The 144,179-nt window shown below is 34.7% G+C and overlaps 1 pseudogene; it reads right to left on the bottom strand.

The window, feature by feature from the left end:
* Window positions 1-29,883: 29,883 nt before the first annotated feature.
* On the bottom strand, window positions 29,884-99,938 carry LOC149545126 (disease resistance protein ADR2-like; annotated as a pseudogene).
* Window positions 99,939-144,179: the final 44,241 nt, after the last annotated feature.

The following is a 144,179-nucleotide window of genomic DNA, read 5'->3' as shown; positions in this document are numbered from 1 at the left end:
GTGTGGAGAGTACCTTATGTCTCAAGTATCCCAAATTAGGGAGTCACTAGTTTCTCCCCAATCTTATGGCAAATCACAACTATTGCAAGACGTTCAACACTCTAAGATCGGTACACAAAATGCCACTTCTATCAATGAGGATACATTTGTATGTATTGAGAAAGCAAAAGCAGACCAAGAACCCACTTTGATATCTCCTAGCCAGTATGGACTTGGGTTTACTATCATGCAAAAACAAGGCTATGATGGCTATAGTAGTCTTGGATCTCATAAACAAGGAATCATTGAACCTATCACTACAAAAGGACGACCTCCTAGTTTGGGGCTTGGATTTAAACCATTATGAATAGGTCCTCCTAGTACTATGGTACCTACATGCAAGACTATGGATGTTTTGAATGATGAAAAGGCATATGAGGATATCCTAGCTGAAACCAACAACCCTCCAGCTTCTGAGCATAACCCCAATGATACAACAGAATCTAATGCCCATATCCATACCTTTCACCAAAGCTCATTTAGCACTGATGATGACATCCCCTCAAGTTATCCTGAACTATTGGATTGGGACCAACGTGGACCACAAGGTAATTTTTAGTAGCTAATATTCACAAACTGGCTAATTTAGAATTTTTGGGCTAGTAATTTGGCTAATAATTTAAGATTTGATACAACCTAAATCGCCATAGTTTTATAAAATTTAGTTCTGTAATATTTAAAATCGCTCAATAATTTATTTTATTGAAAATTTTAAACTCAAATATTTGCCACAATATTTGTTACATGATTAGATTTGAGTCACCTAAATATAATATATTATTGGAGAAATTAAATTGAATTGACCAATAATTATCATAATTATTAGTTACTTTAGGTATATATCACCAATTTTTAGTTTTCACTATTGATTAAAGTATATGTAATGATCCTCATAATATTCCATGAGGTAAAAAATGTTCAATTTTGATTTTTAATATTCCATGGTGATTAATGAAATTCCTATTACTATTGAGATTTTTCAATATTTTATACAAAAAAATTATGATTGGAAAATAATCGCCAATATTAACCATATTTAGAATACAAAAATTGAGAGATTCGCCAATAGAAATAATTTTGTTTTTTCAAAATAATGAAATATTTGCCAATATTTGATATCTTTTTTTGGAGGTGGCTTTCTTAAATTTTTCCCTAGTGGGCCACCAATTTTTTATCATTGCGATGACACTCTTATAATAGACTTTGAAAGATATGGAGGCATTATGGACAATAATCATAAAGAAGCAATTTCTCCTAAAGTGAACACATTGGCATATTGTTGGGAGTCAACCCCATCTGACAGCAAAGAAAAAAATAATGAGCATAGGTCTCTTGTTGAAAATCAAAAGGTGCCATTAGACCATAAAAAATCAAAATCTAAGTAGCTCCCAAGGATACAAAATGAAAAATATGATGCCATGAATATCAGAGTGTTCAACATGCCACAAAGTCTTTTGGAGCTCTCTTAATCAACATTCATGTGGAAGGTCATTGGTCTGAACCCTCCCAAGCCTCCCTTATATCCAATTGTTTATCCCCACATCTAGCTACCTAATTTTCCCAACACCGAAGATCAAATCCTTATCCAACAAGCCTTTGTGTACATCATCATTAGTGACATCCCACACAACATATCTGTCAACCCAATTATCCTCAGATGACTTGAGTTGCAAGAGAAAAACACTGTCTTACATATGGTACACAATAGTATAGCTCAAGGCCTTTCTAGTGGTTTGATCTTAGCTATAGACTCAGAATGACTCCTATGTAGCTGTGGTCAGTTGTGGGTCTAGAGATCATCAGTTAGCAGCACCAACAATAGATATCTTCTCAACATTTTTTAGTGACATTCTTGATTCCATCTAAAAGTCTTGAAAAATATCAAAATTTTTGAAAAAAGCCCTAAAAAAAATATAAAAAAAATAGCAAAAAGTCATGAAAAAAAAAAAGTGAAAAAAGTCATGAAAAAAAGGATGCCTTCATGAAAACCTGGCAAACAGGCATCTTGACTCAAAAATTTGAGTCAAGAGAAAAATTATGTTCACAAATGAAAACCTAGCAAATAGGCACTTTGAGCAAGTACCATGGTGAAAACTTGGCAAATAGGCACCATGTGTAATTAGTTGTTACTCCTCCATCTATCGAGGTTCCATTTGGTTTTTTCCCCTCTATCATTCCATGATCATATCATTCATAGTGCAAGACATCCTTGGCCCCTTGACCATGGATCACGAACTGGTTAATATCCATTGTTATCTTACCTAAAGCACTACCAGTCTACACACACCCTGTCATTGGCCTTTGTACATAGTTCGCATCTTGTATGGAGCATATTACCTACACAGTGCGTGAGTTTGAACTTGAACTAGGGGAATATCCCTAAGAACTTTTTATCCATTGGACCTATCACATAATGGATTGGAGCTAACACTTGTATATGCTTATACGATCTTGAAAAAATCCTAAAAATTCAAAAACTGTCCTTAAAAAAATCACTAAAAATCATAAAATGATCTTGAACAAATCCCTAAAAATCATAAAACGTCCTAAAAAAAAGCACTAAAAATTGTAAAATGTCTTGAAAAAATCAGTTATGCAAAAACATCAAATATCTCCAAAAACCCTAAAAATCACAAAACCCATCAAAAGTCTACAATAAACCTTGTATATTTTCACTGTGCATAACCACCCCTTTTGCATACACACTTGCACTTTGCAGACTGAAACTTAAAACACTACACTTTCAAGACAATCGCACTATTTGAGCAACGTGAACCAACAATCAATCCAATATGTCACTACGAACCTCTCAACTAAATCCACAAATAGAGCTATCACATCATCAACATGTCAAACACTACCTACACACCTTCAAACATTAAAAAGCAAGTAATAATGGGCAATAATAGTTGTTGGCTCATGCTATTTAGTGAGTGATTTATTTTTGTCTTTGTTTTTCTTTGATCATGTTCCTATGTGAGTCGATGATATAAATTGATCTATGAGAGTGGCCGAGATGGTTCATGGTCATCTTTTTCTATTTCTATTTGTTACAATGTACCTTTGAGAGTTTGGGGCATGTACATATGCCTTAGGAAGGACAAGGTCATTCTCTATTTGCATCGTGCTTGTTTATGCAAAAGGCTTGCATTTGCGCTCTAGCCCTTTATGCCATGATGCGTTGCATTCCATTTTCCATATCAAAATAAAGCTCAATTTGACATATAGTGCAGTTTACAAAAGAAAAAGTCTTTCCATCATACTAACATCTCCTCGTCTCATCTTTCTTCTTCATCTTGTTCTCCATCACCATGATCATAACTTTAGTTATAGTCATGATATGGGTGATGCACAACTGCCTCCTGGATTTATGTTCCATCCCACTGATGAAGAGCTCATAACACATTACCTCATTAGAAATGTTCTAGACAACAATTTCATAGGAAGGGCCATTGCTGAAGTGGACCTCAACAAGTGTGAGCCTCAAGGAGGGTTCAATTCCCTTCTTTATTATTCACACTATGTTCTAAACGTAACAAAAATCAGTCTAGATTAAACCACTTAAGTTCTGTAGCAACATGGGCATTACAGTAGAGGATCTGACATGCCTTTCCCTCAAATCTAAAAACCAATAATTATCTCATAATGGAAACATTTATGCCAGCTTGGTTTGTAGCTCAATTATAAGCAAACCATCCAACATTCTTTCTAATGGAAAGCTTTGACAGTATCATTAAGGGCATAGTGAAGCACTTTGCAACAATCACAAAGGAAATCTTCCAGTTTGCCATATACCAGTTCAAACTTAGATATATCTTGCTGATCTAACAACATCCCATCACTAAAAGTGCCAGAAAGGCATGCAAACATTTGTAGATCAGCATAAGATCCACAATACTAAAATGTACTTGTAATATGCACTTGGAGTTGATGCGTAGAACCTCTACCTGCAAGAGTCATTCTATGAAAATTCCTACAAAAATAACAAAGTTCTAGATACAAGCAAACAATAATGTGCTACTCATCTTGAATCCTATACCTTCCCACACCTGAGATATTAATATCTTTAATTTATGAAATAGTAAATGTTGCCACCAGAATCTCTTCAAATTCTCAAGCTACAACTAGCAGCTTGTATAATATTTCTGCAGTTCGATTCTCATTCAGCCACCTCAAGCTACAAGAGCCTCTTCTCATATAAAAATAATGTTGCCTTTAAAAAATTAAGTTATGCCTCTCAGAGCCTAATTCTATTCTAGCCTATGACAACCTCATGATCACATATCTATATGCCATAGAGATGTGTTAAGGAGACATCATACTAAGACAAGTACTTTATAGTCTACTACTCAAACCCTAGTAAGCTCTCACAAACAAAAGATTAGACTTCACTATCAGAGACTAAAATTTTACAGTAGAAAATCTGACAATTATACTTACAGTTTAATAATAGGATGAGCCATTGCCACGTAAGTATCCACCACCCATGCCACAACTCAAATACAAAGATGTGTAAGAACCTCCACCGATCTGAATACAACAAGAACTAGTTAATATTGTTACAAAATTAAACAAATCAAAATAGAAAGATATCAAGTTACATACATCAGCACTGCTAGATGACAAATAGTCAAACACATTACAACCTCTGTTTTCACATTGAGAAGATGCAGCATAGGAGATGACAAAATAAAGGAATTAAGTCAATATTTATCTTCATCAAGCAATAGGCATACACATGATAGTTTCTAAACTATAAATTGTGTTGTCTTCAATCAGAGGTTGATGCGGATTTTGTTTATGGATGCATAAAAATCATTACAACTGCCAACAAGAGGAAAGGAGGAGCTCAAGTAGTTCATATATAGGCTTTCATCAACATCAGACACTCTATGTTTAATGATAGTACTCATATCAGAGAATCACAACTATGGATAAATCGTCATTTAGAACTATTTTCACCAATAGCTAAGATATCAATCTGCATCATACATGGAAGAAGTTGAAGAGAAGTCAATACACATCAATATCATGAGAAGAAGTGATTTGGTTAATGAACTGCTTACTAAATCAATATGGAGTGATACAGAATAGAAAATGAGGGATTTGTAATGGGTATTTCGGTTCCCAAATGCTGATAAGTATGATAGCTACTATGAAGACCAAAAACCAAGTGATAATTGATCAATGATCATATGTATATCCAATGATGGTCCATCATTACTATGGACTAGGATGATACAAAAATCAGGAGAATTTGTATCAATAAATATAAATAATCAAGAGGACATCAATCAACATATGATTGAGAAATAATAAGCATACAACAAATTATCAAATCAGAGAAAATAATTCAATCATCCATCAAACATCAATTGGGAATCAAGCAAATAGAATAGCAATCAGTTCATACATCAATTCAAGCAGTCTAATATCAATCATTCAAATATTAACCAAATCACGTCACAACATCAAAGAAAAGAACTAAGGCAATCAATCAAGGGAGAGACTTTTAGTTCCCAGTTGATGGAACTAGTCAACAGACTTATATACTGCTCAAGTATTTGATATGATGCATAATGCATGAAACTTTGATCTTGCTGACTTGTTATCTACTAAGAAGTTAACATATTATTGCTCATATTTATTTATATGTTGTTATTCTTTCCATTATGATACTTCTGCATAATAGATAATATATATACAACTGTTTAATCAATCAATTGTCTCATTATGGAGGATAGAATGAAATACATAATTAGGAATACAATTGGAGCAAAAGAAATCAAAAACAAACTATGGAAACTTACCTTTCAAGAATTTGAATTGGATCAGCCACAAGCTGAAGCTTCCCATCAATTGACAAAGAATAATTCACATTGGGGAAGATCCTATGAAGTAGCAACTTTGGAATCTACAAAAAAAAAAAAGATTCAAAACAACAAATGTTGAAGTGACCATAAATTTGACAATATTATTAGTAAACAAATTCCAGAATATCCTAAAAGAACTATATGAGTTAAAATATTTATTCATTTCCATTCAAATGCCTTTACAATTATAAAACAAATTATGTCCAAGTCCCTTTTTCCCCTAGGCATCCAACTTGGTGGGATGTAACATCACTTTATTAAAATTAAAACACTGAAGTAAATAATATAATGTTACTTTATAACTTGTGTAATAATTAAAATAATCCCCGTGATCATATTGCAGAAAGGAAATCTGATTCTAATCATTCAAAGGAAATATTGATATTGAAGAGCAATATCAAACACTAAATTGGGGAATTGCTTAAAATAGTTGTGTCCTCCAAGAACCACCCAAAATGCCAAAAAATGCTACAAAGCGTGTCACCAATAAAAACAACACCAACTGATCGCCACATCTCTTTCGGAAGCCATAAAAATTGATATTGAGCTCTCCAAGAAAGCTAGAGGTCCCCTAACCACTACCAACTAGCCTATAGAAACCCATGAATAGGCTAATTGGAAACAATGGCTGACGAAGTCCGAGAAGGAGACCATACATCAACTACTTGATAAAACACTTTCAAGTTAAAAAAAATCTAGATCTATTGGAAATTGAAAGGTAAGCATATTATAGTGGTATTACAGCCACAATACTACTAGTTTTTGGGGTAGTTGAACAAGTTCATGCATCATGTTGAATAGACAAATAGGTATTATCCAAGAATAACTTTTAATCCTCAAAGAAACCCATAAGGAGTTCCTATTACAGATTTTCCAGTCGAGAGACAGGTGGAAGAATGAATCATGTTTGACAGAAGATATTCTCATGAAGACAATAATATGCAACAGATTTTGAAAGACTTGTTATAAGGTAGTAGTAGTTGACTCAATTGTTAACTCAAATGATGCAAATTATGAAAATGAACACGGATGACTATTGTCTGAAAATTTTAGAGGGATTTACTCAAGAAGCAAGCCTTGTATTTAGGAAGCAATTGCAAAAATAGGACATAGCAGTCAAAATGGGATGTAAATAGACCTTCAACCAAGACAAAATTAATTTACATAATGTAGGCCCCATACCAAAAAAATGGGTATATAATAATCATCTAATAAATTTGTATTGTCCCTTATTATTACAAATGATTCGATGACTATAAAATAAAATGATATGCAAAATTACATTGTGCTTTAAAAAATCCAGTGAAAATAATAATTCAATAAACTTGCCTGTAGGTTGTTGAATGCCAAATGCGTAGAGTACCATCTTCAAAACCAGTGATAATGATAGGAAGTTCAGGATGAAAGCAAACTATTGATACATTATGGGTATGTCCGTCAAGAGTCTGGATATAACTTTTTGTCTGGTAATCCCACACCTGATACAAGTACACCAAATAAAATGAGTAGTGGACTATTATTCAAAAATATCCATACAAAAAGTAACAAATGTCAACCAAGAAGGAATTTGTAAAGAGCACCTTGGTTATATGATCATCTAAACCTAAAATCAGATACGGTCTATCACCGCCTATAAAGTGAACCCCAAGCAACTCCATGGCATCAACTTTTTCTGGCCTAGATAGGAATGAATTGACCTTCCAGGTATCATTGAAAATGATATTGAATAGATGACCATTCAAGTTATCAGAGTAGTTGTTCTCTTGAGCATCAAAATACAATCCCAAACTCCCTAAGAAAGTTTCTATTATAGATGTAGATATTGAGCAGATGAGGGTTCTTGAACTTGACACAATGTGCCTTGTAGAAAGCACATCACCTATATGACCCAAAAGTGAGAGGCAGTAATTATGCAATGTATAGGAATCACTTTGCACTAAAATTTTGTGTTTTTTACTTCACACTGGCACTGATGTCAAAAAAACTAGTTGAAAGCCAATGGTATTTCACAAATGGCTTACCCTCTGCTACCATATTCTAGACTCACTCAACAGATTAATCTTCACTTGACCCATGAAAAAGGTGACAAAAGCCACGTGCTGTAACTACCAGACATTAAGGACAAATCTTTCTTGTGTTCCAAACAAGTGCATAATAACACATTTAGAAATGTTGAAGCCAATCCACACTGACAATAACCAAATAGTATGAATTAATATGATTACCCTTAGGAAATATTTGTTAAGAATCTAAGTAGCCATGATATTAGTAATATGGGATATTGTGATATCATAGTCAGAATTTAACTGTGTAATTTTTTTTTAGTCAAACTCATTGACCTATGCTTCATGAGTTAAACCATGATAGCAATATCATAATTTGACTTGCTGGGGAAAATATCTCCTACTTATCAATGTGGAACATGACTCATCATTCCATATTGACTAGATAGAAAGCTTCTCAATCTCATTTTGGAGAGGATATGAGATTAGACCTCGATCCCCTTTTATTCATTAGATTTGTGTATTTGAACAATTAGCCATTTGACTTTAACTATTGAATATTTATAGAAGGAAGAAGTACAGAAAAAGGTCATAGATTCCAAGATATGTTCAGACAAGAGGAGAAATCATGACAAAATTAGAAGAAAATAAATCAATAGCAATCAAAGTCAACTGTTGACAAAGATAGATAAGAAGATAAGGCACAATACTTGTATAGGATTAGATTATAGACATTTGAATATATCTAGCAATTATATTTAGAAGAATATTCACTATTGGAGATCAAACAACCACCAACTAAAGGAGGTATTCTATCAACCATAGCTAGAACAATACTATTCATAGTAGTGATGAAAATTGAGAACATTATTAAATATTGCATAAAGAGTGTTGAATCTCTGACATATTACCATATTGATCTACAAGATCCCTTCATGTTGATCAATATAGTTGGCATACACACAAGGGTATAAGAATCAATATAAAGGAAAGAGATTTAGATGATTACATCAAATTCATACATCCTTAAAATACTTGTTGAGAGTAGACGAGAATTCCTAACATATTCAAAGCCACAGGGATGTTAGATTAGTTAGAAAAGAACCAATTTCAATGTGGCAGTAATGATGGAGGTATTAGATCAGTCAGAAAAGAATTCCACAATGAGATTAGAAATAAAATAATGGTTCCTTGCTTTGTTCTAAGAGTTTCTGACTAAGAGATTATTTTTAATATAGCAACCAATCATTATAATAATAGCCTAAATCTTTGTGAGAATATTAAATGAATTAACCTTTGAATATGTTTATTGTGTTTCTCAAGATGGTGTTGCAATTTCTGGTTTAATCATTGCTGCTCTATCCTTGGTTACAATTAATGTAACTGGAAATCCAATTGGATCTATTCTAGTGGGCGAGTTACCTATGGGCCAAAGAGGATATATAGATAGACCATTTTGAGGCTTCAAGGTATCATTTGTTTGTTTTTGTATCCTAACTATAGCAATTGAAGCAAGACCAATTTGAATCTTCTTCTCACGAACATGTTGAGGCCAAGAATGAAAATTTTCCACTAGAAGTTTATCTCATTCAAAGATAAAAAAATACATAGTTAAATGCAGTTGAATCATGGTGTCGTTACAAACAAAAATGCATGTTGAAGGAGATTGTACTCCAAAGTTCAATCAAGGGTTGAGATAACTAATTGCCTTAGATTTCCATATTGGAAAAGATAATCCAAGTTTCGGGGCTAGATATCATTAGTGTCGAGTTTGTGCAGATTGACCAAATGGATAATGGTTAGATTTTTCTACATGGAACTGAAAGACATTGTTTGAGGGTTTGATGAAAAAGATTTATTTTTGAGCATGCAGATTGATGTATCTTTGAATGGGATGCAGGAGCTCGGTGACAAACTATTTGCCAAAGTACAAGAGGAATGAGTTATTTTTAATTGCCTTAAATTTTCTACATGTTGAGTTTCTCCTCAATATAGAAGTTTTTGTGAAGGTCCTCCAAGAATGAATAGGGAATGAAATTGAAGAAGTATAAGAATCTCCAAGGTAATTTTATAAAGTTGCTATTGAATTTTAATATATCAGAATGTGCAAAGTAAAGTTCTGCAACAAAGATTTACGCATAGAGTCACTGTCTAGATTTGATAGTAGGGTAAAGATAGGATTGTGGTTATGATAAACCCATCTAATGATAATACAAGGAAAATTTGGAATGTGTTTGGTCATTAATAGGCTTGAGTTTTCAGAACTGTGCATAGAAGCTAGCATGTGGGAAGTCTCCAATTTGTAGATTCACTTAAGTTATAAGTTGCTCCTCGTCATGGAAATAGTTTTTTGGAGGTTGTGTGAAGTATCTCTGCATCAGGAAGAGTCTCTTTCAAAATGCAGATAGAAAGAGAGTGTAGCAATTCAAACTTTTCAACAAAACAAGGCCAAACACCCATAGAAGATATATCACATTAAACAATTTTTAAATTTTAGTTTTCATGAAATAAGAGTACCACAATCTCACCAGAAGCATAAATATTCATAAGAGTACCTTTTAATAAGAGTGTTGGGTATTGGCCATCTGTTTGTAAGTAACCTTTCTAACAAACATAAGGAGATTCTCTAGATGATGGATGCTCCATCATCTTGCATGATTTAGATATTGAATGATGTGCTTGACATGGGTAAAATTGAAGAGGGAAAATGATGGGTACACAACCCAACAACAGAATGGACACAATAGAAAAGGGAAATTATATTGACTAAGAAAATAAGTTAGTACAAACAGTGCAGGGAAAATAAACTTCAAAACATGCCCTAAGGGCTTACAATAGAATAAATCTGGAGAATATTTCTCCTTTTAACACCTCCTCTCAAGCTCCAATCCAAACTGCCTTTTACAATGCCAGAAATCTCCTTAAATAGACCCCAGAGGGTTAAGGACTAGGAGTACATTTTAGAAAGTGCTAGTAGGCATCCATTGACAAAATAGAAGGTTCCAGAAGCTGCGTTAGAAGTCGGTGCAAATCTAGAAGAATCCAGAAATGGTAGCTGAACTTCCGGGAGGCATAACTTTTGAACCGTAGCTCCGATTGACAAACTGTTTACATTTTTGAAAAGCTCTCGAAGCGCTCTATAGCCCTATGGACAAGCTTTACTCGTCCCCCATTTTTTGACCCTTTTTGAGGTCATTTAATGCCCCAAACTTGACTTTGAAGCATTCTTAGGAGGTCTCAAAAACCCGAAAAATTGCAATAACTTTCAAACCATGGGGCCTATTGACCTGATTCTTTTCTTGGAATGCTCTAAATCATGATTACATTCATCTGGCCAATTCATACCTTCTAGTTTACTGAAATGATGGCCCAAATACATGCTCCTATTTTTTTGGGATTTTCAAACGCACTGATAGTTGAACTATGAGAGTTGGAACCTTTATTTGAGCTAAATGGGTATCCAAAAATGTAAAGACATGAAACAGAAACTAAGTCTAAGTACATTTTTTGGGTGACACAGGATTGCCCTTATACCTCTGGATGCTCCTGCATCAGAAAATTTCATCTTGAAAAGAAACCTTTCAAGATTGAAGAGCTCGTAAGTTCTTTGGTATGATCTTTCAAAGATATCTTTGATTTAAAAGGAATCAAATTGTACAAATGGATTGATGATGCAACAAAGAAGCTAGTTTCTCATCATTAACTGGTAGGAGACAAGCATCCTCTACACCAGGTTCTTGTTAATTATCTCTCCAATGCTTCAAAATTTACTCCTTACAATGGAAAGGTTAAGACTTCACATAGTTTGCAATGGAACATTTAATGAAGATCTGGTCTGTATGGAACCCCTTCAAATAGAGGGTGGGCAGAGATGCACATTTTTCTCTTGTTATGGAAAAGATAAAGAGAGTATCAGTAAATAGAAAACCTTTGCAAATCCAACTTTTTCTATTGAGGATACTGGCATAGGTATTAGCAACAAAGATAGATAAAAGTTTATTTTACCTTATACTCAGTTTAAAGGAGCAGATTCAGTCGGTGGAACAGGTCTTGGACTTTTGTTTTCTAAAAATATTAGTGGGTTATCTAGAGACATAGTTGCAGTTCACTCCGAGGTTGGTAAGTTGAGTAAATTCACATTGATGATGCCTTTTGAGCTTTGTTAATTTGTAACTAAAGATGGAGAGGTAGGGATAATATGATTTTACAAAAGAGATTGATGGGAGAGGATTGGATGACACAATATCTCAAAAATATGTTGATTATTCACTCGCAACAAGCCAAAGAAGTTGATTGTAGAAAATAAGGAAATTGGAAGAAAGATTCAATCTTGCTTGTAATGACGTGGAGAATGGGAAAAAACCAGTTGATCTATGTCATAATGGGTGTTCATATGACATGATTTTGATTGATAAAGAGATGTCTATTATGAATGGTTTAGAGGTAACCAAGAAGTTGTGGGCTATGGGCTTAAAAATGGCAATTGTGGGAGTAATTGGCCATGCATTGGATAGTGGTAGAAACTAGTTTCTTTCTTCTAGTGTTAATATCTTCTTTATAAAAATCTATCAAGGAAACAACTGGTTATAATTGATGCCTAGAGCTAGTCTATCTTATGAAAAATAAGATAGACTACTTCAAAATGTTAAACTGCTTCAGAAATTGGCAAATTTAAAAGGTATACTGTATACAAAATGGGCATACCATTTCGGTTGGCAGGTTAAGATCAAATGATTTGTAACTCGGTCAAAACCCAGTTGTCAAAACTGTCATAGTCAAGTCTATGCCAGGATGTGCTTGAGGATTTTTATTAAGATAATCGTCAAAATGCCCTTGGTTCTCCTTTGCTAATGTTAAATTTGTGACCTACATACAAGAACAGAGATTTTTATACAATTTACAATTAGATTAACTTCATTGATAAGAATCAGAGTGAGTTTTTAGTTAATGTATGATGCAGCATACCATTCCCTCCATTTTAGAAGTAAACTGACCACCACACTGTTGCTTCAGCTTTGTCAATATGCTTCTTTCATGATCATCATTTGCACTTTTATCAAACAAAAGTCTCTGTGCAAGCTTCTTCCTGCAATTTCGACAAATATTAATTATATATCACAACACATAACAAGACAAAGTCCTAAATTTTAAAATAGCATTATATGGATGAAGATTGTCATTCACGTCATGAATTCCAGATGTGTAAAGTTGCATAGCTGCACACAAAGATAGCCTGAAAAGACTCTCTGTGTATGGTATGCATTAATAAATATTCACATATACATAGAGATTAATGCATACACAATAAGCTCAACTATCCCAAACTATCTATCAGAGTATGACATATGAATTTAGTGCCTTCCATCCATGAAGGACTATCAATAGAGACATGTTACTAAAAGAAAGAAAATAACACACTATTTTGCAAATATTGATTTGTTCAAAAGAGAATAGCAATACATGTACTTATAAAAGAGGCACACTCATACAACCACAAGCCAACCCACATATTGGCCACACTGTTTGACAAGAACCAATACTTAGCGAAACATTTACCAATTCACTAACAAAAAATAGTAATATACCCATTGGAAAGTTGATTAGTTTCTACACAATATAGTGTGTAATACTGATCAATAAAATGTTTGTATTATGAAACTTTGTCGGATTAAACTTAAAGATTTTTTTAAAATTGCTACTTGACCTAACAATCCTCTTATTTGTCAAATTGTGGACCTAAAATAAGCTAGCTTAGCTATGATACAGTTACTATCATAATGAGCATAGAAGTGAAAATGAATTAGGGCCATCATTTCCTACTTGTTGAAGATTGTTCTTGTTTCTTGGCTTGTTCATAGGCAGCCTTAAAATGAATTAGGGCCATTATTAGCTATATGCATTATAAAAGTTACAAAAAAGGATAATAGTGCAGACTATATATTACCTAAGCTTCAGCTCAGAAATGTTGCCTATCATGTTCTTTCTTTCTATAATCCCTTTCCTTGCATAGTCACTCATATTTCCTGTGATGCTCTTCAATTTTATGTGCATTTGGTTCAACCTGTGTGTACATATCAAATGATTATCATCCACCATCTCTAAATGTTTGTTACTATCCATATAGATTGTTCATTACCTTAACTAAAACAATTGCAAATGCCTTGTTACCTTCTTTAAAACAATTGCAATTTCCTCATCATAATCAAGACTTGATGCCAGATGCAGATCCTTGGTAGCTTCTTCCCATTTACCAAGCATTGCTCTTGCCATTTCTCATGCTTTATGGCCTTTGGAAGAGTCTGGGTTAATCTATACTTGATAATTCCAAACAATAGCCATTTAAATTTTTTTAAAGCAATTAAAACTAGACTAGTACAAAAAGAAATTGAACCATATATTAAGAATATGGAGCATGTAACCTGGACATACCAAAATAGAAAATGTATCATATTCTAATAAACAGAACTCTACTGTTATAAAAATTGGATTAGATTGTTTGAAGTAATAAAGGTGAACCAGCTAAATAATGGGCTAATAAAACATGATGTATTGCTAGTGAGAAGCATTAAAAACTATATTAATGGTATGTTAGCCTGCACACCCATATTCTAGGTCAGTTCAACCATGGATATTCCCAGGGTCCTGTCAAATGGGTCATACCAGACAACCCTTCTATTCTACAAACCTCAATGGGTGGTCCACATTGACTGTCCAAGCAACTGCCTCCTCAGGGAATTGGCATAACAGATGCCTATGTACCAGCTTTTGGTGCCTTCTACATTAAAGAAACCTATTTTGAAGATATTGGCTAAAACCTTGGTTTGGTTGCCTTCCAGGATTTCTTCCACATCTATGGCATCTTCTGCCACTTTGGTGGTGTTGGTTTAAGCAACCCCATGCAAAAGCAATGTAAAAATCACAACACACACATTCAGCACTACCCCAAATTTTGAGGTTGTTACACCAAAGCAACCAAACTGTGTCTTGTATTGCCACCAGGCATAACTATGAAAATCAGTTACTCTATGGAATTTGAAATGCTTTTAGCTTGGCAGATTACATGACCTTTTCGTAGTTGATTACCTTGACAATAAATTAGTTTTTCAATGTTAATTATGTAAAAGCTCTTGTGCCAAATTTTAATTTGACATCTCATTTATTTATTTATTCTGGGTTGACAGTTTAGGCACCAAAAGGTGAAAGGTATAAGGAAACAATACAAAATTATAACAAACACCCTTCTACACAACAATACAAATATAGTAGAGCAATGAACTTTAAAAGTTAGATGATAAATCAAACATAAGAATAAGAGCAGAATGTTCCACATATGCTCAATCAAGTACAATAAAGTTTTTACTGAAAGAAAAATATTTTAAACACTAAGGCAAATATCATTTTACCCATGATAATCTTCTAAAGACCCATATGATGTTGATTACTAATTTTATTGTTTAAACATTGCACAATAAATATCTATTACAATAAGTTTGGCATTCACATTGAGGTAGTAATATGATACACTTGTGAAGATATACTAGTAATTGTCCGTTTTCTTGTTTTCAACTTTTTCTTTAATTGATATTGTATTTTTTTCCATTTATGGTTGGATTGCTAACTTAGCATAGAAATAGCATGATTTTCTTTTACATAATTGAATAGAATAAAACAAAAAGTAGCACATTCAAAAAATAACATTATCCTGTAACAACTCGAACAAGTTGTAACAGGTTAAAAATGGCACGTCTAGGATAGGTGTAGTGGTATTGAACAAAGGGTATCACATTTAGGAAAAAAAACATAATCTTGTGACAACTTAAACAAGCAAAATCTTACAAAGGTAAAGCAGAAATTAAATTTTACATGCCCATGTAGGCACTCTTCAAACCACATGTACTCTGATTAGTCTAGGTTAGTTTTAGCACATGTCCATAGATGGCCATATTTGGATTTGACAATCTAGATATGTATATATACATGTCTGTGTGTGCACATGCGTGGATGTGTGTGTGAGAGAGAGAGAGAGAGAGAGGGAGAGATCAGTTACATTTGAATGAAGGAAAACATTAATATTTAATTAAATTTGAAGATTGATAGATAATTGTCTATCATTTTGATCATCTTTTAAATAAAAAACATTCGCTCCTTATTTATATTTTGTAAGTAAAATATCCTGATTTATATGTGGTGGTTTTTCTATTGACCTTCTATATCGTCCAAATTTTATTCTTTCATATTTTCCTTTTTGATATTTCAACAAAGCTTCTTATTTATGTTACAATATTTCTCAAGACTACTTACAACCTTATATTACTGGTCTGCCTTTGAAGGGCTAATATCATTAATCTATGAAAATATCCATCATCTAGATTCATGTATTTGGTCACATATCTATATCTACTATAATACTATATTATTTATGTTTCCATTAACAGTGTTACAGATGAATTCCATAGTCCTAGTGTGATTACCATAGATCAAACCAAGATTACTTTTGTCAAAATAGTTCTGGATTTATAGGTCTACCACTTATCTATGTTACTGTGCATTTTGGGGATGGGGTAGAGTGGGGACAACAGGATTTGTTTCAGGGATGGGGTAATGGGGGAGCCTATTTCTCAGGGATGGATATTAAATACAATAGGAAAAATAAAAATATAGAAAGTCACCAAAGCAATGCAGTTAAATGTAGAGGTGGTTGAGAGCAAGAAAATAATAGGTACCAAAGGTAAATGCAATTACATGATATGAAAAATATCTTGGTAGGTTAGAACAAGTAAATAAATGGGAGTTTGAATAGGTGTGTAGATTCTTATAACTAAAACTTGCATCCAAGAAATTGTGATGTCTATAGAAACTCTGACTATGCTACCAATTTCTTTGCTTACAGTGTAATGTGATAGCAATTAAAAAACTCTCAAAATCTTGATTGTACTATTGCCAATACAAATCCATATGTTGACAAATGCACTTAACAAAATTGGGAATTTCACATTGTAATACATCAAGGCAGTGTATAAGTGATAAAAGGATATATATAGATTGATTTAGTACAGGCTGAACATGAAAGTGCCACCTATTAGCAGGGACATTAATATAAGCAAACATAAATAAAAGAGAATATCAGCATTTTTTAAAGTGAATATACCAGTCCAAGCTATGGTTTGATCTCTACTTACATTTTGCATTGAGAAGTCCCCAACACCTAGTCCACCGTCTTGAAGCTGTTTTATATCAAGTCATTTCTCAAATTTTAAGGGTACTTCTAGGAGTCAGCCTATTAACATGAAATTCTACTAATGTACAACAATCTTCCTTGAAGCTTCTCAATACCTTTGTAGGGAAGGAAGCCCTCAAGCTGGTTGGATAGTTCAAACACAAATGTCAATAGTCCTTGGTTTAGTCCATTTCATTTCATATGATCATCTGAAAATTGTGTCACTCTAAGCTCTCAACTATTTCCTCTTGATTGATCATTTGATGATTGTTGAATGAGAGATTTGGGATAAGCTATAGGGACCCATCAAAGCATAAAGGATTTTGTCAGATGGTGTAGATGAAGTAGTAGCATTTTCCTTGGGAAACATGCTTGCAAAATGGAAGCATAGATAAGTCATGTGAACTATTTGATAGGATGCCTAAATGTAATGTGGTCATCAAAACTCATGGTTGCTGGATATGCACAAAATAGATATATTGAGAGAATATATTTGTTTAAGTTGCAACTGCCTGGTAGACATGCATGCAAAATGTGGAATCCTAGACGAATAGTTCAACTGAATCCTCCTCCTGGAGGAAGGCTACAACAAATACATAGTTCAAGTCAATGGTCTATAGATACCATCAGGATCAACATTTTGACAACCCATCAAGATCCTATTAAACCACGTGCTTATGACTGCATGGCACTTTGCACACAACATGACAAGCTAATATATAGAATGGTTTTTTGGCATCTATGGGTATCTGAAGAGAAAAAATTCCCTGATAGAGTTGATGAAAATGCTTATATAAGGATAAGAAAACTCTTTGGTTTTTGTCTTGTCTTGTCAAATGTCTTGTATCAGAGATCCTATAATGGTATCCTCCAATGATACTTAACCAATGGTGAGATACCACTCATTTTTTGAGAGGCTCATTCAGGCCCCACTAGAGGACATATAGGTGGTAAGGCCATAGTTTGAAAGGTAATTCATGTGCAATACTATTACAAGATGAACCCACATAATTCATGTGCAATATATGTGGTAAGGCTCTAGTTCACTCGTAGTTTAGTTGGTCAGACAGACTGATCCCTCATAATGCAACTATTATGCCAAGAAAGATTTCCCCTGTAATTATGTAAATATCATCTCAATCTATTTCAGATTGGTAATTAAGCTAGAATTTGAGCATTCAGTAAAACTTATTATAGATATTATTGAAAATCTACTTTGTAGCTTTGTTTCCACCATAACAATTCATGTAAAGCCAGAATACTGATGTTTCAGTAGTTGAAAGTTATGTAGCTATCTAGAATCCAAATATGTTATGTGCAACATCACTTTGTAGACTTGCAATGAGGATCAAACAAAAGAGAAAAAATGGAACTTTCTTAGTAGATGTATTAAGATATATTTGATCTATAGAATTGAGTTCAACATCTTATAATTATGACTGTATTCATGTTAAGCCACGACATTGTGATTCTGCATGCTACTAAAAACTCTCTTGATTTAGCCTTCCCTTGCTCAATAAATGAACTTATCAATTGGAAAAATAGCTAAAATGTAATAAGTATTTCATTTTCAATCTTGAAATTCAGATTATTTCTAATTCAAAGTGACCCAAGAAACTTCTTATTGAACCAAACACATTGATACGGTTTTATGTTTAAAATGCTCTTCTGTCAATTCAAAAATGAAAAATAGATTTTAGCATTTATTAGATCCCTATGATTGAATCTGTAGTTATCTAGAATGTGGCCAATTAGCCACAACTCATGACAAACATTTATTTAACTGTACTACTTGGTGTTGGTTATAACCTGAAGATATTTCGAGCATAAACATACTAAACTGCATAATTTTAAGGATTCAAAATTTTATGAGTTCCATGATGCTGAGAATGACAGGAGCTTGTTAATAACTTGGTTGATATCTACAATTCAAAAGTAGCTTCTTTTGTGGAAGGAGCAAGTTTTTTAAGAAATGATTCATCTTTTTTCCATAGGATTTTAAATATATCCAAGGATTGCTACAAAGCTTCTGTTCTGGAAAGTAGTGATTGTCAAGAGAAGTTTCATGCCTGTCTTACAAAAACAAAGGTCATGACAGATTAACATAGGAAGGCAACCGTATATAGTGGTATAACCACTACACTTTAAAACAATATGAGATTTTAATAAGGAATACTCCAATGCTACACTTAAAACTAGATCTTAGGTTGTCTGAAATGGTAGTTTGAAGGAAAAATAGGTCATAGATTAGGTCTGTACATAAAACAAACTAGGTTACTTTTTAAAGGAAAAGATAAAATAGAAGTGAGTTAAATAACACAGATTTACATTGCATGCTGATTAATCCAAATTCAAAAAGGATGAAGAGGAAATATGTGCCTAAATAAAAAAGCAGTCCTAAAAGATCATCAAGAAGGATTTGAGGATGCTACTAAGAAAAATAGTGCGAACACCCACAATTTTGCCAATCTGCACTAGAATTCTTCATCTCAGGTCCACTTGATTCTGGAAAACAACTATTAGCTACTCCCTACCAGAGATCATGTTCACCAATTATTACCAAATTAAAAAAAAGTTTTGATTTTATTAATGAGGAGCCAAAGCAATACAAGTTTTTCTTTCTAAACTAGCATTGTTTTATGAAGTTGAATGGTCGGTTACTAATTTACAAAAACAAGATTAGCACCCTAATTAAAATCATTCTAAGGTGCCATCATGCAGATCCATGTTGTCTAGAATGAAAAGGAAAGCATCAATGGTGCATCCAATTTTTGTTGAGCTAGTTTTTTTATTCACCTAAAAATGAAAGAATGGCACAACCTTGATTCGGAGAAATTTTTTTACTTGTTAGCTGAAAATAAAATCATTTCAGCAGGCAAGAGTTCATGACTTGTTAAATTTTTATGTGTTTCTCAAATAGATTATGTGGATTGTCAAGCAAAAGCATCATACATGAGATCTGAACATGATACAAACTATGCCACTTTTCAAAGAAAATATTTAAATCACACAGATCAATATTATATGCAAAGCAATCCAGATCTAGAAAAGATAAAGACAAAAGATATGTCTAATTAATTAACACAGACCTAAAAGATACTAATAGAGGATTTGAAGATGATTTTCAGAAAAATGGTGCAAATGCGCATGATTTTTCCAATGCACACAATAAATCTTATAGTCAGGTCTATTTGAAGTCAAAAAAAAACTATCAGCTACTAATTGCTGAAGATAATGTTCACCAATTACTACCACATTGAATCACAGGCTTTTCTTTTATTAATGAAAAAAACACAATTTTTCCTTTCTAAATTAGTATCCTTTCCTGAATTTGGATATCCTATAATTTTTTGTGAAGACAGACTTAGTGCCCTCATAGGAACCAATGTGAGTTGCCATCATGCAGACCCACATTGTCTAGAATAAAAGACAACATTTATGTTGCATCCAATTTGTGCTCAACTAGTGAAATACACCTCTACCATGGATGTAAAGCACAATGAGAATGAGAGAAATTGTGCTACCTATTACTTGAAAATAAAACCAGTTGAGGAGGCAAGGGTGCATGAGTTGTCAAAACTTCATGTGCTTCTCAAACAGTTTCTGTGGATAACAAGCAAAGTCTTCACATACCCTCATACATTTTAATATTGAAACACAATCAATATTTTGTTGATAGGGAATGTTTAGTAAAATGAAGAAGAGAAAAAGAAACATAGTTGCAGTAGCACCCTTCTACCAAAAAAACACACCTAGTATACAATAATGGATAAGATCATGGTAACAATAATAATTACTCATTGCTAAAGAATGTGGTATCAAATAGTCGCCAAGACAATTGGGTTTAGGGTGTATTAACATCTTCTAGTAGTTGTATATAAGTGTAATTTATTGGTGACATCATTCTTGCCCAAGATATAGAAAAATTAATTTAAAAGATACTAAAGTCACTATTAACTATGGAGAACCGTTCAAATAAAAATCCTAGACATTGCTAAACTTCTGGAATATGCAATCATGTAAACTAGTGGAACTAATGCCATCATTCTCACAACAGACTTAAGATGCCTAGCATGTGATAAGAATATATAGGTTGAGCTAAATAAAATCTAAATTCTAGCCTTTTGTTCTCATGAAAGACTTACCCTGGCCTCCATTTGAACGGTTTAAAGCAGCAAAAACCTCTTGCCTGACAAAGCGTTGCAACTCCAGCTGCATGTCCATGCAAGTTTCCACCAGATGCTATAAGTCACTCATTCCTTGTTGGAGTCTTGCTATTTCACTCCTTAAATCATTTATGGCTTCCCACTCCTTGTCAACAACTAGAAACATTAGAGGGTCAGATTGCTTAACTAAATGTGCATGCTTGAAACAGCAACACTGAACAAAGATACATGAAGCCATGTGCTTCCCTTGTTAAAAAATAGGGGAGATGTTATGTAAATTTCCAGCATGCTTTGCGGATCAGGATGCAAGATTATGGCATTTTGATTTGCTGGAAATGTATCCAAACACTACCGTCTGATCCTTTTTCTTCCCAATTCTGAAAACGTAGGGTGTGAAAGACATATGCTTTACGGATCAGGATGCAAGATTATGGCATTTTGGTTTGCAAGAAATGTATCCAAATTTGATTAATGTCTTCAAAACTCTTGTGAAAATACAAAAATCTCGTAGGTGCACGAAAGACAAAAAAATGTGTTTTTGAAAAACAAAGAAATGTGTATTTTTTTTTGAAGCGCCGTGTTGGTCAAAATTTTGACCAACATGGGGCTTCCATGTGTAAAAAACAATTTTTTTACCTTAACATCTCGACCAATCTAAACTTATTTAGTTGATGGTCAAAAATTTTGGTCAAATTTATTGGTTAAATGTAGTAGTGAAATATCAAAAATCAATCATCATCTGTCCAATCGTAGGCATTGTTGTGGCTTTCAGTGTCTTGGAAACCTATCAACCTATCAAATCTTATCAATCTGACCTTAGTACTATTGTGGCTCTCAGTGCTAGGTCAAACTATCATTCATGTCATCAAATCTTTGATATGTTGAGGCTTTCAATGTCAGATCATGGCATTATCAACCATTTTAATAATATTGACAGTGTTCATCGATGTTATTATGATCAAACCTTTTCAATCAATTTTGATCCTATAGCATTTACAATGTTGATTAAATGTTACATATCAATCAATTCATGTCATGTGTCCTTGGCATGTTATCAACTTCAATCAATCAATCTAACCATGGCTTTGGTCTACTTGTCATCATCTCATTCGATCTATATTATCATCACATTTTCATCAATGGATACTGTCACACTTATTTAATCAGTTTTGGCCAATCATCTACTAATTTTCTCTATAGGATTAAATAACCCATAATTTAATCTTATTATTCTTTTTAATTATTCTTCCTAATTATCATTCTCAATTAATTAATTTTTTTAATTAATTGGTTCATCATCTGCAAACCATGGAAATTCTTAATTTTCTAAGTCACATTTTCATCCATTAATTCCATTTTTACTAATTCCTATTTTGTGGAATAAAAGGATTTTTAATTCAAATATTCACATCATCGTGACACTCGAATATGACACCTCATGGATTTTCCTTTGACATTTGGTGAAGATATGTCATAACCCAAGATTGTTATTCTCTTACGCATGTCTATCTTTAGTTCCCTTTGTCATAGATTCTTGGCTTTAAGTGGGCTTGAGGTGTCATATGATACATCATAGATTCTCTCCCACATTTAGCCAAGTTTGACTTCCATGCATCATAGAATCTTATACTTGGCATCTTGTGTCATATGCATAATGGATTCTCAAAGGAATCTCTTGCCACATTGCATATCTAAGGGTGACAAATCCAATGCTCTCATCCTCCATGCCAATTATAAAATGAGCATTCTTCCTCTCATTTCAAGTCCAAATTCTTGAGTCTTTAAGTCCTTAGCTTTTTAGTATTTTCACTCCATCTCTCACATAAAATCACAACTTCAAGTATTCTCATAGCATTATCACCATTATCATAGACTTTGCTTCAATTTTGTGTGCACTATAGGCAATTTTGGAGCTACATCATTTGGAGAAGAAAGAAGGACATGGGAGTTACAAATGAAAGAAGTATATTTAACTTTGTTTTCTTTCTTTATTAGTTTGGCTTTCATGGTAGACTAGTGGGTGCTAATATATGTTGATTGAGTTTGTAATTTTCTCATAGTATGTTATGCATTTAACCTATTTTCTAGTCCTACAAACACATGCTTTATTCTTTTTTTTTTCTCTTCATCTTTTCATCTAAATCTTTAAGCAGGAACTTAGCCTTGAAAAGAGACTCAAGACTCTCTGGCTTGTAGTTGTCAATGTTGGATAACTCAAATGCAGTGAGTCTTTCCACTAGACCTTCACGAGATAGTTTGTTTCCTAGTATGCATCTCAACTCTTGGATGGCTGATACTCTAATAGCATAGATAGGCAGCAAGGTTCTTAAAACTTTTCTAAGAATAGTTTCATCATCTAAATGACCAGTAACACTTCTTATTGCACTTACCACTTCTTTTATTATGGAGGCATATTGAGCAATGTTCTCACCTTCCTCCATTCTCATGTTGCCAAAATTTCCTTTGAGGCTTTCTGATTTTTCTCTTTGGAAATTTTTATCTCCTCCATAAATAGTTGGTAGGGCATCCCACATCTTGAAAGCTGTCTCACATCCCTTGATGCCGTCAAATTTAGTGTAGCTAAGAGTAGAGGCAATCTCCAACATTGTCTGATTGTGTTTCTTTTTCTTTTTCATATCTTTAGCAATAGGGACACCAGCTAGAGAAACATATTCTACTATAATTGAGGTTTGTGCATGATCACCTATTGATCCAAGGTGTAGCTTCATTAAACCTTTAAACTAAATCAATAGATGGCTCTGATACCAATTTTTAGAAATGCTTTAGAATAATTGAGAGGGGCTGAATTAGTTATTCAAGGTCCAAATGTCCCAATAAAACTTTTCACACAACTTAGTGAACCCATCAAACTATTCGTGCATCCAAGCTAAACACTGTCTTGCAAGTTACTGATAAATCAACATGCAATAATAAGACATGAAAGATCAACACATAACACAGTGATTTACATGGAAACCCAATTTGGAAAAAAACACTAGTAACATGCTACCTTGTTTCTCACTTTTTTGAAGTGATGCCCTATGAAAGGCCTTCCTTGTTAAAGGCTATTATACATTGTTAAATGCGACCCGGTTAAGGGATTTCAACCACCCTATTAGGAGTGAGTCTGGTTAAAGGACTTTAGGACATTCACTTGAAATGCCACCCTATTAAAGTATTTCTTGATGGCTGTTAGACCAACCTAAGTCCATATAATTTTTTCCTAACTGATACAATTGCTAGAGAGTAACAATAAGGGTTTTTAACTTGATTCAACGTACAACATAACTTATAGATTTTAGATCTCATTTTAGTTCACAATTATGCTTGGATTTTAGTCTCTATAGTTCTGATAGCTTGTCCACTTCTCAAGCTTCTATCTCCTTGAGTCTCCTTTCTCGTTGTACTAATGTAGTTACTTCTGTGGTCACTTGATGAAGTAGAGTTTCTATACTCCGTTCTTTCTTCTCAATGCCTTCTCCTTGACACCACACACTCTTACCTTCTACTTCTTGACCTATAATTCCTTAAGTAGGAATTTAGAATACTTTTCCTACTTTAATTTATTGTATCTAATTTGGGTTTGAATGGATTAGGTAAGATACGATGTATCTGTCCCTTATCTTGTTTCCTTCTAGAAACTTCATGTGGAATACTCTTGTATTCGCCTAAAAATGGTTAGCCTAGAATTTTGTACCACTAGCTCAACATTCTTATCTTCTATCTGGTTCACAAAATTCAAGGTAACAAACTTATCAACTCAAATTTAGCAAATCTTTGACTTTTCAAATAATGCAGTAGCTCAGCACTATTGATTTTTTAATGCTCGACACGTATTGTGTTAATTTGCACCTATTACATTTTCACTTGGCATCAACTATGTTTTTCTAATGCTCAACACCAACTAAGTTACTCAGCACATACTAGATTTTCCATTTACTCGGCACATAGTGTCAATCTGCTCGGGATGAACTAACTTTGATCGACACCCACTATAGACTTTGTTTGAGCTTTGCAAACAGTCTTTGTTATAACTTGTTCTTCTTAAGTTGTTAAGTGTAGCCAACCTTTGTATCTTCAAGTATATTACCAATACATTATTTCATCATTGTCTTAACTAATCTTTGCACTTCATTACAAAATGATAACTACACCCTTTCTCTAAGTGTTGTTGTTATATCGTATTGGTTAAATCCTCTTCATCAATCAACTAAGTGATAGTGCTTGGTGTATATACTAATATGTTAGCAAGAAACACTAATCTATTAAGAGAACAAAGCATTAACTAACAAAACTAATATAACATATAAGAGAGACTAAAAGAGGAAACAACTCAAATGAGAATATGAGCCATGGAAGGGGCTCTCTCAATGAGATTGTTCTCTTGATTTGGGGATGAGTCTATGTAAATGATTGATATGTATGCTCAAACTTGCTCTATGCTTCAATGGAGATTCTTGGATTTTGGATGTGGATAATGGATGGAGATGTAAAACTGGTTCTCAAACTAGCATTATAACTTTAGCTTAAAGGATTGTGATTAAATGGCTTGGGAGGGGATTCAATTTATAGGCTAAGGGCTTGAGGGATGGAGGGCTAAGATGCAAGGAGAGATGAAAGCTTAAGGAGGGCTAGGATGCACTCAAAGGGGAGCACATGGATTGTGCTTGTTTAGCACCAACCAAAGAGTGACACATGTCACAGGGTGAGTGGATGGAGGAAAGGGGAAGGATGAGTCAAAAAAGGAGGCTCAAGGGATAATATTTTCATAAAGACCCTTCATAAATGGCTTGTAAGAGCAATGAATGGGCTTGTAAGAGTCTTTATGGTTTTGTAAGAGCATTGAAGGCTTAGTGGGTGGGATATTTTGGAGGGAGTTGAGATTGTTGACTATGCTTGGCCTAGGAAAGTCTTAAGCTTGCTTAGGGAATGTGACAAGGTTAGGGAGGCATTAGAGGTGATTTAGGATTAGACTAAGCTTGTTAGAGATTTGCAAGTCGATGGCATTTATGAGGGTGGGTGAGTTAGTGACTAAGCTTGGTTAGTATGGGTGGATGGGGTGGATTAGGCTAAATGAAGGGTTAGGGATAGGTTAAGGGTTATTAGATTTGAGGGTTTTATTTATCAGATAGATTTTATTTAATAAATGAGGATTTTGGAATTAGATAGAAGAATAAGATTTAATTGATAAATAATAGGTTATTTGATTTATCAATTAGGACTATAGATGATTAATTAAATTAATCAGCTAGGGGATGGCAAAGGATTAATTAAATAGGAATGTAATTAATGATTCCTTTAGAGATAGCTAAATAGGATTACCAAAGTGATGTAATCAAATTTAGGTGTCTACACTTGGATCTTATAAGCAATTGTCTTACCAGCAAATAGCAAGTTTGATATCAGTGACAAAACAATGATTGAAACATACTTCTTCAACAATCTCAATGATCTTTTCAATAAGATTCCAACACACACATCTTCAGAATGAATGGGTACCCAAGGAACTGCCTCCAATTAACACTATTTTTTTTGTTAATGAAAGGATATATCACATAGCTCTATCTTCATTGCATGGTTTGGGCCTTTTTTCCATTGATGGCATAAAGGTTTGTTACAATAAAGTTGTTGAATTGATTGAGTATGTAGGACCTTGTTACAATTACAACAATTGGATGTGTATTGTGCAATATAAAAAAGCATGCGTAGGTATGCACTGTCACCAAATTATATACAATCCAAAGAAAATGATCAAAGTAAAGTCTTTGCTATGTATATTGATGGAAGGTCAAAACCACTTGGGAATATTGCTGGATTTATAAATAGTTCTTGATCTATATCAACTCATAAGTTGGTGAATTGTATATTTGAGGCATAGGAGGGAAATTGTGTTTTTATATGTGCAATAAAATCAATAAGTGCAGGGGAAGAGCATCTGATAGATTACAAATTGAATCATGTAGATACAAAAAAATTCCCTATCATGGGACTACTAAGTATAACATTTAAACCAATTACCTCCAATTAATATTGACTCCAATATACAATATACTTTATTATTAATATTTTTTTGGTAAGTTTATTAGTTTCATTTTGTTGTTGATTGCTAAGAATTATTAATCTTTTTCACAGGGAAACATGGATAGACCACCATGCACAAGTAGGGATACACCATCTCACACACCTTCTTCAGCGAAGGTAAACCTTGATTATTTTAATTGTTCAAATTATATAGAAACAAATGTCATATTATTATGTTTATTCTTTATGGCTTTAGAATTATTTTGATAGAATTTTACTGATATTGAATTTTATAGATATACACATTAGTTACACCAAATTTTTCTTTGAAAACCATATGTGCAGATATAAACATTAAGTACAACATGTCAAATACTTTCATTTCATTGCTAATTGCTAGGAATTACTAATTTTTTTCATAGGGCAACATGGATAGACCACCACACACAAGTTGGGAAGAACCATCTCACACACCGTCTTCAGCAAAGGTAAACCTTAATTATTGTAATTGTTCAAATTATATATAAACAATTGTTATATTATTATGTTCTTTTCTTTATGGATTTGGAGTTATTTTGATGGAATTTTACTGATATTGAATTTTGCAAATATACACATTAGTTACGCCAATTTTTTCTTTGAGAACTACAAGTGTTGATATAAACATTAAGTATAACATGTCAAATACTTTCATTTCACTGTTGACTACTAAGAATTACTAATCTTTTTCACAAGGCGACATGGGTACACCACTACACATAGGCAGGGATGCACCATCTCACACACCTTCAATGGAGATAAACCTTAATAAGTTTAATTGTTAAAATTATATAGAAACAAATGGTGCATTATTATGTTCTTTTCTTTATGGCTTTGGAGTTATTTTGATGGAATTTTGTTGATATTGATGTCACAAATGATAGGAAAAAGCTATAATGATAGCAGATCAAATGTGATCTGAAATACAGGCATCATTTCAACATGACATCGCCCTTAGTGCTGACCCTATGTTCACGGCCCAAAAACTCAAAGAAAGATACAGTGATGAAGTTGTTAGCATTATCATCGAGGTTGACACAAGAAGGAAGAAAGAGGCACTAAAAAAAGAATTGGGTCATAGGGTCGATTCTTTGAAGGTAAGAAGTAATTAATCTAAAGCAATAATAGAAGTTCAATAGATGTTTATATTTTATAGTATCTTATGGATCATGATCTAAAATATTTTGTGTTCTTCTACAAAAATATGTGACAACTATGACACTGCGCGGTGAACATGGTGAGGGTTGTAGTGCACAACCTTTGTGTAAGTAACACTTTCTTTTTACAAAATTACTTATAATTATAGTATTATTACACAATTGAGTTTATTTAAGGCAATTACTAAGTGTTGAAATAGGACATCTACTATTGAAAGTGAAATTGGTGCAACATTTTTTTTTTCATCAACATTATAACACTTAACTTTTATTTCTGGACGCTCCTAGCTAGTATCACATTTGATGTTTATCCATTGCAAATTTCTTTGCTAACAATATTGTATTCATCAACTCATGATGAAGTGCAGACACCTCCTTTGGTTGGCAGTCTAATATTGTTGAGTGCATTGTCGACAACAAGAAGCATGCAAATGTCCTTATTTATGCCTACTACAACGGTAAAACCTTGTTTTGCTATATTTTGTAGTGTGCTAATCATGGATTTTTTTTGGAGTGGATTTTATATTCATGTACCTATTTTGTGCAGTAATAGATAGACCTTCAGTTGATAGAGCAATAGAGACCAATACTACTGAAGCTAATCCATTTCCTAGAGCAGTCTATGTGACTAGTACTGGTTCATTTGTAGGGACATTATTGTTAGAGTAAATAATTAATATTTAATTATTTATTCTATTGCTTAAGCTTACTTAGGTCATGCATTTATTTAATATTTCATATTTAATGCATGTTGTGGTTAGTTGGTGATAACACGGGAGTTTGTTCCCTTCTAGTTGTCATACTTATCTTCTACCACCTTCCAGCTTGTTCTACAAGCTTCCATGAGCTCTTTATATTCGGGCTCTCTCTCATTGTAAAACATTGAACATCATTTCTTATTGTAAATACATTTTCTCATTGTGTTTGCATTCATGGTGTCTCTCATGTCCGTTTAGGGTTTTTCCCGTGCTCCATGCTCTTCCCTTCTATGGCTTCTCTTTGATAGGTTTCGCATGCAGGTGATCTTGGCATCTTCGGAGTTGGCTTTCCTCAACTCCAACATGGTATCAGAGCCTTCCTGTTGCAGCTTTGTTGAAGAAATTTTGAAGCCGTGATTTGAAGTCACAAACCCTAGTTTGTTTGTGCAATTTTTCTTCAAATCAGGGGATCAGCAATTTTACGGAGCACTTTGGGACTGAATGGACATCACCATTGGATCCGGAAGGCCGTTTGCAGTCAGGATTCATATAAAACTTGTCGTTTTTGGAGACAGGGCATTTTTGGCAATTTTTTGAAGAGTCCAGGAGTCTGCCGTACGGATCGTACGGATGCAGAGCGAAATTTTTTTTAAAAAAAGTGTTTTCGGGCTCACCGCCGCCGCGCCACCCACGCACTGCCCGCAGCGGCCGCAGCAGGCAGCGCCGCCCGCGCTCTGCCGCGGCCTGGCCTCCTCCCGGCAGCCGCCCGTCCGCTGCCCTCCACCGGTGGCTCCTCTGCCTCCGCTGCCCCTGCGGCCACCTCCGCCAGTTCTCCGCCCGCCGCTCCGATAGCTCCGCCCGCCAGCTGTGCAGCACAGTCAGCGACACGTGGCGTCTTCTGCCGCGTTCTGTGACTGACACGTGGCAGGCGTTCCACGTGGCCCCCTGCCACGTCATTGTCCGTACTGCCACGTGGCAATTCCACGTGGCACTTTTTTTGTGGCGACGGCCTCCAAGCCGTCAAATTTAATCGCATGACTTGCTGACGTCAGCACTGCATCAGCCCTTGCATGCACCTCTCCCGATTGCTTTTGGACCTACCTTTGGTTTTTTGGCCATAACTCTTGCATACGGAGGTATTTTTCCGATCCGAAAGAAGCGCCGGAAAGCTGGTTCCGAGACGAAGATTTTGGTGCAGGTATTTTTAGGTTTTGATGCATTTTTATTGCTCGTTTTTTCTGTTGAAGTCCAAAGTCTTGTTTTTGACTCCGGCATGCATATCTTTTACATCCCATGTCAGTTTTTTGGAAAATTTATATTTTTAGAAACCTGGTTCTGTGTTCTTTTCAGAAATGTAGTCCTTTTTCTTTATTTTTGGCCTCTACTCTTTCTATCATAGTTTTGGCATTTTTGCTCTATGGTGGATATTTTGAGTGTTTTAGGCTCGAGGATCATTTTCCTGGCATGGTTTGCTTTCTTTTCGGTTGTACTTTCTTTTGGTTCAGCTCTTTTTCAGTTCTGATCATTGTAGCTATCCTTTTGAAGCACTTTTCTATTTTGCACTGAGATAAATTGTCACTTTTGCATTCTAGGGGTCATGAACGTTGTTTTGAGTCAGTTGTGCATGCACTATTTCATAAAGCACCATGGGGGGGATTATTTGTTTGCTATTTTAGGCATTCTCCCTTTGTCAAGTGAGTGTCCCTTCCACGACATTAGCCCCATGTAGAGTCAGTTAGACCGTGTCTTTATCAGTGTCTATACCTCTTTTCCTCTCTCCTCGTTCTTGGTTCGTTTGCAGGAGATTTTGGCCCACCTTCTCAGTTGCCTGTCATCACACCTCGTCTGCATTAAGGGGGGGTTATGCTGTGTTCTAATGCATCCATGGTTCGATGGTTCGATAGTGTGAACTATGTATTCAGTGGTTGATCCTATATACAAGGCGATTGCAGTGGCTGGCTACCTATGCATTTCGGTGAGATGGATCATCTACCATATAGACATGCTCAGTTCGTGCCTTCTTCTTCCATGGAGGTTTCTTCAGATCAGCAGTTTGGCAGATTTGCGGCTTCTTCATGCTTCAGTGATGCTGCTTCTTCATGATCACTTCTTGTTCCTGTTTTAGGGGACAATTTCCCTAGTTGGAGACTTCTTCCGTTCTTCACTAGGTTCTTACCTCTTTTTGGGGGAGGGTTTTTCCCATGTGGTTTTCTCTCTTTCCTCGCTTACAGAGGTTGCATTCTTCTTGCATTGTACTTGGGTACCTAAACTGGCCTCGTTGCCGGGACCCATTATGCATTTCATCTTTGTTTTGTGAGCTTAAGGCATTTCCCTAAGTTGCACTTAAGGGGGGGTGTTAGAGTAAATAATTAATATTTAATTATTTATTCTATTGCTTAAGCTTACTTAGGTCATGCATTTATTTAATATTTCATATTTAATGCATGTTGTGGTTAGTTGGTGACAACACGGGAGTTTGTTCCCTTCTAGTTGTCATACTTATCTTCTACCACCTTCCAGCTTGTTCTACAAGCTTCCATGAGCTCTTTATATTCGGGCTCTCTCTCATTGTAAAACATTGAACATCATTTCTTATTGTAAATAAATTTTCTCATTGTGTTTGCATTCATGGTGTCTCTCATGTCCGTTTAGGGTTTTTTCCGTGCTCCATGCTCTTCCCTTCTATGGCTTCTCTTTGATAGGTTTCGCATGCAGGTGATCTTGGCGTCTTCGGAGTTGGCTTTCCTCAACTCCAACAATTATTGCTAAACAAAAAAACTATGTTTCTATTAAAATTACAAAAGCTTCTAGGTGGTTTAAAATTTTTATTATTTAAAGTTTAATTTTAGTTTACTTATACATAACTCATTTTGGACTGATTATCCCTTTATGTTTTTTTAGGAAAAAATGTTTTCTTTGATCATCTTTTTGATATGACATTGAGGCTATTTGGACCCACCATATGTAAATGGAGCTTAGTTTCATATCATTGCTACAATATTTTTCTTTTCTTCCATTTATCATACTATATTAAAGTTATTGATCTAACAATTTTTATTTTTTTTAAAGAGGAATGAACATGGTTCTAAATAAAAAAAAAGTTGATTACATCTTTTGTAGACCTATTTCGAAAAAACAGTTTTGACACCACCCTACTTTTGAAAAGAGCATCAAGACATATAAAGATTATGAGGGATCAATATAGAAGGGGTCTAAAGGAGAACCCAAAGTACAATCGTCCTCCTATGATTCCACCAATGGAGTGGAATGAAATAATAGAGGATGCAAAGGAGAAAAGGCTACATATTAATAAAAGAAATGAACCAGCATAGGGCAAAAGAAGGTATGTCATGATAGTATTAAGTACAATGTAACCATGCACTAATTAGTGATCTTTGTAAATATATAATCTATCATGTTTCAAACTGTTCATAGAGTAAATGACACATCAATGGCTACAAAAGTGAGACTAAAAAAGGTTAGGCTCTGGTGGCTATATGAATCTTCAGTCCCGACTTGTAAGTAGCAGCAATGGAATTTCATATAATTGTTTTTATATAATGTTGTAAATAATTTTTTTAATCAAACCATACATGCAAAATTGATGATACTAAGAAAAAAATATAGGGCATAGAATTTAATGTGGAGCTCACACATGAAGATAAAAAAAAATTCCTTCAAGGAAGGCTATAACGCTGTTGTTGCATGCCTATACCAAGAATCTGAATGCCTTACCCAAGAATCTGGCACACCAAATGAGACCGAAGGTAAATTGGTCAGATGAAATGTAAGTCAAATTGAATAGTTGAAATTTTTCTTTTTTGGTGTTGGTTTTGAATGTAAATTGACTGTATACCAATGCACATAACATTTCATTGTAGCCTTCATATCCTATCATAGAACTTGCTTGTGATGAAGGACGTGATGTGCATTATAGTGGTGGAGGTATTAATTTGCTATTGGAAATTAATTATGCAATTATGAATACAATTTAACATCTTCAATTGCAATTTGATGTGTAACCTTATTAAAATATTTTAGAGCATATTGAACATCATGGCAAAGGAGTAGAACATGTTCTAAGTGTTTAGCATGTTGATGTGGCAATGGATCAAAATGTTAATGTACATGATGTGGCATTTTCAAGTAAATAAAATGGATGTTATGTTGTACTACTTAATTAAACACTTGTAACAGTTGAAAAAAGAAAAAGAGTATGTCAATTTAACCCATTTACTTGTTCTTGCAACAGAGCCCCCTTTAGTGTAGTAACCTCCTGCTCCTCCAAATAGGAGGAGACATCATAATTTGACATTACATGCACCACAAGAGGAGAAGAATGAGGAATATATTGATGCTCATATCATCCTTTTTCTTAACAGAGCTAAGAAACACAAAAAGAAGAAATGATTTTTTAAAAATGTTGTTTGATAAACCTTGTTTAATAATTTTTTTTGGATAGTGAAAGAACTTTATTTTACGTAATTATCTATGAATTTTAAATATTAATATTGATATTGATTTCATGTTAATGAATATTTTTATGGGTTAAAGAAGTCTTGATTAGTACTATGTATTAATGGATTTTATATCATATTAATGAATATTATGTGATTGTATTGATTGAATGTTATAGTTCATAAATGGATGAATGAATGAATGACGTATGTAATTAGATGATAATGGGTAATTTAGATTGACGTTAGGGGGAGGAGGGTGAGGCTAAATGAGTATAGAATATTAATGTATTTTCAAAACCAAGTGAATCTCAAACTAACATTCCAAGGAATCTTAAACCCAATCCATCTACCTCTCATCTTCTCATCCCAATAAGTCATCTTTTCCACCACTTTTTGCATGTTCAATATTCTATTATTCACAATCTTAATAATGGAAACTCCATCTTGTCAGTAAGTTGTTCCTATCCTATCCTTTTATTTTAAAAATGTGTCTATTTATCTCCCACCATAACTCTCATATGACAATAGATGGTGTTGCAGTCCACAAGTCACCATACAAACAATCCTTATTCCAAATAGGCCAAAACTGAAACATACTAAGGATTGACCTTGGTATTTTTGAGTTCCATCCAAGTTTGTTATGTAACCAGCTCCAACATTGGTGAGAGTATTTGTAAGTTCATAATATGCACCTTGTTGGACTTGCATATCCTTTTTCTCTGAATGTTTCAACTATAAGGATTTTATTTTGTAGTGCTAACCATGAGAATAATCCTTCCTTAGATAAGCACTTTTTATCCCAATACAATTGCAATTAGATGTTTGTCTTTGGTCTTAGCTTTTTTCTAATTAGGTAGTTATAGCCATCCTTAGTGTTCTAGTTTCTAGTAGTCATTTGACAGTTGCTCTAAACACCTCACATCCTCCATCGATGCCATTTACCTCGACCCCAACAAAAATCCACAAACTATAGTCGATGAGGACTGCTAGAGAAACCTTCATTACTGCATCCAAACCAAGGTAACCCATTTACTTTATATTACCATGGAAAGACTTGTAAACTTATATCCATATTCTAGAACTTTATTAAACTTATTTCTCCTCTTTCTCTTTGGTGCTCAAAATTGGTATTGCTATTCAAAGATAGTAGTAGAGAAAGCAACATGTGAGTATTCGATGTTTAAAGGTAGCCTTCATTGGTAAAATTTTTAATTGCTTTTAATTTAAACAATGAGCATATTAACCCATAATTGGTGACAAAATGTTTAGTAATGTTGTTCTTAAAACTAGATTTATATGAGGCCATAATACTTCATCAAATCTTCAACATCATCTCTTAAATGAAGGCCATATTTTTTTGCAAAAAAATAGGGCTCCATTACTACTAACTCTTTAATATCCTTCTAATAGAGGTGACATTATATTATCAGTCAACTGAAATTCCAATCCAAAAAACCATTCCTGACTACATTTTCCATTCAATGTGTTTGTAAAATGAATGAAAATGAAGAGTGCATCACATTTTAGGGGTTTATTCACCTTTTACATGTTTGGATGAGTAGAAAAAGGTCATAATATGTGTGGATAGTCTAAATTCAAATCCAATTTGGAATATTTCATACTTGGGTTCAGTAGGTAAAATATCTAATTTGGCAACATAGGATACTTGTAGTCATTTACGAATATTCAGAAATTGCTTAAACTTGGGGAAATATACTTTTATCCTAAAATGAGCTAAAAGGTGAGCAAAAGGTAAAGAGGGGAATATTTATTTGCATTGGAGGGAATAACTATGGAATGCATTTTATAATATATAGAAATTGATCAAGTTTTTGTCTTTGGTGATATAGTAATGAAACATAAATTTTAGTCCGAATAATTTTTAGGAGCTGAGTGAAGACTTGATTGGTGAGTGGGAAAAGAGTAATAAAAGAGGGAATGAATGTGGATTAAAAAAAATTAATATATAGAAATTGGTCAAGTTTGTCTAATATATCCATTCATATGCATCAATAAATTAATTATTAACTATTTAATATTGTCTACTTCTTGCCTCACATCTTAATTCCTTAAAATTTTATTGTTGTTTTCAAGCTTGATATATAATTAATTAGAATTAGAAGGTTTTCAATTTTTTTATTACTTTTTACATTAGATCTTATGTTGGCTAAAGTTTATTATTCATTAATCCTTGTCTAACTTTTCTATTATACTTAGCTTAAGAAGTTTGAAATGACAATTTTTCTTGCAACACTTTACATGATTGCCTCTTCCCACCTATATAGGTCATATTTCCCACTTTCTTGTACATGTCGTATGAATGCTATGGACATAGCTTTACATAGATGTTTTTTTTCATTTTCTTGTAGTATGGTCAACCAACGAGTTTTTCTTTGTACAACAAAGTTCCAAATAGAAGTAGCTAGGACGAGTAGCATACATTCAAATGAGTGTTGAAGAGGCTTGTGTGATTAATTTAGGATCAGGGAAAGATGTATGAATCTCAGTTTCTCACATTAATAATCAAAATGAGAGAAAATAGGGGATTATAGAGATGTTAAATATTATGCTTGGTTCTATATTCAACACAAAAGAAGCAACTAATGAGCAAGATTTTTATAGAGATAGTAAAACATTGTTGATAATTTCAGGTATTATTATGTCCAAGTGATCATGCCCACTTTCTATTTTAGGAAAGTGAAGATGTCGATAACCCTATGTATCATTTCCACTAACTACAGCTACATAGGTTTTGTTTTCATGGAGTTGGGTCCAATCTCTTAAGGTACGACTGCTGCCATCATCATCACTGTCATTTATATGTTTTTCCTTGCAATTTTATTTTTTCCCCCTAAATTTAAAGTTAAGACTTTGACATAGATTTTTTTTCCTTGTATGAATGCTATGCTAATTCAGTACACACAAAAATGCCAATGTTCACAAAAATTCTGGCCATGCATGCCAAAAATTAATATTTATGTTTCACTTGGCCTGTAGACTTATCCATTTTCTTGTATAGCTTGTTATTTGATCTCCATCTTCATAATCTTGCATTTTCATCTTGTCCTTGATCTCAAACAATTTTCTTATTTTCTTTCATGGATGGTTGGCCATTTGTACATTCTTGTTTGAGGTTTTGCTATGTTCTCCAAACATATTCTTCCTCCAACACCTTGTAAAAAAAAAAAGAGGAATTGCATTAGGCTCGTGAAATATGAAACTTTTTATAAATTTGGCACTTTTAAACTTCAATTCTAAAATCAGCTATTTGAAATCAGCTTGAAACTTTCTATTCTTTTAACCTAAATTCAAACTATTTTAACATGTGGGTGCTAGAAAGTTTGAATTTGAAAGGCAACATCTTGATTTTAAGTTTGAACTATCATCCTATGAGCGAGTGGAAATCAAAGGCATGAAGTTACAAGTGGGACATAGATTGATTAGATTCTAACCTCTCCAAGTCCCAATTCACTCAACATTAAATACACTTTTCTTACCTTCGTCCCTCAAATGAATTTGCTCTTCCTTTTCTTTTGGAAATCTTCAGATCTGAAACTCCATTTTAATCATCATTTTTCCTTTGAAATCTCAAGCTTCCTTTACAAAAACTCTCCTGATTTGAGGTCTATTTTTTTTCATTAAAAAGGCATATTTTTCATCATTTGGCATCTGATTTTCATAGTAAAAACATTGCAAAACCACCTTGAAACAATTAGATTCATGGAGACAGTTACTATAGTGTTGAAATTTTCTTAAGCTAGAATGGCAGAATGACCTCTAAAATTTCCCTCCAATAAGAATTACTTCCATTTCCAATTTGTACTTGTCTCTTTGCAGATGACTTCACTTAATTTGTTCTTCTTTCTCACTTTAATTTCATCTCAAAACTCCCTTTCCTAAGTTTATTGTTAATGGTTTCACCTTAATTTTCATGATTTGTTCAAGGATTTTTCCCAAATTTGACTTCACTTTAGGGGAAATTATTATGATTTTCACCTTGGAATGTCTATTTCTCCATGCCAAAATTCCTAAGAAACTAAAATTTATCAAAGACAAGAGGTTGAGATTTTGGGGTCTAATATTCCACACATGGGAACATGAGAGGGTTGGAGTCCAACTTGCTCATGTTCCAATTGGAACATAGGATTATCAAACCTTGATCTTCTCAAGCTCCCATGATAAGTCTATCAAATGACCTCACACTTCCTTTTCTTTTTTGCTCTAATTTCACATCAAAACTCACTTTGTTGATGGATTAACATTGATTATAATTTTGATCATGGCTAATTGTTAAATCTGATGTTTATATTTTATTGAGAAGCAAGCCCTTTTACTTGCTTCAAATCTAATCATGTTTAAGAGACGATTAATTTTTGACCTGAATCCAATCTATTTCCAATGCCCCCAAGCACATGTAAATGGTAATTTATCTTTAAAATGAGGATGGAGACTTAGGCTATCATCCTGGTGACATGAGAAGGTTGGAGTCTGATATGCCAATGTTCTAGTTAGAATAAGATATGGTCAAAATTGACATTTCAAAGTTCCCACCTTAATTGTTTCTCATGATCAAATTTCCCTATTATCCTCAACTTGCAACTTATTTCAATTTATTTCCAAATCAATAATCTTCCCTAGTAATCTTCTTGTTAGATCCTCCTTCATGATCAAATTGCAATGGTTTTCCCTTCTACTTGAAAGATTAATCAAAGCTTCAAGTTTGATCTGCATGTTTTATTGAAAGATTAGTCCCCTCTTGCTCACTCAAATTGGACTTGACTTAGTTGGGGAGTCATACCTTGGGGCATATTTTTACTAGTGTATACACTAAAAAATTAGATAACATTTATACATGAAATGATTTCATTAAGTGTTTATCCTTTAATGAGACCTGTGGAATTTTTTGTGTTTTGATTATGTTATCACTTGAATCTTCAAAGTATATATATGGATTTCTTACATCAATGAAAAAATCATTTATATCTGGTGTACATACTTTAGGATAATGATAGGTAGGTAGGTCTAAATTACTTACCAAAAATTTGATCTTTCTACATTGCTCACTCTCCCTATATGAATTCCAACTTCTACTTGTTCTTGTTGGTGTCAAGGTTGTCTCGTTTTTTCCATCTTCAGGTCCTTTGATATGCAACTTAATTATAGATGTAACTGAAATAGAGTTTCCAGTCCTCACTTGGAATCTTCCAGTAGGTCAATGGGTCTGTATGGTCCAATATGTCTCCATAGGGACTATGCAAGTTTTTACCATCTTCTAAATGACTAGTCATGTCAAAATCAAGCTATTGTTGTTGCTTGGTAAAGACAAGTATAGAGTAGCATCAAGTCATTCAATGTCACTAGAAAAACTATCTTCAGAAATGTGTTCAAGAAATTTGACATAAAGAAAAATAAAATTAGATTTCTTAGAATTTAGAGAAGCCAAGATTATCTTACATCTGACTCTACATCTGTTAGAAAACATGGATGTACAATGTGGTCATCTTGTATTTACAAAACTAAAATTGTATTATCCAAACTCATAAGGACTTTCTCATTTATTAGCCTTTGAAATAGTGTCCATGGCCCTCAGAAGGTAGCACTAGCATTGGGTAGAAAAAAGGCATTCTCTAATGAGCATATATACTCTATTTTGTTGTGCATAATATCTTATATTGATGGTCCTATCAAGTACCCAAGTTTGATTAAATACAAATTATCCACCAAGCATGAAAAACATCTTCGAGTCTAATTATTATTTGAAGTCTTTTGTCCATTGGTAGGAATGGGTAGTGATCTTTCAATTATTCTTCTTCCTAACTCGATATAGGTTAGCTACCTAAAGAATGTTTGATTAGGAATATGATATCCACTTTATAATACATTTAGAGAGTTTTTCTTGCATGAAGAGTTCTATCATAAATTTTCCAACCTAAGTTTGTATAATGGGTTAGCTTCAACTTCCAACTTAAAAGTATATTGGATAATATCCCATTTATAATCCTAGAGCTCCTCATATGATGCAAAAGAATCCTAGGCCTACAAACTATATTGCATCAAAAAAAATATTGAGTATTTTTTTTGTATGAAATTTTGCAATTTCTAGTTGTTTTACAATTATTTTGGCTTGTCATAGTGGAATTTTCTTAACACAATAATAGGGTGAGAACTCAAACTAGAAAACTAATTCATCTATATAGTAACACATAAGCATCAATTTTCATCAAATTTTGACTAGATCGTCAACAAGCCATTTGAAGCATGTCCACATGTTTCATTTGGATTTCATGTTTCTTTTAGAAGTTGAATTTCCTAATCAACGAAAGGGTTCTATGAGACTTGTGCCATAGGTTAGAGCCTTATACCAAGTGATACTCATTTGTGGAGTGCTATTGGTCCCATGGTAGTTCATGTTTTAAGCTGCACTGATTTGGAGTAATACTAGTTGTTCATGGCACCAACAAGAACATTCTCTATCAACTTTAGATTGAGAAAGGAGGGAAATTTTATTTGAGCATAGTTTGTGAAATCATTTGATTTAAGTACCTTCTCAAAGTCATATCGACACTAACTTGCCAAACAGAAAAAAAACAATTATTTTTTTACTTCTTTTGCTTACATTCAAAATGATATTATGTAGATGGCCTTATAAAAAATGTAAAGGAATTCCAAAGGATTAGGTATATCATTAAATTAGAAAATATGTGTCTATCAATAGACAACTGAGAGTCATCTAGGTACCAAGTACTTCTTTCTATGTCTGACATAGAATTGATAATATGCATACTATTATAACAATACTAATATATTCTAAATATTGTGGTAGGTTATCTGATATGACAACATTATTATGTTGTTAAATAGCACTAAAGTTGTGATTCAAGGAGGAGGTGATGATCTTGTTTCTTATTACCAAACTCTCAAGCTACTAGGCTAGACTTCTTCCAACCTTACCTAAGCATATCATATGCCATACCTTAGGATTCTCCAAGATTAGAGATGAGGTGAGTGGCCTATTCCTTATACCACCTTACCTATTCCAAATGCCTCTATCTATACCTTCACCAAAACCCAAACTACTTCCAAAGGCTTAAATTCATCACCAATAATGAGATTCCAAATATGCATAAAGTTTTATACACATTAGTGGGCTTCAAAACATCAATTCTCACAAACTCTTCCTATGTGGACTCTCCCTTATGACTCTAGCTTGGTATTAGGGTAATAAATCCGACTATACCAAAACTAAAGGTAGATTGAGATAACCATTACTAAAACTTGAAGTTATCATTATCTTATTAAGAATCTTCAAATTGTTGATTCTCGAGCTCCTTGTCTTTGAGTAGATGATTAAACTTTCAAACTCGTCCTTGGTGAGGGTTTCATTGTTAAGTGTAATTTCTAACTCCAAACTTCAGTATCTCATCTATTCCATACTTTTTTTAAAAATGATTATTAACATCCCATGGATGCCTACCAATTTTCCAATACTATGCAGCTCTCATAAAACTTTTGTCACAGTTTCTTTAGAATGTTGATTCACTGCTTTCATTTACAACAACATTTACTTGATTATTTTGGGTTCATAACTTTATGGGGGATTGATTTATGGTGTAGAATCTTGCTAGTACCATCTTAACAACAGAAAGACCTTTCACCATATTCTTTACTTCCATAAAAAAAAAAAGAAAAAAAAAGCATGCATTCACTATCACACCATATTTCAAAAATATATGAAATTTACTGTCCAAACAGCAAGTAATGCATACTTGGTAATTATATAATGATAATAGAGAAATGTTCAATCAACCACATAAGTACTATGCTCTTTACCATTAATAGGAATCTTTAAATCATCACAACCATGAATTTGAGAAGAAGATAGAAGGACTGCAAATTAAATGCCAATATAACAACAATATTACACCAAAATGCTGATTTCTATTTCACAAACATATGCAAAACACTTTGTTCCTCTTCTCCACACATTCTCCTCCTATATTCTACATGAAGATGTTGTTGGTGTTTGAAAATGCTGGAGGGTTTTCAATTATCCCAATGAGAATATGACATATCTAGGGGGAGCTAACTCCCATTTTCAACATGCCATTTCAAACATCGGGCCAACTATAATGCTAGACCCTTCTTCTACTTCAGGCTCTGCAAGACCTAGGCAGTTAGACCTCAGATTCAATCGACAGTGTACCAGTGCAAAACATATCCCTGAATCTATTTACTGTAGATGCAAACCCCTTATTATATCTCCTAAAGAATTATGTAGTAACAAAGAAATGCAGTAGCAAATTACAACTCTATGGAATGCACAAGCTAAGTGAGGGTTAAACTATTGTAGCTCTTCAACATAAAATGTAAAGATGATTTGAATTTTGATTTGATTTTTTGTGGGTGGGTAAAGTGGATGAAAACTAGGTATGAACAACAAACTTATGATCCTGTAATAGATCAATGCCTCATCCATTAGGCAATTCATGAATCTTCCTCATGCATTTTGGATATCAGATACTTATTCATATATTCAGATATCTGATCTATCCATTCACCTTGTAAATAGACATCAGTGTTCAATTTAAATCTCATTCTTACCTAATATCCTCCTCAATAAATCTGCAATCATGTTGAATCTCTAAAGCATTTACATAATTACTTGAATTAAAAGCAACAATGAAGCAACATACAACCTTAAGGGACTACACTTATGACCTAAGCTCTTTGCTCAAAGATCATAAAACATTACAACTCACTGAGAATGGAGATAAGATTCAAACTGAAACTAAACAATTGTTGTTCCTTATATTGATTTCTTTGAAATAATACATAAAAATGCATGAAATTAACTCACAAATCACCTAATAAACTAGACTATACAATAACATATGTTGTCATACAAGAGAGAAAATGGAAAGAATGAGAAGCTGATGGGATGGGAAGGGGGTTATCATAGCCAAAGAAAAGCTTAATGGTCTGGAACCAACACATCCCAGGTCTTCCATTTAGAATTCATCAATTATAAGGCTAGTTCTACTAACTATCTTCATACTAGAGAAACTTTCCAATATTCCAAACCTTACAAATGAGAAGAAGAAAGCATAAATAGAAAGGAAACAAAACTCAGATTGAATCTGCAATTAACATCTGTCCCCTCAAAATTCCTTCCCAAGAAGTTTAAAAGAATCTCTCTACCCTCTCTCTGTAACTGCCTATCAAATCCCCATCATTCTGGCTCTTAAAGGCATAAAGAATCTTAGATATTTTTATTGGAAGAAATAACTGATTTTTGATGTCAAATTTGAACTCAAAGTAAAAGGTGAAAATCAGTTATATGACCTCAAAAGGAAAAATAAACTTTTCAAAATAGTTTTCCTCCATACCCAAGATTCAACAAGCCTTCACATCTACCCTTTAACCACTCTTGATGATCAATGATGAGTTTTGCCTATTCTGCTGAGAATGCCCTAGATTTTACAAACTAACCTATAGCAAAAACTAGTGAGCACCTATGCAAAAATTGACCCCAAATTTGAAAAATTTAGATCTTCCCAGTTTTGGTGGTATATTGGAGTGCCCATTTTTGATAAAAAATGCTCCAGTTATGGCCTTCTAAAGTTTATACTTCTGTCTCATGGCTTTGCATTTTAAAATTGCAAAAATATAATCTTATCTTATAGTTTAAACTTTATGAAGTTCAAAAATTTATTTAAAATGTCATGATTGCATGTGATTCTAAGAAAAAATCTTTAAAAAACAACTTTTTAAAACCTTATGAAAATTTCCCTAGAGGTTTCATTTCGGGTCAAACATAGTTTGACCACCATTGCCACATGTTGTCTTATGATTGGTTTGAGCCTATACAACTGGGCACCACATGTCACCACATTATTGACCCTGCTTTCCATCATGTCATCATGCCACTTGAATGCCATGTCATATTCACTATGTTGCTATACTAATGAGTGAGCAACTTCCTCTTAGTGACCCTCTAATCTGCCACATGGCATGATCTGGTGCATCTAAAATATCTGCTCACCACATCATAGTTTTCCTTGGAACTTGTGCCACATGGCACCTTATCATTGGTTTGGAGCTCAACATCATCACTCAGTCATGCTATCGACTGCCACTTGGCTCCACGTATCATTGCCACCTCAGTGCCACCAGGCTCTATGTATCATTGCCACCTCAGTGTCGCTACCTTGCTATGGTAAGTTCCCTGCATCTTTCATTTGGCAAGATAACGACATCTTCTTGATCATCCACATGGCACGATCTTAACCTCCATCACCACATCAAACAAACATGGGACCCACGACCATCATTGTAGGATTTTTGAGGTTTTTCGATAGGTTGCTATGTCGCTAGCCAAAAAACCTAGGATTTTCTAGCTAGTGAGGTAGCGACTAGTCAGATTTTTAGCTTTTTCAACACATGCTGACATCATCTCTTTAATTGCGTTGTCAGTCAAAATTTTCCTTCGATACAACTAATTGGAATTGGGACCCTCCACTGCATACTTGTCCTCTTTTTTAAAGGGTGTTTCCTTTAACACACTATGCTTTGTATGTGATTTAGTATTTAGAAGCCAAAAATATCCACCCACGGTGAATATGGGATAATGATGTTGCTCAAACCTCCTCTCTCCTGCACAGATTGCTTTGCCTTTTATGACATGGGTTCATCTATGTTTGCTACGATTGCTTGTTGCAATTGGCTATAGCTTACTTGGCCTTTTAAAATGCGTGAAGCTTATGTCTTTATATTGGCATGCTCCTTCTTTTACCTCTGATGCCGCAGCTTGGATCTCTGCCTAGGGTACTCCAATTTTTTGGTAAAACATAAATTTATTTGACTCAAGTTCTTTTATGTTCTTAGTGTTGTTTTTGATAGAGGGAACAAGTAATATCTGAGGGTTTTGAAACAACTAATGAGCTAGAATGCCTCTTGTCAATGTCGCGGCTTTATCCTTTCTCAGACAATGTAAGAAGCTTCTTTTATTTCATGTAAATTATAAACATACAATGAAAACTACATCTACCCTACATGATGCTCTATGCTTTGACATGCGTTGGATCTCATGTTTGTGTGGGTCTTCATTATTTTGTTTGTGATGCCTCTAACTAGCATGGTTTTATACATCTAGCATAGGGTCTTTTTGATGGCGTAGGCTTCATCTGATAGTGGCTTGGATGTTTTAGTTGAAAAACAAGAAACCTTCCTTCTTATTCAATGTGGAGTGCTTTGCATGGAGTTTAAAAAGCCTCTGGCGCCAATTTGTCTTTATGCGTGGAGAGTTTCTTCTAAAACGTGGGCAATCTCTTTATTTTCAAACTAACGTGAAGTTCTCCTTTTGACTTGATGCAGACTCCTTTTTAACTGCCACCTCTATTTCATGGTGTGTGTAGAGTTTGTGTTAATGGCATGAATGTTCTGTCTTTTATGCACTTTGCTCAAAATGTTGGAGCCCTTTTTATCTATGGGCTACTACCATACTTTAGCATTGTGAATTAGCTTTGAACTGCATGGAGTATGACATTGATGTGAGACACTTGTTGATGTGTGGGCTGATTTGTTTTTGTATGCCACATGGGCTCCTTTTGTTACACACTTTGACTATTGATTGTTCTCACGCAATGATAGAAAATCAAGCCCAGCTAAACAACCCTTAACATCCTGATAATAAAGCTCTAAGCAATGGGAAACCATAGTAGCAACTTTTCGTTAAAGTGATGTAGAACATATTGAATTAGTTCTTGAAATCCCACCAGGATGGCAACAATGACAATGGAAATTGAAATTTCCCTTCATAATATCATGTTCTCCAACAAATTGCTTCAAGTAAAATTGATTCCCATTGCAGTGTGGTGGGATCAAATCTATAGTAGCATTTAGGCACTCAAAAATTTCATCTAAAAAGCTTGCATCAATAGGCCTCTCTTCACCGTGCAAATGAAGAGAAGCACAAGCATCCAAAGATGTAATCATTCTTTTGTCTAATTTCCACCTGAGACCTTTAATGCCAGTAAATTGCTAGTGCCTATCTATGGCATCATTGCTCCCATTATGCATATCCACTATCTCTGAATGATCATTATCAACCACAGATGTTGGATGACTTGAACCTAATGTACAACCCCTGCCCACTTCCTCTATCCTTTTTTGAACATCACCCCACCTATCCATATCTGGAGGCACCTAGCAAACACATCCACACAAAAAGTGCAGGTTTGATTGTAATGTTGATGATGTATTTAAAGCTTCTTCAAGGTAGTTAGCACGACCAATAAGATCAACCCTCTTAGCAATCTGCTACAGATTAGTCAGACCCCCAAAGTGGGTCTGACTAAAAAAAAATAATTTCCAAACAATTGAAATGCTAGATTGATCTATTAATCATCTGAAACTAGGTTGAATCAAGTTCGATCATTGATTAATCAACTAAAAACCATTTTACCACTGAACTGCAAACTATCACTTTTGCGCCAAGAGGTCTATTGACGGGCCTTAAAACTGACCTAAACTGCTGACTAGGATCTAAAATCCGACCCACTGATTCTCTGTTCCAGATACTTTTACCCTATCAAATCTTGTCTCAAGACAAATTTGGGGTCAAAAGATATTCGTTGTCAAATTTGACCTCTCAGAATTACCTGCAAGAGAACATATTAGAAAGTAATCAACTAGGTTTGGATTTGGCCTTGAAAACTAGGCAAATGGATACATGGGGGAACAAAAATTGGGACATTGGTTCTCTGTCGTGAGCACATTATGGATCTGTAATTTGGGCTTATGACGAATAACAAGATGCACTTGGTGAGTGGTCAAAGTGAGCTACTTGGATTTGTTGACTGGAAAGAATGACAAGAAATCAATTTTCGCAAATGGAATTGACCTAGAAAAATGTGCATATGGATTCATCAAGACCTGAAACTTGGCACACTTAAAGTATTTTCAAAGGACAACATAGGGGTACAATCCATTTTACTTGACCTATCATGGATCAAGAGATATAACATCACGAATAGGGGTTCCAACAAATTTGTAAATGCTAACACCAGTAAAAGATAGAAATTGCATTCGGAATCACATTTGAAAACTGAGCAAATGGATTCGTCATGAGCTGAAACTTGAAACAGAACAAGTCTTTGATGTCTACAATGTAACGCAAAAGGAATTTTAGCATTTTGGTCAATTGGGTCAAAGTTATAGCTCGTCAAACAGGGCTTCCCAAAATTCTAAACATTTCATATCAGCGTGACATTGATAACTGACCAAATTTGAGGAATTTAAAACCTAGTCAAACAAACTCAAAATGACTCAAAATCTGAAACATAGGTTCTCAGGTATGGACACTAGATACTCCCAAAGCGGTGAGTCCTAAAACATTTTTGGGTGCAAGATATTCAATTGCAAACATGGCCTCCTGTCACTGTTTGATACTTAAGGTAAAATGCAGATTTGACAAATGCTTAAAACGAGGCTTCATGAAATGACTCAGAATCTCAATTTAGCTTCATGGAACACATATGAATACTGAATGGAAGGTGCTAGAAGCATTAAACACCTCTTGGGCCTCAAAAGTATAGCCAGGTATCTGCGCATGAAAAAGCATTTATAGGGCTTAGTTTTTCAATAGTGCTCAAAATTTGGTCTACAATTTTGAGCGCCAATAGATGTAATGTTTTATAACAAAAAAAAATACCTTTCACCTCCTCTAAGAGGTTTTTCAAGTGGATGATTGTTCACCTTCTAATACTTTCTATTTTACACAAATTGCTAATTGCAATTTTTGACAATTTTACACCTTTTTTTTATATTTTGCATTTTATGATTTCTGTTAGAGTAATTATTTGTTCTAACTTATTAATTAAATCACTTTGATTTAATTAATTAAGTTGCCTATTACTCTAGTTTTCTTAAGCTATCTTGTAGGTGCATATAATTAATATTTTATTAATTATATTGTGCAACCCTAGCTTTTTTAGGCTTTAGTTTCCCTTTTCGGGTTTCGTGATTCCTTTATAAGGATTCACCTCTTTGTATTTTAAAATATTCACTTATTGGATTATATGAGATATTGCTCTTTGCATGTCCATAAGATGGATTTGGCTTTTTGGCCTCCTTGATTTTTCCTTGCCTCTGTTTTTTGCTTCATCCATGTGACAGGGTTATGCATGCAGGTGTTCTTGGGAGATTAGTTTATCACCTAATTCTTACATGGTATCAGAGCTAGCTTGCTGCTCGCTGTTCGTGGTTTGTTGAAGCATTTCAGAAGCTATTTTTTTTTGGAGCACTTTGGGCTCAAACAGATGCTTCCATTGGATTCGAAAGGCCGTTTGCAGTCAAAATCCATATAAAATTTGTCCATTTTGGACATCGTTGGTCTAGGAGGCAAATTTTTTTGTCTGATAGGGTCGTACAGCCCCCTGCACGCAGTATGAGGCATCAAAAATAAAAAAAATTACAAAAAAAATCTTATTTCGGCTGTTTAAGCCACCAGCGGTTAATTAACCATAGCGAAGCCGCTAGCGGTCACCGCTGACAGCAACCGCTAGCGGTTACTGCTGGCGGTCTGCAGCGGTTCTGCCGGCGGCCACCGCCGCAGCTCCGCCCCGCGGCGGCTCTCCTCCCTCTCGCCGCCTAGCCGCCGCTCTGTCGGTGGTGGAGATTTTTTTTGGAGTTTTTTGTTTTATTATTATTTTTTTTATTAAAAAATAATATTTTTTTTGCATTTTCAAAGGCCCTAGAGGTTTTTTCTCAGTAACTTGAGCATACGGACATATTTTTTCAATCCGAAAAATGTGCCGGAAAGCTGGTTCTGAGACGGAGATGCTGGTATAGGTGTTTTTGTATTTTGATGCAGTTTGGTTGCCTGTTTTGGTAGTCAAAGCTGGATATTCTATTTTGCACTCCGGGAGGCGTATCTTGAGCTTCTGATCTCCGATTTTGGACTTCTTTATATCGCTGGAAAGCTCTTTCTGTGCTCTTTCCAATGATGCTAGTGTTTGTTCCAAATTCTATTCTAGGCACATCCTATTCAGTCTTTTGCGTTTTAGCATTCTGGTGGATATTCTGTTTGTTTCAGGTTCGAAGATCAATTTTGTTGCTTCAGTTGCTTCGTTTTGGGCTTTACCTTCTGTTGTTTCAGCCTTATGTTTTTTCTGATCATTGTTGATATTCATTGTAAGCATCTTTATGCAACGCACTGAGATAAAGTGCCACTCTTGCGTTTCGGGATCCTTTTCATCATTGTGATTCGTTATACTCGCACTATTTTATAAAGTGCCATGGGGGGAATAGTTGTTTGCAGCTTATAGGTCCTCTTTCTCTAATTCCTCATGCAGTGTCGATGACACAAGCCTTTATTTGTGTTTGTACCTCACTCTCGATGTGTTTGGCTCCTATGTTGGTGGAGATTTTTGGCCCATCTTTTCAGCTGCCTGTCACCTCACCTGCCTTAAGGGGAGGTTATATTGTTGTTCTATGCTTCTTTGGTCGATGGTTCATGCCTTCTATTTCCATGGAAGTTCCTTTGGTTGATGGTTCATGCCTTCTATTTCCATGGAGGTTCTACAGATCAACATTTTGACAGAGTTTTGTGGTTCTTCATGCTTCAATGATTCTCTTCTGATCTCTTTGTTCCTTCTTCTGGAAAATTCTCTACTATCTCTTTTTGGAGTAGGGTTTTTCCCATGTGGTTTTCTCTATTTCTCCTCTTTATAGAGATTTTGTTGTGATTGGGTACTTGATCTGGCCTTGTTGCCGGGACCCAATTCTCTTTCATAGCTGTGCTAGGTTAGCTTCCTCCCAAGCTTCACTTAAGGGGAGGTGTTAGAGTAATTATTTGTTCTAACTTATTAATTAAATCACTTTGATTTAATTAATTAAGTTTCCTATTACTCTAGTTTTCTTAAGCTATCTTGTAGGTGCATATAATTAATATTTTATTAATTATATTGTGCAACCCTAGCTTTTTTAGGCTTTAGTTTCCCTTTTCGAGTTTCGTGATTCCTTTATAAGGATTCACCTCTTTGTATTTTAAAATATTCACTTATTGGATTGTATGAGATATTGCTCTTTGCATGTCCATAAGATGGATCTGGCTTTTTGGCCTCCTTGATTTTTCCTTGCCTCTGTTCTTTGCTTCATCCATGTGACAAGGTTATGCATGCAGGTGTTCTTGGGAGATTAGTTTATCACCTAATTCTAACAATTTCTCATGCTTAGTAGACACCCTAAATAAGTTTAAAATCTTATTAAGACCTTTTAATACTACATTATACCCCATTCATGCCCTTGCATGGAATTTTCATACTTTTGACTCACTATGACCCATAATGCTTAAAATAAGAAATTGGTCAACATGACCTTAATTTGAACATGATATGAAATAACTAAATCCCTAAACTAACATGACATAAGAACCTACTAATCATGACCCAAATTTTCATGGAGATAGTCAGGGTTCCCTGCACCAAGTTGTCTCTAATATGACAATGTTTATATGCTTCAATGGTGATGGCCTCTTTGGTTGATCCTTATATGTTTGCACCAATGGTTTCCAAAGGAAATATGCTCTAATGTAGAGGGATGCTATGAGAAGGACAAGTGTTCTTGTTTCCCTACTATGGTGTTTGTTTATTTTTAGTTAAAGTGGTGGCAATGGAAGTGACACTTACATCGTTGTCTTGTAGGCAGCAAGCTACCTTTTCTAGACTAGTTTTGGTCCGATGGTTGAAGTGGCTATTCAGTTTTAGGGACAGAGAATTTGTGGATGTGGTAATGGAATTTATTGGATGGGATTTTGTTGATGCCAAACATAGGTACAGGTCAAATATGAATGTAATTTCCATGTTTTTGGCATGGGTTCTAGAATTGGCTGAAAGTGTGGAGGTGATCAAGTAGGCTATCCAGTCAATTGTGGAGGTAGATATGATGAGGTAGATACAATTAGAATTTTGCAATAAATATTAAAAGAGTTTCATGTCCCAATAAGATATTAATTATTATTAGGACTCTCACACACATCCTTGAACCATTGGTTTGGCTCATTCAATCCCCAGCTCTACAAGTTTTGCTTCTCTGTTATATGACTACTCCTAGTCAGGTTACCATTCAACTCACCTAGAGCATAGTCTTAAAATTCACTACTTAAACCAAATTATAGTACATTGCCTCCTCTACAAAACCTTTAAAGCCCATTATGAACCAACAATGGAGATATCTAGTCATATTACCATTTCCAACCTCTAACATATCTCAATCTGATAGGTATGGTATATAATTTGGTGGTAAGCGAAATGAAATAGATACCCAATAACTATTATTCATGCTTTTAGTTAAATGAAGTTTGACCCATTATAAATATTTCAAGAACATTATCAAATGATAGTATTGATGACAAAGAACATTGGTGAATATGATTTAAAAAAATTACAAACATGAAACATAAACAACAACTTAAGGCGAACAATACCATGGTAAATAGCAACTTAAACTCCAACCTAAATGACATTCTTAACATCTATAGAAAATTGCAAAAAAATTCATGGCATAGGACAAGAATTTTTTGTTGGGATAATTGGGGTGGTTGTTTTAGTAGCCATGTTTGTTGTTCCCTTGTCTATAATGGTGAGCAAAAGATGATTCATTCTTTCATTCTTTCATTATTCTTTTATGATTCCTTCATTTTTATATTTTCTCCTTGATATGGAAATATGTTCCATGCATGTGATTAAATGAGTGTATCATGTTGTATGTATGGTTGAATGATGCAATTAATATCCTAATGAACTGAAACATAGATATGGTGGTGTAATTTACTATGCTAGTTTACTATTATATGTCTAATGTGGTTTTGGGAATATAATGTGGGATTGACACATGGGTTTTGTTATACTCAAATTCCTCTATTTTTGTATCGCAATTAGTGTTTTCCTGAGCACATACACCTATAGATTATGGATGCACTTTTTTGTGGGTTTATTCTAGATGTCTTATACTCTCTTGTTGCTTGGCCTAATTGTAGACATTTATTGCCCCAAATATTGAACATTATTTAGCAAAAATCTTTAGTATTTATCATATTCCTTACAACATACTTGGTTCACATTAAATTTGATCATGAGGAGTATATTATGGTAAACTTAAATTTCAACCCGAGTACCCATATAAGTCTCTAGCATTAGGTATATTTCTTATCTTCTCCAATGAAATGTGACATCCTTGTACATGAAATGTAGTTGTTGACAAATGTAATTTAATAATAGTTGATTCCTTTTGTCAAGTTTTTTGAATTCACAATAATTCACAATAAATTGATGCATTAATTAAAATGTTTTTGTTCACCTCCCTTGCAACATGATTACACCAAGTAGGCGCTTTGTAACTCAAAAGAGGACATGCATGTCTATGAGTGATTGTAAGTTTTTATAATGGTTTTCTACATGATTTGATTTTTTATAAACTTTTCTTATTCTTTTGCTTTCTAGAATATTAGTATTTTATTTGGAAACTTTATTATTGTCTTTACTTGTGTATTGTCTAGTTCATCTAGTGGTCTATCTCAAGGTATATATTAATTTTGATTCAATATTATTAAATGATTATGCTCACATGAATTTTGTACATGTCTAATTTGAGGAATCAAGTATAGTTCATTTCTATGCCAATATTGTGATCAACTTATTATTGTTTATTGTGAACACATGGGTGCATCATTCTAACAGGACTTCTTTCCTTCATGGTAATCTTAAACGTGGTTTTTAAAATTGCATGGTATTTATGCTCCCACTTTGGAGTTCGTAGACATGTGCTTAAATATTGTGAATCCTTAATATTGTCCTGAGGGTATTGACAAAAGATAATCTTCTGAAAATGGATGTAATTTTCTTTTTATTATCTTGTGGTTTTATCTTTTGTAAAGTTCAAAGATTTTTTTTCTTTTGATGTTTGAACTGAAATATTGATCAAGATTATTCTATCCTGATTGAAATATCATTTTACTTCCTCTTAATAGGGAAATTTTGGAAGAGATCTGCGTATTGATTTGGAGGACAATGATTCCCCATGTGATGGGGAAGTATTGTAGGTTCTCTTTACCCTACAAGTTGGCAAGATCGTGCAAATGGATAATGCTCTCAAGACATGAAGATGACTTTTAAAATAGTTAAATAGATGAGGGGATGTGGCTACATTTATACTATACAAACATTTAGTTTTCTCTTATATGGTTTAGTTCAAAAGAAGTACGTAAGTTTCCATTCACCTTTGATTATTTGGGACATATTGGTGTTCGAGTGTAATATAGTCAACCCTCAATTCAAGGTTATAACAAACAAGTACCAGATATTTACATCATTGAATATTTTTATCTTCTCCTATAATGCAAGAGATGAATGATTAATCTTATATTCAGGATTGTAAAAACTTTCCTCTTTTGTTTCAAATAGGCAAGTAATTAAATTGCCTTTGATAGATCATTGAAATTCTATTTCAAAGTAGATGGATAATGCTCTCAAGATTATTGACGACATGTTATTGCTTGAGGTATCTCCAAATGAGCATACAAACACCACTATAATGCAAGGTTATGCATCTATTGGTGAGATTGGTAGAGCTTTTGAGTATTTTACAAAGATGAAGAGTGGGGGTTTGAATCTTGGTGAAATATCATATGGAACAATGCTTAAGTCATGTTGTAAGTCAAGAAGGATGCAGAGTGCTCTAGCAGTCATGAAGGAAATTAATGTGATTGGAACCAAGAAAAATGCTTATATTTACAACATTCTAATTGATGGGTACTTAATCTTTATTCCTTGTAGTCCTTATTGTTCTGGATTTGATTTTTTTAGGTTACTAGAAAGACAATGACATTTAGTTCACATTGTTCTAGATAGTACTTTATAAACTTCTTAGAATATGATCAGATTTTGTTATATATAATTTTGTGAGGAGGGTATTTTAATGTTAGTTGGAACTAATTCTTTTGAAGAAGTTTTTCTTGGTAAAACAACATTTGGATTGTGGTAATATGGGAAAATAATAGATGTTGATAGTATCATTATTTTTTTACCACATTTTTTGGATTTCATTGGTAGCATTCACTTGATATTAGTTGGGCATATCTAGTTTAGGAAAATTTCATTTAGTCTTGTTCCAAGTTCTATTGATGTGATTCCATATCAACTATTTCCATATTTTTCTAGTAGGAAAGAGTTAAGGTTCATTTAGGGCCATTTGCAATGCCTTAGGAAAATAATTAGGAATCATCTATGAATAGGAAGAAAATGTTTTATTGTAAATCCTTTTAATGAACTTCTTAAATGTTAGCATGATAAATTATTACCATTGTAATGTACCTTTGTCAACAAGATGAGCTCTTATTGCAATCAAGTGAAAGCCTACAACCTATGATCACAATAGTCCCATGAAGACACACATGTCTTGTAGATATGTCAGCCCAATAAAGACACTTGACCCATGGATGCAGTGATCCAATGAGATTTTGAATTTTGGTTATTTTCACAACAATGATTCCATTTATGTTGAAACCTTGTTGTCGTGGAAGATCTTCATGTGCATCCTCACGGTGGTTAATTCTATAAAGGGCCTCCCTGAGAATATCAAACTTGACACCCCTAATGGTTCTCTTAATGATTCATCTGTGGCTATTGATGGTGCCAATAGCTCTACTCTATCTAACCAGGCTTGCATAATAGAAGCTCCCCTGGTCACTTACACAAACATCCCAAGTGCTAGATGCAAGCTTTGCCCTTAGCATCACTTTCTAGATCACCACAATGACACACTGGAACAACAACCACTATCAAACCAGACTCCTAAATTTTTTGCCAATGGAGTGAGAAAGAAAAGAATCTTTAGGGAGCCACACATAGCAAGTGGATTACAACTTCATTCTGCTCTTATAGATCTGATGTCATTGATTTCATTTGGAATCAATCTAGTGTTGCATTCATCCTTTGTTCATTCTTTGAAATGGCTCCATTTGATGGCCATGGGGAGCTTCCAATAAAAAAATCTCCCTTTTCACTCATGATAAGCAACCCAACTACTAAATGATAGCTTGCCCTTAGGATCGCTTTGCAGCAACCACAATGATACATTGGAATGACAACCATTGCCGAACCATTCCACAAATTGTGCCAATAAATTTGCATAGAGATGGCTTTCGGGAGCCCTCACATAGCAATCAGGATGGTTCATGAACCTCCAATAGAAAGGATATTAATGCGAATATTTGAAATCTGTAAAATGTGTCTCTCTTGAACACCAACAATGATTTTATTGGAGGGTCATTGGGAGCTTTCATTATTTATGCTTACCAAATGCTTGACTATTGAATACTTGTTTAACTAGGAAATGGTAACTAGGACCATAGTGAGAAGCCATATAAAAAAGAGTCAATGGAACTTCATTAGTCAAGATGTCATCATTAGTAGGTTTGACAATTTCATTGTGAATAGAAGCAATGAAAAAGTTGTTATGAATAACTTTAGAAGTAAAAATTTGTTGTTCACACTCTCTTTATGGCTTCATAAAATCAAGATCAGAGATCTTATACTCTCCAATAAAAGTAGGATTAAAATCCAAGATTTCCCAATCATCACTAGGAAGCACATTAGAGGAAGAAGGATTGCTATTAGAAATAAAAGTAGTGTCAGTTTCAATATTCAGACAAGGATTTAGCGCATCATTTTCATGAAGTGTATACATCATGTTATTATGTATAAACTTGACTTTATGGTGAAGGTTGGAAGGTATAGCATGCATCGCATGCAACCGAGATCTACCCAAAAGAAGGTTATAATTGAGAGGTCCAGGCATAACATGAATAGGTGTATTAAAGATGACCAGACCTACTTTGATAGGTAGGTAAGGCAATGATTCCCAAAGTGTTCTTATAAATGTTATCAAAACCATGTATATGAACATTATTAGGTTGAATAGTTAAAATATCAACATTAATTTCTTTGAGCATGTCCATGCTACAAAAATTAAGCCCAACTCCATTATCAATCAAGGTCCTATGAATGGTATTCTTATTGATAGTAACAGCTACCATAAGAGCATCATATTGATTTTGAACTTCTTTAGAAGGAAAATACTTTTGAAAAATATAATTTTAGGAACACTCGAGGTAGTATGCATGCACTATAAGAAGTTATTGTTGTTCTCTTGATTAGAAGATGGAGTGGGAAGAGTTGCTAGTGTTAGATTGTGAAGACTGATCAGGAAAGTATTGTACATACTTCATAAATTCTTTGGGGTTCAGGGCATCACCCCAAAAAAAAAATTTGGGCCATGGCCGACATATGGCTGACATGTTGTAACCCTAAAATGACATAGAATGCTTGTACAAAAGGGTTTACGGTTAGGTATTTTTCATTATATTGTGATGCAAAATTGCTTCTTGTGGTGGTATTGAGTTGTAAGGGATTACAGATTGTAATCAGGTTGTAATCACCAGATTGTAATAATATCGGACTTGTTGTTTGGTGGACGTAGCCCAAGGATTGGATGAACCACGTTAAATCTTGGTGACTTGTGTTCATTTCTGTGTAATCTATTATTGTCTGTTATTGGTTATATTTGCATGTAGTTGTTATTTTTTTTTGTGGTTTTATCCTAACAGCTAGAGTTTTTGCAAGGCTTCATAGTAGGTGGCTAAAGTTTGAAGAAGGTCCCATGAAGAAATCTTGGTAGGGGTATTTTTCAATTGGTTTATCAAATTATACTCCTTGCTAGAAGGACAGGGCAGAGGAGGAAGAATGGGTTGAGAAGTTGGCAATGAAGTAGAAATCACCGGAATAGGGTGAAGGTTATTCCTTGTATAATATGTGTGGGCTATAGAACCTTGGTCAATAGAAGACTCTAAAGACTCCATAAATTAACCTTTGATAGTAATGCAAGGACAACCTTTGATACTTAACAAAGGTTCTAGATAAACCATTTTAGTCATCTCAACACTACAAAAAAACTCATAAGAAGGAATCAAAGAAGTCATCCAAGGAGAAATATTAAGGGAATTCATATCATTCTCCACTAATGCCTATCACTAGAAGGAATATCAAATGAAGGTAAAGAATTTATAATGTATGTATAAGAGTTATCATCATGCATGAATATGTGATCCATTAATAGATCACCCTCCTACATTAAAGCTTCTTCATGAAGAGGAGATAAATCAATGCCTTTATCCACGAGATCGTCCACAATGGTTTCATAAGGAAGAGAGTAATCAACATCCAAATTCAAAGGTTCATCCCAAATTTGAGGATTATCATCTCTATCAATAAAGGACATTATAGGAGCACTAGAATTTTTAAATATATTTTTAAAGAAATTTTGCAATTTTTTTGTATTTTTGAAATATAGATGCAAGAAATCTAATTAGCATGCAAGATTTAACATAAAAGAAAAATCTAAAACCAATAATATAAAATAAAATCTAACACCACACAACACAATAGGGAATCTAATTCTACAAAAGAAAAAAGAGTAAGCATGTCAGGTTCACCAAAATGTATAAAGTAAAAATATGGTTGATGAATAGGGTTTTAGAATAGTGCACATGGAAGAGACCCTAAACCCATATTTTACACATACATTTGAATTCTTATGATGTGGAAAGTAAACCTAGAAGACTAATATTTAAATGAAGAAATAAAAGTTACTTACCTCAAAAAAAGAATTAGATGAAAACCCTATTGAATGATCTAAAAAATTGTTGATTTCTAAATTCCTAAAACCAAAACTGTGAGTTCTACAGAACCCAAAAATATTTTTCTTTTTTGATGGTAGGTTGACCTCGACCCAGATAGTGAGACAGAATTGTACCCCAAAAATTTGACCTTGACCTGCACTGCTTCAAAGAAATTTATGTTCATGGATCCTTCAAGTTCGACGAAAAGGGTATCCAAATTTTCACTTTAATTTGTTGTTCCACACCTATACCTACAAGGAAAATGTTTTTTTTTTTTGGATGGGGGGTTTTCCCTTAGTCAAACCTAGTTTGGAATTAACCTTGAAATTGAATCAAAATTGCAATATGAATAAACAAAGTAAATGGACCTATTCACCTTGTTTATGTTGAAATCGTTATGCAGGATTCGAATCCTTGAATCAACAAGTATGGATGGTCCAAATGAATGTAGAAATGTATGTAGGATGTCTCAAATGAATTGTCGTAGATATTCAACACCAATATTGAATGGATCTTGGATTAGGAAGAGGCTTGAATGGTAATGGATGAATCTTCAACAAGAGGGCTCCATGGAGGTTGAATCCTCCAATGGCTACTAATGGATCTCCTTAATGAATTGAATGCTTGAAGATGGATGTTTGTATGAACTTGATAATTCTTGAATGCTTGATCATGAAAGAGTATAAATTTAGCTCATCTCCTTATGCCTTGTTATGCTTCCATAGGTTTTGAGCTTATCATCATATGCCTTAGAGAAAATGAGAGGAAAAGGCTTCCTTATATAGAGATCTAGGGCACAATTTTCTAGAGAAGGCCGACATGGGAGCATTAAATCCTAATTAACCTTAACCCCTAGAAATGGACCCAAATTAAATGAAATTTAAGAGTTCACCATTTTGAAGACCAAAACTATAGTGTCTACCCCTCATTTGCACTTTATTACTATTGCCAAACTCTTTTAGGCTAGTTTTATGCTTGATGATTAGTAGCATTATTTTGAGATCATTAGATATTGTTTAAGATTCAGATGATTTTATGATGAGATTACTTGGTACTCTATACTTCATGTATGCATGATGATTATTATAGTGATCTCAATTATTTGATGATGAATAGTTATATGGATTATCATGTGTTTTTTTATGGATACATACCTCATATTGCATGTGTATGGTGTGCGTGTATGTTTTCTTTATGTATGACATTTCTGATGTGGTTAAGGATGGGAGTCATGGTCACTTGCTAGTCAGGACCAACATGATGCACCACTTCCTACCATTACCTATTTAGTTTAGAATATATCTATCTGTACATATGTGAATTTTATGCATATTACATGTATTGGGTATTGACTTCCCTAAATTGCCAGGATGAGTGTCAGTGTACCCTATTGCATTATCTCAATGGTAAGAGAGGGGAGATAAATTCTTGAGTCCAAATCCTAGCCTTTAAACTCTTTTTCCTAGAAAATTAAGACAAGTATTTGAGTTGATTACCTTTTGAATGTGTCAAATGACATAAATTTGTGATTATAACCCTTTAGTTTGATCTTGTATGTGTTTTTCTATGATGGCTTTTCGTATTTTGTCTTATTAATCTTTGGTGATTATTCTATTAATTAAGTTAGATTAAAAGATTAAATTAATGATTTAATTTAATGGAAAATTATTATGATACTTTTAATATTTAATTATATTTAATTAATTGGGAAATTAGTTAAATAATAAGAATTAAATTTAAAGAGAAAATTATAAGTGTTATTTTAGAACGTGATAATATTTAATTAATTTAATAATAATATATTTAGGAGTCTATTTTTAAATAAATGTTAAATACTATTACGATTTAAGTTAATAAATATTTTATCAATTAATGTTTTGAAGATAAATTAAAAAATTAAAAAGATATTAAATTATTAAAAGTATTAAGATTGCATAATGTGTGCATGAGATTAAAAATTGAATAAATTAATTAAAAAGAGAAGTCAAGTGAAATTAAATAAAGATATTTTATATTTCAACAAGTGTGTATGAAAAAGATAAAGAAAAGATAATAAAGAGTTAAAGACTAGTAAGCAAGGAGTCATCTCAGGTGATCACACAATTAGTGCCCCAATTTTAGGAGAAAAATCCTTATCACAATTGAGGTTCCATTTTTGAGGGACCATAAATTTTGGAAGAAGGAATTTTTGGAAAAAAGAAAGTTTTGAGAGAAAAAATTTCTCTCACAAATCTTTTTGACCATTGTGTTTTTAGAATCAGAGTCCAAGTAGATACTTGTGATTGAATCACATAGTTAATTACGCTATTTCTTTTATTGTCTTCTTCATGACTGTGAATTGATTGTTTGTATTTTACTATGATGAATCTTTCAATCTTGTAATTTTGAATTTCTGGTATGCATGTTGTTTTCATCTGTATATGGGAAGATTAAAATTTCATTACAATCCTCCTTAAATAGATTTAAAAGTGAAAATTAAATAGGGAAGGGTTTTGTATTAAAATAAAAAATAAAAATAGAAAATTCGATTGGTTGGCCATATTTTTCCTATCAAGGTATTTCTAGAATTTTTACAAAAAAAAATAATTATTATTATCATTTACGTGGGGTTTCTTTCAATAATTTTTTTATTAAAACAAAATTATAAAAAAAGAAAGAAAGAAAGAAAGAATTTTTTTTTTTGAAAATTAATATGTTAAGTGAGGGCAAGTTCCACCCACCTCCTCCCCTCACCATAAAGCAATGGTACCCTACTGATCATAGGGTACTGCGACAACAATGGTACTACCATTGTGATTGCAGGCACCCTATGATAGCAGGGTGGCTGCACCTTTTAAAATGGCCAGCAGGCCTTTATAAAATAAACACTTGCCTATTAAATTTTATAAATTTCTTTTTTATTAATATTTTAATTAATTATTTTTTTAATAAGTTAATTTATTAATTATTAATTTAATTTTTCATAAATTTTAATTATATTTTAATTTAGTTAATATTTAATTAATGAATTTATTAATAAATTTGTTAATTATTAGTAAAATAATGAGATATTAGTTTAGTTATTTAATTTCTTATTTATTAATTGAATTAATTAAAATTAGTTTAATTAAGCTTAATTAATGATGAATATCATTTAAAAGAAGATATAGAGTTATCTTATTATTAATATATAATAATTTTGATTTTAATAAAGTGGTAATTGTTTTATTTGAACATCAATGATTATTATTTTGATAATTTAATAAATAATTACTCATTGATTATTTTGGAAAAAATTATTTAAAATTGAATAGGGCTAATTGCACAAATTATTTAAAATAAGAATGGGTTATCTGTAAAGGTGAACTGTGAGATTTATTTACTTGAAACATATATTAAACTGGAAACTAAAAACCTTACTGTTTAACTCAACTATGTGTTTTCAAATCCAACCAAACTATGAGACTACTCTATTTTCTATGTGTTGTCTATGTTTTGGGTTTGGGTTGACTAGAGTGTTAACCAGTTTTAGGATGTCTACCAAAGGCTTGGGAGTTCTGTGATTGTGGTATTATGATGATTTGATCTTGGTCCTTTAAATTCAGCTATAGTAATGTGTTGGTATGCTCTATGATGAGTTTGTATTTATTGTTCATTATTGCTTTCTAGTGTTCTTGTGTGAAGCTAAGGTGAATGTTATGACATATTTGACTTAACCATTTTGAGTCTTCAATCAGTATTTTTGGGATGCTTTCCAGTTGCTCATAGAGAACTGATGTGTTATTGTGAATTTTATTTTGATGCTTTCTAGTCACTTGTATAGGACTAAGGTGATATACTATGATTATTTGATTTGTATTTTTATGAGCCTAGGGTAGGTAATTTGTATGTTAAGTTGGGAAGTGGCTTGTAATGGAGGTCGGGGTCTAAAGTGGCTACAAGGGTAACCCATTGTAAGTAGTTTAATAAGTGATAATATTTCATTAAATGGGTTTAAAATGAATTAATAAGATATCAGTATCACAAAAGTCACTAAGGGGTTGGAGGATTAAAAGACTAGTCGGGTAACCTTAGAGTTGGCTCATTAGTATGCCTTGTCAGTACAAATGGATACTAGTGTCGCATAGAGTCACTAGGGGGTCAGAGGATTAAAAGACTAACTAGGTAACCCTAGCATTGATTCGTGTGATGACACTTGCCCACTAGTAGTATACATTTCCTATGTGTCTTTGTATGCCTCTAGGTCTAGATGTCGATGTATCTTGGAACCTTTGAGTTAGATTACTTTTAGGGTTTTCTAGACTTAGGGATTACTTTTGATTCTTGGATTGATATCTTGTTTGGGATTTGAGACTATCTCCTTAGTGTGGTGGTAGTGAGCCTTTTTGAGTTACCACGCAATTGGGTGGTAGTGCTTTTTACTCTTACCATTGAGATCCATCTGTTGATACCATGGCTAGAGTTCCTTGTCTACATTTCCTTTCATTCTATCTCTGTGTATTATGATGGATGGTTGTACCTTTATGATGGATTATTATATCTTTATGATGGATGGTTTCTTTTACTATATTGTACTTTGCATCATGGATTTGAAAGGGATGATGCAATCTATTTTTATAAATGTATATTATTTTACCTTTCACACCTTGTGACATGTACATTGGATGATTGAGCATTCAGAATTCTATTGCCAAGTCGCATTCGAAACAAATGTATATTATTTAAATGTACTTTGGACTTTAAATTCTTCTTTCATATAGATGTGGTAATTGTTAGACTTTGTATTAAATAAATTTAAATGTGACTCAACGTCTTGGGATCCTTAAGGAATGTAATTTGTTATGTTTGCTTATGTATGATTGTATATTATTGCTTCTACTACTTTATTATTGATGTGTACATTATTCTTTCTTTAAAAAAAAAATGTTTGAAAAACTTAGTAAAACTTTAGGTTAATTCTTTTGGATCCCTTAGCAAGGCGTTACATTTGGTATCAGAGCCCAAGTTCTAAATTGGGAGCTATGGGTATATTGGAATGCCACTATTTGTTAACTAGTTGAACTAAAATGAAATTTAAACTATTATGTATATCTATTTCAAACTAAAACTTGAACTAGTTGAATTGAAATGGAACATAAAATTTTAGTTGTGCACTTTCAAACTTGAACATTTAGACTTCAAAGATAAAATATAATTAAACCTAAAAATAGGCAAAACTAAAAATTGAACTTATACTTTTTTCAAAATGTGTGTCTTTTATCTATGCTTTATAGTAGAATATTTTATGGTTAGTATAGCATCTTGTATCTTGGATATTATTGTAGGATGGTATCTAGGACAAGATCTTATGTTAGAGTTTGTAGCCTAGGCCATGGTAGAGGCCATGGATGAGGCAAAAACACTAGTGTACATGAGCCTATCCATGCAAGCCCTAATCAAGAAGAAGGGTAGATCATGTATGTGAGCATCAAGAAGAGAACCATGAAGAGTGGCAGGCCAACTCTGAGGAGGTTGACCTAAGGCAAATGATGCAAACCATCATTGATCACCTACCTCTTGTTCATGGCTAGGATAAAGCACATCAGATAGGACCTGAACATAGACCTAGGTCTAGGAGCCCTTGAAGGGATTGACAGAGATCCATTATATCTTCTTAGATGAAGGACCTTTAGAGGTCCATTGTTAAGCCATTTAATGGGCATGGTTCAGGTTATGTAGCCGAGTAGTGGCTTATTGCTCTTGATAGGATTTTTTTTATTTAATACTTTGATAGTAATGTCAAAGCTAGGTTTGCTATTACCAACCTGAAACTCTTTGGAGCCACTTGGTGGGCTATCAGAGAGAAGAAGCTAGTCATAGACATGAACAATGTCACATGGGAGTTATTCTTGGAAAAAAATTGTGAGTGATTCTTACCAGAGGAATGGAAGCAGCATAGAGCATATGAATTCCACAACCTAAGATAGTTCACCAGGACTATAGTAGAGTATGAGCGCAAGTTCTATGAGCTCATGGCCTTTTTGGGAATTAATGATAACCCAACACAGTTGGCACAACATTTCATCAAAGGCTTGAAGAACCGTCCAATTGGGGGTGTTAAGTTTTTTAAACCTGAAACCCTCAAAGATGTGGTACATCAAGCCATCCTTGTAGAGCAAAGTGTTAACCTAGGACATGGGGGTTTTGTAGGAGCATCTACAACATTAGGATCGAAGGGTGATCAGGGAGTAGGTGGTAGTAGGAAACCTCCTTCTTGAGGTAATTAGCAGCAGGGAGAAACTTATCCTCTAGCACAAAATGGTAGCGATGGTTCCAATGCTAGGAGCCATAATAACGCTTAGCACAACAAGCCACAATACACTCAACCTGTACATAGTAACTAGTCTTATGCTAGTGGGGGTAGCATTCAACAATCAAGTGCACTTAGAGTGTAGAGGAGTTTCGATGGACAGTGTTTCTCATGCAGACACTGTGGACACAAGTCATCCCACTTCCCTCAAGGGAAATCACAATTCTCAAGCCAAAGACCCGTAGCTTCAGAACCTATGGTTGGAGACATGGGTAGGTCCCAAAGAATGTTCTTAATAGAGTCATATCCTCCTGTAGGGGGAAAGGGTCCAATGGGTCCCACACAATGATTTCTTTAGTTTTACCATTCTTGTAGGCTTCCAGGAGTAAGCCTAAGTCTTAGGGGGTGGATGTAGTGCCTGCCCCTAGTTTGAATTTTATTACTATTGCCGAACTCTTTTAAGCCAATTTTATGCTTGATGATTACTAGCATTGCTTTTAGATTATCAAATATTGTTTCAGATTCAGTTGATTTTATGATGAGATTACTTGGTACCCTATATTTCATGTATGCATGATGATTATTATAATGATTTCAATTATTTGATGATGATTAGTTAGATGGATTATCATATGTGTTTTCTTATGGATACTTACCCCATACTGCATGTGTATGGTGTGTGTGTATGTTTTCTTTATGTATGGAGCTTTTGATGTGGTTAAGGAAAGAAGTCGTAGTCACCTGCTAGTTAGGATCTACACGATGCACCACTTCCTACCATTGCCTATTTAGTTTAAAATATGTGTCTATATATACATGGATTTTATGTAGATTGTAGGTATTGGGTATCGACTTCCTTGAATTGCCAGGATGAGCGTACCCTATCGCATTATCTCAATGCTAAGAGAGGGGAGATAAATTCTCGAGTCCAAATCCTAGCCTTTAAACCAATTTGTCTTAGAAAATTAGGACAAGTATCTGAGTTGATTACCTTCTGAATGTGTCAAATGACGTAAATTTTTTATTATAACTCTTTAGTTTGATCTTGTATGTGTTTTTCTATGATGGGTTTTCGTATTTTATCTTATTAGTCTTTGGTAAATTTTCTATTAATTAAGTCAAATTAAAAGATTAAATTAATGATTTAATTTAATGAAAACTTATTATGATACTTTTAATATTTAATTAATTGGGAAATTAATTAAATAAAAAGAATTAAATTTAAAGAGAAAATTAAAAGCTTTATTTTAGAATGTGATAATATTTAATTAATTTAATAATAATATATTTAGGAGTCTATTTTTAAATAAATGATAAATACTACTATTATTTAAGTTAATAAATATTTTATCAATTAACATTTTCAAAATAAATTAAAAAGTGAAAAAGTTATTAAATTTATAAAAAAATTTAAGATTGCATAAATTGTGCATAAGATTAAAATTTAATAAATTAATTGAAAAGAGAAGTCAAGTGAAATTAAATCAAGATATTTTATATTTCAATAAACATGCATGAAAAAGATAAGGAAAAGATAATAAAGGGTTAAAGACTAGTAAGCAAGGAGTCCTCTTGAGTGATCGCACAATTAGTGCCCTAATTTTATGAGAGAACTCCTTATCACAATTGAGGGTCCATTTTCGAGGGACCGCGAATTTTGAAAGAAGGAATTTTTGGAAGAGAGAAGGTTTTGAGAAGAGAAATTTCTCTCACAAATCTTTTTGGGTATTGTGTCTTTAGCATCAGAATCCAGGTAGATTCTTGTGATTGACTTGCACAATTAATTATACTATTTATTTTCCTATCTTCTTTGTGACTGTGAATTGATTATCTATATTTTACTATGATGAATCTTTTAATCTTGTAATTAGGAATTTTTGGTATGCATGTTGTTCTTGTTTGTATATGGGAAGATTAAAATATCATCACAATCTTCCTTCAGTATATTTAAAAGTGAAAATTAAATAGGGATGGGTTTTGTATTGAAATAAAAAATTTAAATAGAAAATTTGACCGGTTGGTCGTATTTTTCCTATCAGGGTATTGTTGGAATTTTTACAAAACAAATATATTATTAAAAAAACTATTATTATCATTCATGTGGGGTTTATTTTAATATTTTTTTTATTAAAAAAAATTATAAAAAAGAAAAAAATTATTTAAAAAATAATAATATGTGAAGGGAGGGGCGAGTTCTACACACCTCCTCCCCTCACCGTAAAGTGGTGGTACTCTACTAATCGTAGGGTATTGTGATAGTAGTGGTACTACCATTGTGATCACAAGCACCCTACAATAGCATGTAACAAGGTGGCCACACCTTTTAAAAAGGTCAACGAGCCTTTATAAAATAAACGCTTGCTTTTTAAATTTTATAAATTTCTTTTTTATTAATATTTTAATTAATGAATTTTGTTAATAAGTTAATTTATTAATTATTAATTTAATGTTTAATAAAATTTAATTATATTCAAATTTAGTTAATTTTTAATTAATGAATTTATTAATAAATTTGTTAATTATTATTAAAATAATGAGATATTAGATTAGTTATTTAATTTCTTATTTATTAATTGAATTAATTAAAATTAGTTTAATTAAGCTTAATTAATGATGAATATTGTTTAAAAGAAGATATAGACTTATTTTATTATTAATATATAATAATATTGATTTTAATAAAGTGGTAATTATTTTATTTAAACATCAATGATTATTATTTTAATAATTTGATAAATAATTACCCTTTGATTATTTTGGAAAAAATTACTTAAAATCAAATAGGGGTAATTGCACAAATTATTTAAAATAAGAATGGGTTATTTGTAAGGGTGAACTATGAGACTTATTAACATGAAACATATATTAAACTAGAAATTGAAAACCTTACTATTTAACTCAACTACGTGTTTTCAAATCCAACAAAACGATGAGACTACTCTATTTTCTATGTGTTGTCTATGTTTTGGGTTTGGGTTGACTAGAGTGTTCACCAGTTTTAAGACATCTACCAAAGGCTTGGGAGTTATGTGATTGTGGTATTATGTTGATTTGATCTTGGTCCTTTAAATTAAACTATGGTAATGTGCTGATATTCTCTATGATGACTTTGTATTTATTATTCATTATTGCTTTCCAGTGTTCTTGTGTGACGATAAGGTGAATGTTATGACATATTTGACTTAACCATTTTGAGTCTTTGATCAATATTTTTGGGATGGTTTCTAGTTGCTCATAGAGAATCGATGTGTCATTATGAATTATCTTATGATGCTTTCAAATCAATTGTATAGGACTGAGGTGATATACTATGATTCTTTGATTTGTACTTTTATGAGCCTAGGGTAGGTAATCTGTATATTAAGTTGGGAAGTGGCTTGTAATGTAGATCAGGGCCCAAAGTGGCTACTAGGGTAACCCATTGTAAGTAGTTTAATAAGTGATAATATTTCATTAAATGGGTTTAAAATTAATTAATAAGATAAAGGTACCACAAAGTCCCCTTTTCAAATAATTAAAAAATAATAATCTTTGCTAAGACAGGCAGACCCAAGAAAGTGAAGTTTCGGAAAAAGGGAGTTAATCTTTGGAAACCGTTGGACGAATAAATGATAATTATTATTAAAATATGTTTCATTAACCTCTCTTGGACGTGAGTTACAATTATGCCCTTTTTAAAGAGGTTTGGAGGCATTTTGGGGGGATTCCAGACTTGATTTTCACTCATTCTTTATTATTCTTCAGAGGCTGCCAAACCTGTGGAGAAGGAGACCCAAGAACGGGAGTTTGCAGGTTTCCAGGGAGACCCAAGAACGGGAGTTTGCAGGTTTCCAGGAAGGCTAAGGACGGGAGTTTGAAGCCATTCCATGTGCATGCTCATATAGAGTTTGCCTTTGTGCTGAACAGTGCAGATTTGTGAGTTTCCGGGTGTATTTTTGTAAGAGTTTGGTGTTTCCGGTTGAGTATTTCATATCAATTTTGGTTGCTGCTGTATTTTATACTTTAAGCTGTTAAAATAGAGCTGAATATATATATTGGGATGTGATTAAACTTCTGAGATAGATTATTAGTGTTCTTGTGGTGTTTCCGAGCATATTTTGTGCTATTTCGGGAGCCCGATGAGCATAGTTTTGGTCCTACATTTTCGAGCTGTTGTGTAAAGGCTATACGGATCTGGAAATATCAATTTGTAGGCTGTTATGCTGCTGAAAGTTCTGTAAAAATTTCCATTTTCAGATTCATTAATAATTTGTGAAGTTGTGAAGCTTTTAGCACTATTTTCAACATACCCGATTTGGGGTTTCTTAAGGAATTTGGTGGATCTTTGTGATAGCAGTTGTTTGATTTTAAAGATCTGATTAGAGGTTGGAAATATCATGAAAAATCAGAAAAGGGACATTTCAGTGGTATCAGAGCCATGATCTTGCCAGCCTGAGGGTTTGTAGAAGTTGCAGGTCAATTTTGACAACTACCCAGATATTGCATTTCAGTTTTGAGAACTACCCAAATCTTGCATGTCATAATTTATGATTGCATGTTGCTTCTAATCAGCTGCATGTAAAAATTTATGGTTGCATGCTACTTCTAATCATTTTCATGTTAGTTCTTGGTGAATTTGGTGGTTGTAGAAGTTTGCATTTCAGTTTTGACAAGTACCCAGATCTTCCATGTCAGTTTTGACAACTACCCAGATCTTGCATGTCATAATTTGGTGGTTGCATGTTGCTTCTAATCAGTTGCATGTCCAAATATATGGTTTCATGCTACTTCTAATCATTTGCCTATTAGTTCTTGGTGAATTTGGCGGTTGTAGAAGTTTGCATGTCAGTTTTGACAACTACCCAGATCTTGCATGTCATAATTTGGTGGTTGCATGTTGCTTCTAATCAGTTGCATGTCCAAATCTATGGTTGCATGCTACTTCTAATCATTTGCATGTTAGTTCTTGGTGCTTGAAGAAGTTATATCCTATTGGGGTTACACTCTACTTTATCCAGAATGGACAGGTATAGTACAGAGTCTCAGAGGGAACGATCTTGGACAATTGATAGCCAGAGTCAAAATAGTAGAAAGGATGGTTATTTAGACATTCGAGATAAACTTATGAAAATAAGCCATGACATGTCTAAACAGTTGGTTGAGCACCACCGTATAAATGACATGTTATCTGACCCAGCTAAGGTGGATAAGTTGACTGGATTTCTATTTGGCAGATTTTCTCACAGGACAGATGACACAATTCCCAAGAACTTGCATGAGGAGTTTGAGAAACTAGCTGATAGCCAGGTAGTGGTCTCAGATTCTACTTTGCCACAGGAGGTGGTGGGAAAGGATATTACACAGATTGATAGTAACAGTCAACTTGATACTCAAATTGAGACAATTGTTTACAGGTTGTCAAAGGGTGATGCCACAGGTATTCAGGATGGTATAGTTACAACAGGCAGTGACTACAGTGTAGTGGGTTCAGATGATGATTATGAGGATGTTGTTGTGCAGGATGGTGAGATACCTAGTAGAGATGAGCAGACATTGAGCATTCATGAATTTGCTGAGAAAGAGTACCAGGCGCAGTTAGATGCTTCATCACATGAGGTTGAGGCAGGTAGTACTTCACATGATTTATCCCGCCAGCTGAAGGTGAGTGAAGATAGTATTGTGACTTCATTACCTTATCATGACAGGTATGTGGAGTTAGTTGGTATTGGTCATATTACTCAGGTGAGGAGTTTGCTTGAGTTACCAGTTGATTCTAGTTTACGGATATGGACACGAGATTGTTATATTGGTGTTTGGGATTCAGTTGACTGGAGATCTTTAACACTTTTTGGTCGCAGTGTTTGTTTGGGTGCTATCATGGATTTGATTAGCAGATTACACGGTGTTGTCTTTTCTTGTGCCAGTATCTTGTCTGATGTTGGTATTAGTTTTTATACACCGGTGTTGGGCTTTGTTCATATATCCAGTCGACCATACTTGCTGGAATGTGTTGATGATCTTTCATATTTGGCAGTGTGTACAGATGAGTCCCAGGATCATATTGGCATCGATGACATCCAGGAGGATGTAGTGGGCAATTTTGAAGACTTAGTTTCTTTGGGTACAGAGGAGTTGGACAGCAGTGCTACAAATTTTGATACTCTGTATGTTGATATGAGCTTTAGAGTTGATTCACAGGACATGGATGGTAATACTCTAGAGACTAGTAACTTTGAGGATACTCCTTTAGACAGTGCATCAAAGGAGGTTTGTAGGAGACAGTCAAGCCAATGCCATCATGTGTCTAATCAGTTGAGAGTTAGTGACCGAGACATTGCTATCACTTGCCAACATTTTGATGCTGCTCGTCAATTATTAGCAGTTTATGGATGGGGTTCTCCTACTAGTGATGAGCAGGAAGGAAGTTATCTTTCCTTGACAGAGATCCACTCTTTATGGGAGGCTATTCAGATTTTGAGATAGAATTATATGCAGTTGGTAGCTGATAGAGATTATCTTATGGAGTGGGGTAGTACAACATATGATGCATTGTTGGCCAAGGAAGATGAGGTGAGTGAGCTTACTGAGCAGCTTGAGGTGACTTTTGAGATTCTTGAGAGTACACAGTTGGCTTTCAAGGAGTCACAGTTTCATTTGGCTAAGGTGACAATGGAGTTAGAGCGACTACAGTCTTTATCTGATTCTATACAGTCACAAGCTATGGTGTTTGGTGATTCGAGGATGTCCATGACTGAGATTGTCAGAGACAATGGAGATGGGGATGCATCCATCCTTGATACTAACATTGGCATATCAGGTTCATTCCCACTAGAGTCAGGTTTAGTTGAGTTGGGTATTGTAGCAGATTATTGTATGCCTGACAGGGTGGTGGCCTCTAGTACTGAAGGCACAGAGACTAGAGATGTATCAAAGGTCATGTGTGATGTTGGTGAGTCGACAGTTGGCATGGTTCCTGATAGTAATACTACTCCCTTGGTGATATCTTTGGAGGTAGTAGTCAGTTCCAACATGGTTGATGATCAATTGCAGTTAGTTTCATCTAGATTACAGTCTGAGCCACTGACTGAGATTGGCGCATTCTATCGGCATTACACTGTGAGGTACGCTCATCAATTTACCTTTGATGACCATGTTGATGAGATTATGATACAGAAATGTACTTTGGTTCCTAGTGCTTATCATCAATTATGGAATAGTTTGATGCCTCGAGATGAGAGTTGTGATGGGCACGACATGGCGACAGGTTTTGTAGTTGATAGCTTGATAATACATGACTTAGAGCAGGAGTTTTGGAGTGATGCTTCAGCAAGTGTTGTTATTGATTCTACTCCTTTGGCTATGACATCTCCTGACTTAGCTAGTGATCAGTCACAGTGGGTTGTATCACTTGTTCATGGTGAGTTGTTGACTGAGGTTGGTTTTTTTAATCAACATTATATTGCAAGGTATGTACATCAGTTAACAATTGATCCTTATGCTGAGGAGTTGATGGCAGGAAAATTTGGTTTGGGTTCCATTTCTTGTTGTTTATCTTGTGATGGCTTTTCACCATCAGGGGTGCATGGGAGTTATGGTTATGAGACAGTGGCCAATGATCTACAGAGTTGTGTTGACTGCAGGAGTTGTATAGTGTGTGGATTCTCCATACTTGGTATAGTTTCATTTGAGAGCATTCACCATTGTTGCAGAGTTGGATTATACATTCCATATAGGCCAGTGGAATGCATTGATGGTATTTACTATGTTGGTAGTCCACTTTACTTGGGTTTTGATATTCTAAGAGTTTGTGTCTCATGGGTTTTTGACTGTGGTAATGGTGATTTTGGAGTTTGGTTGAGCTATAATTGCCAGTTTGATTATGGATTCCTCTTGGTCATATTGCAGAGGATCTTGCAGGAGTCTGTGTTAATTGGTAGTAGTATAGTTCATGACTACATTTGGGATACAGGAGGATTGATTGGTTTATTGTTCAGCCATTGCTTGAGGACAAGCAATGTTTGGGAGGGGAGGACTTGTCATGTCCCCTTTTCAAATAATTAAAAAATAATAATCTTTGCTAAGACAGGCAGGCCCAAGAAAGTGAAGTTTCGGAAAAAGGGAGTTAATCTTTGGAAACCGTTGGACGAATAAATGATAATTATTATTAAAATATGTTTCATTAACCTCTCTTGGACGTGAGTTACAGTTATGCCCTTTTTAAAGAGGTTTGGAGGCATTTTGGGGGGATTCCAGACTTGATTTTCACTCATTCTTTGTTATTCTTCAGAGGCTGCCAAACCTGTGGAGAAGGAGACCCAAGAACGGGAGTTTGCAGGTTTCCAGGGAGACCCAAGAACGGGAGTTTGCAGGTTTCCAGGAAGGCTAAGGATGGGAGTTTGAAGCCATTCCATGTGCATGCTCATACAGAGTTTGCCTTTGTGCTGAATAGTGCAGATTTGTGAGTTTCCGGGTGTATTTTTGTAAGAGTTTGGTGTTTCCGGTTGAGTATTTCATATCAGTTTTGGTTGCTGCTGTATTTTATACTTTAAGCTGTTAAAATAGAGCTGAATATATATATTGGGACGTGATTAAACTTCTGAGATAGATTATTAGTGTTCTTGTGGTGTTTCCGAGCATATTTTGTGCTATTTCGGGAGCCCGATGAGCATAGTTTTGGTCCTACATTTTCGAGCTGTTGTGTAAAGGCTATACGGATCTGGAAATATCAATTTGTAGGCTGTTATGCTGCTGAAAGTTTTGTAAAAATTTCCATTTTCAGATTCATTAATAATTTGTGAAGTTGTGAAGCTTTTAGCACTATTTTCAACATACCCGATTTGGGGTTTCTTAAGGAATTTGGTGGATCTTTGTGATAGCAGTTGTTTGATTTTAAAGATCTGATTAGAGGTTGGAAATATCATGAAAAATCAGAAAAGGGACATTTCACAATTGTATAGGACTGAGGTGATATACTATGATTCTTTGATTTGTACTTTTATGAGCCTAGGGTAGGTAATCTGTATATTAAGTTGGGAAGTGGCTTGTAATGTAGATCAGGGCCCAAAGTGGCTACTAGGGTAACCCATTGTAAGTAGTTTAATAAGTGATAATATTTCATTAAATGGGTTTAAAATTAATTAATAAGATAAAGGTACCAAACAAAGTCACTAAGGGGTCGGAGGATTAAAAGACTAGTTGAGTAACTTTAGAGTTGACTTGTTAGTATGCCTTGTTAGTACAAAAGGATACTAGTGTTGCATAGAGTCACTAGGGGGCTAGAGGATTAAAAGAATAGCCAGGTAACCCTAGCGTTGATTCGTGTGATGAAACTTGCCCACTAGTAGTATAGATTTCCTACATGTCTTTGTGTGCCTCTAGGTCTAGATGTCGATGTATATTATAACCTTTGAGTTAGATTACTTTTAGGGTTTCCTAGATATAGAAATTACTTTTGATTCTCGGATTGATATCCTATTTGGGACTTGAGACTATCTCCTTAGCACAGTGGGAGTGGACCTTTCTGGGTTACCAAGCAGTCGGGCAGTAGTGCTTTTTACTCTCACCATTGAGATCCATCTATTGATACTGTGGCTGGAGTTCCTTGTTTGCATTTCTTTTCATTCTATCTCTATGTATTATGATGGATGGTTGTACCTTTATGATGGATAGTTATATCTTTATGATGGATGGTTTCATTTATTGTATTGTACTTTGTATCATAGATCCGAAAGAGATGATGTAATCTATTTTTATAAATGTATATTCATTTAGCCTTTCATACCTTATGACATGTACAGTGGATGATTGGGCATTCCGAATTTTATTGCCAAGTGGCATTCAGAACAAATGTATATTATTTAAATGGACTTTAGACTTTAAATTATTCTTTCATGTGGATGTGGTAATTATTAGACTTAGTATTAAATAAATTTAAATGTGACTCAACGTCTTGGAATCCTTAAGGAATGTAATCTGTTATGTTTGCTTCTGTATGATGTATGTTATTGCTTCTGCTACTTTATGATTGATGTGTATGTTATTCTTTCTTTAAAATTTTTTTTTTTGGCAAAATTAATAAAACTTTAGGTTAATTCTTTTGGATCCCTTGGCGGGGTGTTACAAAAACAACCAACCAAAAAGTGAAAAAACAATTCTTTCCGAAACCAAATATCCATAAATCATGGAACCTTGAAATATGAACATTGGGTCAGAGTTGAGATCAACCATAACCTAAAAGGTCATCCTTGACCCTAAAGTCAAAAATCCTAGGATCTTGGTCCAGAATACTAGAAAAGTGTAGAAAGAAAGTGGAAAAGGGGGCAAATCAGGAAAAAAAATCAAGATCCAAGTCAAAGACCCATTCAAAGTGCTTGACATGACCCTAGACCACTTACTCATATGGTTAAACACTCTTAACATGGAAGTATTTTCATTTTAAGATGATATTGTATGAGACCATGAAGGATGCAACTTGTTACTTATGGTGCATGAATTTAAGAGATCTTTATTGGACTAAGGTAGTCCCTATAGTTAAGTTTGGAGATACAACCCCAAGGTGAGAGCCCATTATTAGGAAACATATGACATGGAATTAAAGTTTAAGCCTTTATTAGAATGTGACCTAAATATGAGTCTATGCTAATATACAGTTATCAAAATAAGGATAAATTAGCTAAGTATAGATCAAATTAAAAATAGGTATCCTACTTATCTAATGGAGCAAAATGGATATGGTAGTAGAGATGTTAAATTAAATGTGAAATCAAAGATTCTATGAGCCTTTTTAATTTTGATGCAAGAGAATATAACGGTGCTAGGTCAATCATGTATCCCCTAAAAATATGTGCAGTGATAGTTCATGTTTGATATGTTTTCATTTTTGGGTACCTATTTGAAAAAAAAAAGTGAGATTCAACTCTTGGATAACAAAAGTTTAGTTATACTTAAATACACTTGACTATGTCATTGAAAGGTCAACCTTAGCCTCCACGGCTTCAACCATAGTTATAGTTCAAATTACTATTACAAACCTATTATAGTTTAAATTAGATTTTGAGGATGAATGAAAACTCTTTCTTTCTTTTTATCACCAGAGTAATTATGAAATTAACACACATCTAAGGCCCCAGGAAGACTAATTTAGATGTTTTTATTGGTTTATCATTACCCATTTTTTATGGAGCTTATTTCAACAAACTTTCAATACATGAAAATTTATAACATAGGTATCTTTCATGCTACTTCAATGTCCATTGAATCTAGAATTTCCTTGTTAGAATATCAGTGAGAACTTAGAAGTTTGGAAGTTCCATGAAGCTTGATCTATAAATATTCTTTCCACAAGGTCCGTAAAGTTCTCTCAAAATTTAGAAAGTTCAAATTTGCCTAATTTTAAAAGTTGGACTAACATCAACATATTCCTATCAATATTCTATTTTAGGTGGTATTCCAATTTCAAAATTATGGAACCAAACATCCCAAATGTATCCTCTACCTATAAATTTCAAGTGAGCCAAATGATTACAACCATATTCCAAAAATTATTTTCTATATTTAGAACTTCTAAATTCTTAAATATGAAAATTTGACAATTCTAGTGAACAAGCAGACTCAAAGATGCTAGAATTGAAGAATGAATGAGTGACCAATCTAATATGAAAGTAAAATTAATTACACCAATGAAGGGATTATCGCAAATCATCATGTGTATACAAGAAAAACTCAATAGATTATGAATGAATGTAAGGTAGCAAAAGTAGTTTTCTCAAAATTTGAGTGCCTCATCATCCATCCATAGCATAGATGGCATGTGAAGGAAGAAAGCAGTCTAGGATTTTATTTTAACATTAAATTAGACTAGGTTTTGTGTTCAATTCTCTAATTAGATTTTTCAACGTCAAAGACAATCATTATAGTCTTTTAAAGATGAATACAATATAACTTATTATCCATTGTACAACTTATCCCTTCTTTTATGATTGGGAAACTAGTTATTTTTTCCCATGAGTTTTTTATGATTTAATTGTACTTTGGCATATCTTATTAGGGGATATTTAAGGTTTTATTACTATTACTTGGAGAGCATAAACCTGGAGATGAAGTGCTAGTTTCAACTATTGCCAAAGTAGTTGGACTTTTATTGCAAAAAATTGCTAAAACTCGAAAGGCTATTGCAATGTTGGTAGTGCTTCTACCAAAAAAAATGATTCTTCTTTAATTATCTTCTTCAAATTCTGTGTAAATTTTTAGCCTGGTTGAGGTTGAATCATTGTGAAAACTATGAATTTTGGATAAATGTATTTTTTAATAATATTTTCAAAATAATACTCACAAATATAATATTTAGTATTATTCTTCAAGAAAATATTATCAATATAATAGCAATAATAATTTTCTTTTGATGCAGTATTCTTTCTTCTGCATCCTTTTTGTATCAAGCAATGACCAATGTTTTTCTCTTATGGTTCTTTTCTTTCAGAGCTATTTACAATTAGTTATTATTAATATAAATATAATATTTTGCCAAAGATAAATAATATAAATATAATAATATCAATGTTTCTTTATGGCCAGTGAAACTGCTAATGTCACACTTTATAAAGGAGAGATGATAAGATTTAAATCTTGCTAACATCATTGTTACTTAAAGTAATGAGGAATTGTATTGCTATTGTCAATGTCCAAACAAGTAAGGTTCCAATAACCTTTATACTTGACCCAAAGACATGACTCAATCATGAGTTACATCCACCTAATGGATGTGACTCATGCACGAGTCACGATTCGTTGGGATTTACAAAGACAAACATAAAATAGCTTTGTAAAGCTTTTGGTAATAATGAAAAGCTAAGGTATAAACATAATTACAAGATAAATATGTAATAATATTATTATTATATAATCTCAATTACATTATATTATATATAAGATATTCAAAAATTAAATCCACATTATCTAAAATGGCTATAAGAACTTAACACTTCCTCTTAGTTAAGAAGGATAAATACATTTTGATAATCAAAGGTAAAGGACAATCAATATATTTTGAAAAGCCCAAAGATGATCAACAAATTGACATCTAATCTCTTAGTTGTGAGTCTCACAAAATGCATACTTACCTCATACCCAATATGCAACTATACAAACAACTAAAAGACAACCAATTTAATGACATCTAATAATTCAATTATAAGTCTCTCAAGATGCATACTCTTACGATTTAAGTACACCACTTATTCAAAATGTATAAAATATTTATAAAGAAGATTATCTCCTTATAATAACTCTCAAAAAATTAAGAAAATCATTACTTTCAATTTAAACAATTTCACAAGCAAGTATAATTTGAAAATTAAATTTACCAAGATTTGTACTTAGGAAACACAATCATACCAAGACCTTCTTTGGATGTTTCCACTTTATTTTTGGCAAGGGAATTGGTAAGGATATCATCAATCTAATATTTTGTACTGATGTAATTTAGCTCAATCACATATTTCTTAACCATATCTTGCACATAGTGATATGGTAACTCAATGTGTTTTGACCTAATATGAAACACTAAATTAAGAGAGGGTTTGATACAAATTTGGTTATCACAATAGATTATAGTAGGTTCCAAATGTTTCTTGAATAGATCAAAGATAATATTCTTAGCCATACTACCTCTTTGGTTGCCATTGCATCAACAATGTATTCAGCTTCAGTAGAGCTCTCAGCTACTAATGATTTCTTTCAAATAAACCATAATATCATACTTGATCCTAAGGTAAAACAACATCTAGAAGTACTCTTTCATTGTACAAAACTTCCTGCCTAATTAGATTTTATATGTCCTTTAAGTTTTAGATCTTCTTTCTTGTATTCTAGTCCATATCCAATAGCTCAACAAAGATATCTTAGAATGTGTTTTGCAGCTACTAAATGAATTTTCTTTGTTTTACTCATGAATTGACTTAGAGCATGAACTGCATAAAAAATATTAGGTCTAGTATTTAGTAAGTACATTAAGGCCCCAATGATTTGATTGCATAGAGTTGGGTCAGCTTCTTTAGACTCTTTAACTTCTTTTAGTTTTAGAAGATTTATTTGCATTGGTGTCTTCATAGGTTTTATTTCCATCATTCCAAATCTCTTCAGTACATCCAATGTATACTTCCCTTGATTTAGAAGAATTCGATCAAAATGTTTCCATACTTCTAATCCCAAGAAGTAATGTAGTAGACCAAGGTCTTTGATATCAAATTTAGAAGCCAAGTCTTGTTTACATTTTTCAATAAAATGCTCTTCACTTCTAATCAAAAAATTGTCAACATAATGAACTAATAGTACCATCTCATTATTTTGTATTTCGAAATACAAGTTTGGGTCTGCACTATTCTTGGAGAATCCAAGTTGGATTAGATGGTGATCTATTCATTCATACCAAGCTCTAGGTCTTTTTTTAAACCATATAAGAATTTCTTTAATTTACATACATGTGTCTCCTTATTATGTGCTACAAATCCTTCAAGTTGTTCCAAATATACTTCTTCTATTTCCCCATTTAGGAAGACAATCTTGACATCCATTTGATGAATTTTTCATCTTTTGGAGGTGGCAATTGCAATTAGTGTTCTTAATGAAGTGTGTCTGGATACTTGAGAAAATGTTTCTTCATAATAAATTCGTACCTTCTGAGAGAAACCTCTTGTGACGGGTCTTTATTTTAATTTATCAATACTTCCATCTGAAGTGTGTTTGATTTTAAACAATGATTTTGAGGATACTTGTAACTAATTTATTTTTGGGTCTGCAAATAATATCCCATACTTCATTTTTTAGAGTAGAGTTGTATTTTTCAGTCATGGAATTTATCCAATTTTATTGTTTCATAGCTTCCTCTACATTTGAAGGTTCAAATTTTGATGTCTCACTCATAAGTGCAATATGATTAAGGAGTATTCTAGGCTTCTTCCTTTCTCTAATACATTCGATGACTACAGTAAAACTTTTAGATTCCTTGATTAAATTGTGTGCCCATCGAGGTCTTTCCTTTTCTTTATGTTCATTAGTTGTGTCCATAGTTCCAAAGGAATCATTTTCTTCCATTTCAGTCTCCCTCTCAATCTCAAGAGATGGAACATTAATAGATTCTTCAAAGTTTGACTCATCTTCTGCTTTAGACATTTTGTGTGCATAATATTCATCAAAAATTACATCTCTACTTAATTCAATATTTCTTTGATTTGGAATATAGATTTGATGGGCCTTAGATGTTTCACTATAACTTACAATACATCCTCTTTTTCCAAAAGGTTCATGTTTGGACCTTTTCTCTTAAGGAATGTGAATATAAGTAGGAAATCCAAAAATTCTTAAGTGGCTAAGATTTGGTTTCTTTCCAGAGAACACTTCTTCAGTAATTTTATGATCAAGATGAGAGTGGGGACATCTATTTTGAATATATATGTTAGTGTTTGAAGCTTCATCCCAAACGAAGTTTTTAAAAATTTGATCAAGTATCATAGCCCTAGTAGATTCAACTATAGTTCCATTTTTCCTTTCAGCTAGCCCATTTTGTTGAGGGTTGTAAGGAACAATTAACTCTCCCTTAATACCAACACCTATACAATAGTTATGAAAGGTTTTAGATATATTGCTTTCCATTATCTGTCCTTAGGGTTTTAATTTTCTTCCTAGAGAGGTTTTCAATAAGAGCTTTAAATTTTTTGAATTTTGTTAAGATTTCATCAGACTCTTCATATTTTAAAAAATAGATCCATTTTTTTGTAGAGAATTCATCAACACAAATAATGAAGTAGAGAAAACTTCCTAACTTGATGCAACAAGCATAGGGCCACATAGGTCTGAATAAACAATTTCTAGCACTTCTTTGGTTTTTCTCTCACTATTATGAAAAGGATTCTTAGTATTCTTTCCTAGTGTACATTGCTTACAGATTCCTTCATGATTTGATTCTAACTAGGGTAATCCTATTACCATATTCTCTAAAGAGGGTAATCCTAAAAAATGGAAATGTCCTAATCTTCTATGCCATAGCTTAATTTCTTTGATGGAATCATGTAATAGTATTGTTGGAGATCATAAGTTTAGTTTATATAAACATCCATGTCTTGAACCAATCTTATGATCATTTTTTAATTTGTTAGAGTTCTTAGGCCATGATAAGACTTTCCCTTCTATAAATGCAACTCTAAATCCTTCATCTTCAAGATCAAAGGTTGAAACCAAATTTATTTTAATACCAAGAACATAGAGAATGTTCTTTAGTTCAGGTGTTATTCCTTATTTTAGATTGATAGTACATATTCCAATTTCTTTTATTGGATATTTGGTGTCATTTCCAATTGTTACATCATCAATATAATCTTCTTTAATTGAATCTAACTACTCTTTGAATCCATTAATGTGTCTAGATGCTCCACTGTCTATTACCCATGTACTTGATCTATCAAAATTTTCAGTAGAGAGTGTAAAATAGAAAGAATCATGTTATAAGTGTTTAATAGGACTAGTTTCTTTAACAAAAGATGCATGTTGCTTGAGTATGTCAAGACATTGATATGCAGGGTGCCCATATTTGTCATATCTATAGCATTGTATATTTGAGTAATCTCATCATTTTCTTTTTTAATATGGATTCCTTCTTTTTTTTCCTTGTGTGGAGAGAATTCGAAAGTCTCCTCTTTCAGAGGTGACATCATCTTGAGATTTTAACATACATTCTTCTTGTAAGTAATCGGTTTTGATTTTACTGAGTTTAGGAGTTTTGTATCGAAAGCACAATCCTTTCTTGAAGGTTTCCCATGATATTGATAGACCTTTCAATGTTATTATTTCTAGTTCTTTGTCTTCACACATATGGCCAATTGTGGATAGTCGATTTCTTAAATTAGTTATTCTCATGAAGTAAGAAGATATGGTTTCTCCTTTATTCATTTTGATGTGTATTTTTTTTGATTTCAAACATATCCTCAAGAGCTTTAAGCATTTCATGTGATGTCTCCTATTATGAAATTATTGGTAATAAATGAGTTTTAACTACATCAACAACCAGTCTCATGGCTTTGATGTTATTCATTTCCCATTTTTCTAATTCATCACTTCCCTTTCGTATTTGATTTGGATCTTCAATAAATTAGTCCATTTCCTTTTAGTGTCAATTTCATTTGTAGTTTCCATCCTGCAAAATCTGAGTCACCCTCAATTCAATCCTCTAGCCTCGTACCATTTACCATTATGATAGATTTGTTTGATTTAGAATTTTCCTCAACTATGCTCTGATGCCATGTAAATTTTGGACAAATCTATGGCTTAATAATATTTTTAGAATAATATTATTATACTCACAAATATAATATTTATTATTAATCTCCACAAAAATATTATCGAAATAATAGCAATAATATATTACTAATTATCTCTTCAATTTGTAAATAGAACAAGAGCTCTATAGAGCTATAGTCCCGCCTTTTGGTAATAATCATTTGAAGAGAAAGAATTCACTAAAGAAAATTGCTTATATAGTAATGGTAATAATTATATATTGAATAGCATGCCCAATAAATATTCATGCATTACATCTTAATTGTTTCCTAATAGATTTATATATTTTATGACAATAATTTTTTTATATGTGATATTGAAAGAGGTCTAATATTATTATTAAAAATTGAATGCAAGAACTACAAATACATAAAAAATTACAATAGTAAGTTAATTCATTTAATTTCTTCAAAAGTGAAGTGAACGTATATTTTTGTTACCATGGAGGAGATTTTCAAAAATGTCTTTTAAACCTTAAGTTATTCTATCCAAATTAGTAGAATCCCTCAAATTTAAATCACCGTTATTTAAAATTATTCTATCATAATTATATAGAATCCTCCAAAATTAACTCACCATGAACCTAACAATGTTTGAATTGATTATATTTAAATTAAATTTTGCATTATAATTCTAGAAAATCATTTTTCAAACTAATGTCAATGGTTTCAAATGCATTCAAGAAATTCATATCTTTTTTTTGGGGCAAAAGTTTGTTTTTTGATTTTGTTTAACTTGGTAATCAAGCCCACTAAAGCATAAAGAAATAATCAAATTAGGTGAATTTTGCAATTTTAGCTTAGACAATTTTTGTTCAATGAAATGAGCTTTACATCATAACTCTAGATCATACAAAGATTCAAAATTGCAAGTTCTATCATATAGAGTATTAGGTTAGGATTTATGTTTATTTTACATGAAGAAAATTGAAATTAAAATTTATTATTTGTCTAATGAATCAATCTTCTTTTACAAGTTAACTAGTAACTATTTTGATAGGGATTTGTGGTCCTCAATACATGTGGATGCACTCTTAATACAAAGACTTTACAATTTAATCTAGTCCCCAAATTATTATTGTAGGTACTAGGTATTTTGGACAAACTTCTCCATTAATTGTGTATAAAAAAGGTTTGAAATATTTGTTTCTTCTAAATTTATCATCAAGCTACAAAAGCTTAATAAAATCTAGAATTCCAACAATTATCCTAGAATACTAACATGAATATGATAAATCTGATTGTAGATGTTACATGAATTGAAAATATCAATGTTGGCCAAAAAAAAATTTGTATTGACGAATGGAAAAGCACTTAGCATTATTGCAATCATTAAATTTGAACTAAATTTATTTTTGATAAAAATATAATAAGAGAGAAGAGTCAAATAATCATTTAAGGAGAATAATAATTGAACTATACAATTTTTCTCCTTGTTCAACAAACAATCATCTTATCCATGTTAGTAGGGTTTGTGCATTATAGTAGGCAACTCTTGTCAAAGTATCAATCATCAAAGTCCAAGTTATTTTGAGATTAAATGTAATGTCCCCATATTAATAGTATTTAATAGAAATATATTATAATAAGTTAATTATTATAAAGTAAATAATACTATAATAAATTATAATATAATTTATAATTATATTATAAATATAATAAAAAAATAGTAACATAATATTGATCAATGTAATCATATTATTATATGATATTGACTATAATGTAATTAATATGAGAAACACAATAGTATAATAAATAATTATTAAAACTTATAAACTATAATCTTATTCAAATATTACATAAATTATTATCAAACATTTATAATAATTATATTATTAAAGGGTCATTAACTAAAGGTCGTGACCTAATTTGAATGGTCGTGATCTCACACAAAATGGGCTATATAGATGAGGAAGATCAAAGAAAAACATGGAAGATACACACAACATATGATTTTATATTAAATGGTCAGAATATTAGAAAGAGATGAAGGGTTTATAGTAAATGGTGGATGAAAAGTGAGTCCAGACAAAGATCACATGGCATAGAATTACTTCAGAGACCGGAAGATACATATTAATGGTAAGAAAATCTCAAGCTCGATTACCTGGAATATAATTCTTTGTAAATGGATATTATAAGTAATATGGAGAGATCCTTGAGAGTTCCCTTTCCATGTTTGAAGATACATCTGTCCTGCACAAATATAGACTTAAAGAAACTGCTCGCCATATCTATATAATAGATGAACATCATTGGTCACATGAGACTCACAATGCTCATATAAATGGGAGAGATTTTGGGCATTTATATTACAGAAAAATTATAGATAATGATGTACAAGAAAAAGAAAAGAAAACAATCATCGGAATATACAAGCAATGTATAGTAATTCAACAGTCTGTCCTTGGATTTGTTCAGCTTTTGGCCATTATAAGATTGCAATCATGATATATTACCACTCTAAACTACATCCGAACATAATATTTTACATATTTAGTTAGTCAAAAATAAAGAATCACGGTTTTGAAGTGTACAAATTTTGCATCCACAAAGAGTGCATTCATAAATAGAGGTTGCATGTGCCAAGAACTATACTCATATTCCAGGGACATTACATGAACAAAAGTAAAATTAATAGGGAAGTGAAGAATTCTAACGGAAGAATATGACAGAGATTAAGGTATAAATTTTCAATTTTCTACTGAGAAAATAGTAGATTTAGCAATTTATTAATTACAATTAGCGTACAAGAAGGAGAAAATATCGAGGATGCTAATGCATTATGGAATGAAACCATATCATGATAATATAGTACAAAAGACTATCCATTCATTCATAATTTGTCAAAGGTGGGAGGAACTTCATAAAAAGATACTATGCAAGGGAACAAATCAAAGTACCAATATTAGTAAGTATTATGATGTAGCTGGTTGTGCACTACAAGCCAGCTGAAAGAGAGAGTCAAGCATCAAGACCAATTTTCATATACTTTCTTGAGGAAGAAAATAATAAGATACACCATGACTCTAATATATGGATTATGTAGGAAAATAAGAGATCTAGTTCAAGTTTATATGGACAGACAATACTCGCAGTACAATAGTGTTTGTAGGAACTAGCAATACACATTTAGAAAAATAAGAAAGTCACAACCACCAATCATGGTAATAAGGTAAGTTATTATCAGATGCTACAATCATAAATGATTAATATATTTTTTGAACAATCCTCAATTATCAATGATCTGGTCTATAAATGATTAATATATTTTCTAAACAATCCTCAATTATAAATGATCTGATCTATAGTTAGTAGCAACCTTGTTAAGGAAATCTTAGAAGTGTAATTGAGATAAATCCGGTTGAGTGATAGTAGAATCTTGAGCATTACAAAAAATAAATAAACAAGTGATTGATCTCTGCACTTATAAAGACAAATCATGGAATTATACACACACCATTAAACTATTTCATATAATGTCCTTGTATTGAACTTAGAAAAGAGTGAGATTTTTATATAAAATATGAGAATATGTTGTTAATCGTAATAGGGGTTGCCCAGAAAAGGAGATTTCTTACTACAATTATTCCATATTGAATAACAAAATTCAGAAATAATGACAAACCATTCCAAGCTTAAACACTCACATGTACTGACCTCATGGATATAATATTATCCTTCGAACATAGAAGAATTTGTATTTCTCCACTTGTTGTCTGCTTCATTTCACTTGTTTCTCTGGTCACCTTGCATTTAAGTGCACATAACACCTTGGGATTCTCTATAAATCCCACATTGAATGAATTAATGTCCTCCATTGAAACCATTAGAAATATTGGATTGAGAAACTTGGACCCTCTTTGCACCAAAAAATGAACAATATCTATAAATGATGGACACCAATTTGAAAAATTAATAAAACCTATTTTATCTAATTGTAACATACATGGATCAAAGATACAATGGTTGTGCGCTACTTGTAAGGGAAATTACCCTTTTCATCCTTGTAGATGAGAATGAACTTCATGAATTTGTGCTAAGAAGAATGACAAGTGAGGGTGCCTAGTTTGGATCCCCACTCAGAAACTAGGCTTGATCAATATAGAAAATAAATCTCTTAGTCCACTTAGAAGAATAGCTTAAGTTATTTGCATGCATAATACACATGGCTGACTCCTAAATAGGTTACCTAGCAATACATACACATGACAGACATTGTAATACACACACATGACATACATGGTAAGGTAAGAGTTTCTAGGAAATATGTGTCATTAGTTTATTGCCGCTACTTGCCATGTTTCTACTACCTTAGATTTCAGCTGAATATTATGAACAAGAAAATGAAAAGACTGTTAGGAAAAAATAGATGAACCAATGAAAAATCAGAACCTTTATAACTGAAAATTTATTTTAATCATAAGTAATTCAAAAACTATAGTATATAGAAAAATGTTTTACTCTTTTCACAATTCTCAAAGCCTAGACTATTGAAAAATAAAGACTTGAAAACTATAGTCTCCGCCTATAGATAGGTGGGACTAATAATATCAATGTTGCTCTATGGCAAGCACTACTGCTAACATCACATTTTATAAAGAAGAGATGATATTGTTTAAATCTTGCTGATGTCACTATTACTTAAAGTAATGAGGAATTGTATTGTTGTCGTCGACGTCCAAACAAGAAAGGTTTCAATGACCTTTATACTTGATCGAGGAACGTGACTCGTTCATGGGTCACATCCACCCGATGGATGTGACTCATGCCCGAGTCATGGTTCGTTGAGATTTACAAAGACAAACATAATATAGTTTTGTAAAGCTTTCGGTAATAATGAAAAGCTAAGGTATAAACATAATTACAAGATAAATATGTAATAATTATAATATAATGTAATGTCAATTACATTATATAATATATAAGATATTCAAAAATTAAATCCACATTATCTGAAATGACTACAAGAATTTAACAAAAAATCTTCTTGAAATGCCTACAGAGTTTGTGAAGTGGTGATTGTTCCTTTTTGAGATTTCATATAAATCTAGGAAATTGAGATTGATAATAGTAATGTTTAGTGTTTGGTGGAACCAATCTAGATCTATTTAATGGTTATCATTTTAAATTTATGTCAAGATGGATTTTATTATGTTATGTTTTTGTTTCGATTATGTAAACTAAAAAATCATAGCAAATGAATCTAAATGTTGAAGGATTTATGACAAGCATTATTTCTTTATGTACTTATGGATGGCTTCATCTACCAGTGTTTGATTTCCTCTACGCACTATGATTCTAATGTTTTTTATTGTTGGTGAGGACATTACTTCCCCCATGAAGGACACTCCTAAAGTGAGGGAAAAAAAAAGAAAAGCATAGCCATAATTGGAGTTATTGTAAGGCTCGGCTTGATAGGCTTGAATAGTCAATGAAGGATTTGATAGATAATCATATTGCCATTTGCCAATGATTTGAAACCTTGGTTGAGTTCTCCACTAAAGTGATGCATTCTGCGGCTACCACCCTTTACTTTCTATAAGTGAGTAAGGATGTGAAGGACCTAGGAAAGGAGAGCGAGATATATCACTCCATATATGGCTTCCTAGAGGAGGACTGGATGAAGACCCTCCTGAAAAAACCTGTCAAGGAGGAGGCGCTGGTTGTGGACAAGGATGAACCTGAGGCAAAGGATTTTGAGGAACCAAATAAGGAGGGAAATTATCCCAATTGGGTATTTTTCATTTTGTTTTAATGATATCATGTAATTTGAACTTGATGTCCTATGGAGCTTTCTATTATTTGTATAAGTTTAATTGTTGGACTGATAGTAGTAGTATGGTGTTTTACTACTGGAATACTTTTCCTGTTTATCTCTTTGATCACAGCTTGCCTGATGTTGTTAGGGCTGTTATAGATTAGTCTTCTTGGTCCTAGATGTTTGTCATGAGTATTGATGCAGGAGGAGGGGGCACAAAGTTGCAGAAATAGTTTGATTATATTAATTGATCCAAAAAAGAGAATTTTTTAGTTGTTTGATACATTTTGAGTTATGATGTGGTAGATAGTGGGGAGGTTTTGAAGTTTCAATACTTTGTATGCATAATGAGAAGCATGACCATAATGCATGGCACTAGAGGGTGGTTATGATTCCAAAACATAAAATTGTAAGGGAAGAAGTTGACACCTAAAGTTAGATAAGAAATGAGATATTATGTATTGATATGGTGAGTATTGCTAGGGTTTTTTAGTGTTTTGCTAACTACAATTATGAAGAATTGTTTAATCTGGACATAGGAGTTTTGATTTTGTAGTTGTGAGGAATGTGAGAGATTGATAATATCACATGGAGAAATTGAAGCCCAAGGGCGAAGAAAATGTCATTGGCTCTGGTGTATTTGAATGCATGGAAGTGCTATTAATTGAATTTTGTCACTATTTTAGAGTTTATAGAGATGAAGTCAGAGGATTCATGAAAATGTGAGTTGGGATTGTTGAGAAAATGTCTCAATCTTGTAGCTACTATTTTATTATTAATTGGAAAAATGTAAATATCTTTAATTGTCATGAAAAATATTAAATATAACTGTGACAACTTGTAAGATATTTATTGATTGTTAAATAGTGAAAGCAGAAAAGGTGGATAAAATCACATAGCATTTTAAGGGGGTGCATAAGATCACTTGGTATTTGAGAGGGTGGCTAAGATCACATGGCATGATCTTTCAAAGGGTGGATAAGGTCACATGGCATTTAAGAGGGTGATTAATATCATATGGAGACCTTTTTATCGTATGGATAAGCTCACATGGAGACCTCTTTATTGGGCGTGACTTATATCTAAATAGTTTTAGAAGCCATTTGTGGTTTTGGGGTTTCTCTCATAGTTACATATTGAGTGCTTGAGTAGAAGGAAAATAATGTAAGCAATTTCTCAAATCTTTGAAGCAATAAGAGCTTTAGGTGTCGAGTTATTTTTCCCTTGAAATGTTTCTCCACATAAATTGTGGAATTATGATTTGCACTCATTTTCTCATCCATCAATAACTAGTAGCTATTTATATTATTTGAATACAATATTTCACAACATAGATGATATATCCATCAAATTTAGGACGTCTAAAATATCTATTTTATTTCATTTCAATCATCCAATAATAGGATCTCATAATGCTTGTGAAAAAATAGCACAATATTTCTGATAAACACATAAACGTAAATAACAAAACCCAAAAAAAGTGAGACTCTACAAATAGGCATAATCGTACAAACAAAAAATGACAAAAGAGATGTGAAAAATCAAACTATTGCAGTCACTGATTATTAATCTCCTATCACAAATGATTATTAAACTGCTGAAAACAAATTCCCAGCTAATATCGAAAAATAACACAACTGCAACTTCACTTAAAATATGGAAAGAAATGCGCAACACAATCAACACAATATTTTCGGACAAATTGTCCCTGAAAAAAACCATAAGGGAAAACCGGTTCTACAGATGAGAAATTATATTAAACTTCAGCAAATCAAGAGATACAAAATTCCTTGCCTCACACTGGTAGAACTCTGACAACCTCCTAATTTCTCCCGCTGATATTCCTCACTGCTATCCCTACGCTAACACTGCGCCCTTGCTAACACTGCAAGACTGTTTGCTAACACTGGAAACTGCTTCTCCAAAATGCTTCTATTTTTTATCCAAATGACCCAATGACCCCTTTCTATACTACTCCTGTTGGTAAACCAATGACCGAGATTAAATCTAACCAACGGCCGAGATTAAGACAACTTGACAGCCAATAATAGAATTGGTTGCAAAGTGTCCAAAAGGAATCACTAAAATTAGTAAATAATAACCATTTACTAATTTTTGGCAAGTGGACAAACAGCTGTCCAAACCACCCATAAATACAACCGCTATTCATAGATAAGGACGAACAGCTGTCCAAGCTACCCATAAATAGTGCTGCTATTTTCGGGTCAAAAATAACAGCTGTCCAACTAACAATAATTAACACTCCCTCTTAGCGAGGAAGCTGTTCTGCATGACACCCATCTTATCTCTAAAGAAGATAAATTTGGCCTTTCCCAAAGCCTTCGTCAGAATGTCTGCTACCTGCTCATCTGTAGGTATGTATTGTAGTCGAACAACTCCCCTTTGTACACAATCTCTAATGAAGTGATATCTAATATCTATATGTTTAGACCTATCATGAAACACTGGATTCTCAGACAACTTGATGCAACTCTGATTGTCACAATGTATCACAGTAGTCTCAACCTTCTGACCAAACAAGGCTACTAACAACTTCTGAAGCCATATAGCTTCACATGTCGCCATGCTAGCTGCTATGTATTCTACTTCTGCCAAACTTAGAGCCACAGACTTCTGCTTCATGTTGAACCAAGATACAACTCCTGATCCCAAGCTGAAACAACACCTTGAAGTGCTCCTTTTGTCTGTTGTACTTCCTGCCCAATCTGCGTCAGTATAGCCTATCAACCTGATACCTTCACCTCGAACATATCTGATCCCATACTCAACTGTACCACACAAGTAACGTAGCACATGCTTAGCCGCTATCCAATGCATTCTCTTTGGTTCAACCATGAACTGACTAAGAGAGTTTACTGCAAATGCTATATCTGGTCTAGTGTTGACCAAATACATAAGCGAACCAATCAACTGTCTATATAAAGTGGGATCTACATCCTTCTCCTTAGTTGTATCTACCTTCCCCCAATTCGTGATCATGGGTGTAGACATGGCTTTGCAATCCTCCATCCCGAATTTCTTCAAGATTTCAATGCAATATTTCCCTTGACCAAGGAAAATCTCCCCATCTGTCTGCCACACTTCCATGCCTAGAAAGTAGTGCATAAGTCCTAAATCCTTCATCTCGAACTCTTCTGCAAGGTTCCTCTTGCAATCCACTATGAGCCCTAGTGAACCTGTAAGAAATAGGTCGTCCACATAAAGAACAAGAATGAGAATCTCACCCCTAACCATCAAGTAGTAGAGGTTAGCATCTGCTTCACTCTTCACAAAGCCCATTTTCTGCAAGTATGTATCAATGCACTCATACCACGCTCTAGGAGCCTGCTTGAGTCCATACAATGCTTTCTTCAATTTGCACACGTGGGTCTCTTTGCTGTGTGCTACAAAGCCTTCTGGTTGTTCTATGTATACCTCCTCCTTCAACTCACCATTGAGGAATGCTGTCTTGACATCCATTTGATGGATCTGCCATCCCATCTGTGCTACAAGTGAGATTATAGCTCGTATAGAAGTATACCTGGCAACTGGAGCAAATGTCTCCTCATAGTCTATTCCCTCCTTCTGAGAGAACCCCTTTGCCACAAACCTAGCCTTGTATTTCTCGATGCTACCATCTGCACCGTGCTTTATCTTATAGATCCAGCGTGATCCAACTACAGCCCTATCTGTTGGTCTAGGTACTACCTCCCACACATCATTCTGCATTATTGAAGAATATTCCTCAACCATAGCATCTCGCCATACCTGATGTTCTGCAGCTTCCTGATAGCTAGAAGGCTCACTATCTACCAACTGACTAACTAATGCCACATAGTCATTGAACTTGGCTGGTTGTCTTCATTGTCTAGTACTCTTCCTAGGAGCTCCCACAAACTCCTGAGTATCCCTTTGTGTATCTGGAACTAGATGGTTCCCGCTGCCAACTGTAGAGGATGAAATGTCAACCTCTAAGTCTTCTAGATGCATTTCCTATTGCACCCGTTGCTCCATACTTTTTGAACCTTCACTAACTGAGTCTACACTCATACTGGTAACTGTACTTGAGCTTTGCTTCCCTTGACTTGGTCTTAGAGCTTCTATTGGCTGCTCACTCTGATCATCTGCTGGCAAATCTCTGGATCTCTTGAATGCCTTGTCCTCCATGAACTTGACATCTTGTCTGACAATAACTCTTTTAGTCCCCGGAATGAAAATCATGTATGCCTTTGAGGTCTCACTGTACCCAACAAAGTACCCCCTCTCTGTAGTCTGATCTAACTTTGTACGTGTATCTCCAAGAATATGACAATATGCCAAACTCCCGAATATCCTGAAGTGACTAACATTTGGCTTCTTCCCTGTGAAGGCCTCCTCTGGTGTCATCTTCCCTAGCACCTTGTGTGGAACTCTATTCTGAATGTAGACTGCTATATTACACGCCTCTGCCCATAAGTAACGGGGCATGTCTTGGTCATGTAGCATAGCTCTTGCTGCCTCCGATATAGAATGGTTCTTCCTCTCAGCAACTCCATTCTACTATGGATTGTAAGGAATAGTCCATTGTCTCTTGATTCCTTCTCTGGTGCAGAACTCCTTGAAGACATTTCCTTTGTACTCGCCTCCATTCTCTGATCGAAGAACCTTTATCTTCTTTCCTGTCGAGTTCTCCACAAGAGCCTTGAACTCTTGGAATCGACTGAAAACCTCATCTTTAGTCTTCAAGAAGTATATCCAGGTCTTTCTAGAGAAGTCATCAATAAAAGTAACATAGTACTCATATCCTCTGAGAGATTTCGTTGACATCGGTCCACAAACATCTGAATGTACTAGATCAAGAACACCCTTAGATCTGGTGTCACTCCTTGGAAAAGATGCTTTCGCAAACTTTCCCAACACACATCCCTTACATACATCGTCATGCTCTGTGCTCACCTCTGGAACACTTGTGACGGTCTCACGAAGCAATCTAAGTGCTCCATGATGAATATGGCCCAACCTCCTATGTCATAGCTCTCCAAGATCTCTAGGATTACTATTGTTCATAAGTGCCTTAGGAGTATCAAACTGCAATCTATAAAGGCGACCACTCCTAACTCCAATAGTTATGGGTGATTTCCAATCCTTGTGCTTAATCAACACATGTGTCCCTCTAAAGAGTACATTATACCCCCTATCCTGAAGAACAGATACAGAAATCAAATTCATACCTAAGCCTGATACATATAACACATCATGAAGAGGAATTATCTTTCCATTCTCCCTCTGAAACTGAACAGTCCCTTTACCAACAGGGTTGAGTTTGGACAAGTTTCCCATAGAAATCTGGATGTTGGTGTCCTCCTCCTTGTAACTGGAGAAGTACTCTCTAACTCCTGTCATATGAAATGACGCCCCACTATCTATATACCAAAAACACTGTGAGGTTGAGCTAACCATACAAGCTATGAGTGAAAAATCATCTTCCATTCTGCTGGAGAGTTCTTCTGCACTTGCTGAAGCTGCCACTTGCTTCTTACCCTTTTTCCTCTCTGGGCAATCACTGACATAGTGGCCAAACTCGTGACATCCAAAGCACTTGACCTTAGAAAGGTCCTTCTTCTTCTTTTCACTTTGTGAATTTGATCCTTTGCTAGATCCCTTCTTCTCAAATACAGAGAGGGATTCAAATGAAGACAAATTGGGGTAAATGGAGACACATCATGAAGGAAATATGAATCAAGGAAGGCAAAACATTCTTGATAAATTTTATTACATTATGAATGATAAGAGGCAAATTGATTAAAAAACTCATGCTAAATTTGAAAAAGGAAAATCAAAGCATATAGAGCTATTCTTTTTCTTATGCTCAAACAGCAAGCGGAGTGTTAAGATCTTTTAATCAAGAATTAGATGTTCCATGGATACAAGAGAGCACCAGAGAATGGCTGAAAGTTGACCTTGGGAAATTGTTTAAACAATTGTAAGGGAGATGCCATATGAAAATAAGACAGCAAATGAAGGAGAATGTTGTAACCGGCTAATAAGGCAGAGCATTCCATGACAAATGATTTGGCTGCTAATTAGAATATAATGGGAGTAAGATTGTATTATAAGTTTGCTAAGTTTTTCTTTTTTTTTATATGCGTGAGGCAAATAAAACAAGTTGCAACAAGAGTAGACCAAGAAAAAATGTAGCAATCCACGTTTTTAGTAAAATGAACAAATTTTCTCCTGAAACAGAGCTCAAGGAAGCATGTATCCACGTTTTTGAAGTCCATGGCTTCCTCTAGCAACAATATCACATTTTTTATAAGGGGAGAGCTCATTTTAAATGACCATGTGCATAAGAAATGACCATTACAATAAAAAGTCTGTAGATTCATAGCAAAAAATGACCAGTAGGATGGAGCTTCACGTTTAGAATAAGAAACTCATGCCAAAGGAGCTGGAACAACTCACACATATGCAGTAAAAGAAAACCCATGCATTTAGCAATCACAACAAACACAAAGAGCAAGAACCGTTGAGGAGCAGTATCCCACATTGAGCAGGTGGGAAGTATTTTTAGTCTTTATATGCTTTTGCACTCAAACATATAGTGTCAACAAGACAAAGCATTTTGAAAAGGCAAGGTAAGTGCACGTGGGTCCTAGTCGGCCAGAAGGAGTAAAGTAAATTTTGAAAGAAAATGCATGCCCAAATGATGACATCAGCAGATTACAGGCAGCCAAAAAAGTCAAAAATCTGGCAGGTCACTATGTCGCTTGCCAGAAAATCTCAAAAAATTCGGCTAGCGACTTAGCGAGTCGCTGGAAAAATTCAAAAATTCGGCGAAAGATGGATGAGTTCAAATGAAAGGGAATTGCAACACATGGATAATCTAAGGGTGGTCGTTAACTCACTATGAGAGAGATGCTCACGCAATAGCATAGCGAGTTAATGAGAAAATGACACGTGGCAATGGGTCTCGTGTTTGATGATGTGGCATTGTGATGGTCAGAGCAAGTCAGAGGTTGACAAATGGCATTGTCTGATTATCTGGAGGGTAAAAGGAAATTTTTAATTCAAAAATATTCCCATGTGTGCATGTTGAATCAATCAAACTTGAAAAATTTGTTTTTAGTTCTTGAATATTCTATAGTTCAAACTATAGATTATTTTTAATTTTTCAATTTTGGCATTTTAATGTGCAAACCTGTGAACATAGCTTGAAACTTCAAACAAGCATAACTAGGGCTATTTTAATCCAAAATAGGCACTCCAATATACCGTCGGATTCGGGAAGAGCTGAATTTTTCATTTCTAGAGTCAGATTATGCACAAGTGTTCATCGGTTCACTTTGTAGGCCAGTTTGTGAAATCTAGGGTATTGGCAACAAAATAAGAAAATTTAATCTTTGAGCATTAGAGTTTGTTAGAGGGCAGATTAGCAAACCTTTTGAAGCTTGACTATGGAGAAAATTAATTTGAAAAGGTTATATGGGCTTCTTGAAGTCACTTTGTAACTGATTTTTCACCTTTTACCGTGAACTCAGTTTTAACATCAGAAATCAGTTACGATGGTGAATCAAATATCTCAGATATTTTTGTCTTGTAGAGAGATAATGATGAGATTTTGATATTCAGTTGAAGAGAGAAGTTAGAAAGAAGCTTTGATCTTCTTAGGAAGGATTTCCAAAGGGACAAGTGTCAATTGCAAATTGAATCCGAGAATTGCCTTCTCCATACATATTCTTTCTTCTTCTCTAAAAAAGGTGGTTGGTTGGTTTTCTTTTTCCAGTTCTTAGAGCTCTGCTCAGGTTGTGAAAGCCACACACCCAGCATATCTTGTATGAATAGCATATGGATTTCATAGATAGTTATGATATAGTAGTGTGATTTTGTATCTTGTTTTATGCATTCCTAATGTACTTATTTCAAGGAGATAAATACAATGTGCAGAAGGTTTTGAATTTCAATATAATTCTGTCTCCTTTCTTGTTGAATTTGTAATTTTATATGTTCAAGAACAAAGATCTTGAACCTATTTGCAATTTTCCAGTTGTATGTTTGAGGTTTGCTTGCCTTTGACTCAAGGAGTCATATAATTGCTTGTGGTTTCAGACAGGGTTGCAGATTCATTGAGAAGGATGCGTGAAAGTATGGGGTTATATTGGATATTGTTGTCTGATTCATAAGGTGAACAGATCGAACATGAATGTTTCTACATATGCCATATGTTGAGTGATGTTCAAGGATGCATAATTCTGGAGTATAGGATTGCCCTAATGGATAAGGCACTGGTCATTTGTAGGATCATTAAGTTTTTGTTGCATATTGGACATGCTGTCTTTTCTCAATATAAATCAATCATTTTCCCTTCATGTTGAAGTGGACATAAAAGTTTAAACCCTCACTCAGTTTATGAATAATATAGGTTTGCACCTAGCTATTGTAGAATCTGTGTTGTTTCATAAGCCATTAGGAGATATTAGGGGTTTCAATCTGCTTAATAGATTCAGTGTATGCTTTGACAACTGGTACCATATGAAGAATCTATAGGTTCACCCACCTAGGTTTTGCAGAGCCTGAAGTGCAGAAGGAGTATAGCCTTATAGTTGGCCTGGTGTCTGAATGGGCATGTTGAAAATGGGAGTTAGCTGCCCCTAGATGTGCTTTATTCTCATCAGGGTAATTGGAAATGGGTAACATTTTCAAACACCACCAGATAGTGACCGTGGAGCGATGTGGAGTGACAGATGACGTAATGGAGCGTGTGAGCGGCAGCTGGTGTACACTGTTTCACCATCGTTATAATTGTTTTATTTAAAAATTCAAAATTAAAGTACGAAAATTTACCATAAATTCCAAAGAATATTTCTTACAAGAGCGATTAAGAAAAAATTGAAAGCAAAGAGGTGAATTATATACACCAAAGAGAAGAAATTTAAGATTTAATTAAGCAAAGATGACGAGCATTTCAACTGCAAATACTGAAAGTAAGTTGATTATACATCTCAATGCTTTTGCTTGGGCTTTAGCTTTTACTTTACCACATCATATCTCGCGAAGTTTGCCACCGTTCCAAGTTTGCTACCGTTTCATATCTATATAATCGATCAACAATTCTTTGCAATACAATTAAAGCTTTTCTTTCTTCTTCAACTTTCAGCACGGCCTTAAATCCCTTCCTTACTGTCGAATAATAGAGTCTATCTTGACTATCATGCTGGTTGAGTAAAAATGTGATTAGCAGATTCCCCCGGCCAAGACAGAAGACTTGCCTACAAAAGTTAAACAATCTCTATAAGTTGTCACAAACAAGGTATGTATGGTGATTGCACTCGATGAGCTTTCAATCTTCGGCCTGCTATCCCCACTCTCAATCTCAGTGACTGCTTCATCGCCGATCACCTCAGAAAACAAATTTGCATTCAGTTTGGGCGATGCTTCACCCATTACCTGCTGTGTCAAAATGATTTCTTTGCTGAAGGCATCTGGAACATTTAAATCACTAGCTTAACAGGAGAGTTCAATAAATAATTATAATTTTTTTAAAGATAAACCCCAACTTTAAAAGAGTATCATTTGTTTTTCATCTCCGACAGAAAAGGAAATATCATTATTCACTATAAATAAACTTGCTTTCCACTCAAAATCAATTGATTGCGTTCGAGAAAAACTAGCATTACCTTTAGTCGTCCATGAGCATATCCAAAAGAAGGCATTTCAATTACCAGACTCTTCAATCCTGACAACTCTTCCAACCCTTCAACGCCTTGCAGCCATCCGCATTGTAAAATCCCAAGTTTCTTCAGATGACGGAAATGCCCAAGCTTGGGCAATGACTTCAGATGCCGCACCTTCAACTGTCGAAGCTCTGTTAGTGAAGATAACCCTGACTTCATTTGCAAATTGTAACAAGACGAGACTGTAAGAGACTGAAGCTCTGTCAGAGAAGATAACCCTGTAACTGTTTCCAATTCTGGACAGCGATTAACTCTAAGAGCACGCAGACTCTGTAGTTGCTTCAACTCCATTTTGTTTAAATAATCCAGGCCTGAAACAACCAATGATCGAAGTTTGGGACACATGTCTCTACTAATTACCAATTCGGAGATAGTTTGAAGACCATCAAGTCGTATGTTTTCAAGGCTTTTCAGGCAGCTACTTGTAGAAGAATCCAAACTAATTGAATCTCTACCTTTTCTCAAATGTCAAGTCCTTCCTAAAGTCCATCCCTCATGCCACAAGTCCAAAGATCTAAGACTGCTAAGTTGTTTAAGTGACTGCACCAAGGATGTTGTATCTGCCTTCTCTAGTGAGTCAAATATTTTTAGTTCTTCCAATTCAAACATTTTTATTAAATATGGAGGCCTGTGCAAAGAGTTTGAAATCTCCACCTTTCTCAACTCCACAGAGACCTGGCATTGGCAGTTGCTTTCAGAAATGAAATTTCATTTAATTGATTACTTATGTGGATCATACAATTTCTGATCATGCTTTCCTAATGTATCCAATTATATATTATTGTCTATCATGTGTATGCATATTATATTAACAAACAGAAATTATATTATCATATTATAAACAGTTTTTATAAGTTTATTTTTTTCAAATTTCTTAAAAGTGTATGTATGTATATATGTGTGTATATATATATATACACACATATGATTTTATGCCAAATTATACTTAGAGAACATTAAATATATTCTAATCATTCTAATAAAGAAATAGTGAAATGATCAAAATTTTCAAAATTTTATATTACATAACTAAATAATCAGAATATAATAGAATTGGAAATAAATCCTTTTCGTCAGTTTCAAAAGTAATGGAATTGAAGAATAATATTCAATCCATTATAGTGAAACAAATACCTATTAACAATAATTCACTATTTGTATTATATCTAATATTGTTAGATTGAGTGGAAACAATTGCAAAACTCATAATGCCTTGTTTCTATATGTTCATAAAGTCTACAAAGTCTAGTCAAATACCTGATTAGTGGTCTTGGCCTGTTACTCAAAACTGCTCCACAAATCATTCACATCCCAAACATCTAAAATATGCAATTTCCGTAGAGGAATCCAGGAAGGAATGCTTATTAAGTCTCTACTTTCAGCATGATGACTCATTTCAAGCCACAGGAGGTCAGTGTCAGCTATGAAAAAAGTAATTTTCCTTCCTAGAGAAGAATACGTGAACGAATAGAAACATCTGCCCTTTGTTTCTTCTAGGATTTTTTTAAATCCTTTTCCTTCCTACACATAAAGGTTCACTAGGGTTAAGTACAACATTGGATGGAAAATATTATAAACACGTTGAAAAGTTTTTTCAAAAGCTCCCTCGCTATTTACTATTACTTCCAAAATAGTAAAGAACACACCATAGATCTAAGAAACTCTGGTCTCCAAAGCCGAGGAGAGACCAACTCATGTGGTAAGAGAAGGCACAGCTCATCTGCTATGTATCTTCCCAGATCATGGATGTGATTGTGCATTTCAAATATTTTGTATCCTCCGGCATCAACTATTTGGACTAGGCACTTATGTTGCAGGGTTCTAAGTGCGAGCTCAGCGCTCCAGTTGGCGGTATTCCAGATTGTTATAGCATTGCTTATCAAATCATATACATTTAATTTCTTCTTGAAAATACAGGCAATATCTATAAATATTTGTTTCTCTTCTTTGTTTCGACCATCAAAGCTAATTTTGAGTCTCTCCCTTATATCCTTGGGCTGTATATTTTTAACTTTTTCCAATTCTAGCTTCCAATAATCTTGTTTCCTCTCATATAGACTAAGGAAGAAATTAAGGCTGGAAAAGTAAGTCAAACTTTGACTATTTAACACTTTTACACTAGAAATCAATCCTCAGTGTGTGATATTTAAGCCGTTCCATATAGATGGACGCCGAGAACTTTGAAGGAGAGAGGCAAACCTCCACAGAATTCCTCAAAGTTTTCAACCAATTTCTCAAATGCAGGGGGCGAATTTCTACGCCCCTTAACACGGAAAGCATGGCTGCAGGAGAGCTCCTTAGCACGATTCTTATCCATTTTTTTCATCTTATAAAGGACATCTGCACCCCTTAACACACGCTAGTCACGGATTGTAATGATTATCAGCCTGCCAGAGCCTAGCATGCCTTCAGGTAATAGAGCGCTTATCTGATCCTCATGGTCAATATCATCTAAGACTAAAAGGAAATTCAAATATTCTGCCCTTCCCTGAAGATACTTCAGCTTTCCAATTCCATCATCCACACTTGTAATCTCTTGATCTTTGCCGAAAAGATCTTTCAAGAGCTGCTTTTGCAACGATTGCATATTGGTGCGTGAATGTGTCACATCTGAGAGAAAACATGATTTATGGTAGGCAGAACACTTCCTGTTAAACAGTTCTTTCGCTAGGGTAGTTTTGCCAGACCCCCCAAGCCCGAGGATTCCCACCACCCCTGTCGCGTTTGAACAAGTACATCTCTCAAAATCTTGGACGAGCTCATCAAGTCCAACTGGGTACTCTGCAACATGCAAGGGTATACTCTCTTCCTTTTCCTTAACTACTTGTACCACACCAGACACAATCCTTTCACACAAATTTCTAAAATTGAAACTCAAGAATCCCTTTAGAAAGACATTCTACTGAGGCTAAAGCAATTGAAGTTACTGGAGAAAAACAAGACGTAAAACATTATGAATCTCAATCAAGATAAAATGCGTAGTAGGAATCTTACTCTTTATGCATGCTATATTCATAACCAGATATGCCTGTAGCAGATGCGAGGGCCCCTTTCCAAGCATCAAGCTTGTTAAGGTACTTGTCTTCACTCTGATAGCAAGAAAATGCAGCAGCATACGATGCCCTGTCCGTGGAACGAAGCTCTTTGGGCTCCACACCATAGAAGACAGGAATGAAGAGAGTATCAGTTTGTTGTAGCATGTGAAGCAACTCATCTAAGCACCACTTGGACTCCGCATATCCTTTGGAAAATGGCTATCTCCATGCGCGACAAACATATGGCATTGTGAATTGCAGAGGTAATAGAGTCTCCCCCTTCAATCTCTTCATAATCTAGGAACGCCTTACACCCTCTTTCCTCAAGAAGGTCATAGAGCTATTTGGCAAGGGTTTCTTTAACGTCAAGGCCTCGATGACTGATGAAAACATCATATAGCTTAGGAGATACAATCGATATTGCCTGAGGAGTTGAGGAGGTGGAAGCCATGACTGAAGAAGTAAAACTGCCCAATGTATGAAACATTAAAGCAAACTTGCGTGTATTTAATATATTTCTCACTAGATGCCACCAAGTAAAAGATATCGCACTCCACTACACTAGGAAATGGTTATCATTTCGGGGACCACCAACGATTCACAGCTTGAGATTTTCTACGCTTCTGCTAATTTACCGTTTAACCTTTGCGCGAATATGGAGATTTCATGTACTCATTTTCATTTTTTGGTAACTTGTCTTCTTTGAGCTAGTGGTCAAACTTGTGTTCATTAAAGAAAAGCCTCATATTAAAATTCTACCACTAATAAGATATGTATGTCTTATTTGTACTAAAATAATTTTATATTTCTATTATCATAATAAATTCAAAAATAAATGATTCTCATCATGAATATAAAATTATTTTTCTTGTTCATATCAATTGTATTTTAAAATACAATATCTTAAGGGGTCGTTTGGTTGTCCAAATTGGATGTGAATAGGAAAATTTGACTATAAGAATTCAGAAATTAAGGATTTGATTGCAAAAAATGAAAAGTAGAATAGAAATGTATCTATTCTAATTTTAGTTCAAAATGAACATGACTGACTTCCCATTAAATAGGTGGAATAGAGATAGTCTATTCCTATTCCACTCTTTGTAAACCAAAATTAATAATTGGTCAGGTCCTCCAACATGCTCCAACTTGTGGAGGGAAAAAATAGAATTTTTTTTTGTGCATACGAAATACACAGCCGAGCAGTTTATCGTTCAAGAGCTGAAGAAGGGCAGCAGTCGTATTTTTTCTCCATTTCACTGCTGCATTTTTCTTGCCAAGTTTATAGAATTAGTAAACGCCAATATTTGAAACAGTAACAGAGAAGATGATCTCCTTGACATCACTTAAATTATTGGATTTTTTTTCCCAAAAAAAATTAGGGTTTCTGGCTCTTCGGGTTAGGGATTTCTTGATTGTAATTTGTATTATAAGTCTGGTGCTTGTGCGAATGATGATAAAATTAGTCACTAGTGTACTTTTCAAAATACATAGCATATACAGCGCTTTACATCGCCTAGAAAGAAAGCAGAGAAACCGGCGAAAGTATTGTGGTCTGTCAGCCAAATTGAGCTTGTTCTCTTGCTTTACATACAGTAGGTTCTATCATTTGATTTATTTAAGTAATAGGGTCTTGTTGGAAAAATAAAGTTGTGATAAAGTCAATTAAACAAAACAAAAAAGTAATTTAAAATAATTTTTTTATTTTAAAAATAATTAAAATATAATCAGACTAAGTCTAAATTATTAAGATTTAAAAAAGCATATTCCAAATTCTATTTCAATTGTTGCAACCAAATATGAAATATACATTTCTCAACTTCTCTTTAGAACAACAAAATAGGTTGAAACAATATTCGAGAACTAGTTTTAAGAGTGCATGAATTCAACAATTCCAACAACCAAATAGGCCGTAAAGAGAATTGTTATTGTATTATACTTTAGAATACATGCTTTTAGTTCAATGTGTAGAAAATATATTGATAAAAGATAAAAATAACATTTAGTTCAATTATTAAAGTTTATTTGTATTGTTGTTTATTCACTAGAACAAAAAATACATTGTTAATTTAGAATCACATTTTAATTTTATATAAATTTTCTATCAAGATAATTACTTTTGTCAAAAAAATCTTAATATATTCCTCCCATGATTGTCTAAAATAGAATTAATAAACTAACTCTATAGATAATAACTTTTTACTTCTATATTTTAAAATATAATATAATATTTTTATTACTCACAAAAATATTCCAAGCATCAAGACAAATTTAGGGACAAAGCTATCTACTTTATTGGTGGGCCCTACAAGCAAAATAATCTTATAAGGAAATAAGGGAAAGTTCCATTTCAACCCTAGGGTGGAATTTTCAGAGATAGCATTCTACCAGTGGTCCCCAAAAGTGGATTATTAGTTTCTGCCTACGGCAGAAATCTTACAGAATCATTCAGTTCCAAAAAACACTTTAAAATATATTAGCTTAACCAATAAGATTCAAAGATTTTTTCCAGTTCTAAGTTTTTCATAAAGTTTGAACATTTTGATTATTTTTTGAAATGTAAAAAAGCTATTTAACTAAAATCTTATTGGCCCTCACTAATAATAGTAAGGGAGAAAATTAATTTTTGAAACAAAAAAATCAAGAAAAATTTAAAGCTCTAACTTTTAGCATTAATTGTGCAATTAATCAATGAAAATATCATCAAAGATGATGTGACACTACATTTACTTTATCATTTCAAGAATTTTAGAATTTAAATTCTTTATTATGATTGAAAATATCATAAAAGATGATGTCATACTACATTTACTTTATCATTTAAGAATTTGAGAATTTAAATTCTTTATATAAAGTTTGAACATTTTTATTTCATTTTTTGAAAAACAAGAATAGTATTTAATTAAAATCTTATTAGATCTAACTAAATAGTAATGGAGAAATTCAATTTTTAAAATAAAAAATCAATGAAAATTTAAAATACTAACTTTTTTTTTTTCTATTAGATATAAGAGTTTCAGAAAATACAAAGCAACCAAAGTACCACCACAAAAATAATCAACAAGGAGGCCAAGCCTCACAAAGGAAGAACAGACTCAGTTGTTCAACATAACAACAAGGGGAGAAGGACTATCTAACTAAGAACATCATAGTAATTGACCACCTAGGCAGTCCAACCTAAGGAACCCTCCATTCAAACGATGCTTTTACATTCTTGAATCTGCATCAACCTGAATAAATCTTCTTTCCTAGCATTCACTTTCTTACTGATTTCTCTGTTCAGCCTAATGCAAGCTTGCTCAAAAGCTTGCAGATCAACCAGGGTTCTACGCCATTGGTATCCATGCTTCAACTCATAGTAGAAAAAAGTAGCATGCCCATCATGAAGGAACCTTCTCATCTTGTCTCGCTCGATCAACATAGTAGCCTGCACCTGCAAAGAAATTTTAAAATAAGTGAGTTTTCGAAAAAACTCAGTAAGATCCCTTGGCTTACCTTGGTACCTTTCCTTGTTCCTGCACTTCCAGATCTTCCAGAGAATGTTAGATGACAATATATTTCAAAATAAATTGGTATCTTTAGGAAGACCATTAATATGACCAGTGATAATATCAAGAATATTAACATCAATAGGATAAACAATGCCAAACATTCTCCATATTTCTTTAGCAAAAGTACAATCTAAAAGAATATGTCTACCAGTTTCAGGAACTCTGCATAAATTACAAAAATCAGAATTAGATAAATCTCTCTTAATAGGCAGCTTGTCCAGCATGACTAACCATCTGAAGCATCTAATTTTAGGCTCAACAGAATTCTTCCACAAGATATCAAAGTATTTTTTCCAAACATCAGCATCATAAGAAGAGTACCAAACAACATTGACATGATCAATAATATCAGTATTACAATCAAGGATTCTGTAAATATTCTTGGCTTTAAGAAGATTCGTGACAACTCCACCAGGCCATTTACAATTAAGGTGCCTTTGAGAATCAACATGGCATATAGTGGGAAGATCATTAACAACTTGCACAATCATGTTATAAGTTCTTTTATGGGAATCAGGGATATCATATTTATTTTTAAGCTCATCCCAAGGAGTGATTTGATTCTGCTCAAAGAGATCTATGAACTGATTAATACCTTTCTTAGCCCAGAGTCTGGTAGAACATCCTTGGGTAAGGGCCAAAGGTTTACCATTTAGTTGAAGATTCCACCAAATGGATCTTTCACCATGGAGTTGACCATTACAATAAAAATCCTTGTTAGTGATGAATTTCCTAACATGGTCCCAAGCCTTCCAAATAGATCTGAAAATCGCGAAACCTTGGACCATGACAAGAAAGTTACCAATAATGAGGTCGCAAAAGGGGAGATTAGTCCAAGACTTGGCTTTCTTAGGCACACCCCTCTCAATGTTGTTTCTAACCAACACTTTCCAAGGACAGTCACCCTCCATGGATTGAAAAATCCATTTGGCAGACATGGCAATACCCTGAATTCTTAAGTCCTTCAGCCCAAGTCCCCCAAGGGCCTTGTCAGTGTGGCACCAAGCCCACTTAACAGAATGAATTTTATTATTACCCTTTCCATCAGACCAAAGAAATTGTCTGATGGACTTCTGAATTTCAACAATCTGATAATTGTTAAAAAACTAGGCAGAGGAATAGTAAATGGTGTAGGAGGACAACATCTTCTGGCAAACTTGAATTCTGCCTGCCAGAGATAATGCCCTATTATGCCATTTGTTAAGCTTTTTATCAATCTTCTCTTTAACCCATGACCACATGTCCTTGAGGGCAGGTTCCACCGAGAAAGGGATACCAAGATATCTAGTGATCTTATTAGGGCCTCCCCATTGAAAATTGTAATGAGAAAACCAATCCGGGGGCTGCACATCCCACCCCAAACAAACTGATTTGGCTTGAGATATTTTAGCCCCAGATATAGAACAAAAGAAACTGAGTTTATATTGCAAAGCCTTAAAATTACTTTCTGAAAGCTCAAAGAACAACGCGGTATCATTCGCAAATTGGCAATTGATGAGCTCTTCATCATTAGGCAAATAGATACCTCTGACATCGGGAGATAAAGAATTATCTCTGAGAAAATAGAAAAGAGCCTCCGAAGCAATCACAAAAAGAGATGGTGCCAGAGGGCACCCTTGTCTAATGGATCTCCCTAGAGAAAAAGGAGCAGAGAGAACACCATTAGCTTCAACTTGAGCAGAAGCATCACTAAGAAGCACCTGCACAGTATTACAAAAGGAGGGAGGGAAACCGAAGGCCTCTAACATCATAAGAATAAACCTCCATTCAACCTTGTCATAAGCCTTCTCAAAATCCAAAAGAAGCATGGCTGAGTTTTGGTGTGAGCATTTAGACCACTCCATGGCTTCCCAACTAGTTATGAGATTCTCGAGAATATATCTACCCTTGATGAAACCAGTTTGGGTAGAGTTAACAAATTTAGGAAGAATATTGACTAACCTAAGAGCCATAATTTTGGCCAAAATCTTATATGACACATTAAGAAGGGTAATCGGCCTCCAATTCCTAACGACGGTCTTATCTCCGTCCTTGGGGAGGAGCTTAATGATCCCTCTATTAACATCATGTCCCAAGGAGCTAATAGACAAAGCTTCAGAGTATAAGTCATGGAGATCCTTACATATCCAACTGATATTAGAATTATAGAACTCAACAGGAAAACCATCAGGGCCCGGGGCCTTATCATTATTGAGAGCCTTGATAGCTCCCTCAATCTCCTCAATAGAGATATCTTTAGCAAGCACATCAATATCATTCGAGTCCAACTTTTTAGGAATCAACATTTTGCATTTATTTCGTAAAGACTCGGCCTCAGAGGAGTCTTCTGAAGTAAAAAGAGTCTTGTAATAATCAGCAAAAGCCTGAATAATAATCTTAGGGTCTGAAATGTCTTGATTATCAATCAAGAGTCTATCAATGGACTCTTTAATATGCTTATGTTTAAGAAGATTGAAGAAAAAATTTGAACCCCTATCCCCATGTTGGAGCCAGTGGGCTCTAGATCTGATCCTGGCTCCATGAATCTTAACTTGCTGATGCTTCCTAAGAGCATCTTTGGTAGCCATAACTCGGGAGAGAAGATCCATATTGGAGGAATCTCTTTGGATGTTGTTCTCCGCTATTTGCAATTCAGAAGATAATTGTTTTTCAACAAACCTGTAGTCCTTAGCCTTTTTTTGACCAATAGTTTGAAGAAAAATCCTCCATGAAGAAAGGTTAGTTTTCCATCTATCAAGATGGGACAGGTGTTGAAGGTTAATTTTATTGATACCTCTAATAATCTGAACAGCAGCAAGAACATCCTCATCCATGAGGAGACTGGTGTTTAAGATGAATTTACTGCTTCTTGACTTGTGTTGAAGGGGACTACTGTTAAAATTAACCTTAGACAAAATAGGGTGATGATCAGATAAAGTAGTGGCAATAACCCGAACAATATTTCCAGAGATGTTAGGAGGAAAAGAGAAAAAATACTTATTGGCATAAAACCTATCAAGCCTGGAATAAATCCTAGCATTGCCCTGCTGAAAGTTGCACCAAGTGTGCCATAATCCAGGGTTGGTTTTCATGTTACCAGCAATAGGATAAAAATGATAGTTAAAATTTAAAAATCTATTCCAATAGAATTTTTCATTATCCTTCCAATGAAAGGGAATGCCCCCCGACTTGTCATCCTGAGATTCAATCATGTTGAAATCTCCACCGAAAAGCCAAGGCATATATGGGAGGTCTATAAGCCATTTCCAGAGCTCAATTCTTTCCTTAGGGTCATTTGAAGCATAAATAGCACAGACCCCGAAGGTCTTGTCATCATATTGCAAAGTAACCCACACTGCTCTCTGACAAGGAGAACATCCATTATTAGTAATATGTTTTTCCCATTTATTACTAATAAGCAGGGCAATTCCTCCTCTACCTCTCTCATGGTTAGTGCAAAATTTAATAGCATCTTTTCAAATAAAATTGAGATTGGAATCCAAAGTGAATCCCATAGACTTAACTTCTTGCATCTTAAAGAAGTCTATAGAATGTAGAGAATTTAACAATCGCTTGATAACAAATTTTCTATCAGGGGCCTCTAAACCCCTCACATTCCAAGATAGGCAATTCATTGAGACAAAATGTTAGAGGTGGAGCACGCAATAGCCTCTTGATTAGCTAGGACCAAAAAATTATTTGAGGAATCCCCTGGTTTAGGCACAGATGGCTTAATTTTTGAGCCAGGTGGTCTTCCTCTTCGCCTGGTAGTAGGAGAGTAGGTGTTAACATCATCTTCGATATTTGCAAGAGAATCCACATCCATGCACTGCCCATGATTAGACTTCGGGGGAACAGGCACAACTGGAATAATTTCAAAATCATAATCCTCCCCAATCTCTTGGAATTTTTTTTTGGGGAATTTTCGAGAGGACTCACTAGCTTGGGGCTTACAATTGATATCAGCATTCTGACTGATAGTATTCACATTAGTCAAAGCAGAACCAGTTAACAATTTAACATGATTATTATTACTGTTATTGGGGCAAAAAGTTTTAGCCACGGAAGAACTATTTCCCCTTCTTTTTTTCTTATCCTGAACAATAGTAGAACCATCATCTGTATTAATATCAATAGCTAAATCAAGACTGGGGAGCATTTGAAGACCTCCAGAAGTAGTAGTGGTATCACATAAAACATTCTTAGGCTGAAAAATAATAGCAGAGAGAGGGTTAGGTACAATATTAGTTGAAACATTCTCAGGCAAAACAATGTTAGGAACAACATTAGTCAAAACATTAGTGGGGTTAGGGGTTCCGATGGGAGGTGACGGGGATGAAGAAGAAGCAGCAAGGGTTGAACGACAGAGAGCATTCTCAAGGGGAGGATTACTGGTGACAGGAGGATTAACCATATTTTTAGTTGAATCATTGGAGGGATTAGGATTTTTCCTAATGATAGGACAATCCTTACGGAGGTGGCCTTCTTTGCGGCAGAGAAAACAGGCGTTCAACCCCCCCAAAACTTTTATAGGATAAATATAAGCATCATTAAGGATGTTAATTGAAATATTGGTAGGAAGGTCCTTACCAGGCAAGAGAGAGATAAGAATTCTAGCGTCCATATGCGGGACGAGTCTCACAGTTTCATCCATTTGAATAATTTTACCAATAGGCTCAAGCAAATGCGGCAAAAAATGCCACAAAAAAGGGGGAATGTTTTTGACTAGTATCCATCTTGGAGCTGAAAGTGCGAGAACCTCCTCATGGATGGCCTCTGGTGACCAAGCAATAGCTCTAAAGGATGTTGAACCCACATTCCAATATTGTTTTTTAAGAACCTCTGTTTGAGCATCATGATTCACAAAGAAAATCACATATAAACCCTTTTGTATTTGCCTACAGAATGAAATATGCAACCCAAGTTTGTTATTCCAGTAATGATGGAACCAGTCATCCATAAATTTCCTTGGCGAACATTTATCAATTTCAACAGCTGAGAAAAAAATCGCATCATCTCTTAATCTATCTTTTTCCTTAACAATTTCTTCCAACATTTCAGGATTAGGAACAAAAGCAAAAGGAGACAGAGAAGCTGAAGGGGTCTTACCGGATTCGGAGACATCAATGTTACCTGTGCTTGCAAATTCAAACCTGGCTCTATTGTTAATGACCGATGATCGACTCACAGCCTCAGCGAAAGACCTAGGGCGATCGCTGCTATGGGAAACTGGGTTACTAATGCCATTACCTGGAGCAGATTTAACTGTCGTCAAAAATGTAGTACCTGGTACTTGCTCGACGGTCTTGCCATTACCACTCACCTCAGACATTTTAAAATCTTTAATTCTGGATGTAGAAGGGGATACGCCTGGATGGAGGAGCTGCACGGAAGAGTTGCACTGTTCCCTGCCATCAGCATTGGCATTGCCGGAGGTCGCCACCTTGACAAAGCCCTCCAAATTTGTATTGATTGTTCAAGTTTGCAATGTCAGATCCGCAGAGACTAATTTTCCTGCACTCGGCTCAAAATTGCTTTCGCAGATTCCGCATGCACAGATTACAAATGCGCACTCACAGATATCAAATTTGCATCCCGTGCATTCTGCCCATGAGAAAAGATCAGCCAAACACAGATCTCAAAATGGCACCCGCAGATCAGATCATTTGCAGATGAATGTCTCTGTGCTGGTTTCAAGCGCAGTCGTCTTGCTTTCTGTATTCTGCTTCTTTGTCGCAACCGGCTCTCTTCACCTTTTCTCCAAAATACTAACTTTTTGTATTAATTGTGCAATTAATATAATTATTATAAAAGATATGTCACATCACATTCACTTTATCATTAGTCAAATTAATAATAATAGAATGTACTGACTCAAAAAAATTGATTCATTTTGTTCTTAAAGCATTATCTTTTAAAATAATTAAAAGTAATAAAAACTAAATAATGTAACAAAGAATTTAAAAAACTAAAAACTAAATAATATTACAAAGAATTTGAAAATGGTAGTTATTGTAAGTATAATTATGTTTATTGTTTATGTATTTAAAATTTAAAATATCTTATATCATTTTTGGGTGTCAAGTTGTTGATTAAATATTATTTTATAAATAAAAACTTACAATGCTAATTACTGATGATATTTTGCATTTTATTACCCTTTTAAAAAGATTAATGGCTAGTTGAGATAACGATAAAAATGAAGCATAATGTATTTCGAGATTGAGGTCTCCAAGTTTCACGCCTACTATGTGCTTGGCTCAATTTTACAATATATATTGAGAACTATTAAAAAAAGATTATCTTTTATTGAAATGTATCTATTTTTCCATGTGAATGACTATAATTATATTATTCAGTCATTAAATATAAATTTTACTTGTAATATTAATTCAAATTATTTAAAATATATAAGCTTCTCAATTCTGTTAGATAAATATTCTTTACATTTTTCAATATTTTTAGTTAAATATTTTTTCTTGTCAAATACAACCTTCTACCATTAGATGAAAATGTCCTTCAAATTTTCAATAGTTCTCCCACAAGTTCAAAAAGGATTATAAATACACAAATTCTTTCTTTTTCCCTTCAAACTTGTACTCATATTTATAAAAAAATAACATGTCATGCTTAATTTCTATTTATGAATTAAAGACCAACACCAAAAACTTCTTTCGATGTCCTCGTGCCAACAATACCACCAAAAGCAGGAACTTTGGCACTTGCGCCTCTTGTTTTAGAGGGAAAGCATATAGGAAAGATCCCATTTAGATGCCAAGGGCTGAAATTTTTGCAAACTGACAAGGCAAATAATAATGACATTCACATAAAGAGGAAATGTCTACTCATGCAATAATAATGACATTCACATAAAAGCTAAATGTACATGTAGGCAATAATAATCCTCTCATTGTATTGTAAGGTTAATTAATCTTTGGCATTGATTAATTTACTAGTGAAGATAAGTATTTTTGTTTTTTTTCAAATGGAGGGTCTAACCTACTATGAGGACTACCCAGCACAAGCTGCAACCAACAAGAATTTTTGTTTATTTCACTTTGACATAAGGCTCTCGAAACAATCTTGGCCATTGTGCTAATGACTATTTCACCAATTTTGCAGGCATCTCGATCAAGAAAAGGTCAGCCTAGGATGCTTCTTTATATTAATATTTCTAATCCCAGTTTATGATCATTTATCATATTTTGAAATAATTATATAATGATATAAAGAAAATAATTTTTATCATTTTGAATCAATTTTACATTGCGCAAAATTAATTTTATCATTATCATTTATATTTTTAAAATATTTATATGTTTATACATTTGTTTGTAATATTTTTCCTTTTTTCAATTCAAAATAATATAAGATTGTCTATAAAGTTCATCGATACTAATGTAATTCTATTGTAAATTAAACATAGAATAAAAAAAAAAAAAAAAAAAAAAATCTAAGGATCATTGGTCTAGTGCTAAAGTTGAAAGATTCACAAAGAGAACACTAGAAATCTGTTAGGCTCTTGGATTTTTTTTGCTCTGCTGGGGTTTCTTGCTTCATGCGAACTTTCAATTTTCTTGCATATGGCTCTCTGTCTGAGCTTTCCTTTTGTAGTCTCCACTTGTCACATCACATTTACCGTGGGAGCTTTTAGGCTAGGATATAGTGGCCCTGGCCAGCAGTGAACCAATTGTTATTGGTGTTCACACTGCTACTTCGGATTGCCATGGCGCTGCCACAGAATAAATGCACTCGCAATTTTTTCCTGAATGTTTTTTATGAGGTAATATTGATATTATCCTTTCTTTACAAGAATTTGATGCTGCATGTGATTGGTTAGAACAACATACCTCAATAGGGTATTTTGTGGGTAGGACTCCTCCTGAAGCTATGCTCTGAGAATGGGTTAACAAGAGCTGGACTCCTCATGGAGTCCACCTTGACATTATGCAAAACCTTACTAAAAGTTTTTTTATTTTTATTTCACTTTGTTAAACCATCACAAGCATACGTGATCTTTAACAACAGACCTTGGTCTGTGCATTCATCTTTGCTTGTTTTTCAAAAATGGTTGCGAGACTTCATAGTCTTTGATGATAAAAAGCTTAGGGTTCCTATGTGGGTCAAGTTCCTAGGTTTACCCTTGCCATGTTGACCTTTCATTGAGTCCATTGCTAAGACTCTTAGCAAAGTTGTCACAAAGGAGCTTGAGAAATTTTTTAACGCTTGCCCACAGAGATACATTTGCATCGAGGTTGATCTTTCCAAGGATCTTAGGGCCCATTTGGTTGGTAGAATAGCATGGGAATTGGCATTGAAAATTAGAATACAAATTATATTCTTTGTTTGGTTGGCAAAATTGGAATGCAGAATAGGATTATGAATTCCCAAAATAGCCCAAAATGAGATTTTATCTAATCCCAAAAATACTTGTAATTGGAATGCCCCTTCCCATTCTCAATCTCAGTTAATCATATTTGACAATCTCATCAGATCCATGGGAGGCGTTGATATTTTTTGGGTTCTGTTGTTTACTTTCTCACTGGAATGCACTTCTGCATTTTCTATATTCTCTTTGTTGTTCTAATATCATGGCTTTCTTCTCAATAACCCTAGGGAAATAGTGCAAACAGGAGAAATTGCCCAATAATGCATCCCAATTAGACTATAGCGCACATTGGTATTACATGCCCACTTCCAACTTGACTTCGATTAGAGGGTATTGTAAATCATTTGTTCAATTGCCAATGAAGATCAACTCAAAACTTCCTCGATCCACGAGTGTAAACGAAATTCTACAGCAAGGGTTCAAAATTAATTGGAATTTCAGCCAAGGTTGTGAGAATTGTGTATCAAGAAACAAAACCTGCAATTATAACAATACAACCATGATGTTGTTTTTCCAGATGGATGATGCAATCGGTAAGTAGGGTAATCATTAAGATGGATGATTTTTTTTTTTTTTACCAAACTTATGAAATAAGAAAATTTTACTTATTTGACAAGTATACTAATTTTACATATTCCCAATCAAATACCATGTGAAGCAAACAAGAATGGGATTGGTCTTTTCCATTCCCATTCCCCATTTCTATTCCTATTCCAAATTTCCATTCTAATTCTCTATTCCTACGCTTGCAACCAAAGGGGCCATTAAGGATTCTGTGGAAGTCCATATTGGGGCTCAAACCTTCTCTCAGAAGGTACTCTATTTGAACCTCCCCAACACCTGTTACTGGTGCCAGTCCAAGGAACACAAGATTAGGTTGCCTTGAATCCCTTGCCCCCTAAACAGTCCCATGTGATGGTTGTTGTGGTTCCTCCTATCCCCACAGGAGTGCTAGTGCCAACCAGCGTAAGGACGCAAGCAGTTTCCATAGCAACTATTATGGGTGTTTCGCAAGTTTCAAACCCTGCTAGTACGTAGGGGATTAAGGCAACCTCCAGGGATTATGCCTTAGCTATGGTTTGTACCCCTCTTGTTGCTTCTTCCATAGTGCCACAAGCAATGCGGCATTCTCATAGTCCTCCTAGACATGCAGAGATATCGAGGTGAAATGGAAGGTTGTAAGTTCAGAGGATTTTCCTTTTGATTTCAACCAAGTTTCTACCTTCTTGTAGAATAGCTACTCCTCTCTTGAGGATGAGGATGATATGGAAGAATTTTCATGAATTTTTTACCATGGAATGTTTGAGGTCTTACAGACCTCTCTAGAAAGTTCTATGTCCAGGATACCCATCATAGACTTGGTAATCTAGATTTTCTCTGTCTGCAAGAGGATAAGATTTCTAGTTTCAAGCTCTCTTTTGCATGCCACGTTATTTGGCAAGATGGTGTTATGTTTTTCTCTCAGCACAAAGCTGGTCAAGGTGGTGTAGTTACTCTCTTGTCATCTTGTCTTCATTTTGCTATTATTTTGCACAATTTTGACCCCACACATACAATTATTTGACATTTTCTTTCCATTAACAATCATCCTTTTGGAGTCATTAATGTTTATGCTTCCAATGATGATGTGGAAAGATCCCAGATGTGGGGTTAGCTGGCTAACAATTTGCCTCCAGCTACTTGGGTCATGTGTGGTGACTTCAATATGGTTGAAGTGGCCTCTAACAAAGACATCATTCTACCCTTTCGCTAGACAGCCAGGGAAAGGGAAGGCTGGTACTACATGCACAATAAATTGGGCTGGTACTACATGCACAATAAATTGGGCTTTTTTTATCCCAATATCAACCACTACCAGGATAGTGGGGTTTGGCACACTTGGTCCAACTTTCGAGCTGGCTCTGACCCATTTTAAAGTGTCTTGATCATGCCATCATTACTGCACAATATTTTTTTCCTTTTCTAAGGATCGAGATTTACCTATCATTCCTTTGCCAGATGTAACATTATCTGACCACTATTCCATTTAAATTTTGTCATTTTATGGCAAACAGTTGTTTCGAAAGTTGCCAAGTCTCAGTTCTTCCTCAACACGTCTATGTTGATGCATGCTTCCACCATCACACATATCCTATGTGTTTGGAATTTGGAGCCACGTCCGCATTCTCAAAAGGGATGGATTCAATAGTGGAATGATGCCATTACCAAAACTGCTCATTTTTTATGCATCTATGGGTGTCAGTTGACAGTTTTTAGAAAGTGGTCATATGAAGCCAACACTTTTGCGCTCAAAAAAGCCTCTAAGGCTCTCAGCCTTAATCTAATTGATGTGGATTTGCAAATTCACCTTGCCAAGATTTTCCATGACAAACAAGTTGCTGATAACTATGTCGCTCGAGGAGCCCAAATCAAAGCCCATCTCCATTGGTTGGAGGTTAGAAATAAAGCTTCCAAGGAGTTCTTTCAGGCTTTTTGAGCTTGTCATATCAATATTGGGATTAAAAAGGTCAAACAAGGAACTGTTGTTCTTTCCAGTCTCCCTGATATCCTGCAAGCAATTGTTCATCACTATGAGAACATTTTTTCTTTGCAGGGAAATTCAGTTGCTTGGGAGGAAGCTCTCAGAAAGTGCATTTTGTTACTCTAAACTACCTAGCAGTTGAGTGAGCAATTTCCTTCCCTCCAAGACCTTAAAGAGGTGGTCTATTCCATGGTTGATGACAAATCCCTTGAGTGTGATGGGTTTCCTTGTGAATTTTACAAACACATCTGGAAGCATATAGGTCCTGATTTGCACAAAGTTTATCTTGAAGCCTATCATTCTAATAGCTTAGGAGCCATTATAAATAAAGAAAATATCAAATTCATACCTAAAGCTGGCGATCTAGAGGACATTTTCAATTGGAGGCCCATCACCCTTCTAAATGTGTCTTATAAGCTTATTGTCAAAGCACTTTCTCTCAAAATCTGGCACATGTTGCCTTTATTTGTGCGCCCTGGGCAAACTAGCTTTGGGTAAGTGCACCAATTTGTGGTACCAAAAGGGGGGTATAAGTGGACACCTTTTTCCTGAAATCTGCAATTTTTGAACTTCAACAAGAATTTGGAGATAGTTACGCTCAAAATTTTAAGATATGAAAAAAAAAAAGTCATAGTCCTTTGAATCTAGTTTCTAAACTACTAATTTTTTTTCAAAATGGTTTAGTTTTAGGTCTCAAAAAAAGGGGGCCACAAAAAGTGGTACTGTTTATTCCAAAAAAAAAAACACAGTACAAAGTGTGGCCCCCTTAAAATTTTAATTTTTTTTTGAAATTCTTTAATCGCTCTGGTCAAAAGTTACTTAGCACTATGTAGTTTATCCCAGATTTTTCAGGTAATTTTATAATGTGTATTTTTTTTTATGAATTTTTTAACTAGACACATCCTAAAAACATGAAATATCTATGTGCTCCCCCTAGAAATAATTGAAAACTAATCTAAAATCAAAACAATTTTTTTTCAAAGTCTATAGAATGGAGTCTAGTTTCTAAAAACCTAAGTTGTTACAAAATTTGATGAATGAGCTAAAATCTATAGCCCAATTAGTACATGGTAGTTTTTGACAAAAAATGAACATATATTCAAAAGAAATTATAGACCAAAGGCTTGAAATAGTTCAAATTTAAAATAAATTATATGGTTCTGATAGCTAACACAGAGACCTACAATGTCATTCAACATGATCTTATCGATACTCAACCATGAGGAATCTTGAAGGAGAGCACACAAGAAAAATCAATCATTTTTTGTTTGTTTGCTAGAAAGCATGTCTCAAACCTGTTTATAAACTCCAAACCTTTGGGTTGGATCTCCAAGGGAAAATCAAGCTTTAGGCTTCGTTTTAATGCAAAGATTTCAATAGTGTGTATGCCCTATAGTGCGTATGCACTATTAAAAGTATTTGAATTCTCAATAACGCATGTGTGCTATAGTGTGCACGTACTATTGAGACCTAAATAGTGTAGAGATGCAAAGAAAGAGCAAGAGAGAGCGCGGGGGGGGGGGGGGGCAATGGCTATGTGTGTGTGAGAGAGAAAGAGATAGAGAGAAAGTAGGGGATGGGAGAGAGAGGAAGTGAGAAAGAGTAGGGGTGGTAGAGAGAGTACGGGATGGGAGAGAGAGGAAGTGAGAAAGAGTAGGGGTGGCAGAGAGAGTATAGGATGGGAGAGAGACGAAGTGTGAGAGGGTAGGGGTGGCAAAAATACTACGAGATGGGAGAGAGAGGAAGTGAGAGAGAGAGAGAGAGTAAGGGTGGCAAAGAGAGAGTATGAGATAGTAGAGAGAGATTGAAAGTAGGGGATGGGAGAGAGAGGAAGTGTGAGAGAGAGTATAGGGTGGGAGAGAGAGATTGAGAGTAGGGGATGGGGGAGAGAGAGAGTAGGCGATGAGAGACAGAGTGGGAGAGGGAGAGCAAGAGAGAGGAGGATGGGAGTGCATGTGTGTGAAAGAGAGAGAGTAGAGAATGGGAGAGGGGTGAGACAGAGTAGCTCAAGAGAGAGAGAGTACAAGATGGGAGAGAGAGTAGGTGATGGGAGAGGGAGTGGGAGAGGGAGAGAGATGTGGGATGGAAATGTGTGTAAGAGAGAAAGAGAGAGAGAGTAGGGAATAGGAGAGAGTGAAAATGTGAGAGAGAGTAGGGGGTAGCAGAGAGAGGGTAGAGAGGGAGAGAGTGAAAGTGAAAGTGAGAGTGAGAGTGAGAGTAGGCAGTGGGAGAGGGAGTGGGAGAGGGAGAGCGAGTGAGAGACAAAGTAGGGGATGGGAGAGGAGAGAGGGGGGATGGGTGTGTGTGTGAAAGAGAGAGAGTAGGGAATGAGAGAGGGGAGAGAGAGATAGAGAGAGAGAGAGTAGGGGATGGGAGAGAAAGAGAGTAGGAAATGGTAGAGGGAGTGGGAGAGGGAGAGGGAGGGGGGATGGGAGTGTGTGTAAGAGAGAAAGTAGGGGATGGAAGAGAGTGTGAGAGTGTGAGAGAGAGTAGGGGTGGCAGAGAGAGAGTGAGAGTAGGGGATGGGAGAGAGAGGGAGAGAGAGAGAGAGAGATAGTAGGTGGTGGGAGAGGGAGTGGGAGGGAGAGAGAGGTGGAATGGAAGTGTGTAAGAGAGATAGAGTAGGCGATTGGAGAGAGTAGGTGGTGGGAGAGGGAGTGCGAGAGAGAGAGGGAGAGAGAAGGGGGGAATGGGAATGTGTATAAGAGAGATAGAGTAGGGGATGGGAGAGAGTGTTGTAAGGAAACTTGGCAATAAAGAATATAACCATTTCCACATAACCCATAATAAATTTGAAATAAACATGGAATTAAAATCCACATGCAAGAGAATAGACAACATACCCACAAAATGTGACACAAGATATACCCTGGGAAACCCTCATTGAGGGAAAAACCCAGCCTCCAAAAGCATCCATCACCATGTATTATTCAGCAAAAATATCATTGCCATATAACCATGGAAGCCTTCATGGCCATAGCCACAACCGAGCAAACTATGTGAACAAGCATGAATCCACACATCCCATGCCATGCTTTCAACCTTCACAAATGCTCCCTTGGCTAACCTGTCAAGCCTTGTCCCGCTCGACTCTTTCCTTTTTTCTTCTCCTTGTCACTCTCTCTCACTCTCTACAACAACTACCCTTGTGGCTGCTTATATAGTAGCAAGTCCCACAAAACCACCAAGTGGTATTACATAAACCATGTGCTAAAACCATGTGCTACCTAACCCACTGACCCCACATTTAATATTGGGCATTTAATTCTTTTTCCCAATATTAAATAATTACATAAAATATTTTTACAATGTTACAATACAACTCATCAAGAATATTCCATGGAAATCTTTACATGTTGCACGTCCATCTAGGTACAACATTATATAATAAAATAAAATAATAAAATAACAATATTATGCAATGTGTGCAACACCCATTATCTCAACAATCTCCCACTTGTTGTATACATTGCATAGGGTCAACCTGTAGCCACATAAATGAACAAGAGAACAATCCCTCCCAGCACATCCACCATCATGGATCAAAATAAACCAAGTGCTCCATCCTGGTACCCGCAACAAAATCAAAGTATACAACATCTCGAACATGAATGATCTCACCTCCTATTATGCCACTCCCACTGGACATACATAGAAGCCATCCAAAGAGAAAACCACCTAACCTGTCACATTAGAAGATCATAAAATCCTGTAGGAATTGAAATTCCAAGCACAAAAAACCTGATCCAAAGGTAATCACATGTATCCATAGTTGTCAAAATACCCATAGCTGAAATAGCACCCATAGCAAGTGCCAAACCCATCCAACTATCCATACCTCAAAGGTATAACAAGTGAATCTCATATCATCGACATATCCAATTTATAACTTGCAATCACAAGCCTCAAGAGCAATACCTACCACATATATACCAAGAAGCTCCCACTGCAAAAGATAATGTCAAATCTATAACCAATACACTCAACAACATCTCAAAAAAGTGAATCCATGTAGTATCAAGGACATCCACAATACATAATCCAATATCCTGCAAAAACAACTCTCATAACAAGTCTCCAATAGTCTCCCAAGTTCACCACAACCAACAAAGGAAAGAGAAAGAAATAACCATGTCATCTCTCACATGACATACATGAGCACAAACCAGTGATCACAATCTCCAACCAATCTCAAATCCAATGTAGGCAAAACTGAACATCCAAGAAGATAACCAAGACTAGAGAAACCATGCAAATCATAACCTGTATCATGTCCTTCTACAAACACCTCTAGATGTAAACTGTGTAAGTATGATCTCCTCCATAAAACCCCAACAAGAAGCCTCAACAACATGCAAACCATACCATATAACACATCATGGATGTAAGCCTCTCACAAGAAGATCAAACTCAATAAACCATTCCTAAACCAAGGAATAACCATTTCTAATTCAAGAAAAATGCCCAATATAAAACCATCTCCCAAACTCAACCAGCATAACAACATATGAACATGGAGATAACCAATGCTTAACCATCTCTCAAATGAACCCTCCAGAACTAACTCATGTACCATAGCTCAAGATCCATATCCATGAAAGACAAGCATAAATATAATGCAACTGAGAGAAACAATGGGCTATACCTCTCAAGTAGCAAACTACTGAGTAGACCAAGAGTGGGGAATGAGAATGCTCATCAAGATACCCAAGTCTCCAACCAAGACTCATCTAGGAGCAATCTCCTCTCAAGTCCATATCAGGTGACTGCCCCTCGGACTTCCTGCTGAAACCATCAACCGTCCCAACAAATACTTCTCTAATCCAAGAGAAATCAGCATCACCACCATCTCTAAGTATCCATGAGCACCTATAACCAATCAATCCATGCCAACTCCAAATGCAACATAGCAATATCATGAAGTATCCAGCTTATGATCAGTGTACTCAATACCAAGAAACTAAACCAAGATCAATGTCAAAGTTCCAACCATGGCCTCAGGAACATAAACATGACAACATGATCTAACCATCTCAACCAAAGAGATAACATGCTCCACATGAACATACTATAACATGTCACAACGCTAAACGCGTATCAAAAGTATACCATGACATAATAATGAAACCATCCTCATAATAAGGATAACATGCCAAATAAAAGCATAAACCACACCTTTTCTAAGAACCCTGTGAGTCCTCAAGATGCAACCATCTCCACACACCATGAAGAAAACCATCTCCACATACCAGGATAAACCATTTTCACATACCATGAAGATAACCAAGAACTCCATGAGTCCTTAAGATCTATCCATCTTCACACACCATGGAGATAACAAGTGCACCATGCAAATGTCAAAGATGCTTCTGCAGTAACAGGATCTAAGAAAAACCTCCAACATCTGCAAACACTCAATAAATATATCGATGCCAACAACTCCCACTCAACCGTGGTACCAAGTCACCTATGGCATCATAAAATCCATCTTTTCCAAACCAAGAAGATATAAACCAAACCAGGAACTAATCCTGCACTGTCACCCCATCACTGTCACAAGCTCCCACTAAACCGTGTATCCAAGCTATCCATGACATCATGATGAAAAACCCATCCTCTAACCATGAGGATCAACCGAGGCATCAAACTATCAAAGAACTCAAAGTGCACATCATGAGCTCCTCAAAAGAAAACCAAATAACCATGATCCTCAACCAAGAAGATATACCACCATAACTAAATCAGAAAATCCAAGCTAATGAACATCAAGGATGTACCTGTATAACCAATCATGTCATGCCAAAATCCATGGCACCATGATCACATCCATGAACTGAGCATCTGGCTCTCAAAGTGTCCAACCTGTCAGCATAAAATAGTCAACCACAATCCTCTGCCATGACTGTACCTGGTAACAACATCTCATCCTTTCTACATAAAGAAAATAGTAAATCATGTGACTTAGGGCATAGACAACCCAAATCCAAGCCACCAATTTGAATATGCATCAATAATGAAAGATCAATGGGCAAAGACAACCCATAACCAAGCTATAAATGCAACCTGTAAGTATAGACCACTTACAACACTGCACAACTTGTAGACCCAACAAGTCATCATGCATATCCAAACCAAACACTGATAACCATATCATCATGAGACTAAATTGAAATATGAACTGAGTATACAATGACATCAAATCTTAAATCTCCAATGCCATAAACTCACAATGTTACCATAGTCAAAATATACCTATAAACTGTTCAAATCAATATATCAACAAATAAATCATGCCAAACCTGTACCAAATCTGAACCAATGTGTAAAGCTCTCCAAGAGCTTTTTGTTGACTACTCGAAGTCCAAAATCTGACTCCGTATGCCCAAGTTATGCCCTAATCCGTGCTCAAAATAAACAACATCTGAGTTTAGAGCTCTTAAAACCTAACAAAATCTCCAAATCATAGAACCAAACCTACACCATATTGTAGTGCTCTGAATTAGCTTTCCAACGCCTATAAGAACTTTGAAATCTGATATTCTGAGAGAAAGTTATGGCCATTTTACTAAGACAGTCTTTTTACCATTTTCAGTACGATTTTTCATTTTTAATTTTTTTCTGTGACGAAAATTCCGACGGGATTAAATTTGACGGCCATCATGAGCTAAAACCAAAAAACTCTTTCATTTCCTTTGAACATGGCCAAACTAGGGCATATTATATATCAAAATTTATGGAAATGTCAACCCGGATCTAGTGGCGAGGTCTGTTTTTACCTAGGAGGTCATTTCTACATGCTACCCCCCAAAACCCTCATTTAAATGAAACATCCGAAAAAATCTTTTTTCCAACAATTTCACATGCCCAAATCTTTTATCATCTCATCATAACAGCAAACCCAAAACCCTTAGATCTGCAATAAATCATTCATATATCTTGCTCTTTCTTTTATGCTCTCATGCATTCCCATGGATTCAATCTAGGGTTACAATAATAAAACCATAGCTCTGATACCACTTGTAAGGAAACTTGGCAATAAAGAATATAACTGTTTCCACATAACCCATAATAAATCTGAAATAAACACAGAATTAAAATACACATGCAAGAGAATAGACAACATACCCACAAAATGTGACACAAGATATACCCTAGGAAACCCTCATTGAGGGAAAAACCCAGCCTCCAAAAGCATCCATCACCATGTATTATTCAGCAAAAATATCATTGCCATACAACCATGGAAGCCTTCATGGCCATAGCCACAACCGAGCAAACTATGTGAACAAGCATGAATCCACACATCCCATGCCATGCTTTCAACCTTCACAAATGCTCCCTTGGCTAACCTGTCAAGCCCTGTCCCACTCGACTCTTGCCTTTTTTCTTCTCCTTGTCACTCTCTCTCACTCTCTACAATAACTACCCTTGTGGGTGCTTATATAGTAGCAAGTCCCACAAAACTACCAAGTGGTATTACATAAACCATGTGCTAAAACCATGTGCTACCTAACCCACTGACCCCACATTTAATATTGGGCATTTAATTCTTTTTCCCAATATTAAATAATTACATAAAATATTTTTACAATGTTACAATACAACCCATCAAGAATATTTCATGGAAATCTTTACATGTTGCACGTCCATCTAGGTACAACATTACATAATAAAATAAAATAATAAAATAACAATATTATGCAATGTGTGCAACACCCATTATCTCAACAAGTGCGAGAATTTGAGAGAGAGTAGGGGGTGGCAGAGAGCTCATAGGAGATGGGGGAGAGAGAGAGTAGGGGATGGGAGAGAGTGTGAGAGAGAGTAGGGGATGGAAGAGAGAGAGAGAGAGAGTAGGGGATGGGAGAGAGAAAGTAGAGAGGGAGAGAGAGTACTTGAGAGAGAGAGAGATAGTAGGTGGTGCAAGAGGGAATGGCAGAGGGAGAGAGAGAGAGGGGGGGATGGGAGTGTGTGTGTCTATTAAAGAGAGAGAGTAGGGGATGGGGTAGAGAGAGTAAGCAGTGGGAGAGGGAGTGGGAGAGGGAGAGAGAGGAGGGGGGGAATGGGAATGTGTGTAAGAGAGATAGAGTAGGGGATGGGAGAGAGTGTGAGAGTGTGAGAGAGTGTAAGTGGTGGCAGAGAGAGCTCATATAGGATGGGAGAGAGAGAGAGAGAGAGAGAGTAGGGGATGGGAGAGTGTAAGAGAAAGTAGGGGATGGGAGAGGGAGAGAGAGTAAGGGATGGGAGAGAGAGAGAGAGAGAGAGAGAGAGAGAGAGAGAGAGAGAGAGACATAGTAGGTGGTAGGGGAGGGACAGGGAGAGAGATAGGGTGGATGGGAGTGTGTGTGATAGATCTAGAGAGTAGGAGATGGGAGAGAAGAGAGTGAGGGGATAAGAGTGTGTGTGTCTATGAAAGAGAGAGAGTAGGGGATGGAGGATAGAGAGTAGGCGGTGGGAGAGGGAGAGAGTGAGTGTAAAGAATGGGAGAGAGTGTGAGAGAGAGTAGGGGATGGGAGAGAGTGTGAGAGAGACTGGGGAGAGGGAGATAGAGAGAGGGGGATGGGAGTGTGTGTGACAGATCTAGAGAGTATGGGATGGGAGAGAAGAGGGGGATGGGTGTGTGTGTGTGTGTGTGTGTGTGTCTCTGTGAAAGAGAGAGAGTAGGGGATGCGAGAGAGTGTGAGAGTGTGAGAGAGAGTAGGTGGTGGCAGAGAGAGAGTACAGGATGGGAGAGACAGAGTGAAAGGATGGGAGAGAGTGAAAAAGAGAGTAGAGGGTGGAAAAGAGAGAGAGTATGGGATGGGAGACACAGAGTGAAAGGATGGGAGAGAGTGAGAGAGAGAGTATAGGGGGTGATAGAGAGAGCATGAGATGGGAGAGACAGAGTGAAAGGATGGGAGAGAGTAGGGGATGGGAGAGAGTGTGAGAGAGAGTTGGGGATGGGAGAGAGAGCAAGAGTAGTAGATGGGGGAAAGAGAGAGAGAGAGAGAGAGAGTAGAGAGGGAGAGAGTGAACTTGAGAGAGAGAGATAGTAAGCAGTGGGAGAGGGAGTGGGAGAGGAGGGGGAGAGAGGGATGGGAGTGTGTGTGAGAGATCTAGAGAGTAAGGGATGGGAGAGGGGAGAGAGAGAGGGGGATGGGAGTGTGTATCTATAAAAGAGAGAGTTTAGGGGATGGGAGAGGGGAGAGAGAGTAGCCCGAGAGAGAGAGAGAGAGAGAGAGAGAGAGAGAGAGAGAGAGAGAGTAGGTGGTGGGAGAGGGAGTGGGAGAAGGAGAGAGAGAGGGGGGATGGGAGTGTGTGTAAGAGAGAGTAGGGGATGGGAGAGAGTGTGAGAGTGAGTAGGAGGTGGCAGAGAGAGAGAATGGGATGGGAGAGAGAGAGTGAGAGTAGGGAATGGGAGAGAGTGTTAGAGAGAGAGAGAGAGAGTAGCGAATGGGAGAGAGTGTGAGAGAGAGTAGGGAGAGGGAGATAGAGAGAGGGGGATGGGAGTGTGTGTGAAAAATCTAGGGAGTAGGGGATGGGAGAGAAGAGAGAGGGGGGATGGGAGTGTGTGTGTGTTTGTAAAAGAGAGAGAGTAGGGGATGGGAGAGAGTATGAGAGTGTGGAAGAGAGTAGGGGGTGGCAGAGAGAGAGAGTACAGGATGGGAGAGACGGAGTGAAAGGATGGGACAAAGTGTGAGAGAGAGTAGGGGGTGGCAAAGAGAGAGTACGCATTGGGAGAGACAGAGTGAAAGGATGGGAGAGAGTGTGAGAGAAGAAAGTAGGGGATGGGAGAGAGTGTGAGAGAGAGTTGGGGCTGGGAGAGAGAGTAAGAGTAGGGGATGGGAGAGAAAGAGTAGAGAGGGAGGGAGGGAGAGAGAGAGAGAGAGAGAGAGAGAGAGAGAGAGAGAGAGAGAGAGAGAGAGAGAGAGAGAGAGAGAAGGTGGTGGGAGAGGGAGTGGGAGAGGAGGAGAGAGATGGGGGATTGGAGTGTGTGTGAGAGATGTAGAGAATAGGGGATGGGAGAGGGGGGAGAGAGAGAGGGGGGGGATGGGAGTGTGTATCTATAAAAGAGAGAGTTTAGGGGATGGGAGAGGGGAGAGAGAAAGTAACCTGAGAGAGGGAGAGAGAGAGAGAGAGAGAGAGAGAGAGAGAGAGAGAGAGAGAGAGAGAGAGAGAGTAGCGGATGGAAAGAGAGGGGGATGGGATTGTGTGTAAGAGAGAGTAGGGGATGGAAGAGAGTATGAGAGAGAGTAGGAGGTGGCAAAGAGAGATAACAGGATGGGAGAGAGAGAGTGAGAGCAAGGGATGGGAGAGAGTAGGGGGATGGGGTAGAGAGAGAGATAGTAGGCAGTGGGAGAGGAAGGATGGGAGTGTGTGTGAGAGATCTAAAGAGTAGGGGATGGGAGAGGAGAGAGGGTGAGAGAGGGAGAGAGAGTAGGTGGTGGGAGAGGGAGAGCAAGAGAGAGAGAGTAGGGGATGGGAGAGAGGAGAGAGAGTAGGGAGAGAGAGTAGGGAGGATAGAGAGTAGGGAGGATGGAGAGTGATGTGTTTTGACATGGTGCGTACACACTATACTATAGTGCGTATGCACTTTATAGTGGATACGCGCTATAGTGCATACACACTATGTGAAATCAACTAAAAATAGTCAAAAAGAAACTTTGGGGCCCATTTCATCCATTCTTTGCTTTTGGTCTATTGTGCACTTTGTTATTCCGACAGAAATCACAAGTTTCAACATAGCAAACATTATTTCAACACTTTTTGAAGCTAGCAAACACCAAATTCAATCATTGAATATGTGATTTGAAGACTTTTTGAATATTCCTTGTATAGAAAAGGTTAGTGCAATACATTTTAAATATTGTTTGTTGATATATAGATACAAATTTGATTATAATTTGACATTTTGTTTAATATATAGTGAATTCATTGAAAATTGTATGTTTCAATGAATGTTATTTCGAAATGGTTAGGAATTTGACAAATTGTTTGATATATATTGTGTATTCATTCAAATTATTATAATTTTTATATGTATTTGAATAATTAGTAATGTACACATTGTAAGTAATTCAGATGTTTGAATAATTTGACATGTAGTAATCATCATCATGCCAAAGAAGAAACCAAAAACTCAAACAAATGAAGATAGGGAGAGAGATTTGGAAATTAAAAGAGATAAAATGAAACTACTATGTGAACAGAAAAAATTGAAAAGTAATAATGAAGAATTGACTTTTGAAGAGGATCAAGAACCACCAGTACAAAGAAACAAAGAGGAAGAAATGGAAAGACAAAGAGAATGAATGAGACTGTTATGCTCAAGAAGACAATTGAATTGTGAAGCTACACCATCTTCCAATGTTGGAGTCATTAATTTGTAGATCCAACGATGTACACACTCCATCATGTCATGTTGAAGGCACATCATTAGAAATATGCAACTTTTAAGCAAAAATTGCTTAGAAACTTTTTATTGCATTTGCAATTTTTATTGAAATTGACTACCTAGGACCTCTAAACTATTCTAGGACCCTTATTAACCTCATCTAAGGTGTTTCCACCTATTACCTAATTACTTAATGCCCTACAGGCCTTGGGGACTCATGGTTTATAGAATTACCAAATGAGCCTCAAGCCTTTACAAATGGGCTTATAACATCATGAAATCATTCCTAACATCCTAAAACCTTATTGTCTTTCTCATGAATCCTTTAGGAAGGTGGTGTAGTGCAGGATCCTTGTGGAATGCCCCATGATGACCTTGAGTGCCCTGCACCAAAAATGACCATATGAAAGATTTTGATATGTTTTAGTACTTTGAAAAGGGTGTCTAGAAATGTAATTATCATGTCAAGTGCTTTGGATAAAGTTTAAGTTATTTAGACTTTTGTGCTGTTGGAGGGCTACTAATTTGTCAATTAGGTCTCTTAAGACACCTTGGAAGAATTAGACATTGGGAGTTGGGTCTATCCAAGTGGATGGTTGAATCCAATTAAATACACATTATATAACTCATAAAAGTCTTATTTAACCCTTGGTTAAGGCCTTTGCATATTTGGAGTTATTTTGAGTCATATGGAGTTTGTAGGTGTTTTTGGCAACTTGGATAATTTGCTTGCTTGAAGAAGTTTGGAAGTGGAGTTAGTCTTGTGGATCCAAAGGTGTGGAGTTCAATGGGTTAATCCTTTTGAATGATTATCTCTAATAAAAGATTGAGTGGGTTGGGTCATTGTTTTAGTTACACTCGAGGAAGATATAAGGGCATTGTTTCAAAGCAAAGGGATAGTTAGTTGTTTCTACATCAAATCATTGGTTGACCACTAACCTCTGCATCACTTAAGGTGCCATCTCTACTTATAATTGAACAAACTATATCATTCACTCTCTACATAAACTATGCTAATTCTTCATTTGCAGGTCACCAAAGAAGAGGGCTAATAAAGTTGAAGCACTAGTGATAAAGGGCGAGACACCAAAATCATCTGCAAAATGGTATTATCAATTCACATCCTCAATGTTTATTAGTGATTTTTTTTCAATTACCATTGTGTTATAATCATATATAGCTATAGATATAGTAAAAAGGAAAACGGGTCTTGATCTGATGATAATGGGGTAGTTATAGATATAGTTCTCTAAGGATAATGATGTTTAGCCAATGTATAATTTGAGAGAACCAAAAGACTATTTAGTTGTACTGAAAATAAATGGAACTTTTGATATTTTAGGATATAAAATTGTTATTGATGGATTTAACAAGAATTAAAAGTATACAGACAATTAATTTACTCTTCCGTAAAATGGTTCCTATGTTAGCAACTTTTATTGTATTTCTTGATTTTGTTCCAGCATTTAATGTGATTGTAATATTGGCTTGCAACTGAAGGAGGACAAAGAAAAAAGAGTAAACAAATTGCATCTGAGAGAACACCTACAAATGTAAGTGGAAGAAAATCTAAGGGAGCTAAGGAAGTAAAAACAATAACAGATCAAGACCAAATAGGGATATCATTAGATACAGGTGCAAGGAGTTCAAATGACAAACCTTTGGTATGTAAACTCCAAAATACTACTTTTGGTTTTAAACTAAACTTGAGTATGTATTTGACTTATTTATCCTGAAAATGCAGAATGCATGGAGATCACGTGCACACACTGATTAGTAGACTTTGGGAGTCAGGCTTCACTTCAAAAATATATGAAGAACATGCATAGGTATTGGAAACTTCTCAAATTTCTTAATATACCCATCACCTTTAAAAATAGTTTCTACAAAGACAATACAAGGCATTTCACAAGACATTGTAATGATCCTTCATAGCACTGCCTTCCTAAGTGGCTCATGATGGAGGTTATAATGTTTTAGAATGTTAGGACTAGTTTCAAGTTGATATCAGCCCATTTGTAAAGGCTTGAGACTCATTGGTGTTTCTATAAAGCTTGAGTCGTTAAGACCTATAGGGCATTTAGTATCTAGGGAAATAGGTAGAAATACCTTAAATAAGGGTAATTTAGGTCCTAGGGTCCTTAGGATAAACTACTCTTTTTAATAGGTTAATAAGTCCATTTAAATGATTTGGTAAAGTTGCATCACTTAGCAATTTCAAAAATTCGAAGTTACAAAGTTATAAATTTGAATTTTCAAATTATAATGGTTATGGACATTTAGGAGGGAATTAGTTTCTTTATTGTTTTAAGCCAAATTAAACCATCCAACCAATTTGGATCGGTTGGGGTAGCTGATAGGAGTTTATTAAATGTTTTAAAAATCCATTGTACGAGCAGAGAATCCATGGTAGGGACTACTACAACAAATTGAATAAAAAAATTCTGATTTCTTGCAAAGTTAAAGGGTTTTTTGGTATGATAGGGCTAATCCTACCTTTCTCAGTCAAAATCCAAAAATTTAAAAAGGGCCACACTATCTTTTCACCTCTTTAGGCACCATTTAACCACCTATTAGAGATTCCAAAAGATCAAACTCTGACTCTGTTCCAGCACCAACTAACACCCACTCTGAGTGAAAGACCTAATTGGCCAGATTAGGCTAGGTTACAAAGGAAGTATGAGTAAATGGATTCATAGACCTGACTCCACCCCTTGGAACTCTTCTTCAAATCCAATTAATCCTCCTACACCCTTCACCTGGGTCAAATCAATCAGTTTGGAAGCCTGCACCTTCTTTCTTCTTCAAATCTAGACTAGACATAATGCAATGTTCAGTTTAGGGCTTGTTGGTAAAAATAGGCAACCTACACCTAAAATTATAAATCTCCACCATATTTAAGTACCCTCTCCTAACTTGCATTCCCCAAAGTGGCATTGAAATCTGATGGTGGAATTGCAAGTTAGGAGGCCATCTTGAAGAAACCCTCAGATTTAGGGTAAATCTGACCAACCTCTACAAAAACTGATGTAACTTTTGTTGTAGATAAGATAAAGATTTCAAAAAAAATGAAATGGAAGATTAAATCAATCCTCTATCCAACCATACCAAAATTTCACTACTACCAATCTGCACAGTCATACAAAATTGAAACAACAGAGAAAAAGGTAGAAATTCTAAGTTTTATTCAATGTTTGCTACTCATTGGTCAAGTTGATCACATATAAGTATGGATATCTAGTATGGTTATATATCTTTGTGAATCATCTTTCTGTTGCACTTGGAATGAGGTAATAATTCACTCTACAACTCAAGACATTCACATTTTACTAACTGTTGTCCCCATTTTGTGCCATTACCTAGGGTTTCATCTATTTTCCCTCATATCTTGAGATTCCACCATGGGAAATTAATTACCCTTGGTGAAATTTGAGTTAGGAAATTTTTTTTTATGTTCCTTTTTGTTTTAGGTCAAAAGAATGAGGCTGGAGAGAAAAACTTGATGCCCTAGGCATGCAAGATCCATGTGCATGCTAGAAATTTGTAGCAACATCTTCCATAACTCACTACAGAAAATGTTTCGAGGCTTGAAAATTGGTATGTGATCATATTATATGATCCCCCTCATGTTCCAACTTTTGGATTGAATTTTTTCTCAAGGGGTAGGGTACTTCCTTTGTTAATGGATGCCTAATTGCCTACATTCCTAAGTGAGCCTTAAAAAACTCAGTTGTTGCATACTTCTCTTGAGATCCCAAGGCTTTAGTATGTTGTATAAAACCCAAAAAATTATCCAAATCAGTGATTCTTTTCTTTGGGTTGTGAGGAGATGTTTGTGATTTTCCATGTTCAAGATTATAAGCCTAGTCTTGAGTTTGTGAAGCAACTAGCCAATGAAAGTTGCATAGTTTGAATCTAATGTTGGATTCATGTTATTTTGGACCTAAATAGACCCTTTCCATCCTTGGAAGTCACCCCTAGTCTTTATTTGTATTTGTGGGGTTTTGTGTCAAATATGCCCATGGGCCACTTTTTAGGCATAAAAATGAGCAATATAGGTGATTTTTCAAGGAAAAAATGAATTTTATGTTTCTTAGAAGGTCATAAAGGTCCTTAGGGTCATTAGGTTAAGTTTTAGGCATCTAGGAGTTAAGATGTCAAAAATTGCAAAAAATTACAAAAGTTGTCAAAGCAAAATTGCAAAAATGCTGACAACTTTGCAAGAGTTTGGGAATTGGTGAAGGGTTGAGCTTTTGGAAATAAGTTATTTTACTATTGCCAAACTTTTTCCAAATCATAGAATTGGAATCAAGTGAAAAATGTGAAAATTGCACTTTTTGTGCAAAGTTGCATTGTTGAAAGTTGTAAAGTTGCACAAATTTGCGACTTAGTGGAAAAAGGGTTGTGGGATCAAACTATCTATTCTATTAGCTTTGGGTGGCCAGGTAAACCCTATCCCCAACCTTGTCCCATCTCTTTTAGTGCTCAAATTTTCTCAGGCACGCTGAACCCAAATGTCCCTAAGGGTCACTAAATGCCATAGGGCTGCGATCTTTGATGGGGCATATCTCAGAGCTCATGCGAGGTATGGAATGCAGAGACCTAAAATAACCTTTCTTTCTTTTTGGAGATCACACTCTATTTTAATTTTACGATGAAATCTTTAGTGATGCTTAAACTTGTAGTGTTGGCTAGTACAAAGTTGCCAACTGCCAAATCTCTCTCACCTTTCATCGTGGGATCAAACTATCTACTTTGTTAGCTCTAAGTGGTCAGGTAAACCCTATCCCCAACCTCGTCCTATCCCCTTCAGTGCTTGAATGTTCTCAAGCATGCCAAACTGAAACATCCCTAAGGGTCACTAAATGCCATAGGACTATGATCTTTGACGGGGCATATCTCGGAGCTCATGTGAGGTATGGATGCGATTCTAGTTCTTATAGGACTATTTTGCAGAGACCTACAATAATCTCTCTCAATTTTTGGAGATCACACTCCATTTTAATTTTACGATGCCATCTCGGGTGATGTTGAAACTTGTAGTGTTGGCCAGTACAAAGTTGTCAACTGCCAAATGTCTCTCACCTTTCATCGTGGGATCAAACTATCTACTTTGTTAGCTCTAGGTGGTTGGGTAAACCCTATCCCCAACCTCATCCTATCCCATTCAATGCTCGAACATTCTCAGGCATGCCCAACCAGAATGTCCCTAAGGGTCACTAAATGCCATAGGGCTGCAATCTTTGACGGGGCATATCTCAGAGCTCGTGCGAGGTATGGATGAAATTCTAGTTCCTATAGGACCATGTTGCAAAGACCTATAGTAGCCTCTCTCATTTTTTGGAGATCTTACTCCATTTTTATTTTGCAATGCCATCTCGAGTGATGTTGAAACTTTTAGTGTTGGCCAATACAAAGTATCTACTACTATTATTAATTAGTTAAAATTAGTTAAGGATCAAGAACTTTAATAGTGCAGGTAGCACCATATTTGCTTTTCTTATTTCAACTTGGGCTCATGGCCTTGGGATCAATTTGGTATGTCAATCTTGATTTGTTCCTAGATTCTAAATATTAATTAGAACTCAATTGACATAGTTGTAATGATATGTAGGCAGTACCTTAAAAAGTTTTTAATGGTTATCTAATTTCAACTTATTATATAATGCAGTCAAGTGCAGACTCAATTATCATATATGGTATGATGTACTATTTAATTATTTTTGAGAACTAATGCTTATCATTCATCCAAATTTAATTGTTATAAAGATGCAAATGTTAGTGAATGACTTCTTACTAATACTATTCTTCTATCAGATCTAGATTTCAACCCTTTTGTGGATCTACAGGCTCAATCACGAGCCGATAGGATTGGCCAAGAGAAAATTGTGATTGTATATCAATTGATTACAAAATGTTCAGTTGAGAAAAAAATATTGCAGCGATCAAGAAGAAAATTGGCCATGGAAATCTAGTTATGAATTTTGATAAGAATGGAACTATTAAGGAATTGCATGATATATTAATCCATGGTGCAAGGAATATTCTTAATGAGCATGGAATTGCTGCTACATCTATTAAATACACAGAGGAAGATATGGAAAACCTACTTAATATAGAGATTAATCTAAAAGAAAAGGACACTTCAGAAGAAAATGGTTATCTAGGTGCCATCCAAGGTATGTCAATTACTCAAGATGAAGAGGCAAAACCTACAGTTAATGGGAAAGAGTGGGAAGACCTTCTTGGAACCATGAAAGAAGTTATAGATAATGAGGAAGAGCTAGGAAGGGAAAATGTCAAAAAGTGCAAAAATTGCAAAAGTTGCATTAGCAACTTTTTGCAACAAATTGACAACTTTTTCAAAAACCACTCCCAACGGCTAAAACTATCATGGGGTGGTTCTACCTATCTGGTAAAGGCTTATAAAGGCTCTAAGCATCCGATGTATGAGATATAACATTTTACTTGCCTTTTGAATTAATAAAATATGTTGTTTCTGAGTTATTCTAACTGGTTTTTTCATACAGTACAACCTAAAAGGACTGGAGGATGAATTTTTTTGCATTGGTTAGATAGTACTGTTTATTTGTGGAGTTTTGGAGTTGGTTTCAGGGCTCCATCAATCCAAGACTTCAAGTTATAAAAACATTTGGTCACTACCTGAGAAACCCTCAAAACAAGGGTTTAGCCAAAGAAATGGCCCTAGTTTGAAACTCCACCATTGGAAATTCTTCCAATTTTGCATGGAGCAGGCTAGAGCAGTGTACTATCATATTTCAAAGGCTTGAAGATAGGAGGTTGCAACAGAGGTTTATGAAGGCAAGCCCTAGGTCTAATATTGCTCATGTATTAGACCTTGTTTGTGTAATTTGATGGAGAAATATGAAGAAAAGGAGTTAAGGACTTGGTGAAATAGTAAAACACCTACATTTGGGTTAGGAGAACACTTTGGAGTTTGAAGACTAATCCCATGAACCCATTTCTTGATCATTTACTTGTAGACCATGCCTAAACTTGCTAATTAGGCCTGAGTGCATGGTTGGGATTAATACATGCTAGAATGGAGTAGGGTCTTGTAACTTTGGAGTCCTTTAATACTTCAAAAAGGGTATCTAAAACTATCTTTAGTTTTCCAAGTCCTTTGAAATAGTTTTGTGTTATTGGTGGAAAACAATGATAAGAGACCTAATAGCCTACTAGGTCTATTACAATAGTTTTCATTGTAGGTTGTTAACAAGGGTTCCAATCAGTGTTTTGCCTTATTTTGGTTGTATTGAAGTTGCCCCAAACCACTTTTGGTGTTGGGAGGTCTTGGAACATCAAAACCCCCTTTGTTACCTTGTGGGAAGAAGGTCATTGCTTATCCAATAAGGGGAAGTCAGATTCTTGTCTCCCTTGGGTGAGTGGAGTTTGTAATCTGTTGGAAAGTTATATTATCTATGCTGTATTCATTTGGAAGTGAGTCATAACCCTTATTTAGTCCTTGCGGAGTTAGGAGAATTTGGATAGTAGTTTGATTTTTTTGGTACTTCCTTGTGCATACTCTGCATCATCGCCCATCTTGAGTTTTTTCTATGACATGCAAGGGAAATTTTACATAGTCCAATTCTAACTTTTTTAAATATTTAAATTGTTGATTAACACTCTTCTCTCATAGCAATTTTAGAGTTGACTCAATGCATGTTTGTGCAATAATTTTTTATATGTTGGTAATACAATATATTAATTTGATAATATTTAAGATTAACCTAAATAATTAAATTTACAAATATTTTACATAGAAAGAATCATTTATGACCATTGTATTGTACTAAAATGAATCCAATCTACATATTAATCTAGGACACCTGCATGGTTGATTATTGTTTGTATGAATACAAAGTTGTTGTAGTTGAAGAATTTGACCTTGGATAACACAAGATAACACAACTCTTGTGATCTAGTGATCCCTCCCAAGGTATTTTCCATATCACTAATCCTCACAGAAAACTTAAGACATAAAATATATGGGTGAAATAGAGGGTAGGAGCATAGTTCTAATGTCACTTTGTGCAATGGGTTAATACTATAAAGGGTAGGATTGGTGCAATGTTGATTTTTAGGTAATACCATTATAGATCTTGCATTGTTATTGTGCTTATTGGGGCTTGCATTATATTATCGACTATTTTATCTAATGCTCAATGTATTTTGAATTTGATTGCTTTGATTTGGAATAAATTGGTAGCAGATATTATTTTTGTTAAGGGAAGTGTTAGGTATAAAATAGTAATGGATTTCTTTCTAGGGCATTTGATCCTTTTGTGACTGCCTCTGAAACAAGTCAAGCTATCAAGCAGCACCTCTTAAACTTTGTGAGATCGATCTTGATTGATAAAGTTTATTGCTGATCAATATTGTATAAAAAAATTCAAACTAATTGGGTATTGAATTAAACTTGATAAACAAATGACAAAGAAGGAAAACTTTAAACATAAACAAGTTCATAAATCATATGACGATGACATATTGGAAATGATTAACTTACACTTAAACAGTGATAAAGTTTATTATTAATCAATATTCTATCAAAGTTTCGAACTAATTAGGTATTGAATTTAATGTCATACACGAACATATCTAATTTAATGTCATACATGGACATATCTAATTTAATGTCAGACACAAATATATCTAATTTAATGTCATACATGAACAAACATATAATATAAAATGATAACCAATAATGTCTTGTACATTAACAAACACATAGTATATTATGATAACCAATAATGTTGTACATGAAAAAACATATCATATATTAACCAATAATATCATAAGTCAAATAATGTCATGCATCAAATTAATGTCATACATCAAATATAAAATGTCATATATACATCAAATGTATATCGAATATGTCCACTGATGCCTATATATATATATATATATATATATATATATATATATATATATATATATATATATATATATATATATATATATATATATATATATATATATATATATGTCTATCAACTATATCTTTCCCTTCCCACAAGGGGAAGGAAACAAATCTCTTGAGGTCTTCTATCATCATGTGGAGGGAGATGGTGGGGATGATGGGGTCCTCCTAACACACTCGCTCATCCTCTTGTTGAGGCTCTTCTCTAACTCGAGCTGATACAAACAAAGTAGATATGAATCAATAATTATTATATGTTGAAATCAAATATATGTTCACACAAAATTAATTATTTTCTTACTGCCATCAAATAGTCACTCTGCAAGTCGACCTCGAAGGCTTTTGGATGATCAGGCGTAACAAGACCCTACAACAATTCAATCAATATAATCACTTATAAATAACATTATAAATTTTGATACTAACTATTATAAACAACAACTAAAACCAAGAAAACTCTTTCATACCTCAGTCAATGGTTGTGAGCTAGCCATAGTTGTGGCTACTTCACGATCGACAGACTGTCGAAGATGAGGAGGAGTGTCTAATGTCATGAGCTGCATGTCATACAATACATGTTACATGTAACATGAAACATGAAACAAACATAATCAAATGAATTAAATTAACATGAAACAAATGTACCTCTATGTAGCTTGTATGATGTCTATGCTCTAAGTCCGTAGTAAATGTTTACGATCCTGTAGAGAACTGATGCACATGCATAATTTTTTTTGTCAATCCTTAATATGATTACTTAATAAATGTATGTATTAATTTAAATGATTAAATCTATACATACCTCTGGGCTCATGGATGGGACAAAAAATGGAGCCAGGGGATCGTTGCTAGGCCCGCCAACACTCTAACCTTGAATTTTGAACAATGTCAATAGATGCTAATTAATTAATCATTCACTATACATATGAAATGTGATCAAATTAGTAAATTATAATTTTAATTTACCTGTGTCAATGCCAAATGTGTCATTCAAGAACTGATTAGTGATGAGCCCATCATCTGTACCATCTCCAGCATTAGTGCCAAATGTGCATAAGGATTCGCATGATGTGCAAATGTGATTGCAATGTGCAGAAGGCTCCCCCTCAACTAATGGGATCATGCAATGGATGAGGGTCTACGTCAAAGTATTAATGATCCCTAGAGTGTTGGCCTCTACATGTTCCTTCACAACTGAAGGAATAGTCACATGCTCACCCTTTGGCTTGACCACAGGTGCCCTAACTACATTAGGGTCACAACATGCTCCTGGCCTCTCAAATGATGACCCCCACCTCTACCCTGGGAGTCTAATATATCAAAATAATTGGGGATCTCCCCAAGGACAAACTAAAATACAATTTCTTTAAAAAATACATGGGGACCTCATGATTGTTGCTAGGAGGGGCATCAAAAACCATCCACCATCTATCCCAACAAATATTTCTAATAGCATCGTGTATGCACCAATGGATGGGGAATTGTTTAGTACCCTCTCTAACACTATTTTGCTCATCGATTTTTCTAAATAATGCACATATTGTACCTTTTGGTATTTCTTTTATTTTTAACATCTTGATATGACAATTTATTTGCGTAAAATCTTTTTTTTTCATCCCTCTTAACCCACCAAACATCTAACTAACCACTAACTAAGGCTATCTAGGTCTTAATGGATTCGAGTGATGATACCAATTAAACCCTCATTAGATTGGTTTGTCTAGATTCTTTCAATCAACCAATGAGTCCTTCTAATTCAGTTTTGCCTCTTTTTGTTTCATTTGTTATATTTTCTTGTGTGCCAGGCGGAGGTCTTACAATTGCTTTAGGGTGTTGAATTTGTTGTTCTTCTTGGGGAGGGTTTTGGTTTTGATTTTCTTGAGGGTTTTGAGCTTCTTGGGGATTTTCTAGTTGATTATTGACATTTCTTGATAAAAAATCAATTGAAATCTAAATAAATAAACAAATCTAAAGAAAAAATTGTAAAAACCCTACAAAACAATATAAAAAATATATCAAATGATGAAAAATGAAATTTAGATCACATATAGCATGGGCATGCTCATGATCTCAAATTTTGTCAGCGAGGAGACATATTGGCAAGGTGGTTGGTGAAAAGCTTGATTTTCTCCAATTTGCATATGTGTTGCTATTGAGGAAGGTTAAAAATAGAGTTAAAATTACTTGTAGCCCATTTATAAATTTTTTCTTTTTTTAAAGGGTGTATGTGCTATAGTGTGTACACACTATGGCTCGAGCTACCCAAGCCATGGCATGTACACACTATTGAAAAATGAAAAAAAAAAACTACAACTCGATGCACTTACCCCTTTATTAAGTCCAGATATATTATTGATAACATTATTGTTGTCTGGGAAGGCATGAAGTGGGCTCACAAGTCCAAACAGAAGGCTATCTTTCTAAAGATTGATTTTGCTAAAGCCTATGATCACATTGAATGGCCCTTTATTTTGGCTATACTCCAAACTTTGTGTTTTGGTCCCAATTTTTTATAGTCTATGGAGATGCTAATGCTTGCATTACCATCAATAATTCACAATCAGAGGCTTTTGGCCTTTTTCATTCAATTGGGCAAGGTTGCCCTTTGGCCCTGACACTTTATATCCTTGTTGCTCAAGGTTTTGGCTATTTGCTAGCTCATTATGTGTCTTCTAGATAGGTTCATGGCATTTTCTTCCCCAAATCATCTTCCCAGTTAGTCAATGGTCACTTTGCAAATGATTCCTTTCTCACTCTTTTAGAGGACGAAGAAAATATCAACAATGCTTTAAGTTGCCTGGACACCTTTTGTCAAGCCTCTGGATCTACTATTCAATGGCATAAAATTCTCTTCTTCCACTAATCATTCTTGCTAGCTCCACCTTGGCTTAGCCAGTTTGAATGGAAATGGGTTACACATGGGGAGATTTTTTGCTTTCATGGCATTCCTTTTGCTTTCCAATCTTTGCCTGTTGAACTTTGGAATGTTGTGCTTGCCAAGATTACCAAGAAGTTTGATTATGAGATTACGAAACCACTCTCCCTTGCTAGGAAATTCTAGATTTGCTCAAAGGTTCTTGTGGCTACTCATGTTTATTATTCTTCTTGTTGGGCTCCCTCCAAAGCTTCTTATTAGAAATTGGAAAGATTGCTTAGGGATTTTCTCTGGTCTTCTGGTTCTGATCATCATGGCTTTCAAAGAGTTTCTTGGGATTTTTTTTGTCTCCCAAAAGAATCTGATGGTCTTGGCCTACATTCCACATAGAAACAAGGCCTGTCTCTTTGTGCTAAATGGACTATTCATGTTATCACTAGAGATGAAGCCTGGAAGATTTTGGTTCAACATTGTATATCTTTTAGCTTTCCTGTCAATAGGCCTTCTTGGAAAGGGATTGGTTTCCACACCCTTCTCATCATACATGAGCTAGTGACCATACAAGGCTCATTTGTCATCAAGAGCATATGGAAAGCCTAGGAAGCTATTAAGCCTTGGCTTCGATGGGCTGGTGATGAGTTTCACAATGGCCCCTCCTTGAATCAGTAGAACATTTGGTGGTCTCCCCTATTTTCCATTCAAGGTACTCCCCTTGCCAAGACTCAAGGTGCTAGTGCTCTGCATTTTTTCAAACCAGGCATTAGAACTCCCAAGGGCCTCTTCCCGATGGTTACCATGAGTTTTAGGTCCTAGGAAGATATGCAAGTCCAGTACCACCTTATCCATTCAAATCAGCAGACTTTTGACCTATTGCTCTCTTCAATTCAAGTCCACTTAACTCCCCATTTTCCAATTATAAGCCAAGTCTAGGATATAGATGGCTCTTGCCCCATCTTTTAAAGGTGGACATGCTCAACCAAAGATGGCATTTGCAATCTTCTATTTCTTAATGAGAAAATAGTTTGATACCATTTGGGGTGCTATAACATAACCAAAAACTGCCCATTTTTCTTAGTGTCTTCCCTTCCAAGGTCTTCCCCTGGGGCCTTGACTCAAGCATATTAGGGTTCCAAATCCTAGATGCCTTTCTATGGATAACCAGAGTCTTTCTTTCATATCTTCTAATTTTGTAGGTGTGCCCAAGATTATCGGCACTAGATTCATGATTTTTTCAAGCCATTCAAGCCTGAATCCTTTTCTTGGCACATGATTTTTCTAGGTGATTCCCCCAGAATCCCTCAAAAATTCACCTAGATTTGGCATACTTTCAGGATGGAAATTTTGTTTACTCTATGGAAAGATAGGAATGTTGTTCTTTTCATACACTTTTTTTTTGAATATTAATATTGCCATGTACACTAACGCATGCATTTGTAATAATGTAATTATGCAGATTTAGGTGCAAGCTAACGAAGTTTCCCTTTAGGTAGCTCACTTGTAGGAGCTACTGAACCACTGGGGTAATGCCCCCTACACTATTGCCAAAGTTCCTCTTGATGCCTCGATAGATGCCTCGACGCCTCATGGCCGCCATCTGCGGTGTCATTCTTCAGGTCACCACTCGCACACCCCGCGCTCTCAGGCTTCCCGCCACCACTCTCCTAGTGATGGAAATGGTGGATAGAGGCTCCACTTAGCTTCCCTACCCAATGGTGGCTCTAGTTGGTCCTTAGCTCCTCCTCTTGGTGCTCATCGGGCACATTCAGGGAAATGGCCTTGCCTGGATCTAGCAATTTCTTCTCCATGACTAGAGATCAAAGATGTGGAGGCTGCCACTGATCCTCTTGCTACTACTATTGATGATGGTTGGATTGTTCCCAGCCCACCCCCTAATCCCAAAGATGATTAGGGCTTCCATGATAGAGATGAACCACCACCTTCGGCTGGCATTACTTTGGCCGCCTGAGGTTGCCTTATATATGTTTTTTTTTTTTTTAAAAATGAATAGTGTCTGGTTCTGGCTACGGCTGTGTGAACTTATTCATGGGGTGATCTTGTATCCCTAGGCCCTTCTTTGTGAATTGTAATCTTAGTATATTTTTATTAATAGAAAAAGGACTATTCATCAAAAAAATACATGATCCATTAATTATAACCCAAACAACAAAGTAAAAGATTGATGTTGCTTTGACTTTCCTTTGTATACATATTGTAGCCCTTGGTGACATTTCATGACCATCGTTGAAGCCAAATTGTAGGTCATCTTTAGCAAAAGCAAGGAATCTTCTATCACATGCCAACAGATGATGAGTGCGCCGTAAGTCTAAAAAGTGTATGCATTTTCTTTAGCACAAACTCTCATCAAATGACAATCGCGTGGAAAAGGCCAAAATGTATATAAGTGAAATTGTACCACTGGGGTATCTTGAGGGACAATAAAAACATGACATAAAAGATAGAAGATTGTAATCATATTTACTCTAGGAAATTACAAATGCATTTTTACTTTTTAATTTGTTTGTCTAATTAGAACACTTTATTATTCAATTACTTCTTGAACTATAAAGTTCTCATATTTATTGTATTTAAAATAATTCAACAAATATATCTATTGACAACTTGAGTGGTTTTTGTGTTATAGTAGGGAGTGCAACTTTTTTCTTTATTTCTTTGTCCAATCGAAACAATTTGTTATTCAATTACTTTTTGCAAGTCTAAAGTTTTCATCGATATTATATTTGAAATAATTAATAAAAATATATTTATTGATTGTTGTTTTGTAGGGCTTTTAATTTTTTATACTCAAAATGCAACAAATTATTTTAGAGTTACTATTGCATAAAATTTACATTATTTTCAAATTATTTTAAAGACTTCATACATTTTACTATTGGATAAAATTCATAATATTTTCTTTTATCATTATTGATTGTTGTTTTGTAGGGCTTTTAGTTTTTTATACTCAAAATGCAAAAACGTAGATTAGAGTTACTTTTGCATAAAATTCAGATTATTTTCTTCTATCGACAGGAACTAGATGCTTTTGTTTAGTTTGTATTAATGTATTCTATCAAAATGTAAAATGATATAGCTCAAAGAATTAAGTTTCAACATTTATATTTCTATTTGAAATGAGGTATGTATAAAGAATATTTAGGAACTTGCTTACAAAATAATAGTTATTTTTAAAATTTAATAATTAAATTATTTTAGAATAGCTAAAGACAACAAAAATATATATAAATACTATGTAATTTTTTTTAAAAATATATTAGAAATATTAAGAAATTATTTCTATAATTCTTTCATTTCTTAATTTATTTGTAGTGAACAAATAAACTCTTTCAATGATGTCTCTTTGCTTAAGCATGACATCTTCTATATAGTTTGAGACATCTAATATCATACCCATTTTTGCAAATCTCAATTGTGCTATCTTTAGGGGAAAAAAATAAGTATAAGAGTTTACACTTTTAAATATCCAAAATGAAAATATCCTTCTATTTTTGCTTAATTCAGTAGAAGGCTTGTGGCATTGAATATGGTCATTGTAATCTTGATTCTTGAGAGAATATTATCATATCATATGTCTTCATGTCGTGCTCTAGTTGTGTAAGATTATTGATGGTCGAGAGTTGTCCATGTTTATTTGGCTTTGATGATGTGGTAGATGAGTTGGCTTTTGCTAAATGTAAAGATGATAGTTTACTGAACCAGGTGAGGATATCTTGTCAGTTGATGTTCTATTTAGGTTACAAAATAATCCATGCCAAAACTTTCCCATCATTTTTGCTAATGGAATTGTTAACAGCTACTAGTTTTTGTTGACACATGGTTGTTCCATAGCTACTTCTTCACAGAGCCAAAGACATCTAGAAATGGTAATCGAACTTTTGGGAGGCATAACTTTTGAACCATAGCTCCGATTGACAAACCATTTACATTTTTGGAAAGCTCTCAGAGTGCTCTATAGCCCTATGGACCAGATTCAATCATCCCCCATTTTTTGGGCCTATACTAGGTCATTTAGTGCCTCAAACCTGACTTTGAAGCATTCTTAAGAGGTCTCCAAAAACTGAAAAATTGGAATAACTTTCTAACCATGGAGTCTGTTGGCCTGATTCTTTTTTTGGAGTGTTCTAAATTACAATTATAATCATCCCTCCAATTTACACCTTCTAACTCACCATAATTATGGCTCAATTACCTAATCCCCTTTTTAAGGCATTTTCACGAGTTCCAAGGTGCTTAAAAACTCTAATCCAGATCATAAATAGTGGAACTGTGAGAGTTGGAACCTTTATTTGACCCAAATGGGTATCCAAAAATGAAAACACATGAAATAGAAACTATGTCTAGGTTTTTTTTTTTGGTGACACAGTATTGCCCTTACACCACTGGAGCCTGCATCAGATTAATGGTTTGAGAACTATTTTAGATACTAGCTTCATCTAAATAATTAGCCTATCTATATATGAATCAACATAATTTAACCATTTTTAAATTTAAATCAGCAAAATAAATTCTCCATCCTTGTACAAATTTAAAACATTTTCTTCCTTACTTCATGTAAAGTCTATATGACTCGTAAATGTTTACAAGTGTTGATTAACTTCATTCTATAAAAATATATCATCACAATATTTAAAAAAATTTAAAAACAAAATTGGGGGTAGTAAATAAACCCATCTTTGAAGTCTAATAGGAAAATGTTTGCAATAAAGACATGAACATAAGCTCAACAAAATAGAAGAAACTAAGATGGAAGATCCTTTTCATCAACAGTTCTCTTAAGATTAATGAAAATTTGTAGATTGTGACCAAGTGAGATCACCACACTAAACCAAATGAGACATGATAATTAATAATTAGCTATCCACCCACAATATTTTGTTAAAAGAAAACACAACATTAGTGAAAAGCTAAAATAATATGTAATGTTTTCCACATAATTTACCCAAGTATCTTATCAATTTATTTTCTATAAAAAAAATTAATTAAAACCCTAAGTAAAGATCCTAGGCCTATGACAAGATTATGGGTTTTTAAAGTAAAATCTTTGTTATATATTTTTAAAGGTATTCACAATACATAACTCTTTGCGCTTCAAGAGACTATTGGATATTAGTACTGGAGCTAGCATCAAACCTACATTTTATTGAGAAAAACAATGGCAAACAAACTTCAAATATAGTAAGAAGTATTCATTGATAGACAATAAGAAAATAAAGAAATCCAAGCTTACCCTAGAATGAAATCCATTTCATTTTTCTTTCGTCTAAGTAAAGAAACTTCTACACATCATACCAACAAGCTTTCAAATAAATCGTGTTAAGGTAAGTCAAGGAATCCATAAGAGTTGTTGGTGCATTAATAGCACAATTACGATTAATATCTTTTTTCCTTGATGCAAATGTATCTAATGGTTGAATTGTTCAAAAGATATATTTAAGCAATGAAGGTATACAGTTACAAAATATTTGGAAAAAATAGAGTAAATGTAAAAGATAACAAAATCAGACTATTCTCAAAGTATGAGATCCATTTTCTATAGTAAAATGGAGGGGTAGAAATCTTGCATCAACCTTTTTCTAAAACTTATAATAAAACTTATAAGAAAATCAGAGTATTTTCAAAGTATGAGAGTCATTTTCTATAGCAAAATAGAAGGGTTAAAAACTAGCATCAACCTTTTTCTAAAACTTGTTTCAAGAAAATAAATTAAAAGAAAAAGAACTAAAAGAGTCCTAAGTAAAAAAATTAAAAGATAAAGAACTAAAAGAGTCCTAATGTTCTAAGTGACACTGGGTAGTTGTATAGGTTGAAACTGTTTGTTTAAAAGAAAAAGAGCTAAAAGTGTCATAATATTTTGAGTGACATTGGGTAGTTGTATAAACTAATATTGTTTTTAAAGATAACACATACACATAATGTTTTCTTAGGTTTGAAAATTGGAGGGGGATGTTATTATTCTTTAGATACAATTAAATTATTGAGGTATTGTGTTATTCTTAATTTTGAATGTTATTTCATCTACTTGATATCCACTACTTTTCATGGATGAGACTTCTTGTTATTTCATCTACTTGGTATCTACTACTTTTCATGGATGAGACTTCCCAACTAGATAAGATGGCATCACTACTGTAATGTGGAAAATCCTTCCTAAATGACAAGGGAGGGCTTCCACCATGATCATAAAAGGGAGGAGATTTTTTGGGATCATTTGAAGTTCGATTACCATCACAACTAAACTAAGCTATCCATGCCCTTGAGAATAGTAGCACATCCAGGAATACAAAGACCTATACAAAATTAAGCTAATTACATGCATTTGACTCAAACAAAACTACAATCTAGGCTTTGAGGCCAATAAACTTGCAATGAACCAATTTTACATGATATTGTCAGCTGTGACTCAGTGAGTGAGCAGATTCAAACAAATACAATTGGTTTGACATGGATGTGTTTCTATGTAGGGATTGCTCGCCATAAATTTTATTGCTTCTTATCGAAAATAGGGGAGTTGTTTTCTACCATGCACTAAACTAAGGAAGAGAAATGACAATGAGAGATAAAAGGGTGTTTGCGGAAGGGTTCTTAGGTTTGCATAACTAGAAAATGGTAAAATACCATTAGTCATCTGCTTGAGGCACATCAACATTTGAGAGTACAACCAACAACTATGTCTGAGAGGAGGCTTCATCTGTAGACAAAGAAAATCTATTTTCTTCATCTAATACCTAAGTATTATCAGCAGTATTCATAGTTAAAGATCCTCAAATGGCAAGGTGTCTCTTCTTCATAATGATAATATTTACTTAAAAGTGAGGATTTTACATTTGTGAGGTCACGTTGGCCAGCAACTCAGTACAAGTGGAAAATACCATCAAAGATTTTGAGATGTGATTAAATGGATTTTGAAATGATTAAATGGTTCAAACATCAAACTTGATAGAATTGGAGGTGATGAAATTCATAACTATATAACTACGAAAAATAACATTCACATATGAATTAGAAAACTTATTAAGATATTGTCAAATATTCCATGGTCAG

The sequence above is a fragment of the Cupressus sempervirens genome, chromosome 7 (assembly GCF_028749045.1).
Source record: "Cupressus sempervirens isolate cs-2001-9-10 chromosome 7, ASM2874904v1, whole genome shotgun sequence".
Lineage (NCBI taxonomy): Eukaryota > Viridiplantae > Streptophyta > Pinopsida > Cupressales > Cupressaceae > Cupressus > Cupressus sempervirens.
Note: the sequence above shows the minus strand (reverse complement) of the source record. Positions and strands in the feature narration are given on the sequence as shown.